The 141,272-nt window shown below is 53.7% G+C and overlaps 1 protein-coding gene across 2 annotated transcripts; it reads left to right on the top strand.

Moving 5' to 3' along the window:
• The first annotated feature begins 36,612 nt into the window (after positions 1-36,612).
• On the top strand, positions 36,613-139,537 carry FBLN1 (fibulin 1). Of its 2 annotated transcripts, XM_055329036.1 has the most exons (17): positions 36,613-36,754; positions 53,584-53,689; positions 59,677-59,812; positions 61,854-62,025; positions 66,056-66,115; positions 67,513-67,614; positions 68,193-68,330; positions 69,537-69,674; positions 74,929-75,072; positions 75,868-75,996; positions 76,661-76,786; positions 79,333-79,452; positions 80,214-80,345; positions 81,960-82,083; positions 116,296-116,438; positions 118,365-118,496; positions 138,725-139,537. In XM_055329036.1, the coding sequence occupies exons 1-17, from the start codon at positions 36,676-36,678 to the stop codon at positions 138,862-138,864; spliced, it is 2,121 nt and encodes a 706-aa protein (XP_055185011.1). In that variant the 5' UTR covers positions 36,613-36,675; the 3' UTR covers positions 138,865-139,537. The 2 variants fall into 2 exon arrangements, with proteins under 2 accessions (XP_055185011.1, XP_055185012.1); XM_055329037.1 differs by lacking the exons at positions 116,296-116,438; positions 118,365-118,496; positions 138,725-139,537 and adding an exon at positions 108,616-109,075.
• Positions 139,538-141,272: the final 1,735 nt, after the last annotated feature.

Raw genomic sequence — 141,272 nt, 5'->3', positions numbered from 1 at the left:
CTATTCACTGAGCCTGCCAACCTCATTCCTGCCCCAGGCCCTCTGAGCTCGGTATTCCCTCAGCTTCTAAAGCTCTTTCTCTGGATATCCACATGGCCAAATCTATCCTCTCCTTCAGGCTCAGCTCAAAAGTCACCTTCTCAGTGAGGCTCTTTCCTGACTCCCACATCCAATGACAACATCCCTCCTCCAGAGCACTCTTCCCACCCTGCTTTGCTTTTCTCCGTGGCATCCATCACCTGATAGGTATGCTTATCATTGGTCCTCACCTGCCACTAGGAGGTAAGTTCCATGAGGGAAGAGGCTCAGCTTTAATCACTTCTATTCCCAGAGCCTTGAACACCACCTGACATGTATTTGTTGCACAAATTAATGAACTGTGTGGTGTGACTTTCACAGCCGGAGCTGGTCCACTCAGCATTCAGGCTCACTCAGGGCATGTCCCAAGAGCAAGTGGGATGAATCCACTGGGGACTCATTTGTGTGATGATTGAGGAGCTGCCAGGGAAACACTCACCCAGGGGGAGAGGACAGTCCCAGCACACAGTGTGTCCTATTTATAATTGCTTTCTTGACAACAGAGAGCTGTGGCTCAGTTCCATGGGACTCCTGTTAGAGAGATAGGCAAGGGCGCCAGGGGTCCAAGGACCAGTGTACCCATGGGCATGGGGAACACCAGGGAGCATGACCCAGAGCGGTACCAGGGAGGCATCCCAAGGTGTCAAAGAGTGTGACCAGCCAGCCTTGGTGGGGGGAACATGACACCCACCTGCTGAGTAGGTGATGAGGTGGTGATGAGTCCAACCACAAGAAGTCCATAAGGTGCCAGGTGTGGTGGTGGACCCTGGGCTGCAGCAATGAACAAGACACGCAGGTAAGAGGGGTGGAAGTACACAAGCAAACAGACACATGGACAAGATCAACTCAAGCGGACATAAACGCCACCAAGAAAATGGCCACAAGAGCCACTTTGATTTATCCAACATTTTCCATGGTGATGTGGATGGAAGCTCTACAAAAAAATACACTCAGGTGGTCAGATGAGAAGGGTGAGAATCGGGACCCACACAATCCGGAGTGCAGCAAAATGGGATTTACTGGTAGCGAGTTGTCAAGATCTGGAAATCAGGTTCCCCAAACTAATTACACTGACTCACAGTGTCAGAGTCCACAAGTCAAGGACAGCATGGCCTGTCACTCATTCATTCAACAAACTTTGAGGGGGTGCTAATAGTGCTAGATATTGTCCCGGGCAGTGAAAAAAAAACAAAAGAACACATAGGCCTGTCCTTGTGGCGCTCACATTTGGGCGGGAGGACGGACAATGAATAAGATGAACAAGTAAATGTGTGACTGAGGGTAGGGATGAGCACTAATGAGGGGAGAAAGGGGGTTAGTGAGCATGTGTTTGAGGAGGCATTCTGTACTTTTCGGTAGGGTGCCTGGTGTCACTGATGCCCTGGGAAGCAGACTGATGAGGACATTAGTGCACAGGGGTTACTCAGGCTGGGCGGTTGGGATCAGCATGTATGGGAGGAGGGGGAGAAGACAGGATTGGGCAGGGGGAGAAGCTGAGCTGTGACAAGGCCCGACAAAGACATCAGCCAGCCCTGCATGGAGCTCGGGACACGGACAAGCCTTCAGAAACGTCTAAAATTAGGTCTTTATTCTTTGTGTGGATCAGCTGTTGGACAAGCCTGCCCCCGGAAGGAGACATGGCCTTCCTCAGCTGAGGCAATTCTCGAAGGGGGCGAGAGCAGCCAGGGATCAGGTCTTCCATTCCTGAAGAAGAACCTGGGCCATGCATCCCAGCGTCCCCTACGCCAGGGAAAGCTTCAGTGAGGAGGAGATGTAGAAATGAGAACCTGAGGGCATGAGGGCCAAAGCCTCTCCAGACAGAGGGGACATCAGATGCAAATGTCCTGGGAGGGACAACGCTTGGGAGTTCTAGGAGGCTGGTGCAGCTGGAGCTGAGTCAATGTAGGAGTGGGGGGAAAGGGAGAAGGGAGGAGCCTACAGGCCTTTGCAAGGATTTTAATGTTCCCTGGGAGTAAGACTGGTGATTTGGAGGATTTTGAGCATGGGGCAATTTGACTTGCATGTGGAGACAACTCTGGCTGCTGCGGTAAGACTGGTGTGTGGGAAGGAAACAGAGATGAAGCAGAGGACAGGAGGGGAGCCCACAGGAATTATCCAAGGGGGTGGTGATGGTGGCCTGGAGCCAGATAATGCTGCAGACATGGGGAAGGTTATCTGCTTCCTTTTATTTTTTTTTTTAAGATTTTATTTATTTATCCATGAGAGACACACAGAGAAAGGCAGCGACACAGGCAGAGGGAGAAGCAGGCTCCATGCAGGGAGCCCAATGAGGGACTCAATCCTGGGACCCCGGGATCACGCCCTGAGCCGAAGGCAGACGTTCAACCACTGAGCCACCCAGGGGTCCCAAGTGATCTGCTTCTAGACCAACGTACAGATGCAACAAACAGGCGTGCTGGCACACGGGTGTGAAGGGGGGCAAGGGTGACTCCAAGGTTTGGAGACGGAGCAACTATTTGAAAGGAGTTTCTGTTGCAAAAATCAACGCCTTCTCCCGGAACAGCTTATTGGGCCGAGTCTGCTACACAGGGCCTGCCCTGGGCATTCAAGAGTCAGCCCTTCTCCATGGGGCGCCTGGGTGGCTCCATCGGTTAAACATCTGACTCTTGGTTTCAGCTCAGGTCGTGATCAGGGTGCTGAGATGGAGCCCCACTTCAGGCTCAGAGCCGGGTGAGGAGCCTGCTTAAGATTCTTTGTCTCCCTTGCCCTCTGCCCCTCCCCCATCTCTCCTGCTCTTAAAAAAAAAAAAAAAAAAAAGAAGAGTCAGCCTTTCTCCAAATCCTCTGTTTCTTCTCCTCCGGGTTGGAGATGCTGAGCAACAGGTGGTTTCACCAGTGAAGTGAGAGGGCTGTGCGCTCAAGGGGATCTCACACAGTTGAGGGGTGCGGACAGACCCCACCATCCAGCTGAGTCTCCCCTTCTCTTCAGGGACACATGTAGGAAGGGCACTGAGACATTAATGGACTGAGTAGCAAGACAGGCTGACAGACCTAGTAACTATTGCAATTTTGAAGCAGTGATGGCTATTAACTGATGACAGGTCCCAGGTGCTGCTGATACTCCTCTGGAATGCTCTTTGTAATGGAAGGAAATGCTGCATTTTAGTGAAAGGTTGTTTGAAATAATCTTCCCCGTGGATCTCTCAGGATTCAACGGGCCGAGGCAAAAAGAAGCCCCGTATAATGCCAATATTGCTATTGGGATGCAGACACTGAGACCCAGAGAGGTGAAGGGCTTTGCTGGAAACCACACAGCGCTGAGCCCGGGTGGGGGACCCGTGCTGTGGGGCCTCAGAGCCCACCTTCGACCTGCTCTCCATCCTGAATTGGAGAAAATCCTGCTTGCTTGGCTGGTCCAGGCAGGGGTCCATGCAGGATCCCGTCACTCCTGGATCCATTGACTACCAGGCAAGAATGGGCTCCGGGGCTTACCCCACAGCTGGCAGGATCCCGGATGACTTGAGGCTCTTGGGGCCCAGTTCTCTCTCCTGGGCTGCAAGTTGTCAGACTAAGGGGTAGGTCCTGGGGTCGGGGGGGTCACGGAGCTGTGTGGTCACGGAAGCACCACTGGGGAAGAGAGAGGTTTTCCTGACCTTGACTCAGTCCCACCAGGCAAGCAAGCCCCAGAAGGGGGACAGAATTCAATCAGCCTCCTGATTCCTTCCATATGGAAGTGTGCATGAGACGGGGTGGGGAGGTGTCCCCACCGACACAGGAAGGCCTCAGTGTTTGGTTAGGGGCTTCCTCGGTGCAGAATTAGCTACACATAGCCCGTTTTCTCTCTTTCTTTTTTTAAGATTTTATTTATTTATTTATTTATTTATTTATTTATTTATTTATTTATGAGACACACACACAGAGAGAGAGAGAGAGAGGCAGAGACACAGGCAGAGGGAGAAGCAGGCTCCATGCAGGGAGCCTGATGCAGGACTCGATCCCGGGACTCCAGGATCACTCCCTGAGCTGAAGGTAGACTCTCAACCACTGAGCCACCCAGGCAGTCCCATAGCCCGATTTCTTTTGCTTCTCTCCAGGGCTCCCTGGGACATGCCTGGCTCATCCACAACTGCACTGGGTCCTGGGGGTTCCCGGGGCTGAGGCCCTCCCCGGTCAGCCTGCACACCCTGGGGGAGCTGGATGGAGACACCTGTTGTGTGACGGGACCCCTGTGAAGTGATGGGGTCCAGAGTGGAGACCTGGGGCCTGTGGGAAGACAAAGGTGCACACTGCTGTCCCTCGGAATGCGGGTTCAGGCTCTGTCATTTCACGTGACTTCACACAAGTGGCTTTACCTCTGCGAGGCTCAGTTTCCCCAGCTGCAAAATGGGATCATAGCACTGACCTATCTGTAAGAGTTGCCAAGAGGAGTAAACGGATGAATGTCCCTGGAGGCGTCATCCCACCACCTGTAGCTTATCATTGGCACACAGAAGCAGTTGGAAACTGTGGGTACGTGGGCTGCAGAGTCACATTCCTGGGGCTCAAATAGCAGCTCTGCCTCTTGCAACCCATGTGCCCTTGGAAAAATGACCTTCCAAGGCCCGTTTCCACATCTATAAAATAGAAATAGTAAGCATATCATTGGCCCAGAATTGTGGGAACTAAAAGACATGGCTCACTAAAGTGCTTGGCACATAGGATAAACGTCGTAATGTTAGCTATTATTACGTAAGGATATACTTGACTAGTGTCTCTCTCTCTCTCTCTCTCAAATAAAAATAAATAAATCTTTAAAAAAGAGGATGGGGAGGCGCCTGGGTGGCTCGGTTGGTAAGTGTCGGACTCTTAGTTTCAACTCAGGTCATGATCTCAGGGTCCTGGGATCGAGCCCCACGCTGGGCTCCACGCTCAGGAGGGGGTCTGCTTGAGAGTCTCTCCTGCTGCCCCTCCCCCAGCTCTTGCACTTGCTCTCACTCTCTCCCTAAAATAAAAATAAATCCTTAAAAATACGCTGGGGGATATCCAGGGTTCGTGAGCGAGCGCTATACCAGTAACGTCACTGAAAGGGCCCAAACCATTGAATATTATAGATTTTGACCGGGGCAAGGAGAAAGTTCTCCATCTAATTTCAAAACTCTGTAAACACTTTTCCATTTCTGTCTCGGAGAAGCCACCTCTCCTTGTAAGAAGCCCTTGAAACATTTGGAAGGAAATGTCAAATGAGAAAAACTAGCTTGTCCTGACTTGTGAGGCTCAGTTGTTCCTTTTCTCGGTCAGCAGGTCCTCAGGGAGTACTGTCCGTGTGCCTGGCTGGGGATGCCAGGAGACAATGCCCAGGCCCTTGTCCCTACAGGACTCACCGTCGAGGGGCCTCCGGGTACAAGCTCAGACAGACCAGCTGAAATTTCCCGAGTGGCTGGCTGTCTTCCACGCAGAATCTCACCGAAAATGGCCATTCTGGAGGCGTGATCCAACAACCATTTCTTGGAATCGTAAATGTCTGAGGGTTGCTGCAAGACTCTCGATTATCTTGTTTTCTTCACCCATCAGAGCCAAGATTCTAATGCTACATCTGTGTGAGTATCTTTCGGTAATAAGAACCAAATGTTGTCGGTGGGAATGACTGGAAATTACACTGAGGATCAGAATGTGGGGTTTTAGATTCGCTCTTGGAAGGCAGTGCTGAGAAACAAACACACAAGACGTTTTCCTTATAAATCACCTCGGGATGTTGCAACACTCGGGTCTCCTGCCTCCTCCTGTCTCCAGGCATCCGGAAGACTGGGGTGAGGCGCCTTGGGGGAAGGTGTCCCCCAGCTGGTAGGAAATGTCCTGGAGTGCAAATAAAACCTCTAGCCCCCACTTCTGCTCTGAGCTTCTTTTTCTGCTACTAGAAATCTCCACTTGGATGTCCCATAGGCACCTCAGACTCAATGTGTCCGAACTGGATCATCATTCCCCCCAGATCTGCTCTTCTATCTGCCAATCCCATGTTGGAGAAAGGCACCCCCTGGTCCTGGTCCTGGGCAGGAGATCTAGGACTCTCTCCTGATCTGCCCCTCCACCACCCATGTCACATCCACGTCAACCAAGCGCCGGTCCCCTCTTCTCCATCCCCCTGGCTCCTGTCCTGGTGTGTGTGGGGGGGTCCTCTTGCAGAATCTGGACCATTACATCAGCCTCCTCTTGCCCATCTCTGACAGCTTGCTCCCCGCCCCTCCAGCCGAAGGGATCTTTGGAAGAATCCAGATCCCACTTGGCTGTGGCTTTTTTCGAGACCTGAATCTTTCGATGTCTCCACTTGAATTCCACCTTCTGAGAAAAATGTAAAGAACAACAATATACTCTTATATAGAATTTAGTGTAAGGGTGGAAGGGAGCTTCCAGGAATGGCCCTGAGAGCAGGACACCCCCACCCCCCTGTGAGACTGTGCCTCTTCCTCCTTTCTGTGTGCTGTGTCCTAGATGATGGAATTGATGGTCTGGTGGCAGGACTCTGGCACCTACGCTGAGCGGGACCCAGGATGCGGAGATGACCCAGATGGGTGAAGGATGTATAGGTAGGAAGACTGAAAGGAAAGTTTCTAGAAAGAGGGACCAGAGGCAGGCAGAACCAGCTTGAGAAGAACCTTGAGCCCTGAGGAGGCCAAGAGGTTGGGCCGATGCCTGTGGGCTGGGGAAGCCAGTGAGCTTTAGCAAGACGGTGGATGGGCCGAGCTGAGCGGTTGACAGGTAGGCCCAGCCACAAGCTCCCCCATGGCCCCTCTCTGAACATCCATGGCCTTTCACCAGGGTTTTGTGCTTTCGAATCATGAGAGGGGACAGAGACCACTCTGCCCAGGGTGATCTCTGTCCCCCACCACCTCTCACCTGGGGTGGGCTGCCGGGGTCTGGGCCAGCATCTCCCCGGTGCCTGGAGGCTTGCTTGCTGCAGCCTCCAGGAGCTCTGATGAGTAACAGATTTGTACGATTTGCTTTGTTCCTAGAAGGCAGCCAGGGAATAAATATTTGCTGGGTGAATGCATAGACTCTACCTCCCTAAGATAGCTCCCCAACCAGTCTGCCCTGAAAGGTAAAACTAGGAAGAAGAGCTCCGTGCGGGTTTTGTCAAGCAGAATCGGGACAATAGTTGAGGCTCGCTGAGTCCCTACTTCACCCTCAGCCTGGATTATCCCGTGTAATCCCGACGACAGCCTGTGAGCTCTATGCCATGCCCATCTGCGGGTGAGAAACTGAGGCCCTGGTCATCGACGTCGCTGGCCCAAGGTTGTGCCCTCGGTTGGTAGAGCTAAGACCTGGGGGCGGGCAGGCGGAGGGCCAGGAGGACCGCGAGGGCAGCGCTGCCTCTGCGCCCACCCTAGCCAAGCTCAATGAGTGGAGCGCTCGCTTGCTCTTTCTCCCCCCCCCCCCCCCCCCCCCCCCCGCCCTGGTGAAGACCTGGGCTAGCTGCCCCCACCGTGCCTGTGAGCATCCTAAGTCGGCTCGGCTCGAGAGAGAGGTTTGCTGAGAAGATCACAGGGATGCAACCTCTGATCTGACGCCAGCCTCCTCCCCCGACAGCTCCCATTGCCCCAAGCCCTGCCCTCTGCCCCCAGCACCTCCCTTGGCCCTCAGGGATCTACAGATAGCTATCTGGGGCCGGGCGGGGGGGGGGGGGGGGGGGAGGCTTCACTCTCAGTTCCTCTAACATACACAGACCCTCCCCCTTTCCGGGGGCCCCGTCCCCGGCAGCTCCCAGGAGCGGCCTGCGTTGCAGTCACCAATTTGTCGAACATCCACGGGATCGTTTGCCCGTTTCAGTGAACTCATGATCAACGACGTGTGGTTTTCCTTCAGGAAGGCAGGCGTGGGCTCCGGGCCCGGGCGGGTCACAGAACCGCGGGGGGAGCTGGGGGAGCTCCTAAGGCGCCCATTTGTAGCCGCCTCGACCGGAGCCCTGGCCTCCTCTGCGGAGCCCGGCCTAATTGGTTCTGCATGGTGTTGTGATGGCCTGTGTTGAAATCAGAGCGAAGGAATTCGGGGGGAATGCTGCTGTCAGAGGCCAGGCTGACTCCCCGCGGACGCCTCCGCTCACCTGGTCCCAATTAGGGGCCTCCCGGTCGTCTGCGTGCCTCCGACCAGATCCTGTCTCTGTGGGCCCTTCGTGGGGCTGTGCTCACCGGGGGGTGCCTGGGTGGCTCAGTGGTGGAGCATCTGCCTTCAGCTCAGGGCCTGACCCCGGGGTCCTGGGATCAAGTCCCTCATTGGGCTCCCCGCAGGGGGCCTGCTTCTCCCTCTGCCTATGTCTCTGTCTCTCTCCCTGTGTGTCTCGTGAATAAATAAATAAAATCTAAAACAAACAAACACACAGACTGAGACAAGCCCCGTGGAGCTGAGAACTTGCAGTTGGGCTGCTATACTGGATTTTTCGAGAAGGGACGGAAACTTGCCGAGCCCTGTCTCTCCGCCCTCTAGGTGCCTAGCACCCAGGTTCATGAGGCCGACGCTCCTCAGCTGGATGCTTCCAGAAGTGGCTGCCTGGCTGGATTCAAGAAAGAGTTGGACGGAAAATTTGGGAAGAAGCCGTATTTTCCTGCACGGCTCAGGCACCATTTTTGTATTCTACAAAAATACGCTTTGCTATATTTAGGCAGTGCCATTAACAGGACTCTCTCTCTCTCTCTCTCTCTTTCTCCTCAAGAATGTTTGTCAGTTTGTTTTTGCCATTCGATATTTTGTCCTGCCACCTGGGGAAATCATCAAGCACTTGCATTCCTGAATCAACTTTTCCTGCTGTTAGCTAATTAAAATAAACCTCTGGCCAGATCGCAACCTTCTAGCGGTGTCAGTGGAAAGTACTGGTGCATGTTTTCCCCCGCCTGGGGTGGAGAGGTATTGCTGGAGTTTCTGGTGCATCTGCTGTGTGCCAGGCACTGTGCTGGTCACCATCTGCGCTTTTGGTCACTTGGGGCTCCTGTCCACCGTGCGTGACGGGAGCAGCGGTCACTGTCACACCAGGTTCTAGAGGACAAAACCAAGCCCTGGGGGTCAAGCCACAGCTGTGGGGGGCGTGGGGACACTGAGATCGAATGCAGGTTTATTTGGCTCTAAGTTCTGTATTGAACACAACAGTCAGGTAGAGCTGGAGAGACAGACGCTCACGTGCGCACTCGCTCCCAAAGGTCTAAGGACCTTATTTTAACATGGAATTCCATGGGGCATCTAACTGCTCCTGGAAGTGCCCTCCATGGAGGGGACTCTGTCCTGGGGCTCGAGGGAGTGGCCCTCTCTCTCCCAGTGGTCCTGCACCCCACCAACACCACGGTGAGAAGTCCTCCTGGCTTCTGGCCCTCAGACCAAATGGAAGGGACAATGAAGTCGCCCTCGCTGTTCCCAGGGGCCCCGGGACTACAGTTGTCAATTAGAAGAAGCCCCCACGGGCAGCCCCAGTGGCGCAGCGGTTTGGCGCTGCCTGCAGCCTGGGGTGTGATCCTGGAGACCCGCGATCGAGTCCCGCATCGGGCTCCCTGCATGGAGCCTGCTTCTCCCTCTGCCTGTGTCTCTGCCTCTCTCTCTCTGTGTCTATGAATAAATAAATAAAATCTTTAAAAAAAAAAAAAAGAAGAAGCCCCCAGGTCCTACTCCCAACACAGAGCTTAGTAAGTTGGGAAAAATTGCCTGCTCCCTGGACGGGCGTAGTCCCTTGCCAGCTTGCAGAGGGTGGCATCTGGGCCACTACGCACCCTCAGCCTGGCATCTGTGTGCAGTCAACAGCTTTGCACCATGCAGTGCTGACTTCCCTGAACAAGGCGGCTGTCAGTCACAAGAGCACAGCCACGTCTTCCAGAACCTGCCCTTTTTAATTTTATTTTATTGATTTTATTTATTTATTCATGAGAGACACACAGAGAGAGGCAGAGACACAGGCAGAGGGAGAAGCAGGCTCCCTGTGGGGAGCTTGATGCAGGACTCGATCCTGGGACCCTGGGATCATGCTCTGGGCTGGAGGCAGACGCTCAACCACTGAGCCACCCAGGCATCCCAGGACCTGCCCTTCGGCCTCAGGGCCTGACAAACGACAACAGAGACACAAGGAAATAGATCGTGTAGTCCTGCTCTTACAGTGTGCCAGGCACACAATCTTGTTTAGCCTGCGCCACCATCCTAGGAGGTAGGTTGTGTTATTATTTCCATTTAACGGATGGGGACACCAAGGATTTCATTGGAGAGTACAGAACCGTGGGTCCAAGGTTCTATTAAAAACACAAATCTGACTCCATGACTGTCTCTGCCCTTCTGGGCATCAGTGCAGCCAAGTCTCCTGGGACCCCCGCACCCACACTGCCCCAGTGGCACTCAGAAAACCCTGTCATACCTCTGAACCTTGGTATAGGCCGTCTGTCCCCCAGACTATCCCTCTCCATCTGGTCTACCTGCCAAACACCTCTTCTTCATCTTTCAATACCTATGTCAGGAGTAATGGTTTTGATCTTTTCCAAGAACAGCTCCCTCCTTCCTTCTTCTGGGCCCTGAGCTCCGGCCACACGCAGTTGTCCAGGGACGTCTTGCAGCTTCTCTGTGTTCACCGTCCTCAGTCAGTGGTGGGTCCTGAGATCCCGGGCACATCCCAGAGGAGGTGTTGCATGTGTGTGTCTAGGTTCAGAGGGAAGGGCTTGGTCTGAGCTATGAATCTGAGAGTGAGGGACAAAGAGATGGTAACTGGATCTGCAGGAGAGGAAGCATGGACTCAGGAGAGAGAGTGGGCAGGGAAGAGAGAGGATCCAGGACCCAACCCAGGTCCCACCCGTGGCCAGTGGGACAAGAGAAGCCCCAGGGGAGGGAGGGTCACAGAAGGGACCCCCAGGAAGGGGGTGCTGCGAGGAAGAGGGAGTGGTTCCCATGTCAAATGGCCTCCTCGTGGAGGCGGAAGCTTTTTTTCTACCTGCACTGTGCCCTTCCACGCACTGGTGCCCTTCCATGCACTAACAATGGAAACACAGAAATACCCATCCGGTTTTCCTAAAGCAGGTGTTAATTTGTTTTTGGGATATCAGGCCACTTTCTGGGAGTTAAACATGGGTGAATGTGTCCGACTGCAAGAGGCTCATGCGGTCCCCAGGGGATCTGTGGCAGCAAACAACTGTGAAGTCAGATGAAACACCCAGATGTGCTGTTCTACTTGGAAGGGGGCAGAAAAGCCGGCTGTGCTCACTGTGGCTTTGTTTGGCTTTTAAAAACACTGATTGGTCAAAGTGAGTGATGTTTTCCAGATGCTCCCATCTCCTCTAGCCTGGAGTCCGGCTGGCCAGCTGGGCCCCCGCCGTAGGCCTCTCCTTTGGTCCCCTCTCCCGGGCAGCCAGACGGCCTTCCCCGGGCCCACTGCCATCCGCCTCGCTGTGGCTGCGGCTGTGACCTCGCTTCCTGCTGTAAAGGAGGGGTGGGCAGGTGGCACCCATGGGCACTTCCAGCTCTCGTGCTACGCTTGTGTGCCCCCTGGGCTGGTGCTCACCTCAGAATCAAAGGCAGGCACTCAAGGACCCCCACTGGGTTAGCAGTAGCAATGCCTTTTGATTGAAGAGTGCTTCATAATCTTTATTTTATTTTTAAAAGATTTTATTTATTTACTTATTTATTTATTTATTTATTTATTTATTTATTTATGATAGACACAGAAGGGCAGAGACACAGGCAGAGGGAGAAGCAGGCTCCCTGCAAGGAGCCTGATATGGAACTCGATCCTGGATCCCAGGATCATGCCCTGAGCCGAAGGCAGACGCTTAACCACTGAGCCACCCAGGTGTCCCCATAATCTTTTTTTTTTTAAAGATTTTTATTTTATTATTTATTTGAGAGGGAGAAAGAGAGAGAGAGAGCATGAGCAGGGAGAGAGAGAGAAGCACACTCCCCACTGAGCAGGGAGCCGGACCTGGGGCTTAACCCCAGAACACAGGGATCATGACTTGAGCCAAAGGCTGACACCCAACTGAGCCACCCAAGTGCCCCAAAAAGTGCTTCATAATCTTCAGAGACACCACCCACAGGTCTGTCCCGAGCTGCCTGCCCGGCCCCTTCTCCCTGGGCACTGCCGGTGCTGTTCACGGTCCCGTTGCCTTGGTAAACCCACTCCCGCCAAAGTCGGTCCCATGCTTGCCTCTTCCTCTGGGCTGCTGTCCTTTGGAATTTATCACACATCGACTTCAATCGATGGATAGTTTTCTTCTTTTAGAGTTAAAAAAAAAACAAACAAAACTTTCCTAGATTCTGGTACTTGAAGAAATTGGTGAGACACCTATGTTAAAATTTCTTTTTAACATTTTCTTTTGAAATAGTCATAGAGTCACAGAAAGTTGCAAAAATAGCAGAGGCTTTTCTGCTTCTGGGAAGATGGAGTAGATATGCTTTTCCTTATTCCTCCCACTAAATACAATTAAAAACTGAACATTTTATACAAGATGATTCTAAACGATGGAGAGAAGCAGGAAGGCCGACAAGGGGCCTCAAGACCAAAGAAACAACACGGGTGGTGAGTTCCCTGTGTTCTCTTTTGCCGTATCCTAGACTTGGAGCCGAGGAAGCTGCCATCTGGAAATGCCAGCAGGCACAGACAACCAGAAGTCCAACAAAAGCCTGTTCTCTCTAGCCAAAGGACCGAGAAGAGGCAGCCCAGCAAGATAGAAAACTTTTAGACAAAAACTGCCCTACTTTAGCTAAGCGCACAGAAGAAAACATGGCCTTGCGCACACACCCACCCCAGGCTGCAATGAGGGGCCTCAACATCCCCACTGGGCTGGTGTCAGAGATGGCCGAGTGGGGAGCCAGGACTGCCATCCCTGCCAGCTGGTAACGGGGTCCCTCTCCTGTGGTGTCAGTCTCAACGTCTACCCCACCTCGGCAGGGCCAAAAGCATTTTTCCTCCTCCCCATGTGGCTTTTGTCAGAGGATGCCAAGTAGAGTCAGGACCTTCACCATGTCCCAATAGTAACAGGTCACCCTCCCCTTACCCCAACCCGGGCTCCAGGTGCAGAGAGGTAACAAAGCCTCTCTATCTGTCCCAGCCAGGGAGATTTCAGGGGAGGCTCAACAGGGAGCCAGAACGCCTACCCAACCCCCCAGAGGGATGGGAAGCCTCCACCTTGGGTGTCAATGAAGGCTGAGTGGAAAACCAGGATGTCTATCTCCACCTGGCAATAATGAGGCAGGGCCCCTGCTTCCCCGGCCAGAATGGTATGAGAGAAAGCCAGCTGAAACAGAAGGTTTAAATAAGACCCAGAATTGCATACGTAATATGAGAATGCCCAGGTTTCACTTGAAAATCACTCATCATACCAGAACCAGAAAGATCTCAAACAGAATGAAAAAAGACAATAAATAGATACCAACCAGGGGCACCTGGGTGACTCAGTGGTTGGGCATCTGCCTTTGGGTCAGGGCGTGATCCTGGAGTCCTGGGATTGAGTCTTACATCGGGTTCTCCACAGGGAGCCTGCCTCTCCCTCTGCCTATGTCTCTGCCTCTCTTTCTGTGTCTCTCATGAATAAATAAATAAAATGTTTTTAAAAAATAGATACCAACCCTGAGATGGCAGAGGTGTTACGTTATCTGGCTAAGGTTGCAAAGCACCTATTGATAAAAATGCTTCAGCAAGCAATTATGAGTATGCTCAAGGCAAATGAAAAATAGTAAGTCTCAGCAAAGAAATAGGAGATAGATGAAGGAAAGAATCTGTGAGGTCCAAATCATCTGATTTGGACAACTGAGGGAGAACAGATTGGAGGGGGGCGGGAATGAACAGAGCCCCAGCGATCCATGGGATTATAACAAAGATCAAATACTGTTACATAAGAGTCTTGGAAGGGGAAGAGAAAGAGGGTGGGGTAGAAATAATAACTGAAAAGTTCCCAAATTTGGCAAAACATAAACTATAGCTTCAAGAAGGTGAGCGAATTCCAAATATGATAAATTTAAAGAAATACACACCAAGACACATCATAGTAAAATTCTGAAAAATAAAGACAAAGAGGGATCCCTGGGTGGCGCAGTGGTTTAGCACCTGCCTTTGGCCCAGGGCGTGATCCTGGAGACCCGGGATCAAATCCCGCGTCGGGCTCCCGGTGCATGGAGCCTGCTTCTCCCTCTGCCTATGTCTCTGCCTCTCTCTCTCTCTCACTGTGTGCCTATCATAAATAAATAAAATTTAAAAAAATTAAAAAAAAAATAAAGACAAAGAAAAAATTCTTGAAAGCAGCAGGAGGAAAAGGACATTCTACATATAGGGGAAACCATTCCAACAACAGCAGACTCCTCATCAGAAATCACAAAGGCCAGAAGAAAGTGACATGATATTTAACAGGACCGAAAGGAAAAATTCAGAATTCTGTACACAGGGAACGTATTCTTGAAATGAAAGAGAAACCAAGACATTATCAGACGAAGAAAAACTAAGAGGAATTTTTCTCAGCCAACCTGTCCTAAAATAATTGCTAAAGGAAGTTTTCTAAACCGAAAGGAAACAAGAAAATGAAGAACCTTCCAAGACGGGGAAAGCAAGCAAAGGGATGGGAAAATACGATGAGTGTTCCTTCTCCTCTCGAGTTTTCTAAATTATGTTTGACACTGAAGCAAAAACTGGCTAATGTGGTTTCAAATATATGTAGAGGGAATATTTAAAACAACTATAAATGAGAGAGAGAGTAAAGGAACCTGAAGGAAGGTACAATTTCTACACTTCACTCTGATCAAAGTGAAGTGATACCAATATAGATTGTGATGAGCTATGTATATATGATGTAATACCTAAAGCAACTACAGAAACAGTTATACAAAGCAATATATTAAAAAACATGATAAACAAATGAAAATGTAACCAAAAAAATATTCAAGTAACTCACAGGATGATGGGGGGAAACAGATAAATGAAAAAAATAGAACAAATATAAAAGAAAAACAAAGGGAGACATAAGCCCTAATATGTCAGTAATTAGATTAAATGTAAATGGTCATTTACCATGTGAAGACCACTAATGGACAGAAATAGGCAATTAAAAGATGAGAGTAGCAGAGTGGCTTAAAAATTTTTTTTTATTTTATTATTTGAGAGAGAGAGATTGCGGGGAGTGGGGAGCAGAGGTTGAAGGACAAGTTGAGGGAAAAAATCCCAAGCAGACTCCACACTGATCTCAGAGCCCAAAGCAGGGCTCAATGCAGGGCTCAATCTCACTACCCCAAGTCCACAACTCCAGCCAAAATCAAGAGTCAGAGGGTCACCCAGGCACCTCAGCATAGTGGATTTTTTTTTAAATGACCTAACTATATGCTGTCCACAAGAAACTCACAATGGTAAAGGCAGGTTAGAATCAAAAGGATAGAGAAAGATCCTGTAAATATTAATCAAGGAAAGCAGATGGCTGTATTTTTTTTAAAGATTTTATTTATTCACGATAGACATAGAGAGAGAGAGGCAGAGACACAGACAAAGGGAGAAGCAGGCTCCATGCAGGGACCCCAATGCGGGACTTGATCCCAGGACCTCAGGATCGCGCCCTGGGCCAAAGGCATGTGCCAAACCGCTGAGCCACCCAGGGATCCCCCAGATGGCTGTATTAATAATATCAGATGAAGTAGATTTCAGAGCAAAGCAAATTACTGGAGATAGAGATTATATGATGATAAAAGGACAGATCCAACAACAAGAGACACCAATTCTGAATGTGCAATAACAGAGTTGCAAAATATGTGAAAGAAAAATGGATAAGATTGAGAAAAGAAATAGATAAATCTACATTTATATATTTGGGGACTTCAACATGCCTCCTTAATGATTGATAGAATAGCCAGACAAAATATTAACAGAGATACAGAACTCAATGACACAACTGACCAACAGGAGCTAAACAACATTTATAGAACAGCCTACCCAGCAATAGCAGGACACACATTCTTTTAATTGCCAGGAAACATGCAACAAGACAGACCATATATCCTGGGCCATAACACAGACCTCAAAAAAATTAAAAGAATTGAAGCCATAGGGTGTGTTCTCTAATCACAATGGAAGCCAACTGGAAACCAATGACAAAAAGCTAAAAGGAAAATCTCCAGACACTTGGAAAGGAAACAACATGCTTCTAAATAATCCATAGGTCAAAAAGGAAGTCTCAAGGGAAGTAAAAAAAAATACATTGAGCTGAATTAAAATAAAAATATATCAAAATGTGAGAGAAACAGCTAAAGCAGTGCCGAGAGGGAAATTTATAGCACTATATGCATATGTTAGTAAAGAGGAATAACCTTGAATCAATAATCTAGGATTCCACCTCAATAATCTATAAGAGGAAGAGAAAATAAACCCAAAGAAAGCAGACATAAGGAAATAATAAAGATCAGAAATCAGAAGACAAGAAAAAAATTGAAGCAGAGAAAAATCTATAAAACAAAGAGTTGGTTCTTTGAGAAAATAAAATAACTCAGTAAAACTGACAAATTACAAAGAATATACAAGTTGCCAACATCTGGAATGTAATAGAGACTATCACTCCAGAACCTGCTTTTAAGGGTTAATAAGGGAAATATACGAACAACTGTACACAAGTAAATTTGGCACATTAGATGAAAGGGGCCATCTTCTCCAAAAACACATGCTAATCACAAATCCTCAATATGAAACAGATCATTTGGACAGCCCTATAACTATTAAGAAAAATGAATTCATTGTTTTAAAATTCGTAAAAAAAAAAAAAGAAAAAGAAAAAAGAAAAAAAAAAAGAAAGAACTTTCCAGACCCAGATAGTTTTACTGAAAAATACTATCAAATGTTTAAAGAAGAATTAATGGGACGCCTGGGTGGCTCAGTGGTTGAGCATCTGCCTTTGGCTCAGGGAGTGACCCAGGGATCCTGGGATTGAGTCCCACATCGGGTTCCCTGCAGGGAGCCTGCTTCTCCCTCTGCCTGTGTCTCTGCCTCTCTCTGTGTGTCTCTCATGAATATATAAATAAAATCTTTACAAAAAAAAAAAGAAGAATTAACACTAATTCTACACAGTCTCTTCCAGGAAATAGAAGGAGGAACACCTCAAATTTGCTTTTTTGAAGTTAGTATTATACTGATATCCAAACAAGGTAAAGGACAATAAAAAAAAAGAAACAAAAAAATGATGGACCAAATATCCTTCATGAATTTAGATACAAACATCCCTAACAAAATATCCCTAAGTAAGTAGAATTTAGCAATATAAAAAGAATTATACACCATGACACATGGGGTTTATAACACATGGAGTTTATTTCAGAAATGAAATCTGGCTCAATATTTCAGAATCAATCAATGCACAAACTAATGAGCTAAAGAAGAAAAATAATATGATCATATCAACTGATGCTGAAAAAGCATATGATAAAATTCAACTCCATTCATGAAAGAACTCTCAGAAAAAAGAAATAGAGAGGGGTTTCCTCAACTTGATGAAGAGCGTCTACAAAAACCCTGCAGCTAACCTCAAACATAATGGTACCAGACTGAACGCTTCCCCCCTAAGGTCGGGAACAAGGCAAGGTCTGCTCTTACCATTCTCACTCACCATGATATTGGAAGTTCTAGCCAGTATATTAAAGCAAGAAAAGGAATAAAGAACATTACAGATTGGAAAAGAAGAAATAATACTGTCCCTATTCACAAATGGCATAATTGTCTACATAGAAAATACCAAGAAATCTGCAAAAAAAAAAAAAAAAACAAAAAAACAAAAAACAAAAACCCTAGCACTAATAAGTGAGTTCAGCAGTATCTCAGAATACAAGATAAATACACAGAAATCTATTTTTCCTGTGTACTAGCAATGAATATGTGAATGCCAAAACTAAAAATACAGTATCATTTATAACCACTCAAAATATGGAATACATAGGTATACACCTAGTAGAACATATACAGGGTGAAATTTATATAATGCTGATGAAACAAATTACATAAGAGCTAAGTAAATGTAGAGACATACCTTGTTCATGGATTGGAAGACACAACACAGTAATGACGTCAATTCTCTCCAAACGGACATACATGTTTAATGCAATTCCTTTTAAAACCCCAACAAGATCTAGACAATTTATAGATACAGACAAGATTGTTCCAAAATCTATAGGGAAAAATAAAGAAACTCGAATAGAGAAAACAGTTTTGAAAGGGAAGAATAAAGTGAGGGAGAATCCACATACCCAGTTTGAAGACTTATTCTACAGTTAAAGCAATTGAAACTATTTTATCAACAGAGGAAAAGACACATAGATCAACAGAACAGAATAAAGAGCCTAGATATAGACCCATTTGATTATGTCCAACTGACTTTTGGTAAAGGCATAAAAGTAATCCCATAGAGGAGAGATAGCCTTTTCTACAAACGATGCTGAAGCAATTGGACATCCATCAGCAAATTATTTTTTTAACGTTTTATTCTTTTATTCATGAGAGACACAGATAGAGAGAAGCAAAGACATAGGCAGAGAGAGAAGCAGGCTCCATGCAGGGAGCCCAATGTGGGACTTGATCCTGGATCCTGGGATCACGCCCTAAGCCAAAGGCAGATGCTCAACCACTGAGCCACCCCAATGTCCATCTCTCAGCAAACAAACAAACAAACAAACATCAACCTAGGTTTCCCATCCATTAAAAAATTAACTCAAAATGGACCACAAACTTATGTGTGAAACGTAAAACTTTAAAATTTTTTTCCCCAAATTTTTCTTTAAATTCTAGTTAGGTAACACATAGGGTACTGTTGGTTTCAGGACTGGAATTAAAGTGTAAAACTGGGCAGCCCGGGTGGCTCAGCGGTTTAGAGCCAACTTTGGCCCAGGTTGTGACCCTGGAGACCTGGGATCGAGTCCCGCATCCAGCTCCCTGCATTGAGCCTGCTTCTCCCTCTGCCTGTGTCTCTGCCTCTCTCTCTCTCTCTGTGTCTCTCATGAATAAATAAATAAAATCTTTAAAAAATAAATAAAGTGTAAAACTTTTAGAAAAATGCATGGGAGAAAAATCTTTGGGATCTGGGATTAGGCAAAGAGTTCTCAGAAGTGACATCCACAGCGTTATTCAGTAAAGGGGACGTTCATAAATTTGACTCATTAAAATGTAAAAGTTTTGCTCTGTGAAACATCCTGTTAAAAAGATAAGAAGACAAGCTACAGACTAGGAAGAAATATTTGCAAACCACATATCCAACAAAGGACTAGTATATAGAAGATATCAAGAAATCTCCAAAACCAAAACAAAACAAAACCACCTCAACAATGAACAAATTCCAAACAATTCAATTAGAAAATGAGGAAACATTTCATCAAAGAAAATAAACATAAAACAACTAGGCATATGAAAACATGGTCGATATCCTTAGTCATCAGAGAAACACAGATGAAAACCATAGTGAGATGGTTCAGTACGCAGCTATGAAAATGGCTAAAAAAACAACAAAAATAGTGACAACACCAACTGCTGGTGAGGATGTGCAGAAACTGCATTACTTGTACATGGCTAATGGGAATGTAAAATGATATGACCAGTCTGGAAAATCATTTGGCATTTTCTTTAAAAATTAAATATTCAACTACCATATGCACTCCCACAAGCAATTGTCTACCTGGGTGTTTATCCCAGAGAAATGAAGATTTACGTTCACACAAACACCTGTACCCCAATGTTTGTAGCACCTTTACTCTTAGTGGCTCAAACTGGAATAACCTGGATGACCTTGTGCATTCACTGAGCATGTCAATCTGTATGGAGGACCTTTAACAGATTGAGGGGCTCCTTTCCATCCTGAGTTTGCTGAAACTTTTTATCATGAATAGACACTGAATTTGTGAAATGCTTTGTGTGTGTGTGTGTGTGTGAGTGTGCGTGTGTGTGTGTATACATATATATGAACGATTATATAATTTATGTCATTTGGTGAATTATACTGATTAGTTTTTAGATGTTAAACATATACTGCATTTCCATGATAACTCCAACTTGGTCATGATGTATTGTCCTTTTTTTAATTTAATTTTTTTTTATTTTTTTATTTAGAAGGACGGAGGGACAGAGGGAGAGAGAGAATCCTAAGGAGGCTCCATACCCTCAGGGTAGAGCCCCAGGTGGGGCTTCTCCTTTTATAATGTCTTCATTTAAGTAATTTTTTTTAATCATTTAAGTAATCTTGACATCCATTGTGGGGCTTGAACTCGCAATCCCAAGATCAGGAGTGGACTGCTCCACCCACTGAGCCATCAGGCGCCCCGATGGGTTACCCTTTTGATACCCTGCTGGATGTGATTTGACATATCTTGTGAAGGATTATTTATGTCTGTATTTATGGGATGCCCAGCTGCAATTTCCTTTTCTTCTATGATTCTTGTCTGGTTTCAGCAAGAGAGTGATGTTGGCCTTTTAAAACGGGTTGAGAAGTATTCCCTTCTCTGTTTTCGGAGTTTGTGAGCAATTGGTGTCATTTTTATCTCAAATGTTTTGTTAATCTTTGAATCTCCCCTCTAACCATCGGTCCCTCTACTGATACGGTACGTACTCAGCACATGCAGAATGAATGAATTTTGCTTCTGGATCAATGGTTACAAATTGGAATGGCTTCCAGTCTGCACCAGTGAGATCAACAGGTGGAGCAGCTGAGTCTGTAATAGGGAGTGGTGGGGTCTGTGGCTAGAAAGCAAAGCATTCGAGTTCAAACTTTTAATTTTATATGCTTTTAAAATATTTCATTTATTCATTTGAGAGAGAGAGAGAGAACAAGCAGGGGCGGGGAGAGGGAGAAACAAGCTCCTCACCAAGCAGGGAGCCCAATGTGGGGCTTGATCCCAGGACCCCGGGATCACGACCTGACCTGAAAGCAGACGCTTCCCCAACTGAGCCACCCGGGAGCTCCACCCCAAATTCAAACTTTTAAAGAAAACTTCTTTGTGGATCTTGGCTGCAGACCTTTGGTTTGCAACCCCTATAAGCAATTCTAGTTCCAGTTTTGCTAAGACTTGGAGACGAGGAGAGAGAGCACTTTGCGAGCCCTGAGTCATACTCAGAAATTAAAAATGTGTACACATGGCTCTGTTTGTTGCCTTCTTTGCACTGTCTCACCCTGTTTCTCTGCCTCACTCCTCTCTCTCTCTTAGGGCCCTGAGATCACAAAGTTCCAATAAAGCATTAGCATGTTTTAAACGAAAAGAGAGGGACATCCTGGCTTCATGCAGCCACTGCCCAGCAAAGGTGTAGCTACTTGTCCCAAGGTTCGGGCGGCTGGGTGACACCTGCTCCCGTTCTCTCCGGTACAGGTCCCGGTAGGAGTCCCGCCGGCAACACGCGGTGTTTGGGCCGCATTTTGTGGCTAGCGGGCCAGGCGTGTGCAGGAGCTGGAGTTCTGGGTTGTCCTGATGCCTCCGTTCCACACCCCCAAGTGTTTGGGGGAGCGGATCCACTGAGGGGTGTTCACAGAACTTGGGGTCATTGGTCCAAGACTGCTGGGGCCCCTCTCCCCCTCTCTCCATCTTCTTCTGAGTTTCACTCCTGGAAAGAGTCAATCAGCAAACCCTTAGTGTGTGTCTGTCTGTCCGTGGGGAGCCCATGTGCTGGGTGCTCAGGGATGAGCCAGACACAGCCCTGCTCTCTCTCTCTCTTTTTATTATTTTATTTTTGTTCACGAGAGACACACAGAGAGAGGCAGAGACACAGGCAGAGGAAGAAGCAGGCTCCATGCAGGGAGCCCGATGCAGGACTCGATCCTAGGACCCCAGGGTCACGCTCTGAGCTGAAAGCAGATGCTTCACCACTGAGCCACCCTGTGTCCCCACAGCCCTGCTCTTGAAGACAGACGACTGTGTCCCGTCATCATCAGGACCAGAAACGATCAAAGAGAAACATAATGAAATAGGCTCACACTCCGTTTTTAAAGGCAAGGAAATCTATCGTATGTGCTGACAATCTCTCCATTCGAAATTGTCAAAATAAAAAACAAGCTTGTCGCCCAAAGGGAGCAGCGTCAAACCCGGGGATAGCGGCTCATGTGGGAAAGCCAGTTCTTTCCCAAACACCCTCGATCACTGAGTGGTTAACTGTGTGGTATTTTTCAAGGGAGGTTCGGAGGTTCTGGGACAGCACAGAGGTCACACTGGCAGCCCGGCCCCTCCCTTGGGGTCTCAGAGGCGAGGTCACTACTTTGAAACGATTTTTTTTTTTTTGATCGGCTCTAAAGTCTTACGAATTGTGGATCACCATGAACAAATTCTGACTCGGGTCTCGAAAGTAGGGGTCGTGTCTGGACGGGCTGTTTCATTTTTCTATTAACGTTTAAAAAGTATATTTCGCATTTTCCCTGGCTCAGAGGGAAGTCATAAGATCTCAGAATTGCCAACAGATGCTTGCTTTCTAGAATGTGAGCGTGTGGGGAAGTTTTATTAAAGTGATTTTTGTGTGCAGAAAAAGATTAGGCGTGTATAAAACCTGCCATAAAATATACGCTCATTCTCTGAGGGGATGTCTCAGATTCGATTCCAGGGTTCAGTCATGCATAGATGATGATGACCTTTAATATATGCGCATTTTTTTTCCATTTTTGGCTTTGGGCTTGTTTTTTTGTTTGTTTGTTTGGCCTATGTCCCCGCTGTGACTTCAAATGGCTAAAACTCAAACCTGGGAAACTGGCATTTGAGATTAGGCATAGAATTATGAGACTGTATACCTCCCAATTTTCTCATGCGTTTTGGATGGCCTCAGCTCCAATGTTCTTGCACGCCAGTAACGAACATGTGCTGGGAGCAGAGCAGGTTGTTAAAAGTGCTTGCCAAATGCACTTCTAAAGCTAACCCCATTAGGGGAAAAAAAGAAATAGCATTACAGCATATTGGCTCGAAAGCAGTTTACCCCATGGTTGGCCCCCAAATGTTTCTCATTAAGGAACTTCCCCCAAGGGCAGGCCCAGGACTCGTTTCTACCTAATTTCCAGCCCCGAGTTCAGTGTCCAACAGCGTTAGGTGCTCAGTCAACATCGGCTAAAATGGATTCTTTGAAAATGTTCAACACCAAGAGGTGTGTTAAATGGACAGGTCCCCATGGAGTGTGATCCATGCCTCTGGGCAAAGGACACCATACCGCCTTTCTTTTTTTTTTTTTTTTTAAGATTTTGTTTATTTGAGAGAGAGAGAGAGAGAGGGAGGGAGAGGGAGAGGGAGAGAAAATCTGAAGCAGAGTCTGCACGGGGCGCAGAGCCCGACGAGGGGCTCGATCCCACAACTTTGAGCTGAAACCAAGAATTGGATGCTTGCTTAACTGACTGAGCCATTCAGGCACCCCTGCCTTTCATTTTCTTCTTTTTTTTAAGACTTTATTTTTATTTATTCATGAGACACACACAGAGAGAGGCAGAGACACAGGCAGAGGGAGAAGCAGGCTCCTTGCAGGGAGCCCGATGGGGACTTGAACCCAGGACTCTGGGATTGCGCCCTGAGTCAAAGGCTGATGCTCAACCGCTGACCCACCCAGGCATCCCTGTCTTTCATTTTCAACTATAACTTTTGGAACTCTGAGCAGACAGGGCCTTAAAATCCAAAAAGCTGCTTTGCTTGAAGGGAGGGATTCCAGAGAGGGAAGGAAGAGAGCTCTGATGCTGCCACGTTCCTGGGTAGGGTCTGTGCCCCACTCCCCTTGCCTCTGTCAGGACTTGCTGGGGGGCGACTGACTCCCAGGAGAAGTCTGGGGTAATCCTGAATGACAGGAACCTTGCCTTCTGGGAGGGCCTGGGCGGTGGGCTGGAGGCCATCCGGAAGCCGGGGCAGGGAGGCTTCTCTCTAGAACGTCCTCTCTTTCTCGGGTCGGTGGTTCTCTCCTCTTCTTCAGGACTCCAGTCAGATGTCCCATCTGTGGGGGGGCCGCACAGCCCCAGACTGGGTCACCTGTCTCCTCTCCTCGTCTCCACCTGCCATGGACAAATCTCTAGGGACGGCAATCCTCTGCTTCACTCCGGCCTGTGAGCCCCTCTGGGAGCAACCACGTCTTCGTGTGTCTGGGATGAGCCTGGGCATTCTTCATGTCCCCACTGCTCCTTCCTTGGCCATCCTCACTGCTCGGGGTTGTTGGGAAGATAACGTTTTCCCCCTCCCCTTACTCCCACTTGCAGCTGCTTTTGAGATTTTTATTTACATTTGTTTTTCAACAGTTGGACCATCCTGTGCTTAGAATGTGGTTTTTCTTTGTGCTTCTCCTGTTTGGGGTAAACTGAGCTCCTTGAGCCAGGTCCCGCCAGGACCCCAGGATCACTCCCTGAGCCGAAGGCAGATGCTCCACCACTGAGCCACTCAGGTGCTCCTACTTACTTTAATTTTTAAAAAATAGAAAGAAAATATCTCCTACATAGTTTATCCACATATTTACCTTTTAAAAAATATCATCCTTGGGGTATCTGGGTAGCTCAGTCGGTTGAGCATCTGATTCTTGATTACAGCTCAGGTCATGATCTCGGGGTCCTGGGATTAAGCCCCTTGTCAGGCTCTGCATTGGGCTAGGAGCTCAGCGGAGAGTCTGTTGAGGATTCCCTCTCTCCCTCTCCCTCTCTGCCCCTTCCCCTCCTTGTGTTGCCTCTCTCTATAAAATAAATAATATTTTTTTTAAAAAAAGAATGCTCTCTCCCCCTCTGTCCCCCCATCATACTTATGTGAAAAAAAACTAAATATACAATCATATCTATGCCATGACTCCAACTATAAAAATCCACCATAAAATGAACGAGAACTGGAAAGGAACGTGAAAAATAAGCCTAATGCGTTGGGGTGGTGGGAGTGTCTGTTTTTCTCTGTACTTTTGATTTCCTTTAATGTGATTAAAATGTGGCTTACGGAATTGTTTAAAATATCGTTTTGGAAACCAGGCTTGGGGATGTGGCTCTGCCTGAGGTCTGCTTGCCCGGCAGTGTCCCAGGTTCTTGTAAATGGGCCACCGCCCCTCGGCTCTATTCGTTCTGAGTCACCCAAGGTGATCCCTGCTCTTCCAGAGAAACCCCACGTTTCATCTGACCCCTGGCTTCCTCCTCACTGAGACTCTTTTAAAAGTGGGGGACAATTAACCATATTGACCTGAGTCTCCCATTCATTTTCTGGTGCTTTAGCTCTGGACTCAGAGCCTGGAGAGCCGGGGAGAGGGGAGCAGCAGGCTCGGCCTGTGGCTGGTTGCACAGCACCTGGTGAGCCCTTGGCCTTCCTGAGCCCCTGCTTCTCCACCTGTAAAGTGGGCACAATATTCTTACCTCACAGGATGGTTTGAGGACTCCAGGCCACGCTATGTACGGCTTGCCAGAGCTTAGCTAAGTCTGCCTTTGAGCCATGGAGTCGACAGGTGGGAACAGATGGCAGGCACAGAGGCTCAGGTCACCAGCAGAGGGACACAGGCATGGCCAAGGCACGCTGGGCTGGTCTGATTAGACACACGAGCTAGGCCCATTCATTCATTCCCCACCTTTCCACAGGACACTAAATGTAGCTCAATGCAGGACAAATGTGCACTTTGCCCGGGCAAGCTCTGAGCCGGAGGCCCAGATGAACAAAAGGCCACCCTGCCCTGTGGTGAGACAGATGGGTGCGTGGTCCACCTCAGCCTGGGCTGGTGAGTGTGAGGTTCAGGGGAGCAGGACTGCGGAGGCGCGTCCCACCCTTCCACCACAGACCACCGTACTGCACCCGACGTCAACCCCAAAATCCCAGGGAGGAGTTGAAGGTGTTTGGGGTCTGAAACATGAGAGCATGTAAAATGTGGTCATAAATGAAGTCAGCCTTGTAAATTGTGAAATCCCAAACACAGGCCGACTCCTTCCATGTCAGGGTAAACACTGCACATTTTAAAGACTGAGACTAAGACCAAAGATAAGGTCGGAGCCCATCCCGCGGTGGGGTACAACGCCCCATGTCAGATGCGCCTCCCAGATGGTGAAGCTTCTGCGTGTGGTCAGGACGGGTCAGCAGGGCCACTGCCGAGACGCCTTCCCATGCGCCTGTCCTTAGACTGGCCCCCGGGGACTTGGGGACAGTTGGGGGCACCTTAGAAGGATGAGGATGGCTTTGCCAGGATGGGGGGGCTTTCCCAGGTGAGGGCATGGGCAGCCCCAGGCAAAGGAAGGCTATCTCACATCTGAATGGAAATTCTGTGTCCCCACCTGCCGCCCCCCCCCCCCGTGCCAGCTCCAGGGAGGTAGGCAGGGTTTTGTCTGTTTGGTTCACTTCTGCGTCTACAACAGCACCTGGCACATAATAGTTGTGCAATAAAATACCTGTTGAGCAAATGGTGCATGAGCAATCCGCTGAGTGTGCCTACAGGAGCGGCTGAAGATAAAAACTGGAGGAAACAGGCGGGACCTCGCGTGGCAGCCTGAGGTCCTGGATGTCATCCTGCAGACGGCAGGGGGGCCAGCGGGGGTGCAGCAAGATCCCCGGGTATTGCCCAACTGCCCAGGCACAGTTGGGGTGGGGGCAGGTGTGGGGCCGCCGGACCCCGGTCAGGGTCACAGCCACAGCCACAACCATGGCAGCCCGCCAGGAGTGCCCAGGGCCTTGGCTGACTCTTGCTGTGAAGTGTGTGTGCGTGCAAGGCTTCTCCTGGCCACACCGCCATGTGGCCACGTGGTGGCAAGAGGACGGGGAAGCGAATGGCAGCAAAGCCAAGGGGCGGGAGGGAGGGTGAGGGCCAAGCAGACAAAAGCAAGACCCCAAGAGAGGGCCGCCTGGTTCCCCGGGGAGGAGGGCATCGCGCCACCGTGCCAACCTCTGTTGAGTGGCCCCCTCCCAGCCTGCAGGGTTCTAGAAAGACCATATGAGCTGATGAGCCCACCCCCACCCCCCTGCCCCGTGCCATGATGCTGGCCCTTGGTCACGGCTCCATAAAGACACACTGGGATATTGCAAAACGCGACGGAAATGCCAGGCCACCCGGGGAGGCCAAGGCCTCTGTCCAAACCTTTGCTGTGCTTTCCGCCCCAGGCACCGCACCCCCAAGTCTTCACCCTCTTCCCAGGTCGGGCTTCAGGGACCTCCACAAGGTCTTCTAAGATCAGCGCTCCCCGCACATCCTTCTCCTCCCCTCCTTCTTCTTCTCCATCACAGCTGACACTCATCAGACAGGCTCCCTGTGCCATGCTCAGGTCCAGAAGCCTCATGCGTGTGACCCTCCTTAATCCCCCCAACACCAGTATGAGGGTGATACCAATATCCTTTATTATAAAGAAGCCACTGCAGCTCAGAGAGGATAAGTGACTTGCCTAAGGCCACCCAGCCAGTCATTGGTAGAAACAGCATTTAAACAGAGGCCGTGAGGACAACGCTTGCTCATAGCCATCAGGAGGACGAGTCGAGACAGGAGAGTGTGGTCTCAAACACTGGTGCTCTATGTGTATAGAGGGAATCCTGAAGGTTTTTCCTTCGGGGTTAGCTTCACACGCTTGTCTCCACCCAGGAGACCAGGGGCCGAGGTTCTTGAGAGCCCACTTGCCCAAATTCACCACGCCCTCTCCTCCCGCGTTTCCTCCTTTCCTTGCACACCTGCCATGCTTCTGTGAGCAGCCCTGAGCCACCCCTCCCTGCAGCCTGCCCCTTGCCAGGCCTCCCATGCCTCTCCCTGGTTCTGAAATGGCTGCTGTAGGTCTTCCCCAGACCACGAGCGCCCCGAGAGTGGTCCTGGCACAGGTCTGTGCTCAGTGTTTGTGGAGTGAATGAATCCCATGCAACGTGGATTGATTCTGAAGTGGCCCTGGGATTGGAGGGACTAGATGGAGAGTTGGTTTTTACTACGGAATCACCGTGGACTCTCAGGGCATGTCCCCTCACCTGCGTGAGCCTCAGTTTTCTCATCTGTACAATGGGGACAATTTGAGGTAAAGAGGGTTGAAAGCATTTGATAAACCGAATTGGGGCATGGTGGTAAGAAGGGGTGATGGCAGTTCCCAAGCCAGCTCCAGGGAAGGGCTGCTGGGCCCACTCCTTGCTAAGACAAGAAACACTCTCACAGCTACGTGGATGTTTCTCAATCACGAGTCGATACAAAAGACTGTTGCGTTCCTTTTAGGAAAACACTACCTGTGGAGACTTCTGGCACTGACCACTTGGTTTAGCGGGTTTGCTCTGGTTGCAGAGACCCCGGCCGCCCATCCCCCCTATACGCAGCTGGAACCTAGTGGGGAGCTTTGGACCTTAAATTAGAACCATTTGTCCTTCCAGCAAATGGCAGGTGACTCGGCCAGCTTAGAGAGAGATGCTCATTGGAGCAGCATGTGCCCTTTGAGCCATTCGTCTGACTTCTGGGAATCTGTCCTAAAGAAATAATCCCGAATATGAAAAGCCTCATGAACAAATAAACGGTCTTTGGAGTATTCCTTATATCAGCAAAGAAACTGGAATTAACTCAAATATCCAATAGGGGAATGAGTTGTTTCCCCAACTGGTTGGCGTTTTATTGCCCACCGAGGAGGAATGGCTGTGGAGGCTTTGTAGCCACACAGAGCATGTTTATGATAGAATGTTAATTAAAGAAATCGGGTTACAAAACTATGTACCCTGAGATGAGCTATGTAAACTATGCATACGAAATACGGGAAACAAATGCACCACAGTTCTACTTGTGTCAGGAGGGTGGGATCGTGGATAATTTTTTTTGCTCCATTTTCCTGGTTTTCTGCAATGTGGTTATAGTTAAAAGTATATTATAAACTAAGGAGTCAAAACAAAGAAACAATGGCTGGTTTTCCTGGGGTGGAGATAGAACTCCTGACTTTGTAAAAACAAGTTCTGCAGAACCACTGGCATGGCTTAGTTTAGATTTTATTTTTCTTCAGTGAAAAAGTAATGCACGTGGAGGATAGAAAAATATTCAGTGCAGAAAGATCGAGGAATGCCACCATCCTAATGGAATGGCGTTTTTTTCTTCCAATATCGCTCCATATTTATATATATTTTAACAAAGCCTAGTGTATTATATACAATATAAATATACAATTTTAAATTCTGCTTTAATTTTTTAAAAAGTTTTTATTTATTTATTTATTTGAGAGAGAGCAAGAGAGCACAAGCAGGGGGAGCGGCCGAGGGAGAGAGAGGGGGAGTAGCAGAATCCCCACTGACCAGGGAGCTGGGCAGACAGACATGGGACATGGGGCTTGACCCATCAGGTCATGATCACAGGGTCCTGGGATAGAGCCCCACATCCGGCTCCCTGCTCAGTGGGGGAGCCTGCTTCTCCCTCCCCCTCTGCCACTCCCCCTGCTTGCATTCTCTGGCTCTCTCTCTTTCTCTCTGTCAAATAAATAAATAGAATCTTAACAAAACAAAACAAAAAACCCCAAGCATCTCTGTTGCCACAGTCTTCATCTTTGTAAATTTAAAGAGTTACATGATAGTCCATAGCGGGGATTTGTCGCAGATGGACTTAACTCGCTGTCTCCTACACCCTAGTTGTTAGGTTTCCATTTACGCTCATGTTTCTATTATAAAGCTCATGGCCATAAAATATAATTGCACATGATGTGCATAGAGTTGTGCAGACTGGATACGTAAAATCTTACCACTTTCCTTTATATCGGCAGCAACAAAGTAGAAGCCACGATGGAAAACATATTCCATTTAGAATGTCAATCAAACATACAAAGCCCTTCGAACTAAAGAAGTAAGGATGTTGTAAGATTTTTTCCTTCCAAAAAATGCAACATGTTAATAAGGGATGCAGTTGTCCAAGAGGAGGGAGTCGAGCGGGGTGTGATTCCCACGGTGCCCACAACATCCTGCTCATTGGCAGCTCTTGGGGCGCTAACATACCCTCCTTTCCCTCTATTCTTTCTCTATACATACGACCTTGTCTTTGCTGAACTCAAGCCTGCTGTCTTGCTTTCGCTACGAACCCAAGTTCCTCCCACCAGAGGCAACCAAAGTCACGCTCAGGTGTTACATTCAGACACGCCGTGACATCGGAGCCACTCTTCCCACTGCCACCGCTCTTAGGGGGATGCCCATTCCTCCTCCTCGTCACAAGCCCAAGTGTCAATCGGGACTCTCAGTTGCCACCAGCTCTGGTCGATATAAATGGAAAGAAGTTCATTGCAACGGTCCTGGGCAGCCTGCGGAATGATCAGGAACAGCACAGACCAAGCCTTGAAGCTGGGCTAGACCAGGGACATCTGGAGGGAAGCCAGGCCACAGCCAAATTCAGGCCACCAAGCCAGTCAGGTGATGTCACCGCCACCCATCTCTGAGCCCCTCAATGCCACGCTTGCTCTGCTGCCAGCACGGAGCCCAGAAATTCCACATTCTTGCTGCTGCTGCTTCTGTCAACAAAAGGGATTTGCCACCAACCAAGCCTCTTTCCGTTACCAGCTCCCACTACAAAGTCTGGGGGGGTGTGGGTGGTTAGCCCCCCTGGGTCACGAGCCAGCACCCCGGTTTCAAGGAGAAGTATGAGCTTAGGCTCCATAGCGGGAAGAGAGCAGGTCTGCCTTGTGAGGCTCTTTGGTGGGGTCTTCCTCCAACAAAGGGGGAGCACATGGTCGATATTGTTGTAACCCCGCAACCCAGACAACAGGGAGGCTTCGAGATCCCCATTCTGAAGCAATGTCTCTGGCAAAAAACGAAAGACACGTGGATCTGTGCTGGAACAAGCAAAAACCCCAACAAAAGGCAATCCAAGTTTCCACCACTGTCCCCAAAGCATCAGGGCAGCTTCTCCAGAACCCAATCAGTTTAACAAGATTTTATTTATTTATTCATGAGAGACACAGAGAGAGAAAAAGGCAGAGACACAGGCAGAGGGAGAAGCAGGCTCCATGCAGGGAGCCTGACGTGGGACTTGATCCGGGTCTCCAGGATCAGGCCCTGGGCCGAAGTTGACACTAAACCGCTGAGCCACCCAGGCTGCCCCAGATCCTCTCATTTTTGTTAAAATAAAATTACATCTGCTTCAGCATGTAAGGCTTCCTGCCCCCCCCCATCCACAACCAAACCACAGGAGCTCCGTGCTTTTAATCTTTTTGACTATCATTCTTCCCTCTTCCACTTAACTACTTTTAGGACAGCCCAAATACCTTGCCTGGTTCCCCAAAGACAAAATCTCCTTGGCTTTTCTGTTTGCTGGACTTCTTTCCACTTTGCGGGGCACTGCAGCTCTAGTCTTCAAAGCAGAGCACACAGCTCCTCAGGACCTATGTGTTACCATATAAAATTAATGATTATGGTTTCATGTGAATTTGCCTTGATCATGCTGATCCACAGAGTCCCAGAACAGCTGAGGTTCTAGAATGCTCTGAAACGTTGTATGCTCCCCCTTCTCCTTAGCCCTCCCTGGCTCCAGTGTCCATTTACGACCTCCCAAGACCATGACAAATACCACCTCTTCCTCACCCCTCTCTCTCTCCCTGTAGCAGTCTGCTAAAGCTGCATAACAAAGCACCCCAGACTGTGTGGTTTGAGCAACAGAAATATATTCTCTCACGGTTCCAGAGCCTAGACCCCTGGGACCAAGTCGTGAGCAGGGTTGGCTTCTCCAGAGGTCTCTCTCTTGGAGATGGCCTTCCTCTCATGTCTGCACATGGTCATCCCTCTGTAAGTGCTCCTGTACTAATCTCATCTTATAAAGACCCCACTTTTAATGGATTGAGGACTGCCCTAATGACCTCATCTTACCTTACTTACCTTTTTAAAGGCCCACCTCCAAATATGCTCACAATGGAAAGGTACTGGGACTTAGAACTTCAACAGATGCAGATTATGGGGGGCGGGGGAGACCCTAATTCAGTGCCCAACACTAGCTGACCACCTGGCACTGTGCTGGGCAGGCACGGTGGGGTAGTTAGGCACACCTGGGCGGCCTCCCAGCCCTGCTGCTGGTCCACATGAAGCCGGCAGCTTCCTCCACGATCATGCCTCGCTCACTGTGAAATAGGGGTCACACAATGGGGGACACGCCTTCCTCTCGGCTGGCTGTGTGAGTGAAATCAGGTCGAAGGCCTGAGGCTCGCCAGGGCATTGGACGTGTGGAAATTAATATCGTGAGGAGGTGTCATAGGGACAGAGAAGCATAAGAAGCCCTGGTCAGGGGCTTTCCTGGTCATGGCCTTCCCTGATGACCCAGAGTTGTCACCAGACGTGGAGGCACCCAGCGTGGGCCTCTCCAAGAGTGGTTACTCCCCTGACCGTGAGAGCAAATACGCATCCAGGAGAACCTTGATTTGGTGCCCCGCCACGTGGGAGTTCAGGAGAGAGGTGTTTGCTGGGGGCCCCGGGGAGGCCAGGGGTCCTCCGTATCTTGCGTGTCATTATTGATTGTTTATGTATATTTGGCATAATTGGGAATCTCTGATTTTCTGCAGCCTCATCGAGGGGAAAGGACTGGTTTCTCATTTGTCGCTCTAGTCACACCATTGCCCCTAGGAGCTTCCCAGTAAGGAACAGACCCCGGGGTGAGAGTGGAGAAGGGACCCAGAGAAGCTGGGGAGGGGACCCAGGGGTGTAGGTGGTCAAATGGCAGCAGGAGCCTGAGGAGAACAGAGCCCAGGGAGCCACACGGGGTGTCAGGGGCTCTGTCACCTTCCAGGCCCGGAAGGGTGGGGGTGCCAAGGGCAGCCAGTGGCTCCAGGGTGGGGCGCCCCTGCAGGAACCACAGGAGGCTTGTCCTCCAGAGTCAGGGCAGCGCCAGAGCCATTTGTTTTCTGACTTGGAGAAAAACAGTCCACAAGTGCCAACAATGATCTTTCAAACAAACGGAGAGCAATTTGTTATGGGCGGTGGGGAGCAATGAGTCCTCTGGCTTCTCTGTGATGACGGGAGAAAGCTGGGCTGTCACAGTAGGACATGACGAATGGCTTCCTGCTTGGAGCAGAATCTGGGGTGGGGGTGTCATCTTGCCCCGGACCCGGGGGGGGTCAAGTGGAGGGGGGACTACCTGGTCCCTAATCTCGCCAGTGGAACCTCTCTGAAGACCATTCCCATCTTCTGCAAACCGCACGCAACATCCTGCTTCTCAAGTTTTTTGACTTCTACATAGAGATCCAGAGGGAAAATGGTTAGAACTTAGGGCCAGAAGAAGATAGTCTCTCCTGATGAAAGGGTGCACATTCTTTGGTCACAAAACAGGAGTTGTTTAAGTGCTCATAATTTAAATTTTACTTTGCTTGCCCAAAAGTTACTTTGGTTGTCAAGTTTAGGTAGGTTAGGGATTATACACTCCAGGTTTCTGGTACAATTATTCTTCCTGTTGCAACTGTTTCCAAAAAAGAAAAAGAAAAAGAAAGAAAGAAAGAAAGAAAAGAAAGAAAGAAAGATAGAAAATTTAAATAAGAAAATTTTCACTAGTAAACACAATATCCAATTTCTTTTAGTTCCCTTTTGATCTTTAGCTACATGAATATAGCTTTTCTAGGGTTGTAATTGCAGGCTGGAGCCATACACTCACACTCAATTTTGTTTTGTTTTTTTTTTTTTGCTGCTTTTGTTTTGTTTTGTTTGTTATTTTTACATAATATTAGTTCACAAAGATCATATTTCCACTGGGGCATCCTATTCAGTCTTTTCCACAATGGTGCAATATTCTCCGGAACTACGGAATATTGGTAGAGTTGAATCTAATCCTATGCACCATAAATAGGCTATTGTCGGACATTGCATTTTTTTCTAGATCGCTCACTATAATAAACAATTGTGTTATTACAAAAACAAATGAGCAAAGGTTATGAAAGAAGTCACAAAGAAAAGAAATACAAATGGCTAATAAGCCCATGAAACATGTTCAAGCTCTGGGGTGATACATCAGGCGATGATTGATGATATATTGAAACAGCAAGACGCCCCGCGCTCTTGCCCGTGGACAGAGCCCAAATTAAACAAAGATGTTGCTCAGTGCTGGAGCTGTGGTGGAGAGACTCCGGGCTTGGCTGTGTCCCTCCCATTCACAGGGATGTGAATCGGTCCATGTCTGGGGGCAGCAATTGCTCTCCTAGGGCACCCTCTTCTAGGCTAGATGCTGAGCCTACAACATGCAGGTTTCTTTTTTTAAAAGATTTTATTTATTTATTCATGAGAGACACAGAGAGAGGCAGAGACACAGACAGAGGGAGAAGCAGGCTCCATGCAAGGAGCCCGATGTAGGACTTGATCCCAGGACCCCGGGATCACCGCCCAAGTGGAAGGCAGACGCTCAACTGCTGAGCCACCCAGGTGTCCCAAACACGGGGGTTTCACTCATTCATTAAACACTCCTCCCTGACCCCCCAATTTAAATGCCCTAAATGTCCAGTCCCCAGGGGAGTGGTGAAGCACTATTCAGGGGTCTGGTGAAGCACTATTCAGGGGAGTGGTGAAGCAAACATGTGTCCGGTGTTCACACTATTCACTCACTAGATGTGTAATAAAGGTTTCTTAATACGACAAGGAACTGTTTGTGCTATAGTGTTAGGTGACACACTGAACCTTGATGCAAGTTGCTCTCAGACCAGCCCAGGACTGGGACTCAGCCAGCCTGGTTTCAAGTCCTGGCACTGCCCATCACCTAGTTGTGAGCATTTGACTGGTGACCTCGCTTCTCCGAGCCTCGGTTTCCTCATCTGCAGAAGGTGAGCACTAAGGTCTCCTATGGCTGTCATGGTAACAAAACAACGTGTCGTGTGCACGGCACATGCTGCACCTTCTCTGAACTATAAACTCTCTCCGGGGTCCTCTTATCCTCCCATGCCTTAAAAAAGAACGAAAACAAAAACAGAAGCACAAATCTTCAATGTGTCTCCAGCTCAGAGTTCCCCACCCACTCCCGTCCAAGTGCCTGCGGGACCCTGCCACGCGCCTGTGCCTCGGACACTGCCCACCACTCAGTCCTGCCGAGTGGCCCAGGGCAGGGAACCCTGCTCATCTGTCAAAGGCCAATCCCAAGGCACCTCTTTTGGGAGGGGTCCTTAGCCTAGGAATTGGCAAGTGACCCCCTTTTGGGAGCATTCTTAGGCTCTCTGCAAACCTCCAACTTAGGTTGGAGGCATCAGTGAAGACGTGCATTTGCTGCCTTTTTGTTTTTTTATTTTTGACTCAAACATTCATTTAGGAAAGAGCACAGAGCCTGAGCAAACAGCTGGATAAACTGTCACATGGTGAACCCAACCTTGTAACCAACACCAGGATTTACAAAACAGATCCCAACCAGGCCCCCCAAAGGCCCCCTTGTGCTCCCCAAGGACCATCAGTCTCCTGACTTCTAAGCCGTTCTCGTCCTTCACATAGACGGAATCATGTAGAACGTTCTCTAGTGTGTGCCTCCATGGCTGCCCAGTGTCTGTCAGGCCCATTCTTGCTGCAAGAACCCCGCAGCACCCACTTCCCAGAGCTGTGTGGCCCTGGGAGGTGCCACTGCCCCAGGATGTTTTCATTCGAGGGCTGGGGATGTCTGGCAGTTCCTAATTAGAAGCTGTTCTGAATAGTGCTCGTGCTGTTATCAACACCCTACTACCTGACTTGCCGTGCACCCTTACACCTGTGTGCATTTTTGCTGGGTGTGAACGTGGGAGTGGGGTGGCCGGATCAGGGGGTCCATACATTCAACTGAGTGGTGTTCTCATGGCTTTCCTCTCATCGCTCCACACCTTCGCTTGCGCTAGTTTTTTTGTTTTCTTTTTTAACACAAATGCATTTATGGTCCTACCGGACTAATGCTCCTTGGGTCACCACTGCCTGGTTGCAGCCATGAATTCCACACAAAGAGGTCACTCCTGCAGGCCCAGCTCAAAGGCTGCTTCCTCTCCTTCCTCTCTGCAAGTCCAATCTCTTCCTCTGCGCTTGGGGGGTGGGGAGGGCTCCAGGGTTCAACGCGTTCCCCTGGGGTTGGGATGCTGCTGTGAGTTCCTCTGGCCCGACGGGCGGCCTCATGAGGGCAGAGCCAGGTGGCAGGACGGCAGGACGCAGCTGGGGCAGCCGGGGGCTCGCAGGCCGCGGGGGCATCCGTGAGCGCAGCGCGGCCCAGGGCGGGAAGCGACCCCTCGGGGGTGCGGGGCTTTGCTCGGGGAGCCCCCCTCCCCCTGCCTCCGAGGGACACCGTCCTGTGTCCCCCCCCAGAAGGCGCCTGACCCCTGGGGACCCCTCGCCACCTTGGTCCCCGACTCCCCCCACCGCCGCCCTTTCCGCGGAGCGGGGAGGAGCTAACCTTTGGTACCCAGCGCGCCCCTGGGCCGGCGGGTGGGGAAGGGATCGGGTTTCACCGGCGCCTGGGGGGGGGGGGAGGGGAGGGGGAGGGGGAGGACGGCCGGGATGGGGTGCCCCCCTCCTCGGCTCCCACCGGGGAGAGGTTTGGGGGTCCCCGCTCCCGCCCCCGGCCGCGGCCCCGCGCGCCCCTCGGGGTCCAGGGTGGCCGGGGTGGCGGGGCCCGCGGGGGGGGCGGGCGGGGAGGAGGGGAGAGGGAGGGGGAGGGAGGGGGAGGGGGGGAGGGCGGGCACCGGGCGCCCCGCGGCCCCGCCCCCGCCGCGCCCTCCTCGGGGCGGGATAATTGAACGGCGCGGCCGGGGCGCAGCGTTGGCTGCGGAGGCCCGGCCGGAGCGGAGCGTGGAAGCCAGCAGCCCGCCCCGCGCCCCGCGCCCCGCGCCCCGCGCCCCGCCTTTGTCCGCCGCCGCCCGCCGCCCGCCGCCCGCCGCCCGCCGGCCCCATGGAGCGCGCCGCGCCGAGGACCGTCCCGCTGCCGCTGCTGCTGCTGCTCGGCGGCCTCTCGCTGCTGGCGGCCCGAGGTAGGGGCGCCCCAGCCCGCGGCCCCGCTGTCCCGCGAGCCCCAGCCCCGAGCCCCGGAGCGGTGGGAGTGTTGGGCCGGCGCCCTCCCCGCGCCCCACCCCGGGCTCTGGTCCCAATCGCCGTGACCTGGGCCACTTGTTTTAAAGAAGCCGTTTCCTCCTCCCGGACGCATCCTCCGCCTCCTGCACCCCCCCCCCCCCGCCGAGTGCCCACCCATTGTCCCACCGGGGCGACCTTGGGAGGTTAGGGAGAAGCCCTAGCTGGTGGTTGTGAGCCCCTGGGTGCCCTGCTCTGCTCGGCCGCCCCCACCTCCACCTCTCCGTAGGGGCTGTTGTACCCAGCTCATTGGTGAGAAAACTGAGACCCGGGACAGTAGTTTGTCCAGGGGACAAAGCCAGTCATGGGTTAGGGGGTGGGCTTGAAAAATCAGAAAGGAAGAGCGCAGTCTGCAGATTTTTACGGTGATGGCCAGTGTGGGGAAACCTCTGCCTGCCCTCCTGGGACATAGAGGGCCTCAAGACGGGGGCTGGGCAAGGCTACACACAGTTGGGGCTGGGGACAGGCCACTGCCAGACCCACCCACCCAGGGCAAGGGGCCAGAGTGCTGCGCCCAGGACTGGCAGCGTGGGGATGGCCCTTGGCCCTTCTTTCCCCCTTTATCCTCAAGGCCCAGCTCCTGGGGGTGGGGGTGGGGTGGCCACTGGGCCCTGTGGATTAGAGCCACAGTGGGTGAGCCGGAGCCATGGCCTCTGACCTCTCTGCTGACCTGTGACTCATCACTCATTAGTCAGGCCTCCCTGCCTGGAGGCTTTGTTCTTCCTGGGGCCAGGCCCAGACAAGAGCCCTGACCACCTTCACAATCCCAGATGTTTTATCTCGTGCTTAGTTTTGTTTCTTTGCAAGTCTCCTGTGACCACCCTCCTGCTTGGTCAGAAGGTCACCAGGGAGAGGTTGGGGGCAGAGGGCCGAGCTCTGCTGGGGTTTCTTGGCTTGCTCACTGCTTGCAGTAGGTCCAGGAGCTCTGGGGAGGGGGAGGGGGGCATCTCATGGGGGACATGGCATGGGAGGCACAGGGCTCCAGCTTGGCAGAGAGAGCCATTCTGCCCCCCCCCCCCCCCCACACACACACTCTGGGCTCACAGGAGGCTTGTTGAAAGAGATGGTGCCTGAGCAGGAGCTAGTCAGGCAGGCAGAGGGAGGAGGGGCATTTATCACAGTGGCTGGAGTGAAAGCCCCAGGGGGGCTCCCTTTGGAGGCCACACAAGACTCTTGTTGGAAGTAGAAAGGGCCCCAGGGCCCCTGTATTTTACAGACGGGTAACTGAGGCAGGCCCAGCGAGAAGGCATGGTAGAGAGAACTCTCTCAAGCCTGAGTGCCCCCATCCCCCACCACGGTGCTGTCCTGCCCACTGTGTGAGCAAGTTCCTCTGTGGCCTGGCGGGGGCCTGGCGGGGTCTGCCTCAGAAGGACTCAGGCTGGAGGGGCTCCCATCTTCTTTATCCAGAAGACCCCTGACTTCAGGCCTCTGTGCTAAAGGAGACCTGCTAAGTGCACACCCGGGCTGGCGTGGCCTTCTGTTTCTTTTGGGGTGGCCCCCTCTTTTGAGTTTGGCATGGTCTGGGGAGAGGGAGCTGGAGCTCGTGGGTCTGTGTCTGGAAGTCTGGAAGCTGTCAGGTTCCAAGCGGTGACACAGTCCCACCCCCCCCCCAAGGGCCATGGGGGGCATGAGGAAATGTCATTGGAACCGATCACGGGGAAAGACCATCCTGTGGGGAGCCCTGTAGCTGAACCTCCCTTGGCCTGGCCCCCACGATGCAACAGGGCACTGGTCTTCCGTGCCAAGGGACAGTGCCGAGCCACCGCCTGTCCCGTGTCTGTCTGTCCTGTTGGACTTTGCCAATGGTGGGGTGGGAGGGAGTGGAGAGGAGGAGGGCATTTGGGAGAGACAGCCGCGCTTTCTCCAAGACTTTCTTGGCCTCTGGCTGCAGCGGGCAGCGTTTCCGACTGATTACAGAGCAAGGCGCTGGGAGGGAGAACAAAGACGGGAGAGGGCTTGGCTTGGAAGCACATGGCCTGCGCCGCTGCTGGAACTTTCCCAGGCTGGTGGTGGGGGCCGGACAGGCTGGAGTGGGGGTGCTGCTGGAGTGCTGAATGCGTAGAGATGAGACTCGGGGTCCCCCAGGGTGGGGGGCAGCCCTGCAGCCTCTCGTGTGGGGGTGTCCAGGTGACACCTTCTCCTGGCACTGCCTGGGACCCCCCCGCCCCCCCAGTGCAGGACTCTGTTTGCCACCCCTTCTAGACAGTGGTGTGCGGGACCAGGGGGGATGCAAAAGCCTGGCTCCCTCATCTTGGGGTCCCAGCGGGCCGGCACGAGCTTCTGTGGGACGGGAAACAACTTTGCCTGTATCCGGTGGTTTTCTCATTTGTAAAATGAAGATAACAGAAACCTTCTTCGTGGTCTGCCCTGGGGACTGAGGGAGAGACGGGGGGGGGGGGGGGCCCTGCTCGCCAAGGCAGCCAGATTAGTATCACCTGGTATTTGCGTGGCCCCCTTCCTGGGTAAGACAGGGTCCTTTCCCCCCAGAGAACTCTGAAAGTCCTACTGAATTCCCCGGGACGGCTCGGATCCAGCAGCCGTCGAGAGCCAGAGCCAGAGCTGTGCTGGGGAAGGGGACGCGGGTGGCCTGGGCCAGCCTCCTCCGGCATCCGTGCGCTGGGTATCTGCTCTGTGCCGGATGCTGTTCTAGATCGTGGGGAGATGGCCAGGAAGAGTTGAGGCCTGGACCTTCTGCTCGAGGGGCTCCCACCCCACTGGAGGGCCAAGAGTCAACAGGTCATTAGGAACCAACCCCATAGCCCGAGAGTCAGGGAAGAGTGAGGGAAGATCTCCCAAAGGACACAGCCTGCAACTGGTAGGTGTAGGAGGAGCTGACTGGGTTTCTGGGGAGCAGGGCCAGGAGGATGGTGCTCCGGGCGGAGGGAAGCACACGGGTAAACACCCAGAAGGCGACAGGGCACATGGACACATGTCCTCTTCCCTCCGTTTCCTTTGAAGGCAGGACTCTGAGCAGCGCGCACAGTGGGTGGCACAGCCTTGCGGATAAAGTCACACGAAAACAGGCCCACTAGTATCCCAGCCATCTCGCCAGTGTGTTTGATACAAGGAAAGCCTCGCCTTTGCAGCACATCACATTATAACAATTTGATTAATAAAAGCTTTTGCAGACTCCAGTGTCCTTGTAAGGACCTCAGATGTGGCCACCTAACCAAACGGGGACACCCATGATGTCAACTTTCCTGGGATCGGAGACCCTTCAGCCTGGAGGGAGCTTGGCGATGAGAGGGTGTGGCGGGGAGGCTGGTGAGGTCATTGGCCCAAAGTCACAGCGGGCTGGGCGCTGTAGACTGGCCCTCATCCTCCTGGGCCACCTCCCTTAGCCCTCGGGCTGGTCCTCACGAGGCTCTGGGTCCGGATGGAGTCAGGTGCCTGTTGTTCCAGCTGCCTGCGTGTTATCAAGAGGTGGGGGTGGGCCCTCAAAGGAGGAGAGGAGACTGGTCCCAATTCCGAATGTGACCGATCCCATGCTCTCTTCTTCTGTTTCCTGAAGTATGGAGTGAGAACACACCCTGCTCTAGGAAATTATTATAATTGACCTATTTTTACATTAGTCTCTAATTTAGTCCTCTCAACAATCCTATGAGGAAGGTGCTGTCCTTATTTTCATTTTAGGGACATATAAACAAAGGCCCAGGGCAGTTAAGTAGCTTGCCTGGGAAACCCAGTGGTGAATGGAGGGCCGGGATGCAGGACCCCACGCTCCTGACTGCTCGGCCGGCCGTCTTGCCTTAAACCTAATGGTGGGGGGTGGGGACAAAGCGGGTGGGACAGCACTTGAATCCCATACACAAGTGCATGCGTGACAGGGTCCTGAGGAAGAACAGGTGTTTCCCATACATGGGAACCATAGAACCCTTGCGGAGCTCGTGGCTGGCTTGGTGTAGGACATGATCCCCGAGGTGACGGCACCTGTCTTATTTCAAATTAGTGTACAAGCCTATCCTGCCTGTCCTGTCCTGGGAAGCCAGTGGCCGTGGTGGTGGAGGGCTGTTTGCTCCAGCACCCAGCCCAGGGTCTGGCCATAGACCTGCCTCTCCCTTGGATGTGGCCCAAGTCAGGCCCTTCTTGCTGCCATCTCAGGGTGGGCTCAGGAGCCCCGCAAAGAACCTATGTTGGCCATACTCCCCCTGCTTCAGGGGGAGGCAGTGCACGCAGGGATGGATGCCTCTGGCCACAGGACGCTGGGTGAGGTCTTGAACTGTCCACAGGGTAGAAAGTCGCCCCTTTCCTGGCATCTTTATAAAGGAAAATATTCTTGGCTGGTCCTGGGTTCCAGACACAACAGGGCGGGCCCGACATCTGGAGAGGACGGCCCTGGAAATTGTTTAGGTCATTTTCCTGCTTAATCTGGCCCCAGGCTTGCCAAGCGATCCAGCCAGAGGGCTCTGCTGACATGGCCAGAGCCGGGAGTGGGGACGCTGGACTCCCACCCACCCTCACCCTGTTGCTGACTCTGGGGGGACCCACCTGCCAAGGGCCCGGGTTACTGCTCCTGAGAGCCAGGGGCCGAGCCTTCTTTTCTCCACATGGCGGGTCTGTGATGTGTATAGTTCCCTGCACTGCCAGCCTCGGGCCACTCAGGGGGGACACCACGCAGCTGGCAGTCTGGGCCCTTCAGGGGGTCCAGAGAACCAGCCTTGGGGGCTGATGGGAGCCCGGGATGGGCTTTATGGTGAGCATTTGAGGAGAATGTGGGAAGAACAGTTTGCCTATCAGGACATGGAAGCCACGGGTCAGCTGGTCCACTCCTTGTATAGGTGAGGGAACAGGCCTAGGAGGAGAAGGGAGGTGATAAATGGTGTCATGAATCCGCTCAGTTCTTGTCAGCAGATGTTTCCCGAGTGTCCCTCATGAGCCTGGCCTGGCCCTTGAGGAGCTCTTCATAATGCCTCCATCATTTGTCAGTTCTCAGCAAGCTCGAGGCCCCAGGACACGGGACAGACACGGTCCCTGCCTCGTGGAGCTTGTGTGCTGTGTAGGTCTCATGTGGCTCCAGAACAAATGACTGCAAACCGAGCAGCTTAGAGCAACAGAGGCCTAGCCTCTCACTGTCCCGGCGGCCACAAGTCAGATATTACGGTGTCTGCAGGGCTTTGTTCTCCACCAAGGCTCTGGGCGGGGGGGTGGGGTGGGGGTGTCCATCCTTGCCTCTCCCAGCTCCTGGGGGCTCTTGGTGTGCCTGGGCTCGTGGGTCCCTCTTTCTTCACGTTGCTTTTTCTTCCACCGTGTGTCTCTTCTAAGGATACTTGTCATGGGATTTGGGGGTCACCCACATGATCCAGGAGGATCTCATCTTGAGATATTTATTTATTTATTTACGATTTTATTCAGTTATTCATGAGAGACACAGAGAGAGGGAGAGACCCAGGCAGAGGGAGAAGCAGGCTCCCTGTGGGGAGCCTGATGCGGGGCTCAATCCCAGGACCCCGGGATCATGCCTTGAGCTGAAGGCAGATGCTCAACCACTGAACCACTCAGGTGCCCTCATCTTGAGATCCTAATTACACCTGCAAAGACCCTTAATCCAAATAAAGCCACATTCCAGGGTTAGGACGTGGATATATCATTTTAGGGGCCACCGTTTAAGGCATCGCACATACTAACAGCAAACCCAGAAACACATGCCCTCCCGGGGCTGTATCAGTAGGAATCAGTGCTGCAATGACCCTGACATGCCATGACGAGGACAGCAGACAAAGGTGCCTCTCAAGTGGGTGGATGGGGAGGTGATACCTAGCTGAGGTGTGAGTGGTGGGGAGCTGTCTGCAAAGACCTGAGAACAGCGTTTGGACAAAAGGAGCAGCTAGCCCAAGGCCCCAGGTGGGATCAGATGTATTGGAGGGACCAGAGGGGAGTGTGTGCCCCTGGGAAAGAGTGGGGGGGGGGCAGAGGGTGGTCGAGATGGGAGGGTCTTAAAAACTAGGATGCAGACTGTGGGTTTTACCCAAAGTGAACTAGGAAGCTGTTGGAAGATTTGAAGCAGAGGAGTGACACTGACTCAGGTGTCTAGAAGTCATCTGGACTGCCGCTTGGTGAGTGGACTATGGGCAGACGAGGGGGGGTCAGAATAAGCCAGTGTGGGGGCTTCTGCAGGGTCCCTGGCTAAAGCTGCCCTGGGTCTCCACCCAGGATAGTCAGGGGGCTGCTGGGAAGTGCAAAGATCTAGGGTGCCTGGGAGCTCGAGTGGACAGGACTTGCATGGGATGAGCATGGAGGATGAGGGAGAAGGATGGTTCAGGCTGACCCCGTTACTGTGGTGTGAGCAGAAGGGTGGGTGGTGGTTGCTAATAACTGAGCTGGAGATATGCTTCTGATTTTGACACGATGTCTCTCTGCAACCCACTCCTGTCATTTCCCCCCCATTATCCACGAAGGGGGATGTGAAGCGACCAAGGCCCAAAGAGGCCAAGTCGCACACCTGTGCTGCTGAGTGGCGCCACCAGGATTCAAACCTGGAGGCATGGCTCTCAAATGTGTTCTTTTTTTTTTTTTTGCTTTAAAGATTTTATTTATTCACGAGAGACACACAGAGAGAGGCAGAGACACGGGCAGAGGGAGAAGCAGGCTCCATGCAGGGAGCCCGATGGGGGAGTCGATTCTGGGACCCCAGGATCACACCCTGAGCCGAAGGCAGATGCTCAGCCACGGAGCCACTCATGCCCCCCCCCCCCCCTCAAATTGTGTTTAGGAACAGCAGGGCAGCAAACCTCCTCCTCTCTCTTGCTGCCTGGAAGTCTTGACTCTGGAAAGTTCTGCTCCGGCGGCAGCCAGTTTCCTTCCGCGTGTTACCGGAGTGTGTGTGAGCTTTAGAGTCCAAGCCAGACTCCAAGGCCACCTCTGTGTTTGCTCTGTGGCCTCAGGCGACTTGCTTAATCTCTCCCTGACCCCCTGTTTCCTCGAGCTGCCAGGATGCCATGAGATCATTCGTTCTTTTACAGGAATCGATTGAGGGCCTGCTCAGAGGCCGGCGTGGGGCAGGGTGCAGAGCTTGTCCCAGCCCTCATGGCACTAAGTACACACGCAGTTAATCATTTGTGCTGGTGCTGGGAAGTTCGAGGTGCACAGAGACCCTGGAGCATGGAACTGTGCGCGTGTGGAGGGGGTTAGTTGGGGAAGACTTATGGAGGAAGAGACCTTTGAACCGACGTGGGTGTGAATGAGCTGGTCCCAGGAAGGGAGTGGACACGGGACCACCCAGCTCCAGCTTCCAAAGGCCAGGTGCAGAGGACACATGACAGGTGGCCAGAGAGTGCAGGGGGCAACCAGGGGAGATGGCCCTGCAGGGTGGGCTGCCGTAGAGACGTCAGGGGGTGAGGACGGCCCCCGTGTCCGCTGCCCTTGGTCGCTCGCAGGAGGTTACTGCCTGGAGGGAGCGATCTGGGAGCTGCCTCTCCTCTCCTTCCCAGAGATGTGCCTTCTGGTCCCTCTCTCGTGCTGCCTCCTGTCGCTGGTTCTCTGCCCAAGACCCCTGTCTGTCTGTGACACGTGCTGTGTGTGATGGTTTGAGGCACCTGCTGCCCTTGTGTGGAGCCCTGAGAGCAGACTCCAGCATCCCACCCTCCCACCTTCTGGGCCGGTCAGGTGCCCCTGAAGGGGGAGATGGCTCCGTCCTTATCCTAGACCTGCAGGGGATGTGGAGGTACCAGGCACCAGACCCCAGTGACAATTACCTGGTGTCTCCCTGGGCTGTCCCTATGAGGACAGTCTCCTCCTGCCTTTCCACCTCTGGATCCCTCTCCCCAAGCCACAGCCTGCACATGGAAGGGTCATAAGAGGGGCTTTTTTTCTTTTTTCTTAAGATTTTGTTTTTAAGAAATCTCTACACTCAACGTGGGGCTTGACCTCACAACCCTGAGATCAAAAGTCATGTGCTCTACCAACTGAGCCAGCCGCGGAGGGGTGTTTTGAATGCACAGAGGAAGTGGGACAGCATGAGAGCAGTGGCCAAGGGTTGGGGAGGGCCCCTGGCAGGGGTGGGCTGAGCCTTCCAGGGTTTTCTGTTTGGTCGCAGTTTCCTGTTGCTTGTACAAGAAAAGCAAGAAAATGGACTTGCTAGCCAGCCTCTGATGCCGCACCTTCTCATTTATGCACCAGAGCTTGTCACTTTTTTGTATTGCCAAACAAGACTATTAAAATAGAAAGCAGAGATCCAGCCAATCACCAGCACCACCATTCCATATACATACAGGATGTTTGGAGGGGCAGGGTCTCCGAATAAAAGAAATAAATAAAAGACGGCCTTTTAAGTGGGATCAGGCTGGTTTGTGGAAAACCTCCCTTGGCCATTTCCTTTCTCTCCCATTTTGTTGCAATCCAGTGGGAATTTTGTCAGACTGGTGTCCATATGTGTGGCGAGGTTTGGAAAGCCTTCGCTTGACTGCAGGCTAACTTCTCTCCACCCAGTTTATAGATGAGGAGACTGAGGCCTGGCCTTGTGCCAAGTGAAAGGACCCTCATTGGTGGAGCTGTGACCAGACCCCGGGGCCTCTGCAGCTCCAGCCCTGGGCATGTCCCACCGTAACGCCCCACACGAAGCAACTTGGCTTACTTCTCACTTGCTCATGGGCCAGTCCAGCATTGCCCGGAGCCCCTGTGATGATGACAATAGATGGCAGGCTGACATTCTGGAAGCTTCCACCCAAGGAGCAGTATAGAAGCCCTCTAAGTGTCAGCCAGTATCTGTAGTGTTGGGAAGAACATGCATGTCTTTACCACTCGATGAGAACATGTGCTGCTCTAGACCGTGAGGCGCAGTGTGGCCCTGAACACTTAGCATGCCTTTGGCGTCCATCAAAACCACCAGGACTCACAATCTGCCCTCTAGTCTTTACGAAGCCCTAATTCACCCAGAAGTTTTAGCTGCTGTCTCAGGTGACAGGTGGTATCTGAAGCTGGTGAACCAGGCTATGTCCACATGCTCATCAGTTATTTCTGGCAGGTGTGGCTCTTCCCTGAAGGGAGGTGGTGGGGTGTTGGCCACGAGGCGATGTGTCGGTCTGGAGAGGTGTGTGATTCCCGTGAAGAAGAACGCTCTTCCCATTCCCATTCCTGGTGCAGTAACTCGTGTGACTGTATGATTCCATTTCGAAGACTCTTTCTGTGGTCTGACCCTGATGTAAGCATTTTGCCTGGATTATCCCATCCAGCCTCCCAGCCCAACACTGTAACCTCCCCACTTGACAGGTAGGGAAGAGGAGGCTCAGTGAGGTGGAGACCGGTCCAGGGCTGGGCAGTTTTAACCCACACATCACCTCCCTTGGAATATCTGAGTCGAAGGCTAATAAGATTTTGCAGCAGAGCTTATTCTTCGTTTATATTTAGTGTAATGCTTTGTGGATCTAATTCACAGTTGGATTACAAGGAACCAGAGGTTAAAAGTGTGCTCCATCAAAGCTTCTGCTCAGAAGGGAGGGAAGTGGTCCAAGAGAGAAGATTGTAGACTGCCGGAGGCCCTGCTTCTCTTAAGAGCACCTGCGGCCCAGCATTGGGCATGGGTGGGCCTCCAGCGTGGGCTCACCTGAGGGTGACGTCATCGATATTGGCATCGCTCCCAGGAGTTAGGGATAAAAGAAGCCTCATTTGCTCCATGTGGCTGAGGGCTGTTCAGATGTGGTGGGGTCTCTGCATGGGATTTCTGTGAATCGATGTCCTTCTGGAAGGGCTGCCAGCCAGTCTATGACTGCTGGTTGGCCTGACGCTGTCCACCGCCATGAAATCCTTGATGGTTGGTGCCAGTGAGATGTGGTGTCCAGTGGGAGGTGTCACCCTGTTCTCTTCTTGCTTCCCATCCCCCGGCCCCCTGGCCCAGCTGTATATCCCCTGTCCGAGCAGACCACTGCCTGGGCTCCCCCTCTCTCTCTTTCCCTTGCACTGACAATGCTGAATTCTTTTTTTTTAAAAAGATTTTATTTATTTATTTATTCATGACACACACACACACACACACACACACACACACACAGGCAGAGACACAGGCAGAGGGAGAAGCAGGCTCCATGCAGGAAGCCTGACGCGGGACTTGATCCCAGATCTCCAGGATCACGTCCTGGGCTGAAGGCGGTGCTAAACTGCTGAGCCACCCGGGCTGCCCACAATGCTGAATTCTTAATGTATGTGGTTGGGGAAATGATGCCAGAAGGATGGCCTCCCTGTCACCCCCCAAAAGCCTTCCCTAGGCTCTTGCTCAGGGTAGAGAGTGAGCCCTGCCCTCTGCTTTCTTTCCTTAACATTTCACCTCTTCCCTGAGGTCACCTGGCTTGCTATGTACAAACCTGTAGCCGCCACCAAACTGCTACAGGGGGAACTGTCTCTAAATAGTATTTTTAATTTATTGTTATTTTTTAAAAATATTTTATTTATTTAGGAGAGAGAGAGAGAGAGAGAGCACAAGAAAGGAGAGCAGCAGAGGGAGAGGGAGAAGCAGGCTCCTCACTGAGCAGGGAGCCCGATATGGGACTCGATCCCAGGACCCCGGGATCACGACCTAAGCTGAAAGCAGATGCTTAACCGACAGCCTCCCAGGTGCCCAAACACTCAATCAATTTTTTTAAATGTGTGTGTGTTTTTTTAATTGCGGTAAAATACACATAACATAAAATTCACCATTTTAAACGTTTTTAAGTGCACGGTTTGGTGACATTAAGTACATTCCCATGGTTGTGCAACCATCACCCTGCCCGCCCCCAGAATGTTTTCATCTCCCCAAACTGAAGCTCTGCGCCCATGGAACAGCTCCCACCCCCCACCCTGTCCCGTAGCCCCTGGCGCCCACCGTCTGTTTTCCGTCTCTGACTGTGGCTCCTCCAGGGACCTCGTAGGTGGAGTCTCAGGCTTGATCCTTTCCTGACCGGCTTACTTCACTGAGCACGACGTCTTCAACAACCAAACTTTAAACGGAGCATTTAGTTCATAATTAGGCTCTCGGCTTTTAAACCATTGTGGGGTAGGCCAAGGTCATTTTAACGCAAAGACGCCCGTGTAGCCACTATTCTCCAGGCACGAGGAAGGGTAAGCAATGGTCCAGACTGTCGTGCTCTGTGTGGCTTTAGTAGAACAGGAAGCTGGGGTCTCTATCATCCAAACATGGTGCGTAGCAGGTTTTCAGACTATCTATGCAGGTTACGGCAAATGTTTTTTTTTTTTTTTTAAGATTTTATTTATTTATGAGAGACATACAGAGAGAGAGAGAGGCAGAGACACAGGCAGAGGGAGAAGCAGGCTCCACTCAGGGAGCCCGACGTGGGACTCGATCCCAGGTCTCCAGGATCACACCCTGGGCTGAAGGCAGCTCTAAACCGCTGAGCCACCCCGGGTGGCCCATGGCAAATGTTTATAGTGACCGCTCTTCCCTTGCTACAGAGCAGGGACAGGCGGGGACACCAGCTTGGGCTCCCTACCTAGCACTTCTTCCCTGGGCCACCATGCCTCCTTTCTGCCCTAATGTGATTTTCGTCCCCAGAGTAAAGCTTGTTCACAAAAAAGGGGACAAGGATGAAAACAGCAAGACAGCGGCGTCCCTATTGCGATGGGTCTTGGAAGAGGTGTGTCGGGGGTGGGAGTGACATTGGCCTTGGTGCTTTAGAGACCCTGGGCCCGCCCCAGGGAAAGGAAATGCTTGGGAAGAGCCCAGGGGAAGGTGGGGGGGGGGCGCTTTTTTGTTTCAGAACATAGGTTAATAACAAACCTTCTCTTGGATGGGATGCACATGTCCGTGAAAGACCAGCCTGCTGCAGATGGTACCTGTTGACACCTTGAGCCATGACTCTGGAGAATTCTGCAGGGGGTTCCCCTCTGTCTGTGAGACCCCTCCTTTCCCTGCAGCTCTGATGGGTTGGGTAGCAACTGTCTCTAAGGCCAATAAAGTGGTAATTCTGGAGTCTCAGACCCATGGCCCCAGCGTGTCCCGGGCTCTCAGCAGCCCCACACTAAGGGGTTGTAGGCCCCAATCAGTTGTTATTCCAGGGAGTCATTGACTCCCCGTGAAGAGGTGTGTTTGCAGGCGAACCTTGTACTCCAGGGACAGTCTTGCAGATCCGGCCTGGTTAAGATGCCTGTGGCCAGTCTGTCCCGTTCAACTAATACTGAGCCTCGCTGTTTGTGCCAGGTGTGGGCGGATGCTACAGGGTCACCGGGAGGGCAGAGGTACCATCCCTGCCCCAGAGGAGTTCCTAATTTGCCAGGAGGCAGACCAGACCAGCTTTGGAGGCTGTCAGAACCAAACCTGATGCCTGGCTTTGCCACTCACCTCCCCCAGCCGTGTGACCTTGAGCTAGTTCCTTAAGCTCTCTGAGCTGCAATTTTCATACATGCAAAATGGGGAACATAATGAACTGGCCTCACTGGGGGTCTTGTGAGAGTCGAGGTAAGTGCTGGGCCCAGCACACAGTGAGCCCTCAGCGACAAGCACTCACTGAGCGATGGCAGTGATGGTGGGGAGGCATGATGATGAAGGATATCCCGACAGAGCTGGGTGATGTCTGGAGGTGAGCAGGTGATAGGGCAGGACGGAGAAGGACCAGAGCCTCGAGGGGCCAGAGCCAAGGCCCAGGAGCAGTAGAGCGAGAGGTTGGCCTGGAAAGCATCGGGGATTTTGAGTGACAGCTGAGCGCTCCCCCTGGTGTGGGGAGGGCAAGGCATGGTCCTGGGGGGATGAGGACGCCCTAGCCTTTATGTTCCCATCCCTGTGTGGTGACTTAGCTCCATTTGGCTTCTTCCGTTCATAATTATCTTTGAAGTCCAGCTTCCATACCTACAGCCACTGATGGTGACAAGTTTGGTGACAAAACACTTAAGGCATACGCTTTATCTTGGTTTTTTTTTTATCTTGTTTTTTTAAGATTTTATTTATTTATTTTTGAGAGACAGAGAGAGAGGCAGACACACAGGCAGAGGGAGAAGCAGGCTCGCTCGGGGAGCCCGATGCGGGACTCGATCCCAGGACCTCGGGATCACACCCTGAGCCAAAGGCAGACGCTAACCGCTGAGCCACCCAGGCGTCCCCCACAGCATATGCTTTAAAGACAGTGGTGAAAGGGTTAGAGGAGACACAGGAGTAGGACAGTCCCTGGCTGCCTTCTGTGTGCCGGGCGCCCACAAGAACCCTGTGACTCAGTGGTCTGAGCCCCATTTCACAGATTGGGGCGCCCCTGTGAGGTGCAGACAGTTTCAGGAATTTGCTCCAGGGACAGTGAGCTGCAGAGTGGGCTCGGGGGTAGAGGGACAGGGGCTCGAATCCCCATCTGCCTGATGTTGCCCCTTCCTCCCCGCTGCACTGCTGCGCTCCGGAGGGCTTGATAAACGGGCTGGCAGTCTCCCTCTGGTCCCTCTGACTTTAAGCCCTAGCTCTCAGCTCATCCTGACGTCAGCACCTCCGCCTTGACCAGAAACCCATGAACTTTGGCCAGTTAGCCCAGCTCTCAAGGGCCACCCGTTGGTCACCGGTGCTGGCCCTATACCCTGGTCGCGGTGCTCCAGCTGCGGGGCTGGCAGGGCCATGTGAGCAGGGAGGCCTTCAGGACAGCTGTCCCCTGCTTATTCGGAGAGTCTGGAGAATGTCTTCCCTTTGATCCAGCTCCTCTCCCTCTCTGGCCTAAGCAAATACTCAGGACTTTAGGAATGACAGTTTATGAACAGAGATGTCCAGCCCAGAGCTGTTCATTCCTTGAGAGTAAAATATAGGAAGGGATGGAGGTGCCAATAGAGGGGGGCATGGCTTGGAAAAGATGCCTCCTCTGCCAGGCAAGGTGACCCCTTGCGCCCTGCGTGGTGGCATAAAAGGGGAGGTAAGGGCTCCTGGGGGAAAGAGATGGTGAATCGAAGAAACTCATCACGTGTCAGGGCTGCCTGTTACAATGAGGACAGTGACACCCTGCTGGGTCTGGTCCCTGCACCCCTGCCTTGTCACCATCCAGCCCGGCCGTGGGCCCTGGCAGACTCTGTCGCCCATCTGCTGGGGCTGTGCGAGAGCTTCCCTGTGGCTGATGGGGATGCATCCCCAAGAGGGATGAGCTGACCCCAGAGGGCTGTGAGGCTCCCCCGGGGGGGGGGCGGCGCATGCTGATCCCTACTCCCCCTCCCTGCCCCAGACGCGGCCCCCAGGCGGCTCTGCTTTGCACAACTTCCAGCTTTGTGGCTGCTTGGAGCATTCCAGGGACATTCCAAATTTCTGGACTGAGCAAAAGACTTAATACTTTTATCGTCCTGCTGAGAAGAAGGTTCAAAGTGCTCAGGTTCCCCAGCGAGAATCATTTCCAAATGTTTCCACAGCTCAGGGCACAAGGTTCTCACGCTGCTGAGGCGGCCGTGGGAGTCTGAGCCTCCCCGGTGCTTGCCATTCCCGGGGCTGGAGGGAGGCTTTGGGGGTGCTGCTCATCCCTGGGGGCTTCCGCACCCCAGGCAGGGGCCGTGGCCCCTGAGAACCGGGGAACCAGGCCAGCAAATCCCTGGGTGCTCAGACCTTTAGCAGCTCAGCATCTCTCCGGAGGTGCTTCAAGCCCCGTCTTCACCACTGAGGGGGCTGGGTGGCCCCTGAGAACCGGGGAACCAGGCCAGCAAATCCCTGGGTGCTCAGACCTTTAGCAGCTCAGCATCTCTCCGGAGGCGCTTCAAGCCCCGTCTTCACCACTGAGGGGGCTGCGGCTCAGAGACGGGACATCGCCAGGCCAGGGTCACAGAGCAAGGATGAGCCGGAGGTGGGGTTGGAGCTGTGACCCCAGCAGCTTGTGCCCTTTCTGCTCAGCCCCGAAGCTGCTCTTGCCAGCTCTGTGCCGACGGACCGAGGACAAGAGACAGGCCCAGCCTGCAGGATATTTGGGGGTGGCCAGCTGCAGGAGTGGGGGCACCCAGCCAGTGGGCGGGCGGTGCTGGAGACCAGAGGGGCTGTGAGAAGCCCGAGGGTGACACCTCGGGGGGGAGGGCTGGGTGGGCCCAGCTGGAGCCGGGGTGGCTGGGGAGCTGGGCTCGGCAGCTCGAGGGGTGTTGGGGGGATCAGCCTCCCGGCTGGGTCACACTCATGAACAACAGGCCATACTTTACCTCCGACAGGTAAGGTCCTGTGTTTCATGAGCACTTGACTTAAATTCAGGGTGACAACGAAGGAACAGGGGTGGGGGGTGGGGGATGCATGAATGGGAACACTGGACACTGTGCCCCTTACCCTGCGGCTTCCTGTCCCGGGGCCGGGCTCCTGCTGTGGCGCTGGGAGGCCCGAGATGCCAGCCCTTTACCTGAGCCCCAGCCCCGTGGCCAATCCCTCACGTTCGGGGGGTGAGGAGGGGGCAGGGAGGGGACGAGGGGCCGGGTGGCAGCGGACTGGGTGGTATGTCACTCTTCACCAAACCAGCTTGGACTCGCTCTGCCGGCCTAGGGGAGCCCCGGGAGAGTGAGGACGGGCCGGGGTATGTCTCTCGCTGTGGGGAGCAGCTCCGAGACCCCTGGGAGCCCTGGTTCCAGGTGACACCCCTCTTCAGAGCTCTGGCCAGCCTGGGGACTGGAGGGCCGTTGTCCGGCTGTGAGTGTGCGCATGGATCTGCTGCTTGACCCGTGTGGACCCTTCTGCTGCCCTTTTTGTGGACGGGGACAGGATCTTGTACAAATCAACTGTACGATGAGGACTGACGCCTTGCTAACTAGGAGCTTACAAAAATTAAAGCAGAGGGGCACGTGGGGGGCTCAGCCGGTGAAGCGTCTGCCTTCAGTTCAGGTTGTGATCTCGGGGTCCTGGGATCGATTCCCGTGTCAGGCTCCCTGCTCAGGCATCTGCTTCTCCTTCTCCCTCTGCCGGCCACTCACCCTGTTTGTGCTCTTTTTCTCTCGCTCTGTCAAATAAATAAATGTAAAAAAAAAAAAAAAACTTTAAGGAGAGAACGCGGATGTGGCTCCCAGAAGCTGGTCTAGAAATGTTGGCTCTTTCCTCCTCACCCGAGGGGCTTGTGAGGCCTCCATTTCCATCCTGTCCCTGAGCCTTGCTTCTCCTCCCTGGTGTGAGCTCCCCACTCACCAGGCAGACCTTCCCTCAGGAGGGGACCCCCCTGGGTTGTTCTAGTGTCCAGTATCAGCCTGCTGGGAACCTCCTGGCTGCCTCCATCCCTGACCCTCGAAGGGTCATCTTGGTGTTACCTGCACCCCTTTGCTGCCATCCTGACTCGTCTGAGCAGGGCTCCCCCAGTCTGGGCAAGGCCCCCCTCTGGGCAGGGTCCTCATCTGGTCAGGATCCCCCTCTGGGAAGGGTCCCCGTCTGGGCAGGGTCCCCGTCTGGGCAAGGCCCCCCCTCTGGGCAAGGCCCCCCTCTGCCCCCTCTGGGTAGGGTCCCCATCTGGGCAGGGTCCCCCTCTGGGCAGGGTCCCTGTCTGGTCAGGTCCCACTTTGGACAAGGCCCCCCTCTGGGCAGGGTCCCTGGAGCATGGCTTGAGCAGGGATTCAGCCTGGGGGAGCATGGATCCCCAGCATCGAGCTGAGCCCCCTGAATCAGGCCTGGATTTGGGAGGTGTCGGGCCTCTAGGAAGGAGCGGGTGTGAGTTCCAGCTCAGGACCCAGTGGGTTTTCAGTTCACATTTGTGGAGTGACTGCCGGGTGTGTCCAGGCCCATTCAGACCGGCCTGGCCCGTAGCGGGGGCCGGAGGCAATGGGATGGGGGCCACACATCAAAGGGTCCCTCACGTGGGCTCATGGCAAGTCACCCCCTGACCAGGCACCCTGCTCTCTCCCCACACAGTGGCCGCAGACAACGTCATGGAGGCTTGCTGTGCTGACGGACAACAAATGGCCACCCAGCACAGGGACTGCTCGCTGCCGTACACCTCGAAATCCAAGGAATGCAGGTACATGTGCCAGCGGCCACCGTTCTCCCCGCGTGGTGTTCCTTTAGCAGAACAGGGGAGGAGGGACAGCGTGCAGGCCACGTCCACTCACACTGTGGGAGGCGTGGAGGGTGACCCCCTCCCCCTTCCTCTGTGCTCCCAGGTCCTCGAGCGGGACTGGGCTCCCCCTGCCTGGCTGCCCTGTGGTGGCCGGGGCATCGCTCCTGTCCCTGGGCCACAGAGCAGAGATGTCCAGCCTTGCCGTTCTCTCTGCCGCCGCTGGGCCCTGTGGCCAAGTCAGGTTCCTCCTAACACACAGCGGCCTGTTGTGGGGTCGGGTGAGATCATGTGCCTGGCAAGTCAAAGTAGGGGCTGCCTTCAGACCCGGAACACACAGACGAGCCCCAGATGCTTGTTCTTCTCACGCAGTAGACAGCGCCTGGATCCACCGTTCCTCTTTCCTTAAATTAACTGAAGGTCCCTCCAAGTTTTGGGAAAATGTAAACTTAGGGTAAGCGACGAAGATCGATGATGTTGATTGTCACCGTAAACGTAATAGTAAAAATAGCAAGCCTGTACGAAGCGCTTCCTTTGCACTGTGTATTTGTTGCACATTACGTCATTTAACCCTGTTGTTAATCCCAGTTTACAGATGAGCAACGTGAGCTCCCCCAACCCCCCTGCACACACAGCGGGTAGGTGATGGCAGTAGGATTTGAACCCCGATCCGCTGGCCGGGGGAGCCAGCGTCAGGGAGGCGAGGACACGACAGCAGTCCCTTGCTGGGTAGTTCGAGGTCTCCTCCCATCCCAGGCTAAGCCGCGCCACCCTGGGGGTGATGGGGAGCTGGCCGGAGAACTGCCATGGAAAGAATGTGCAGGGAAGGCTCGTCCACCTCGTTCTGGGCTTTTGCATTTATGTTGGCAGCGAGCATCGCGTGCAGTCTGCCAGCATGGCCGGACGATGTAAATCTTGATTTAGGAAATTCTTGAAAAGTCAAGAGCGTTATAGACCAAACAAAGGAAGAAAAAATGGGACACAAGGTTGGTTGAATAGAGTGGGAGGCCACACAGTCAGGATGTGCTGGGCATCTGACGGGTGAGAGCCGGGAGCTTGGCTCCCAAGTGAGGCTCAGCGCTGCAAATGTCAGAGGGGCTGGTGCGAAGCCAGTGGTCAGCACCGAGCCTTCTGTTTGCTGACTGCCCACGAGGAACAGCCTGGTCCCCTGGAAGCTGGATGGAGCGGGGCTGGATTCCTGGCTGTGCCACCTGAGCCAGCTCAGAGCCTCAATTTCCCCAACTGGGAAAGGAGGACTGTGATGCCATCCTTTCAGGGTAGGGACATTGACAGAGGGAAAAATCCAGCACCATGAAGCCAGACAGTGTGTCAGTCTGCCCGGGCTGCCATCACAAACACCACACAGACTGTGGGGCTTATGGTTTCCTAGCTCTGGAGCCCAGAAGTCCGGCACCATGGTGGGTGCAGGGCTGGTTCCTCCCAAGGCCCCTCTTCTGGGCCTGCAGACGGCCGTCCTCTCCCTGCGTCCTCGCAGGCTCGACCCTCTGTACATGCATCTGTGTCCCGATCTCCTTCTAAGGCCCCCGGTCGTACAGGATTAGCGCCCACCCCAATGGTCATTCACCTTTAGTTACCTCTTTACAGACCCTCTCTCCAAATACAGTCACATTTGAGGTTATGAGGGGGTGAAGATGTCCACATAGGATTTGGGGGTGGTATTCGGGGGGGAACCCAGTTCAAGCCATAACAGGGAGCCACTATTATCAATACTTCTTGAAATCAGAGACTTTCAAAGTGAGGCATCAGCCAGCCGAACCTCTCCACCCCTCAGGTCAGAGAGACCTAGAGGCTGCTGAGCCCTCCTTGTGAATTTGGATTTCGGTCATTACTAAATTTATTAGTGACTTTTTTTTTTCCTTAAAGATTTTATTTATTTATTCCTGAGAGACACAGAGAAAGGCAGAGACACAGGCAGAGGGAGAAGCAGGCTCCCTGCAGGAGCCCGATGTGGAACTCGATTCCGGGACCCCAGAGTCATGGCCTGGACTGAAGGCAAATGCTCAACCGCTGAGCCACCTGGGGGCCCCTATTAGTTACTTCTACCAACCAAAGTCTTTAATATGTTCCAGAGTTATTTTTAATCCCCAATGGGCCCCAAATGACAGAGTAGATACCTTCTTAGCTACACAGAAGGTATTGGTTCATGATCTATGTTTTGCTCAACGGTAAATTTCGAACATGCCTCAAGAGAAATCCTGACATGTAGGGAATACCATCTGAACAGCTGCATTTCTTCTCTCTGTGGGAGATGTAGCTGCAAATCCAGGCTCCCCCGACCCCCGACTTATTGCTGGAGTTCACCTGGTCACGGGGGCCTGCGGAAATCCTGGTGGGCAGTGTACATTTCTGCATCACCATGTCCTCAAAACGTGTTCTTGAACTCCCAGGACACCACTTACAGGTCCCTGATGGGCAGTGACTAGCGTTTTGTTTCACGGAGGCTCCAGGAGGCTGGTTGCCTCGTCCTGGTGAACTTGGGCCAGGGCCCCTTGATGAAGTGTTAGTATCAAGCTGCCTGGCTCTCACCAGGTCACCATTTGCTCCCTATCCAGGCCTCCCCTGCATGTTTTCCCCTTTGCTCAGTTAACACAGGGGTTTGAGCCCCACATCGTCTGTAGAGGTCAGAGGCCGAGCCTGGGCTGTTGGCTCAAAGGGAGATGTCATTCAGGGTGGGATGAAATAACAGAGGCAGGAGAGCCTCCTGGGCAGAGTCGGGGGAGGAGGTCCTAGGGGCTCGGTGAGGTCAGCTCCCCTTGGTGGGGAAGCAGAGACCCCAGAGGACCTCAGAGGAGCTGAGCCTCCTGCATCCGTGGGCTCTGGCCGAGCGCCTTCAGCTTCTGCTGGAGCCTCTAACAGGAGACACACTTGGGGGGAGGCAGGAGACAGCTGCTCTGATGCTTCCCCAAGGCGCATGTCACCTTGCACCCTGCCCTGAACTAAGGGCCAACGTTCCTCAGTATCTAAATGTAAAGTTGTGGGATGCTTGGGTGGCTCAGTGGTTGAGCGTCTGCCTTTGGCTCAGGGCGTGATCCCGGGGTCCTGGGATCGTGTCCCACATCAGGCTTCCTGCGGGATCCTGCTTCTCCCTCTGCCTATATCTCTGCCTTCTCTCATGAATAAATAAATAAAATCTTAAAAATAAAATAAAATAAAATAAATGTTAAGTTGCCTAAAACCTCGGGCTGAATGTAGCCCACCGACCTCTCAGAGGAATTTGAATACGCACTGAATCCAAGGCTGAGGTTTTTCAACACAACTAACGCACCCGATGCCTTCGTTTCTTACTCTCACAAACATCTGCACCTGCTAGGTGCCAGGCACTGTGCTCCAGGAGATGGGGATAAATTGGGGAACAGAAAAGACAAAATTTCTTCCAGAGAGGACACAGATGATAAAGTAATAAGTTAATTATATGGTGTGTGAGGAGGTGTCCTGTGTCGTAGGAAAGGAAAAACGGGTACGATAGGCAGGGTCTCCTCCTGGTTGAGGCAGGGTCTCTTCCTGGTTGGGGCAGGCTGACGATTGTAGACTGAGTGGTTGGGAAGGCCTCACGGAGGCGGCACATTGGAGGCAGAGCTTGAAGGAGACCAGCAAGTGAGCCAGGTGGGATTTCAGGCCAGGTCGCTGCTCCGAGTGGCTGGCAGCTCAGAGAGGCTGGGGATCTGGATGCCGCTGTGCAGATGCCCCGCGCCAGGCTCCTCCTGCCACTGGCCACCCTGGGACAGGGCCTAGGAGCCGCGGCCACTGGAGCCCCTCGGTGCAGGAGGCTGTTCTCCACCAGGTGACACCACTCCGGGTCCCCGAAGCCTCGGCGTGGGCCTGGCACACAGCAGGGACGCAGTCAAATTTCTTTTCATTGCAGTGAGATACACATAACATAACTGAGCATCTGAAGTGGTTTTAGGCATGTGGTTCAGCACACTCAGGCCAGCCCTCGCTGCCACCCATCTCCAGAAGGTTTTCATCTTCCCAAACCAAACCTCCATCCCAGCACCCGGCCACCCCCATTCTCTTCTGTCTCTGTGATTTTGAGGACTCTGGGTTCCTCACCCAAGTGCACACATACGGCGTTTGTCCTCTCGTTACTGGCTTATTTCACTGAGGATGATGTTCTCGGGGTCCATGCATGTGGTGGCAGGTGCAGGATCTCCTCGCTGGTTCAGGCTGAGTCGTGCGCCACCGTAGGGACGGACTGCATTCGGCTCAGTGCTCATTGCTCAGTGGACATGGGGTTGCTTCCGTCTTTTGGCTGTTGTGAATGATGCTGCTGTGAATGTGCGTGTGCAACTATCTCGAGTTCTTGGTTTCAGCTCCTTTGGCTGTTTACTAACGAGTGGGATCACTGGATCACATGGCAGTTGTGTATTTAATATTTCAAGGCGCTACCCTAGTGCTTTGTATGGAGGCCACTCCCAACAACAGTGCCTGAGCCTTCCGATCCTCCCTAACTCTGCTTTTCTGTGCAGCCACTGTCTTTGAACATGCGTAGACAGATGCCCGTCTGGATGCTGTTGCTGGCATTCTGGTGGTATACCTATTATTTGTAAATTCACCAAAAAGCACGAATGCAGTTTGTGGTATCACAAGCATAGGCGAGCCCATCCCGGAGCCCCAGGTGGTTCTGGAAGCACATGGGAGGCCAGGTGCAGAGCTCCAGCCCCGCAGGGTGGAGGTGGGGGTAGGACCGGCTGGGAGACTGCTGCTCCCCCAGGCAGGGGAGCCTGGCTGGTCAGCAGCACAGCGAGGCTGGGTACCCCATTCTCTCTGGAGTGGCGTGGTTGGGCGGCTCGTCCCACCCTTGCTGATGTTGGCGTGGGTCTGGTGGGAGCCGTACCTGGGCCTCACACGCACCTCCTGCCCGCTCACCTGCCGTGGCCCAGCCCGCCCTGCCCGGAGCCGTGTCCAAGGAGCCAATTCTGGCAGGTGATGGTCCTTCTGCTGACACGAGCCTTTACTCTCGGGCGTCCTCTAGTTTGCGAGGACTTTCTTTCCGGAGCCCCCGGCAGGGCCAGGACATGTGGACAGCCCCGCGTCACGGTTGCCCCCATCCCTCGCCACGTGGCCTCAGGCAGCTCCTCCACCTCGGGAGCAATTTCCTCTGAGTCTGGAAGAGACAGATGAGTGGTGAAGGGTGAGGGTGTCTGGTCCAGCGTCAGCAATCGGAAGGGGTGGCTTTTTAACTGGGTGGGAACATTTTGTAGGGCGACACTCAGAGACAGGAATCGAGGTCTCCCAACTCTACCCCCAGACACCACCTGCTTCGGTCTTTCTAATTGTATGCTTCTTGAGCACCTTCTGTGTGCCAACTACTGTGTGTGTGTGTGGGAGCGAGTGTGTGCACTGTGTGTAGGGATGTGAGTGCATGGCAGTGTGTGTGCACATAGGAGCAGCATGTGCAACAGTGTATCCACACTGTGTGTAGGTGTGTGAATACACGGGAGTGTGTGTGCACCAGTGTGTGTGTATGCACGTGCATGGGAACGACTGTGAGCACTGTGTAGGTGTGTGAGTGCACGGGAGTGTGTGTGCACATAGGAGCATGCATGTGCTCCAGTGTGTATGTGTGCACGTACATGGAAGCTAGTGTGAGCACTGTGTGTAGGTATGTGAGTGCATGGGAGTGTGTGCATATCGGAGCATGTGTGTGTGCACGAGTGTGTGTGTATGTGCGTGGGAGTGCACTGGTGTGTGTGTGTGCACGGGAGAGTGTGTGCACTAGTGAGTGTGTGTGCATGCACGGGAGTGAGTGTGTGTGTGCAAAAGTGTATGCCCTAGTGTGTGTGAAAGTGGGAGTCGGTTGAGAAGGGGAGGTGCCCAAAGATGACAGGGCCCCCGCCCTGAGGGGCGACTGCTCTCAGGCCCTGTGTGCCCCCCCCGGGACCCCCACCCTTCTGGGCCCTGCCCTCAGCCCGGCTGCCCTCCACCCGCAGGATGGTCCAGGAGCAGTGTTGCCACAGCCAGCTGGAGGAGCTGCACTGCGCCACAGGCATCAACCTGGCCAACGAGCAAGACAGCTGCGCCACGTCACACAGGGACAACACCAGCCTGGAGGCTACGTTCGTGAAGGTGAAGACCTGTCCTGCCGCCAGCAGTGCCGTCCCCGGCGGGAGGCCTGGCTGCCCTCCTGCCTGCAACGCCTGCCCAGGCCTGTCCTTTAGAGCAGCAGGAGGGCCCAGGGGCCTGTCTGGTCCCCCGCCCCCTGCGGTTTAGTCAGAAAACCCTGGATGACACCAGGGAGATGGGGAGGAAGGGACCCAGCCTTGCCCCGAGGACCTCCAGTGCCTGGGCTTCCAGCAGGAAGGCTGAAATCAGGGCAGAGGTTACCTGGGCTGGGGGGGGGGGGACCCGAGCCTCTCCAAGTTCAAGGCAGGCCCTCCAGCTTTCCTGCCCACCCGGAGCCCAGAATGGTTCCCCTCCCACCCCCCAGTCCACCGGGGCCTCTGATAACACGGGGCCTCCATAGCTGCCCTAGAAGAGAAGAGGGAGGTTCAGAGAGGCCCACGCTCCGCAGTGGCCTGGCTGGGGTAGTGTCAGGACCGGCAAGGGCAGGCGTCCGGCCAGGCAGGGCCCGGCGTGGGGTCGTTGGGCCCAGGGGGAGGCAAGCTCTGCGAGGGTGATGTCGTCCATCCTGGGTCTGCGCCGGGCCCCTCAGGGCCTCTGTCCCTGTGGAAGGTCTGCGTCCTGGCGTGAGGGAGGAGGAGCCCCTGACCGCTTCCCGGGGCCTGCAAACCACACATTCACTGGGCTGTCCCGCCCTCACCACCCACTGAGAGAGAAAAACAAGGCCAACCAGGAGGAGCTGGACACTTAACCTGGTCAGCTGGGAGCCTCTGGAGGTGCATTTCCAAGAAGATTTCCCATTCCCACTCAGGAAGGCCGGGGAGCCATTTCACGGAGCGTGAATGGGAATGAAGTCTGGATTCCTGGAGGAGGGTGTGGGATCCTTTCTGGGGATCCTCTCTTCATGCAGACTAGGGTGGAGGGGGCTTCTGCGTGGGGAGTTGAGGGTCCGGAGCCCCTCCACCCACCCTCAGCCTTTGGGGGCCTCCATGGGAGGAGGCTTCTGGTGTGAGGGAGCTGGGTGGGGTGAGGGCAGGGAGGGCTGGTCATAGAGGGGGACCCCGGAGCCAGGAGCCAGAGCGTCCAGCGGCTGCCTCCCCGGGCAGGGCCGGGACTCTGCAGACACTGTCTGCCTGCCAGACAGCTCTGCCCTTGTCCCCAGACTAGAAAGAAAAGGGAGGTGGAGAGAAGGCTTGGAATATTCTAACGGGAGGAGAAACAGGCCACTTTGGCAGATGCGTGATTTGTGTTTCCGGGAAGGATGACTCATGCCCTGGAAGGTGGAGGCGGTAACTGATGCCTCCCTCTTTCTGGCGGGATGGAAGCCCCATCAGCCCCCATGGAAATGCAAGCAGAGCCCCACCTCCTGGCTCTCCCGCTCTGGACCTTTTGGAAAGTTCTGTGCCTTTCCTAGGATAGGACAGTAAGGACTGAAATGGGGCTTTTCATAAATCAGGCTAAATGCCGTCCGCAGAACTCAGGCATCACTTTCAGGATCACTGGGGGTCCAGGTGACGGACAGTGACTCTGGGCAGTGACTCTGTCCCTCGTTTGATGACTTGTCCTGAGGGTCTCATGCTTTTCAAATGTGCGATGCACCTCTTGCTGCCCAAACCACCTGAATCGGAGGGAAGAGACCAGTGCATATTCATTTTTCTGTGCCTGGGGGAGAAATCTTAGCCCCCACACAAGGAATGGACCTGCAGGAGGCTCTTGTGTGACCCTCACAGGGTCCCTGTCATGGCTAATTCCTCCTGGAGGTGTATGAGCCAGACAGAGCAGGGGTGTTGAGTGGGACAGGCTGGTGGTGGGGCCTATGTTGGGTGCACCCCCTTGAAGGCTGCTCCCAGCACCAGGACCTGTGAGGTTTGGGGGGTCAGGATGCCCCGGGCTTGGCCTGCTGAACTGCTTGCTGCCAGCGTTTGGAAGAGATAGCCAAGCCCCAGCAGTGTCGTTGTGCAGGCCGAGTGGATATTGGGATCCGAGAGGCGAGGGGGCTCTGCTGTGTTGTGTGGCTTCTCCATCTGGTGTCTGCCTGTGTTTGCAGAGGTGCTGCCACTGCTGCCTGCTGGGGAGGGCGGCCCAGGCCCAGGGCCAGAGCTGCGAGTACACACTCCTGGTCGGCTACCAATGTGGGCTGGTCTTCCGGGCGTGCTGCGTCAAGGGCCAGGAGACAGCAGACTTCGCCCCCGGGGACATTGGGGACCTCCAAGAAGCAGGTAATCTCCCCCTCTTCTCCCTTTCGGGCAGTGCATTAGTTGGGGTTATCCTAAAAAAAACAAGAGAATGTGTATATATACGGAGAGAGAGGAAGAGATTTATTTTAAGGACTTGGCTCACTTGTGGGGGCTGGCAAGTCTGAAACCTGCAGGTTGGGCGAAAAGGCCAGAGACCCAAGGGAGAGCTGTTGTTGCAGCATGAGTCCAAGGGCCATCCGGTGGCGGAATTCCTTCTTGCTTGGAGGACATCAGTCTTTCTCTGAAGGCCTTCACCCGATTAGACGAGGCCCACCCATGTCATGGAGGGCAATTGGCTTTACTCAAAGTCTGTTGATTTAAATGCTAATCTCATCTAAAATACTGTCACAGTAAACACAGACTGGTGTTTGACCAAATATCTAGGTACTGTGGCCCAACCAAGTTAACACGTAAAGGGAACGACCACACAACGTGCGTACACACGTTGACTGTTTGTTGCCTTAACTCAGCAGAGGCTGGTTCTAGCTCTCGGAGCCGTTTCATGTTGTTTTCCTCCTCTGAGAGCCACGGCCCTGGGGTGGGACTGAAGGCTTGGGATCTGGGATCTGACAAATCTGGGTCCATGTCCTTGTCTCGACATGCATTTTAGGTAAACTGACTTATGCAGACCTCAGTTTCCTCATCTGTGAAATAGGGATAATTATAGTCCTGCTTCATATATGGGAGAGTGAGTATAAAGCGTTTGGGGTGACTCTGTGAATGTTTGCCATCACGACCTTTCCCGGTCTGTCCCACTGCCCCGGGCAGCGTGGTGGCTGGCGTTGCTCCCATTCCGCGGATGAGGGCCTGGTGCTTGAGGTCACTTGGTGACACACACGGGAGGGAGGATGCTGGCCCTCCGCCCCCTGGCCAGTGCCCTTTCTCTGTCCGTCTGGTGCCAGTGATGTGTCGAGAAGAAGCGGGGCAGGGGTATCACTCATTTCTAGCCGGCTGTGCTCTTTCAACTCGTACTTATTCAGCAAAGGGGTGCGTGACCCCAAGAATAGCTTCAAGGGTGCTCCCAGCTGTGCGTCCACCACCCTCCATCTGTCCAGGGCCAAGACGAATCCTGAAGCCTCTGGCCGTGGCTCAGTTACACGATTCAGGAAACTTCTTGTCTGTCTAATAACCTCTTCCTCTCCTGTGGTGGTTTCCGGGGCTGTAATGGAGATAACCCTGGAAACTTTGTGGGATGTGCCGTGCCCCGGGCTTGCCCTGTGACTTTGGGCTCCTTTCCCGCTTCCCACCGTGGTGGGTAAAGGGCAGGAAGGCCTTTGGACGGGGGAGCTCACAGACCCGTTCTCCCTGTGTCGGACTGTCCGTCACCCCGGCCTCATGACCCTCGTGGCTTTGTGGCCCTGGGTCGAGTGGACCGAGTCTCTCTTTGGTTTTAATTTCTCATGGATGCCATGGGGCTGATTTCAGATATCTCAGTCGGAAAGAAGGCCTGGAACCACATTCTGGCTCCCTCCTTGACTTTTGAAACCAGGGATGACATTTTCACTTTAAACAAACCCAAACTGTTCGTCCTGGTGGAGAATTTCTCCTGTTACTGGGGAGGATTTTTGTTGATTTATGTCTTGTTTCCATAACGATCTCTGAGCTTTTTTGCAGCTCCAGATGTCTTATTTCTCTGCTGTCTTCTATCTGCCTCAATTCTTGCACCAGACTTTTCTCAAAGGCCCTGTGAGTACTCCCTGCCCTCCCTCCTCGCAGACACAGACATGACTTCCTTCCAGGAAGGTTTATCGCGGGCCTACTGTGTGCTGCTGCGGGGCCACACAGAGGGTCCCCAGATCACTGCCAGCCTCTGCCAAAATAAGTAGAGGAATTCAGTGTAAACCTTTAGGAACTTGTATAAGCACATGATAGCATGACTTAGGTCTGTTTCATCTACATGGGGGCTAAGATGCCCATTTCCATTACTTAGTTTATCTGGTAATGCATTTATATTACAGGTTATCAGAGTATTGGCTTGAGATGGGGGAAAGAGCCCTGTCCCTTTACCGCAGAGAGTTTGGGAGGAACCGTGCTGGGACATCGACTGGTTACCCCCAGTCTACAGACCAGAAGATTGAGGCTGGGGAAGCCCACGTTCGAGATTTGCTTTCTGGCAGGAATGGTGGTGTCTGTGCCAGGCTTGCTGGCTCCCACAGAACACCGTGCAAACCTCAATGGCCTCATCACCCCGGCGAGAAGTGGCTCCTTGCAGGTCGTCCTGGTGGACGCCCCAGGGCCTACACCTTGGCCTGGACCGAATAATGCCTCAAGCGAGTGAGGAGTCCCCGAGTTGAATAACCTCAGCAAAGGCGCTCCCAGCCCCCTCACCTGGGAGAGCTGATTCACACTCTCAAAGTCTTTTGCTTAGTTCCTGGCCAAGTGAAAAGTTTATGTAGGGACCCTGGCCGCAGTTTAACGTCCGGAAAAAAAAATGCCTTGTACATCATGTATATAGGTTACTTCCCATTGAATATTTTTAAAGGTTTTATTCATGAGAGACACAGAGAGAGAGAGGCAGAGACACGGGCAGAGGGAGAAGCAGGTTCCCCACGCGGGACTCGATCCCAGGACCCCAGGATCACGTCCTGAGCCTAAGGCAGACGCTAACCGCTGAGCCACCCAGGGGTCCCTGCCCTATTGAATTTTATAGCAGAATTGCTAATGTTTCTTCTTCACGATGTTTATTTCTCTGGTGTGGGTGTGTTATCTCTCACTGAAGATACAGAAAGCAGAGGGAAGAGGACGTGACACTGGGAGGAATATTGTTTCCATGGTTTCCATTAGGTCGTCTTTCCTTTCCTTGTTTTTCTTCATCGGGGTGCGCTCTGATTTACGCTTTCCCACCCAGGGCTGTCGCATCCTGCTGTCAGCTCGTGACTGACTTGTGATCTCCGTCACCTTCGCTTGCAGAAGGGTCTTCCACTTCCCAGGGCACGGCTTTCAGGGATTTGTAGGGATCCCTCCCACCCTTGGCTGTATGTGAGCCGAAGGGACTAGTTCTCTTCCCCCAGAACTAAAGTGGAAATCCATGCTATTAGATCACATCAGGGTACCCCACTGCGCCCCGCGCCCTCACCGTCTCCCGGTGCCCTGTTGAAGGCTCTGCCAAGTGCTCGGCCTGCAGAGCAGAGCTCGGGCCCCTGTCCGAGTGCACCCAGTGAGTCCCTGCTGATGCCCGGCTACTTTGCAGTGGATTTCCTGGGACTCCGCAGACTGGGGTTGGTGTGGGAGGAGCTGAAGCAACAGAAATGTTCTGTCTCCTGGTCTGGAGGCCAGATGCCCCCGATCAAGGTGCTGGCAGGGCTACATCCCTCTGAGGCCGCAGATCCAGGCTGGGCTCTCCCGGCTTCTGGTGGCCTCGTGTGCTCCTTGGCTGGTGCATCTCCTGCCTGTCTTCACGTCATTGCTCCTCCGTGTGTGTTTCCCCTTTCTTTTATTTTTATTTTTTTATTTTTAAAGATTTCGTTTATTCATGAGAGACACAGAGAGAGAGGCAGAGACACAGGCAGAGGGAGAAGCAGGCTCCCTGCGGGGACCCTGGTGTGGGACTCGATCCCGGGACCCCAGGGTCACACCCTGAGCTGAAGGCAGCCGCTGAGCCACCCAGGCATCCCTCCTCTTTCTCTAAGGACACAGACACGGCCTCTCGGACCCCACCCTAATGCCCCTTAGCTCCATCCTCTGCAAACACTCTGCCCCAGGGGAGGGTCACAGCCACAGGTGCTGGGGGTTAGAGCTGCAACATCTTCGTGGGGGGAGACCCCATTCAACCCATGACAACAAGCCTTTACCAGGTGCACCGTTGAAGGTCTGGGGGCCGTGGCTGCATTTGCTGAAATAGGCAAGTGAGGCGGGTTGCCTGACCCCCATGCTGTTTGGGCACCGAGCTCCCCAAATGGGCACGACTGCCTGCTATTTATAAGGAGGGGGAGTATTTATTCCGGGTTTCTACAGAGACGAGATGAGACACCGCGTTTGGGTAAATGTCCCTTTTGCCCCTCTTTCCCCTCAGCCAAGATTTCGGAGATCGAGGAGGAACAGGAGGACCCGTACCTGAATGACCGCTGCAGAGGTGAGGCTCTGGTACCCGTCCCCCACTCCAGGGGACGTGGCACTAATCCCACTGGGAGCTTGACCTCTCGTTTCACTCGGGTTCTCCTGGGAAGAGCCCTTTGGCTTGGAGTCCACTGAGGTCCCTCTGCCCCACCCCACCCCCGGCACTCCTGGGCTCCCCATCTCCTTCTTCCCTCCAAGCCGGGGACTGGTGGGTGCACAGGGAGGAGGCCATGCGGGAAGCGGGCAACACAAGCCTCCCCACTACGGCACCCCCCTAAACACGGGCTCCGGGGAGGGGGACCATCTGGGGAGGGGTGAGTATTGCTTGACTTTGTGTCCTGGAGCCCTGGCAGTGCCAGAGACCATGTCCACGTATCCGTGTCTCGCAAGGGAGACGTTTGCAAACGTAAAGTGAGCACAACGGGCCTGGCAGATTTGTTTTTCAGATGATAAAACTTTATTTCTCTTTCCCGGAGCATTCCCACATGTCTAGACTGGCAAGTCGTCTCCGAAGCTTCATTCGGAGCCTTGCCCTGCCTGTGGTTGGAGCGTTAATTGGGAGCCAGTGTAATCACAAAACGATGTGGTCAACGAACAGGGACAGTTGGCACAGGGGCGGGGTAGGGGGTAGGGGTGGGACTGGTGGAGGGCAGAGAGCCCAGAAAGCTCCTTGGGGGTGTGGGGGTGGGTGGGAGGGTCTTCCTGGGGGAGGAAGTAGCTGGTTTGCAATGAGTGAGGGTGGACGGAGATTTGGGCAGCAGGAGCAGAGATGTGCACACCCAGACCCACCGCAGCTGGTGGGCCATGGTGCAGGGAGGGGTGCGGTGGGGGCGGAGGGAGAGGCTGGGGAGGCGGGCCGGGGTCATTGGGCCCCGGGCAGTGGTCAGAACTGTGGTAGCGGCTCTAGCTGGTGGAGGTTTGTCCCGGGGAGATCTGCTCTTTGAGCATCACTCAGCTGCCCCGTGGGAAGCGTGGGTGGAGGGGAGGTAGCAGGGCCACCCAGGAGGCCATCACAGCTCACCTCTGCAGGGAGGGGGTCCTCACGGGACTGCCGCTCCGTGTTTGTGCTGAGCACGAAGCCATCAGCATCACTGGCTTCTCCGCCTTGTCCCTCCCAGCCTCACTACAACCGGCGGGGATGGCCCTGCATGCCGCCAACTAGTTGGACCAGGGCTCAGACCTGAAGCAGCAGCCCTGGGGTTGCCCAGGGCCGGATCCTGGGGGTCTCCCGTGAGAGGGGAGGGGGTACGAGGCCAGAGAGGCTGGGCTCCACGATGGGGAGCCTGCCTTTGTATGTTGTCCACCCTGAGTGCGTTTGCTCTGGCCCAGTCCAAACAGAACCGGAAACCCAGAAGGTCTCTGGTGTGCGTTGGGCTCCTGGCTGACATTCGCTCTGATTTGCTCTGATCCCAGGCGGGGGGCCCTGCAAGCAGCAGTGCCGGGACACGGGCGAGGAGGTCGTGTGCTCTTGCTTCGTGGGCTACCAGCTGCTGCCTGACAGTGTGTCCTGTGAAGGTAATGGTGACCGAGCTCCAGCGACAGCACGACGGCACACAGCCGCACTGGGAGCCTCGGCCTCCGATTGACACCTGGGCAGGCCCCACTTGGCGCACGTTGGGGCCCCATCTGTGGGTGAAGAACAGCATTCCCTGGAGTCTACAGTGCATGGCGCCCAGCCACGGCTCTCCTCCAGGAACATATGAATTCAGTGTCGGGAAAGAGGGTTGGCTTTGGGGTCTGACCAGGCTCTGGCCCTCAGCAAGTCCCTCAGCCCCTCTTGAGGTGGGAGAGATGGAAGCAGGTGATCGCCTCTCCTGGGGGAGGCCTTAATGATCACATGACTCCAGTTCGGGGCCTGGCATGTGTTTAGCAGGTGCTTAGAGGGAGCAATAGATCTGAGACGTAGCAGGGGGAGGATGCCATTGGTAATGAGTGCCCAGTACCCCTTCCATCCCGAATATGCACGTGGTGGAGGGCACTTCACAGATGCTAGGACCCAGTTGCCCCATGCCTTCTGGTACATTCCTTTTGTTAAAGCTCAGGGGGGCCGTGGTTCTGGCTGGTTACTCCTGCTTTGCCTCTGTCTCTCCTAGATATCAATGAATGCATCACGGGCAACCACAATTGCCGGCTCGGAGAGTCCTGTGTCAATACGGTGGGCTCTTTCCGCTGCCAGAGAGACAGCAGCTGTGGGACTGGCTATGAACTCACAGAGGACAATGACTGCAAAGGTATAACATGCTCTGAGCCTACACACCTCAGCTCCCCAGGAGTAGATAGGATGTGCTGCTAAAGGCAGCACCGGCTCCCGGGGCTCTGGGCTCCCTTGGTGCCCCAGGGCCCCAGGACTTCCTAGGGGGGCACTGGCCAGCTATATTGTTAATAAAGATTTACCTTCTTTACTGTAAGGTTGAGTTAATGACAAGGGTGAGTTTGCACTTCTGAAAAGGTTCAGGGCAGGATCATTTCAAAACAAGAGCAGAGGTGAATTCCAGGTGCTCACATGGACTTTCTACCCACCCCGCAAAAAAAAAAAAAAAATTTTTTTTTTTTTTTTTTTTTTTTATACAACAGCTGCCTTCCATCTGACTCCAGGCTTCCTTGAAGTTCAAAGCATAGTCTCTTCCGCTGCATAAAAACATGACATTTCTGGCTGCTGGCCTTTTCCCCGCCAAGCCATAGATGTTATTTGGCAGATAAGGCTTTGATGAGGATCTATTAGAACATAGTTTTCTTCTGAGGGTTTCCAGCCCTTCAGAATGACAAAACCACTTGTGTGAACATTCTGGTTGAGTTACGAGGGTAGCTCAAAAGCCAGGCACACCCTCCTGACATCTGAGGGCCTTTGGGCAGGCTCACTTTGCTCCACCCTCGCTGGGCGGCTTGGGCCCTGAGAACCCAGGGACCCAGCCAGCTGAGTATACACTTTTGAACATTTGACAGCCACGAACTTCAGGGGAAGAGCAGCCAACATGTCTGATCATGACAATCCCCATTGTTCACATTTGAAAAGTTGTGACAATTTCAGAATGAATAAGTTTATAGGTACCGTGTTTATTGCCACTAAGATCATTGCTTATTATCTAAACTAAACATGCACTTAACCTAAAGTGCAAAAAAAAAAAAAAAAAATCCCATATACTGCCAGGAAAATGCCTGGGTTATTTATTATGTAACAGAAAGTATGCCTCATAAGAGCCTTGGGGGAATAAAGAAAAAAAAAAAGAGTTTTCAATCTTTAGCATTGTGAGCACTTATTTGGCTAACTAAGGCTCTTTTTTTTTTTTTTTTAATTGAGACTTCTCTATTGGAATGTTTTGGATTGTAGTCTGAGTAATGAGCATTGAAAGAAGAAAACTTTCTTGTGATTTTTAAATGTTGTGAGATGCTTCTGGCAGGACTCTTGCTAACAATTTCCTTTTTTTATGATGTACCAGATATTGACGAGTGTGAGAGTGGTATTCATAACTGCCTCCCCGATTTTATCTGTCAGAATACTCTGGGATCCTTCCGCTGCAGACCCAAGCTACAGTGCAAGAGTGGCTTTATACAAGATGCTCTAGGCAACTGTATTGGTAAGACACTCGCCAGGGCTGCCAGGGTCCCCCAGGCAGGGCAGACGCTCCGGTGCTAGGCCACGTCTCTAGAACGTGGGGGGCTGCCGAGCAGAGATCACCAGGCGTACCCCCTAAGGGGCCGGGGAGCAAATATTTAGGCTGCGTGGGCCATCTGGTCTCTGTTGCGGCTACTCGGCTCTGCTTTTGAAGGTGGAAATCGGCCACAGATATGTGAACGAATGGGCCGTGCTGTGTCCCCGTGAAACTTCATATATAGACACAGGGAGAGAGGCTGGAGTCGCCCCAGTGCTAGAATTAGGAATTCAATTTTAGAGTCACAGACACCTGGTTTAAGATTTTTTTTTCTTTTTTAAATTCATGAGAGAGACAGAGAGAGAGGCAGAGACACAGGCAGAGGGAGAAGCAGGCTCCCTGCGGGGAGCCCAATGCGGGACTTGATCCCAGGACCTGAGCCAAAGGCGGACCCCCAACCGCTGAGCCACCTGGGTGTCCCAGAGACACCTGGTTTAGAACTGAATGACGTAAAGCCATTTACTTCCTTCCTCTGACCCTGAATTTCTGTCTTTATAAAATGGGAATAATCATATCTGCCTGCGAGGCTTGAGGCAAGGATTGAATTAGATGGTTATGAAGTGCCTGGGATATTGGCTGTGACGAATACTCCGTATTAGTAGTCAGGTTCCCAGAGGTGGCGCGGAGAAGGGGCGGAGCTGGGGGGGGCTGGGGCAGGGGCGCGGGGAGCCGGTGTCTACGGGGCCGGGTGTCAGCCCGGAAAATACAAACGCGGCCTGGTTGGATGGTGGGGATGGTCGCTCGACAGCGTGAACGTAGTTGATGCCACCTGTCTGCACTGTTAAAAATTGCAAAGATGGCAGATGTTATGTCTCCCCACAAACACACACAACTACTGTGTTGGTGTCAGAGGAAGACTGATGTGGAATGAAGGAGAATCCGGTGTGGACGCTGTAGATTAGTGGACGCGGGAGGCGCAGTCAGACGCTTGGCTTGGAGAAGCATCGTGGGAGGGCGGGGAGCCGGGCGGACACGGTGCCTGTGCTGCACCCAGCAGGTGGCTCCTCTTCCTCCTGGACTCACCCCGGCTAGCCACCTGCTCCGTCACCGTTTGCCGTGGGCATTTGCGTCCAGATCGGCCGGCCTGGCCTTGGCCTCTGCTCAGCAGAAGCTTCTAGGTCCTGAGAGCGGCAGACGCCACCAGTTAGAACCCAGCCTCCCTGGCGCTGCCCCGTTACCCGCCCCCCGCAAGAGGTTGGCAGCTCCGTCACCGTGGGATGGGGGGCTTCTGTCTTAGGTCCAGCCCATCCACTCTCAGAGAAATCGGTATTGATTTTTTTTGTTGTAAAGATTTTATTTATTTATTCATGAGAGACATAGAAAGAGGCAGAGACACAGGCAGAGGGAGAAGCAGGCTCCATGCAGGGAGCCCGACGTGGGACTCGATCCCGGGACCCCAGGATCACGCCCTGAGCTGAAAGCAGATGCTCAACCACTGAGCCACCTGGGTGTCCCTCTGTATCGATTTTTGATTTGAAATGGTAGTTTGGACTCGTTTTTTTTTTTTATTATTATTTTATTTTTTAACCACCCTGGGCTAAAGACAAGTAGAAAAAAAAAAAAAAGACAAATAGAACAGTGACCCCCCCACTTGGACAGGGGTCTCCTGGGAACCCTACCCCGGCCTTCGTCTTTAAAGCTCCCCTGTCACCCGGTGCGGGGAGGGTGGGGAGGCGTCGGAGCCATGGGGGGAGCTCTGCTCAGCTGGGGTTGGTCCGTGGCCAGCTTCCTGCTGGCGGGGCTGTCGTCACCCAGCTCAGGGGACCAGTGAGCAGGAGGCTGACGGCCCTCCCTGGGGCCAGCAGGGAGGAGGGCCCTGCCCAGACTTGTAGGGCCTTGGAGGGGGCTCCACCGAGGAGGCTGGCATCTGTTCGGGACGGAAACCCTGACTCATGGCAAAAATCAGCCCAGATTTCCACAAAGAGGGAACATTTGCAAGTCCCGGCGTGCCCCCCCACCTCCCCCTCCACAGGGGTGCAGACTGTGCAGGGGCAAGGTGTGAGATATGTAGTGGGAGGGGACAGTCCCCTCGGTGTCCTCCCCTAGATGCAGGGAGAGCCTGGGAGAGCTGAGCAAAGCCCCCGAAGAAGCCCCCCTCACCCCCTGCCAGTATCTGGTTATTTGGAGGGTCTGCAAACCAGCCATGAGGTGCCCCTCGTCTTAGCCCTGGGGCAGCCCCCCTTACATCACCCATAGTCCTTGCAACCAAACTCAGGATTCTTTCTTTAAATTTTTTTAAAAGTTATATATATATCTCTATATTTACAAAAGTGCAAGCAAAACCCAAAGTGCAGAATGGATAAGTTTCTTGCTAAGCAGTGTCTGTGCTCTTCTGGGCTCCTGCTCTCCCAAAACTTTGTTTCTGATGACTATGGGACCAGACTGGGATGCCTGGGAGGCTCAGCAATCGAGCGTCTACCTTTGGCTCAGGGCATGATCATGGGGTCCTGGGATCGAGTCCTGCATTGGGCTCCCCGTAGGGAGCCTGCTTCTCCCTCTGCCTGTGTCTCTGCCTCCCTCTCTGTGTCTCTCATGAATAAATACAATCTTTAAAAAAAAAAGAAAAGAAAATGGGACCAGACTGATCTGCCACTTGTTTCCTCTCATCCTTTAGCAACATACTTCGACATCATTTTATGCCAGTACCTTTACATCGTCTTTTTAAAAATAAACTGCCTCATCCCAAATACTTCTTTATGAGGAGACAGTGTCAAGATAGAAGGCTGGTTTCACTTCCCCTCCTGTGTGCATCCTGGTCTTCTGCTTGCACACCTCTGCCAACGGCACCCTCACTCCCCCCCAGAACAGTGTGATGTGCTGGGAAGCTCTGACCTCACAGGTAGCCAAATCCATCTTCCTGGAATTTCCAGGACCACCCCTGGTGCCCCACAGGCCTGCTTGTTCCCCTCCAGCCACCAGCAGCCAGCCCGGCAGCTGCAGAGCTCTGCCCAGGGGGGCCCACACCAGGATGGCCAGCCTCTGAGAAGGCAGAGGACTCTTTCCTTATTAGAAGACATAGAATGTTCTAGAACCTTGAGGTTTGGTTGCTGAGGTCCTTGAGGCGATCCCATCTTTGTTGGTTTTCTTTTTCCTGTTTCTTCGGATTTTCTGATCGGTGCCCACCGTCTTCCTTTCTGTGTTAGGACAATAGAAAGGGCCAGAGCAGGGGCCTCCTGCACGTGGCCCACTCTGTCTTGGGACACTCACAGGTCCTGGGGCAGAGTTTGGGAGCTGTAGACCTGAAAGGCGAGTGCAAGGCTTAGAGGGAAGGCAGTCCCATTGCTGCTAAATACTGTATTTAATCTCAACACAAGTTTTTTTCTGTAAAGGGCTAAATAGGACCAGCCTCGTGTGCTAGAGGGTCTCTGGCGCAGCTCGTGAGAACAGCTGTAGACAGTATGTAAAAGAACGAGCGTGGCTGGCTTCCAGTAAAGCTTTATTGACAAAAGCAGGCAGCGGCGGGGCTGGATTTGGCTGGCAGCTGTAGCTTCCCGACCCCTGATTTGAGGGCTGGACTCACGGTTCTAGAGCTGAGTGGGCCCTGAGCTCACCCTCGTGCTTGCGGAGTTGCCTTGTGTATAAAATGCAGATAAGAATCCTGCCCCTGGGCAGCCCTGGTGGCCCAGTGGTTTAGCGCCGCCTTCAGCCCAGGGTGTGATCCTGGAGACCCGGGATCGAGTCCCACATTGGGCTCCCCGCAGGGAGCCTGCTTCTCCCTCTGCCTGTGTCTCTGCCTCTCTCTCTCTCTGTGTCTCTCATGAATAAATAAATAAAATCTTAAAAAAAAAAAAAAGAATCCTGGCCCTGCCTGACTCGTAGGCCAGCTGTGGCAGGCGACGGCAGGCAGAACCGAAAGGCTCGTGTAAACTGTTAAGTGCTGCACCGGTGCAAGAAGGCTGACTGGAGGGGATGCGGCTGGTCACGGACCGTCCCAGGAGGGTGGGGTGTGGCCGGGAGGGAGGTACAGCTGATCCTTGTTTTCGACTTCAGCTCAGGCCCTTGTACCATCTCTCGCTCCTCTTGGTCCCCTAGAGGCCTTGTAGGTGTCTGAGCAAGGGGACTGTAAAAAAGCACAGTCCTTTGAGAAGTCTCCCCCTAGTGAGAAGTTCAGCCTCTGTGGTTTTTTGTTATTGTTGGTTGAGAGAGAAAGAGGGAGGCGGAGACCCTGAGCAGGGGGCAGGGCAGATGGAGTGGGAGAGAGAGACTCTCAAGCAGACCGCCCTGCTGAGCGTGGAGCCTGAGTTGGGGCTCGATCCCAGGACGCTGAGATCATGACCTGGGCTGAAGTCAAGAGTCAGACGCTTAACCGACTAAGCCGCCCAGGAGTGGTTTTGTGCCACGAATTGGAACTGGAGCGAATGGTTATCCTCGTGTGTGCACTGGTTGGTGCTCGTTAGCCGTGTGCTCTGCAGAGGTGAATGCCCCACCCAGGCAGGTGCGGTCACGGAGGGAGAGTGCTGTGCCCTGAACGTGGAGCCGGCAGCCCCTCCCAGGTGGGCTCAGGTCAGCTCGGGCCTGAGGGGCCCAGATCGGGGGCCAGGCAGGAAGGGGTCTCGAGGAAGTGGCACTCGAGCTGTAGACGTGTTTCCCAGGGAGATGGGGCACATGGCTTCCCAAGTGGGGACCGTGAGACATGGGGCCTGGGGGGCCTGCCCGGGAGCCGTGGGTATGCTGTAAGGGCCCAAGCCTGGCTGCAGGAGCTACTGGCCAGAGTGAGGCTGAAGCCAGGTGGGGCCGGGCCGGCGTCGGAGGAGCCCAGAACCTCGCAGGGGTGAGGGTGCAGCCACCTCTGTCTCCCTGAACCCGGCATGCACCCCGCGTGGGAGTGAGTGAATACAGGGTGGTGCCCCAATTGCCAAGTCGGTGGTGTAGACATTGAGTCCTGTGGGATTCAGAAGGGACATAGCCACGTGATTGTGGGCAGGCCTGAGAGGAGGCAGGTGGGCGGCCCCAGATCCGGTGCAAGGAAAGAAGGTTTAGGAGCAAGGAGGTGGCCCAGGCAGGTGGTATTTAAACTGGTGTGTGCGGGCGAGATCCGGGAGCCAGTTGGGAGGCCGCGTATAGTGCCTCTGTGTGTGGTTTTGCGGCGAGGGGGGACGTGGGGTTTTTTGGAGATCCAGTGGTTGGGTTTTAGAGGCCCTCCATGTTTAACCACGTTGTCTCGGTCTTCCCCCTGTAGATATCAATGAGTGTCTAAGTATCAGTGCCCCGTGCCCCGTTGGGCAGACATGCATCAACACGGAGGGCTCCTACACATGCCAGAAGAACGTGCCCAACTGTGGCCGTGGCTACCATCTCAACGAGGAGGGAACCCGCTGTGTTGGTTGGTATTAAAAAAGGAAACCAATCTGAAATCAGCCTTTCTGACTGCTCTCTGGATGGGGAGAGGAGGTTCCCCAAAGCGAAGCTGTTTCCACCTGTCCATCCATCCCATCGCTCATCTCCAAGCATAAACCTTTATCATCCATTGCTTGGACTATTGCAGTAGGATGCCAGCCTACCACTGCCCCCCGCCTTGTCCCTTTCAGTCTGTCTGAGGTGTCCTGAGCTGCAATCTCCCTTGTGCCCCCCAGCCCACAGTCCCCACTGGCGAGAGACAGAGCATAGAAGTTCTCTGCTTAGAATTTAGTTCCCTGAGGTGGCCCCAACTTCACAAACCTTATAATTCAGATGACATAGGCCTTGCTGCTCCTTAAACGAGCCCTGCAGCCCTGCCCTTTCCTCTCTGGGTGGTTTTCTGCGTTTCCATCATTCCCTCTGCCCACCTGCTGCTACATTCCTTTCCATCCAGATTCCCGCTAGATCCAGATCCCTGCTAGAGGGAAGGAGTCTTTCTCCCTCTGCCTCCCAGAGCACTTCCCTAGCGTCTCCTCTGGTCACTGGGTACTTCCTGCCTTAGCTAGGGCCACTGCTGGCCACCTGGAGCAGGAGGCTCCCGAGGGTAGGGGCTGCATCTGGGTCACACAGTAGGCACTCTGTGACATGCGGAAGAATAAATAATGCTGCTGTCAGTGTACATCTCAGTTTGCTGCTTTCTTGTCTTCCTTTCTTATCATCTTTGAGGGGAGGGGGGAACCCCACACTAAACGTTTTTCAATGTGTCCTTCTCTTTTGCAAGATGTGGACGAGTGTGCGGCACCCTCTGAGCCTTGTGGGCCGGGGCACCTGTGTGTGAACTCCCCTGGAAGTTTCCGTTGTGAGTGCAAGGCTGGATACTATTTCGATGGCATCAGCAGGACGTGCGTGGGTACGTGGGTTTCCCCGCAGGCCAGGCCCCCCTGGGGTGACCATAGTCTGTGCCTCACCTGAGAAGTCCTGGCACGGCAGCCCCAGAGAACAGATCCCATGTCACAGGACGCCCCCCCTTCTGGTTCCAGCCCTGCTGCTGTGCCCCCAGGTGTGAGCTGCCTCCCACCTGTACAGCAGGTGCTCTGCTTGACCCAAGACCTGTAAGCCTGCTCTACACATGTCCAGAAGCATTAGGGATTTCCCAGAGTCACTGCTCACCCCCAGGGCTGGGGGCTGGGTGTATAGCCCACGACAAAAGAACCAAAGGTGGTATGGTGGCCTGACCTTCAGGATCAGGGACAGAGGCCGTGCTGGCCGGCACCTGCCATCCCCAATCCAGGCTGCTCGGGAAGGCTGGCAGCTGCCCTGCCCACTGCCCCAGAGCCCCGTGTCAGACCCCAGCGGACCCCCCTTTTGGGGCTTTGGGGTAGAGAATGGGCAGGTGGACAGGGAGGCCGCGTGTGGCCCCGGCTCCCCCGCAGACTTGCCACGGGCTTGGGACAGGTCACTCTGCCCAAGGTGGGGCCATGGGAGGTGGGGGATGGAGGTGGCGAGCAGAGGCAGTGGGGGGCACTGCGGCGGGTTGGGCGCTGCCCTGAGCCAGCCCGCCTGCCCCATTACAGACATCAATGAGTGTCGGCGCTACCCCGGGCGCCTGTGCGGCCACAAGTGCGAGAACACGCCAGGCTCCTACTTCTGCAGCTGCACCGTGGGCTTCCGGCTCTCTGCAGACGGCCGGTCATGTGAAGGTGAGGCTGTGCAGGTGGGATGGGGGGGCCCAGGACCCCCTTCTCCTGGGGGGAACCACCGCTCCACCTGCAGACACGTAGGGACAGATTCGGGTTTGTTTTCCAAGGCCATACTACATGACACCTGGTGGGGGAGTCGCCTGTAAAAGCTGGCTTGTCAGCGAGGACTCCTCACCTGCCGCTCCCAGCCCCCGAGTGCCTGGTGGCACGTGCCCAGGGCCGCGCACGTGGGGATCAATAACCCGAAGAGACTGTGTGGGCTGTGGCTAAGAGCGTGCGATCTGGAGGCATCTGACCTCCCACCCTGTATTCACGTGACCATGGGGAGTGGCTGCCTCTGTGTCCTAACAGGAGAAATGGGGTTGATAGGTCAGATTTTCAAGTTGGAAAGTCGGGTTTTCCTCCTCGTTGCAGTCGCAGAGAGACGTCAGTGTCAATCCATCTCAGCCATGCAGAAGCCAAAGGCAGGAGGCTTTTTAGATGCTGGGGCGAGCCGAGGGGAAGTGCTGCAGGATGCCAAGTGGGGCGCAGCCTGTTTAGGCCGGCTGCACCTGCTAAGTGACTCCTACCCTCCCACAGAGACTGGGAGATCGGGGCCTACCCTCCTTGATGATCACATCTCCAAGGCATGGCGCCTGCGTCCCTAGAGAAAGACTCTTGGGTGCAGAGGATACATCTCAAAGGGACAAAGAAAGGCTTTACATTTGCAAGTTTTCCAAAGTAAATACTTGCAAGAAACAAGGGAGGCCAGGGTGTGTAGTCAGGTGTTGGCTGGAGTGCTGAGTATCTTTGGGCAACGCTGACCTTTCCCAGGCGGGCCTCTCAGGGGTCTGAGGTCATCATCCCAGGCACCCCTCTCGGGCCGGTAGAAGCCGTAATGCTAAAGTGCGGTCGGGTCTCTCTGGCCGCTGGGCAGGGGGTTGGGCAGAGTTGTTCAAGCAGAGTCTTCGGGTGATCACACGGCACCAGCCTCCTCTGGGGTTGGACTGAGCTGACGTCACGTGCATTCAGCACAGGGCCTGGCATGCAGTAGGTGCTCAACAGGTGTCACATGTTCTACGGGGATGAGGTTCTGAGGTCAGAGCTTTGACAGCCCTCAGCAATCCCCTCCCCCTGGACACTTGGCAGGACGATCACAAAAGTCCGATAGGCCCAGATGCACCCAGACGGGAGGGTGGACAGTATGACGGGATCCTGGGCCCAAAGGTCCCTCCAAGAGTTTAGAATCTGTCCCCAAGAACCAGACCCAATGCACACGTATCAGCAAGGAAACAGATTCACGCATGGGGGGATGGCGGTCTCCCTAGAGCTTGGGTTCAAAACCCTAGCTTGGGTTAAGAAGTACCTCGGTGTTTCTGGGCCCCAGTGTCCTCATCTGGGACCCCAGTCGGGGTGGCAGGACCCATGTTATTGGGAGGCATGAGGATGAAGCCTGTGAAGAGCTCATCCCAGTGACCTGCGCTGAGACAAAGTGCCAGCTGTGGAGACCACTGGTGCTCTTGCTATAATCGTTCATGGCTTATGCTGTTCCTCGTCACTCCTAAGTGACTGGAAAGGACACACTCACATCTACGTTAGCGGCAACAGTGAGGACAGAGAACCAGGGCCTGGCCAGCTGTGCCCTGTCATTCCCCTAAGCATTTATAAAGCACACCCGACAGGGTGTGTAGTGAGAACGTGGTTCCTGCCTTCAGGGAGTGTCTAGGCTGTGACGAGAAGCCACACAGGGTCAGAGGTGAGCAGGGAACCGGGTGAGCAGCTGGCAGCCAGGCTGGGCACCAGGGGTGCAGCAGGATAAAACACTGGGTGAGAGGCCAATGGACATTCTCAGCTGCTCGCCCCTCCTGCCCTGCTAGGGGCTAGCCATAAATGCATGTGAGTAGGGCCTTCTAAGCCAGAGGTTGGCAAAAAAAAAAAAAAATTCTCTAAAAGCCACATAGTAACTGATTTTGGCTCTGCTGGCTGCAGTCTGTCGCACCTACTCACCTCTGCGGCTGCAGTGCAAGAACAGCCACAGATCGGGCTAAATGAGTGAACGTGGCTATGTGCCAATAAAACTTTATTTACAAAACCAAGCGGTGGGCCAGATGTGTGCTGATCCCTGCTCTAAGGGAAGGGAACAGACGAGCCGAAGCCCAGAGCTGCTGAGTGGCCTGGCGAGCGCCAGGTATTGGAGTGTTGGGAATATTGGCACATCGGCTGCTTGCCCAGGCCTCCCTCTCTGCAGAGGTGAAGTGGGTAGGGCCGTGATCGGATCTCCATTTGAGGGCCAGAACTGACCTGGCAGTGGCCCCACAGGACCCTGCTGGAGGAACCGAGACGGAGGCTCTACTGTCATCCTGATGAGAGGTTCCAGATCCATCAACCACAGGGGACTGAGAAGGAAGCTCTTTCCCGTGGGGCGACCACAGACAGGCCCCCAGCCCCGACCTCAGGACCTCTGGCCCTTCCTCTGTGTTAGCTTGAGGGAGGGGCTGTGCTTACAACCCTGCCAGGGGCCAGGCTGGGTCATTGGGCGGTGACCTCGGGGACCCTCTCGTTTTCAGACGTGAATGAATGCAACAGCAGCCCTTGCAGCCAGGAGTGTGCCAACGTGTACGGCTCCTACCAGTGCTACTGCCGGCGAGGCTACCAGCTGAGCGACGTGGACGGGGTCACCTGCGAAGGTGAGGGCGCCCCACTTGGCAGAGGGGAGATCACCCACCCCCTTCGACTTAACGCCCTTCCAGGCTGGTGGGTGGTGAGGGTTTTTCCCTGTCCAACTGAGATTTGTTTGGATACAAATAAGTCATTGAGAGTGAGGTTTAGGAAATAGCAGACACGTAACTGGGGATCGAAGTGGGTGCCGGGACCTTGACCTGCACGGGGCAGGAACCGCACATGATAGGGCCTGGTGGTGGTGACCCAGGCACAAGGTGGGGGCTCAGGGCCAGCCGCACGCGTGACTCCGGACTCTGCTTGTCCTTGGCTGGGGCCATCCCTCCCTTGCTGTCTGAGGGCTGACTCCAGACCCACCAGGCTGTCTGAGGATTAAACCAGGAAAGCTTTGTATGGTGCCAGGTGCACCATAGGTGCTTCAGGGACACCTGCTATTGGGGTTCCTATCTTGTCCTGGCAGGTGTATTTTTTATTAGCACATGTGTCCTATGAGCTCTGCTGAAGCCCTGGGCCTTTCCCTCCCTCAGCCGCCAATCTGCCTCCTTCCCTACCTGTGCGTACTTCACACCAGGAACTTGCTGTATGACCCTAGGCGAGGCCCTTCCCCTCTCTGGCGTAAGGGCTTCCGAGGCCACCCAGCACTTTGAGGCTTCCCGTGTCCCAGGTGCCCCACTTGGCTACCCTCCCAAGCCCCGACCTGGCCCCCTGTTGGGAATGTAGCCCGGCCGGGGTCCACACAGGACACTAAGGGTGGGCTCTGCTGTCACAGACATTGATGAGTGCGCCCTGCCCACTGGTGGCCATATCTGCTCCTATCGCTGCATCAACATCCCTGGAAGCTTCCAGTGCAGCTGCCCTTCATCTGGATACAGGCTGGCCCCCAATGGCCGCAACTGCCAAGGTGAGCACTGTGGAACCCCTGGGGGGTTGCTGGGGCAACCCCCAGCCTGGGGGGTTGCACTTCCCTGACCCAGGGGCCACACCACAGACAGGGTGCAACTGGGAGGGGAAGGGGAGGCCTCTGCATCCCACATGTGTTCTGGGGCCCACACACCCCTGGTCTCCCAGACCTGGCACATCTGTCTCCAGCGGGTTCTGACTCCCCAGCCAGGCCCTCGGCAGCCCCCCAGGGACCAGGACAGGGGATGACAGCTTTTAGGGAGATGCCAGCCAAGGAGGAAGTGGGAACTTGGTGCCCAGAAGACCCCATTCCACAGCACGGAGCTGCTTGTTCAAACTTTCACACGCCCACTCGACAAGCCCTTGCTGGGAGCCAGGCCCTGCCGAGAGCTGGGGGCAGAGCAGGGCCCCGGCAGGGGATGGGTGCGTTCTGGTGGGCGGCAGCCCTGAGTCTCTGTAGTACTGAGCTCTGAGGCCATGAGGGCCCTACTGGGGCTGTGGGTTGGCTCCAGTGTGGGCTAAACGAGGGGGCCAGTGGCAGCCCCCTGTACCCCGCTCCCAGCACTCTAGGGGGGCATCCCGGGCCCTGTGACTGAGCCCTTCGATAAGCGAGAGGGGGTGCTGAGTAGATACTCATGTGGATGAAGGGCCTGGGACAGATCCGGGGACGGCCCCAGGAGCTCAGTCACGGAGGCTGGGTCTGTCGGCCCCTTCCTCACCAGCCCCCGACACAGGACCGTCGACCCAGAGGCTCCTGAGGGCCTGGGGTCTGCACTTGTCAACCCTGGTGGTGAAGCAGGGGACTTTGATCAAAGGCAGGCAGGAGCTGTGGCCCTTCCTGGGAGGGACCCACTCCGCTCGTCCACAGCGCTGGATGGAAGTCACTTTGTTTTCGCCTTTCTGGCGGAGGAGATGACTTTCTTGCTCCTGGCTGGCCTCCCTCACCACAGCCTGGGGTCCTGCCAAGCCCGGCAGAAACACATTCCTGAACCTCGGCCTTTGAGATTAGGAGTGTTGTTTTTGCCACCAGGATGAGGCATCTGGCATCACTTCACAGATGCTTCCCAGGCTGGGTGGCGTCCCCCAGACCCCAGCGTGGGGCTGCTCCCGCTGTCCTGGGTCCTCTCGGGACAGTGCCCCCAGCTTCCCCAACCCTGGGCCTGAGCACACCGTAGAATCCCGGTCCCCTCCCCTGTACTGCGAGACTGGTGGCTCCTGCTATGTCCCCACTGGGATGTGTCAAGTCCCACATGAGGGGAGGGTGTGCTGACTGGCACCAGCCCCCATGGGTTCAGCGCTCGACTCTGCCGCTTACAGAACGTGTGACCTTAGGAGAGTCACCGAACCTCTGTGGGCTCCTCCCTAAAATGAGACGATAATAGCATTGCCCATTGAAGCGTTAGGAGAAAGGACAGGACTCCTCGAAGTACTTCCAGGGCCGTTCTTGTCACCCTCATCCCACGAACTGTGAATAATAAGTGAAAACTCTATAAACACTGACAGATCCTGGGGGTGAAACAGCTGGTGCGGTCCTGCGGGTGGGAGGCTTCCCGTCTGCAGATGGGGATGCGCAGGCGGCCTCAGCCTTCACTGGGCGCCTCGGGGTCTCTCACAGACATCGACGAGTGTGTGACCGGCATCCACAATTGCTCCATCAACGAGACCTGCTTCAACATCCAGGGGGGCTTCCGCTGCCTGGCCTTCGAGTGCCCCAAGAACTACCGCCGCTCCGCAGACACGTAAGTGCCACGGGCCCCACCGCGGTCTGCCTGCGTCGGCCTTCCAGGGAAGGGGGCACGGCTCCGGGCCAGGGAGGGCGGTTCATGATCAGTGCCCTCCCCGGGGCAACTGGAGGACTCCGAGTCTCCAGCAGCCTGGCTGTAGAGCCACAGAGCGACGTCAAGGTGGGTGGGCCTGCCCTGTGCGTGGAAGGAGCCCTCAGGCCTCTGGTTGCCCAGGATGAGATGGGGCCGCGGGGCAGCGCTCTGGGCCTTGGCTTCCTCACCTGCAGGATGCAGGTGTCAGGACATGCTCTGACCCAGATGAGGGTGGTGCTGGTTCTGGGTGAGCTGACGTGGTTGCCGGGGCGTCGTCAGTAGGCCATCCCCCAGACCCCACCTCCTAGAAGCCGGATTCCGTTCACGTTCTGTGTCCCAAACCTGAAGCTGTGTGTTGTCATGTCACTGTAAGGTCCCTCCCTCCCAGGCCGCTGGGATGGCTGCCGGAGGGTCCAGGAAGCCCCTTCCTCAGGGCCTGGGGAGGACCCTCTGGTCTCACTCCAGGCCACCCTGCCCCTACGTTTATTCAGCGAGTTGTGCTTGGTGCCCGGTCAGTAGCTGCAGGAAGAGCTCTCCAGGGGGGCAGATTCCGGAGCACGGAGGGGTGAGCCCTCCCTCCGCCCCCTGGAAAGCTCCGAGCCAGCGAGGCTGACCGCCACTCGGCCTCTTGACCTGCAGTCTGCTGCTCCTGCCGGGGGTCAGGGCCTCCTTGGCTGGTGCCCCTGGCCTCGCCATCCGCTTCCTCTGCCTCGGGGGGTGGGGCCACCCTGGCCTGCGGTTCTGGCCGGGCCTCCGGCTTGCTGGATGCCAGAACGGGAGATGCTCTGAGAGCCCGTCTCCCCGGTGGCCCTTTGGGCCCTTCCCGGCGTTGGCGTGCACATCCTCGGGCCTCGCTGTCCCTGCGGGCCTGCTCTGCGTCCCTAGTGCGGGTGTGTCCGTCCGCCTGGAAAGCCCACAGCTCAGGTCCTCCCTGCGCCCAGTTAGGGAGGGGCCCCTCCATAGCTGGGTTTGCAGGTGTGCGGCCTTCCGGAGACCTCGTGGGTCACACAGAGGTCCGGAGGGCAGTGGGGACAGTCCTCTGACTGCTGGGAAAGTTGTGTCCTCAGTTTGAGGCTGGGCTGCTGTTCCGTGTTGTGACCCTGTGTCTGAGTCTGGGTTTGAGGGCTCTGGAAGACTGGCTGGCCCTGGTCGTGGACTTGTAACTCATGCACAGCCACGAGACCCACGTGGGAGGTGGCTGCCCTTGAGGCGTCTGCACACCCCCTGAGCCCAAGGGCTGAGGGTGGGCGCTGTGTGCCGAGGTCACAGCCCAGATCGGCAGACCCAGCTCCTCCCTGCGTCTTGGTGTGTGCCGTGGAAGGCTCTGCTTCTCAGTGCTGGAGAAAGTCATCTACTTGTTTGGGAACCGCGGGCATACCGTGTGCGGGAGCCCGGGCGCACAGTGGGCCCACAAAGGCCCCCCATCCCCTGCACTGAGCCCAGTAGGAGCACAGGCCAGAACAGCAGAGGCCCCCGGGTGCAGCAGGGCCCCCAGCTGGCCGGGGTGGGGGGCGTGGGGTGCCTGCAGTAGGCGATGCTAGAGAGAAGGGGAGGGAAGAGCTGAGTTAGGTGGGGGGGGGGGACATGGGGGGCAGGACTGAAGTAGGCCTGTGGACAGGGGAGGCGAAGGGCTTCCAGCCAGGATGCGAAGTGTTTCGGCAGGGAACCTGGACCCGCGTGGTGCTCACTAGGGGCTTGGTGCTCCAGGGCTCCATCTGTCCCCACCCCTGTCCCCAGGCCTGATATCGAGGGGACTCGTCACTTTCTGTGAGTCAGGACTGGGATTCAGGCTCGAGGGGGAGGATGAGGCTCCAAGCCACCCCTCCCAGGAAGCTGGCCAAGATTAATGCCCGGTCCTGCTCGCCAGCACCCCCCCCCCCCCCCCCCCCGGTGGTGAGAGCAGAGCAGAGAGCTGGGCGGAGTCTGCCCCAACTCCTGGTGCACCAGCCCCGCTGACTGTTCTGGAGCCGCGTGGGGATGCTGGGGCATCCTCCTGGGAAGATGCCAGCTTGGAGTCGGGTTCCCTTGGGTTTGCCTTCCCGGTCAGTCCATTCCTGGTCTCTTGACTTCTTAGGACCTCCACACTCCAGCTGCAAGGGGGGTGGTGACATCTCAGGGTCATGGGTGCTGAGCGGTGATGGTGGGGCAAAGCCCCCTCGTAACACTCACGCTGGGTTCTGCCCCGCTGGGGTGTGGGTAGACGGTTTTTATGGATGAAGGGAAGGTGGGTGATACCCCTGGTGTCCAGGTCCCGGCATGGCCTGAGAGGCTGCGTAGAAAGGGGAAGAACTGGAGCAGGGATTCCAGGTGGCTTGGCCACCCAGGGGCCCTCTGTCTGTCTGCAACACCTACTCGGTGAGGCCTTGAGGATTAGTGAGGATTAGTGGTAACGAGCTCCAGGCGTCCAGCCCAGCGCCAGCCAGCATGTAGTCGATGCTCAGAAAAAGTCGCAGTGAGGATGCTCACTAGCCACGCTGTTTCTCTGCCTCAGGGGCACCGCAAAGCCAACACGGAGGTTCCTTGGGGTGACTTTGCTGTTCTGGCTCTGCCACTTCTGACTGTGCGGCTAGTGGAGTGGTTGGGCCCTCAGGTGGGTGACGAGACGCAGGCTCCTGCAGGGCTGTGTGGTTGGGGCCGTCACTGCTGCACACACGAATCCATCTGGTTGCAGTCTTGTCCTTCGCTGCTCCCCGTGGGGCATCGTGGGCCAGCCAGGAGCCCAGCGTAGGAAGGGGGAGCTGGGCTGGAACCCCAAGTTGAGTGGCCGTAGGAGGGTCTTATCCCAGCTGCCCCCTCCTAGTGAGGGGACCACGGGAGCTCCTGGCCTAGTGTGAGCGTAGTGACAAGCCTCTGAACCAGCTTGGGCAGGATGCAGGCCAGAGCTCCAAGCAAGGACTGGCTAGTCCCAGGGCTGCTAACTGCTCAGGCTGGACTTTTTGTCTATTTTTATAGCTTTTTTTCCTCCTCAAAAATTCTCCTGAAGAATGTCTCATCTGACCTTCAGAAAGCAATTTGTAAAATTCTAAAGAGCTGTATTAGGAAAGACCCAGGAGCCGGCACTTCTGAGGTTAGTGTTTAGGGTGCCTTGAGAGGGAAGATTTAAAGCACGCGCACACACGCATTTGTGTACGCACATTCTCTCTCTCTCTCTGGGCCTCAGTCTTCTCTTTCTCTCCACACCGTCTCCTTCTGGGCAGTGTCCCTGGCAGCCAACTGGGCGGTAACTGGAGCATGACCCAGCAGGCTGGGCCACAGACCACAGGGCTGGGCCACGTCAATCCTCCAGGCTATTAAGATCCTGACCACACGATTCCCTCCGACCTGCAGGAGGAATGTCAGAGTGTTCCAGGGCCTGGGATGGGACTGAAAGCATCCTCTTTATCTGCTCAGCAGGCCCGAGCCCTGAGACTCATGGACTTGGAAGCCAGAGCGAGGCTGGGCAGCCTTGGTTGGCACAGCTCTGGGCCTGAGGGTGTAACGCGGGTGGACGGAGGGGTGGAGCCCCGCCTGGGCCTGTTCCTGGGGCGTCTCTCCAGAACGACGAGAGCATGGCAGTCAGGGAGGTGCCCCCAGGGAAGGCTGTAAGCATGAGACAGCTTGGGGATGGGTGGCCAGAGGGGCCGGGCCTCCCAGGAGCAGGGACAAGGCCTGGAGGACATTCTTTTTCTGGCGCGTGGCGGTTTTCAATAATTGCGTTTTCACAGAAATACAGTGTTCCGATCAAACGGGTTGAACAGAGAAATTGGGGCACGTTGTTGTCTTGTACGCGATGAGATGGAAACCAAGACGTGCGGTCCCGGGAACCTGGCACTTCTCTGAGCCCCAACGGCCCCTCCTCGGTCCACGCATACCGGCTAGCAAAGACTTTTATGTCTCGCACAGTAAGGCAGGCAGGTGGCTTGCCAGAGGCAGGAGTTGTGATTTCTGTGCTGTTTCAAGAAATTTTGGGTAAAGCAGGATAGGAGGGCTGCAGTTGGAACTGAGCAGGAGAATCGGGGCCGTACTTAACCGTGCACATCTTCTAAAGCATGTAGCAGGTGTCGAGCCCATGCCAGGTACTGGAGGTAAAGCCAAGGAGCCCTCACCCGGCCCCTGGGAAGGGAATGCTCTAAAAGGAAATGCCTAGTGTGGGAAAGAGCTTGGGGTGCTCTGGGTTAATGACTATACCCAGCACATGACGCACACCTCGCCTTCGCTCCCTCCACACACGCCGGGCTAATGCTTCTCCCCCAACACATCACAACCCTGTCCTTGGACGGGGTACAGGCCGCACAGGACTGGGAAAGCCGGTGTCACATGAAGGAGACTCTAGTGCCACCTGCTGGCCAGACCCACCAGGCCCTTCCTCGAGCAGCTGGGGTGTGGATGCACGCGCACGCGCAACCGGGCTTTCAAGTGAGGCCAACTTTGCGTCTGCCCCTCACTACAGACTCTGGAGTCATGGAGGTGTCCTCATTGAGCTTTGATCTTCCCGCCAGTAGAACAGGGGGACAAAGTGGGACAGTGACGTGAGCTAATGGAAGGAGAAACCCCGATGCACCCGGCATGAGGCCGGGCACCATCCCGCGGTGTCTCCCAAATCCCCTGGAACGCTCCCATTTGGCCTGGACCTAGGGTCTCTGGGGGTAGGCCGCCCCTCAGCAGCACCCTTCTGCTTACCTCCTGTCCTCTGTCCTCCCACTGCCCTCGGGGCCCCTGCCATGCATGACTCCTCACCCACCCTGGAGGCTCATCCACAGGGAGGACCATGGAGCTCGCTCCCAGGGCTCTGAGTGCTCCGAAGGTAACTGGCCACATAAACGAAATGGTTCCTACCAGTCCCAATAAAGAGCTGGAAGTAGGACATAGAAAGAGGCCACACGCACAGTAAACGCCGAGTGCAGGGGAGTCCGGGGGACCCAGCACGAGGCGTGGAAACTTAAAGAGCTGCAAGGGATGGAAGATAGGACGGGACGTGCTCCTGGCTAGAGCGTCCCAACAAGGTCAAAATGGCAGAACTTCCTGGGACGTGCTCCGCCAAGTCCCAGACGGCTCTGCACTTCGGCTCCACCTCCTAAGGCAGCTGCCGTCCGAGTGGGAAGGCCTGGCGTTCGGGAGGCACAAGATAGTTCGTGTCCCCGTCCTCTCGCAGGAGGTTACAAGCTGCCTGCATCTCCACTACAGGAAGTTAGGAGCTATCATCTCCTGTCCGAGGAAGTTAGGAGCTATCGCCAACCTGTCCCGGGAGGAAGTCAGAACCTCTTTCCACCGTGTCACAGGAAGTTAGAACCTCTTTCCGTCCTGTCACAGGAGGAAGTTAGAACCTCTTTCCACCTGTCACAGGAAGTTAGAACCTCTTTCCATCCTGTCACAGGAGGAAGTCAGAACCTCTTTCCACCCTGTCACAGGAGGAAGTCAGAACCTCTTTCCATCCTGTCACTGGAGGAAGTCAGAACCTCTTTCCACCCTGTCACAGGAGGAAGTCAGAACCTCTTTCCACCGTGTCACAGGAAGTTAGAACCTCTTTTTCCATCAGTCACAGGAAGTCAGAACCTCTTTCCACCCTGTCACAGGAGGAAGTCAGAACCTCTTTCCACCGTGTCACAGGAAGTTAGAACCTCTTTCCGTCCTGTCACAGGAGGAAGTTAGAACCTCTTTCCACCCTGTCACAGGAGGCAGTTAGAACCCTTTTCCACCTGTCACAGGAAGTTAGAACCTCTTTCCATCCTGTCACAGGAGGAAGTCAGAACCTCTTTCCACCCTGTTGCAGGAGGAAGTTAGAACCTCTTTCCACCGTGTCAGAGGAAGTTATAACCTCTTTTTCCACCCTGTCACAGAAGCAAGTTAGAACCTCTTTCCACCCTGTCACAGGAGGAAGTTAGAACCTCTTTCCGTCGTGTCACAGGAGGAAGTTAGAACCTCTTTCCGTCCTGTCACAGGAGGAAGTTAGAACCTCTTTCCGTCCTGTCACAGGAGGAAGTTAGAACCTCTTTCCGTCCTGTCACTGGAGGAAGTCAGAACCTCTTTCCACCCTGTCACAGGAAGTTAGAACCTCTTTTTCCACCCTGTCACAGGAGGAAGTTAGAACCTCTTTCCACCGTGTCACAGGAGGAAGTTAGAACCTCTTTCCGTCCTGTCACAGGAGGAAGATAGAACCTCTTTCCACCCTGTCACAGGAGGAAGTTAGAACCTCTTTCCACCCTGTTGTAGGAGGAAGTTAGAACCTCTTTCCACCTGTCACAGGAAGTTAGAACCTCTTTCCATCCTGTCACAGGAGGAAGTCAGAACCTCTTTCCATCCTGTCACTGGAGGAAGTCAGAACCTCTTTCCACCCTGTCACAGGAGGAAGTCAGAACCTCTTTCCACCGTGTCACAGGAAGTTAGAACCTCTTTTTCCATCAGTCACAGGAAGTCAGAACCTCTTTCCACCCTGTCACAGGAGGAAGTCAGAACCTCTTTCCACCGTGTCACAGGAAGTTAGAACCTCTTTTCACACTGTCACAGGAGGCAGTTAGAACCCTTTTCCACCGTGTCACAGGAAGTTAGAACCTCTTTCCGTCCTGTCACAGGAGGAAGTTAGAACCTCTTTCCACCGTGTCAGAGGAAGTTAGAAGCTCTTTCCACCTGTCACAGGAAGTTAGAACCTCTTTCCATCCTGTCACAGGAGGAAGTCAGAACCTCTTTCCACCCTGTTGCAGGAGGAAGTTAGAACCTCTTTCCACCGTGTCAGAGGAAGTTATAACCTCTTTTTCCACCCTGTCACAGAAGCAAGTTAGAACCTCTTTCCACCGTGTCACAGGAGGAAGTTAGAACCTCTTTCCGTCCTGTCACAGGAGGAAGTTAGAACCTCTTTCCACCCTGTCACAGGAGGAAGTTAGAACCTCTTTCCGTCCTGTCACAGGAGGAAGGTAGAACCTCTTTCCACCCTGTCACTGGAGGAAGTCAGAACCTCTTTCCACCGTGTCACAGGAAGTTAGAACCTCTTTTTCCACCCTGTCACAGGAGGAAGTTAGAACCTCTTTCCACCTGTCACAGGAAGTTAGAACCTCTTTCCACCCTGTCACTGGAGGAAGTCAGAACCTCTTTCCACCGTGTCACAGGAAGTTAGAACCTCTTTTTCCACCCTGTCACAGGAGGAAGTTAGAACCTCTTTCCACCGTGTCACAGGAGGAAGTTAGAACCTCTTTCCGTCCTGTCACAGGAGGAAGTTAGAACCTCTTTCCACCCTGTCACAGGAGGAAGTTAGAACCTCTTTCCACCCTGTTGTAGGAGGAAGTTAGAACCTCTTTCCACCTGTCACAGGAAGTTAGAACCTCTTTCCATCCTGTCACAGGAGGAAGTCAGAACCTCTTTCCACCCTGTCACAGGAGGAAGTTAGAACCTCTTTCCATCCTGTCACTGGAGGAAGTCAGAACCTCTTTCCACCCTGTCACTGGAGGAAGTCAGAACCTCTATCCACCGTGTCACAGGAAGTTAGAACCTCTTTTTCCATCAGTCACAGGAAGTCAGAACCTCTTTCCACCCTGTCACAGGAGGAAGTTAGAACCTTTTTCCACCTGTCACAAAAAGTTAGAACCTCTTTTTCCACCCTGTCACTGGAGAAGTCAGAACCTCTTTCCACCGTGTCACAGGAAGTTAGAACCTCTTTTTCCACCCTGTCAGAGGAGGAAGTTAGACCCTCTTCCACCGTGTCAGAGGAAGTCAGAACCTCTTTCCGTCCTGTCACAGGAGGAAGTCAGAACCTCTTTTCACCTGTCACAGGAGGAAGTCAGAACCTCTTTCCACTGTGTCAGAGGAAGTCAGAACCTCTTTCCACCTATCACAGGAAGTTAGAACCTCTTTCAGTCCTGTCACAGGAGGAAGTCAGAACCTCTTTCCACCCTGTCACAGGAGGAAGTCAGAACCTCTTTCCACCGTGTCACAGGAAGTTAGAACCTCTTTTTCCATCAGTCACAGGAAGTCAGAACCTCTTTCCACCTGTCACTGGAGGAAGTCAGAACCTCATTCCACCGTGTCACAGGAAGTTAGAACCTCTTTTTCCATCAGTCACAGGAAGTCAGAACCTCTTTCCACCCTGTCACAGGAGGAAGTTAGAACCTCTTTCCACCGTGTCACAGGAAGTTAGAACCTCTTTTTCCATCAGTCACAGGAAGTTAGAACCTCTTTCCACCCTGTCACCGGAGGAAGTCAGAACCTCTTTCCATCCTGTCACTGGAGGAAGTCAGAACCTCTTTCCGTCCTGTCACTGGAGGAAGTCAGAACCTCTTTCCACCCTGTCACTGGAGGAAGTCAGAACCTCTTTCCACCCTGTCACTGGAGGAAGTCAGAACCTCTTTCCACCGTGTCACAGGAAGTTAGAACCTCTTTTCACACTGTCACAGGAGGACGTTGGAACCTCTTTCCACCCTGTCACAGGAGGAAGTTAGAACCTCTTTCCGTCCTGTCACAGGAGGAAGTAGAACCTCTTTCTAACCTGTCACTGGAGGAAGTCAGAACCTCTTTCCACCCTGTCACTGGAGGAAGTCAGAACCTCTTTCCACCCTGTCACTGGAGGAAGTCAGAAACTCTTTCCACCGTGTCACAGGAAGTTAGAACCTCTTTTCACACTGTCACAGGAGGCAGTTAGAACCCTTTTCCACCGTGTCACAGGAAGTTAGAACCTCTTTCCGTCCTGTCACAGCAGGAAGTTAGAACCTCTTTCCACCGTGTCAGAGGAAGTTAGAAGCTCTTTCCACCTGTCACAGGAAGTTAGAACCTCTTTCCATCCTGTCACAGGAGGAAGTCAGAACCTCTTTCCACCCTGTTGCAGGAGGAAGTTAGAACCTCTTTCCACCGTGTCAGAGGAAGTTATAACCTCTTTTTCCACCCTGTCACAGAAGCAAGTTAGAACCTCTTTCCACCGTGTCACAGGAGGAAGTTAGAACCTCTTTCCGTCCTGTCACAGGAGGAAGTTAGAAACTCTTTCCACCCTGTCACAGGAGGAAGTTAGAACCTCTTTCCACCGTGTCAGAGGAAGTTAGAACCTCTTTCCACCTGTCGCAGGAAGTTAGAACCTCTTTTTCCACCCTGTCACAGGAGGAAGTCAGAATCTCTTTTTTCATCCTGTCACAGGAGGAAGTTAGAACCTCTTTCCACCCTGTCACAGGAGGAATCAGAACCTCTTTCCACCCCGTCACAGGAGGAAGTCAGAACCTCTTTCTACCCTGTCACAGGAGGAAGTTAGAACCTCTTTTTCCACCTGTCACAGAAAGTTAGAACCTCTTTTCCACCCTGTCACTGGAGGAAATCAGAACCTCTTTCCACCTATCACAGGAAGTTAGAACCTCTTTCCATCCTGTCACAGGAGGAAGTTAGAACCTCTTTTTCCACCCTGTCACTGGAGGAAGTCAGAACCTCTTTCCACTGTGTCAGAGGAAGTCAGAAACTCTTTCCACCGTGTCACAGGAAGTTAGAACCTCTTTCAGTCCTGTCACAGGAGGAAGTCAGAACCTCTTTCTACCCTGTCACAGGAGGAAGTTAGAAACTCTTTTTCGACCTGTCAGAGGAAGTTAGAACCTCTTTCCACCCTGTCACTGGAGGAAGTCAGAACCTCTTTCCGTCCTGTCACAGGAAGTTAGAACCTCTCTTTCCACCGTGTCACAGGAAGTTAGAACCTCTTTTTCCATCAGTCACAGGAAGACAAAACCTCTTTCCACCCTGTCACAGGAGGAAGTTAGAACCTCTTTCCGTCCTGTCACATGAGGAAGTTAGAACCTCTTTCTACCCTGTCACTGGAGGAAGTCAGAACCTCTTTCCACCGTGTCACTGGAGGAAGTCAGAACCTCTTTCCACCCTGTCACTGGAGGAAGTCAGAACCTCTTTCCGTCCTGTCACTGGAGGAAGTCAGAACCTTTTTCCACCCTGTCACTAGAGGAAGTCAGAACCTCTTTCCACCCTGTCACTGGAGGAAGTCAGAACCTCTTTCCACCGTGTCACAGGAAGTTAGAACCTCTTTTCACACTGTCACAGGAGGACGTTGGAACCTCTTTCCACCCTGTCACAGGAGGAAGTTAGAACCTCTTTCCGTCCTGTCACAGGAGGAAGTAGAACCTCTTTCCACCCTATCACTGGAGGAAGTCAGAACCTCTTTTCACACTGTCACAGGAGGCAGTTAGAACCCTTTTCCACCGTGTCACAGGAAGTTAGAACCTCTTTCCGTCCTGTCACAGCAGGAAGTTAGAACCTCTTTCCACCGTGTCAGAGGAAGTTAGAAGCTCTTTCCACCTGTCACAGGAAGTTAGAACCTCTTTCCATCCTGTCACAGGAGGAAGTCAGAACCTCTTTCCACCCTGTTGCAGGAGGAAGTTAGAACCTCTTTCCACCGTGTCACAGGAGGAAGTTAGAACCTCTTTCCGTCCTGTCACAGGAGGAAGTTAGAACCTCTTTCCACCCTGTCACAGGAGGAAGTTAGTACCTCTTTCCACTGTGTCATAGGAGGAAGTTAGAACCTCTCTCCGTCCTGTCACAGGAGGAAGTTAGAACCTCTTTCCACCCTGTCACAGGAGGAAGTCAGAATCTCTTTTTCCATCCTGTCACAGGAAGTCAGAACCTCTTTCCACCCTGTCACAGTAGGAAGTCAGAATCTCTTTTTCCATCCTGTCACAGGAAGTCAGAACCTCTTTCCACCCTGTCACAGGAGGAAGTCAAAACCTCTTTCCACCCTGTCACAGGAGGAAGTTAGAACCTCTTTCCACCGTGTCACAGGAGGAAGTCAGAACCTCTTTCTACCCTGTCACAGGAGGAAGTTAGAACCTCTTTTTCCACCTGTCACAGAAAGTTAGGACCTCTTTTTCCACCCTGTCACTGGAGGAAGTCAGAATCTCTTTTTTCATCCTGTCACAGGAGGAAGTTAGAACCTCTTTCCGTCCTGTCACAGGAGGAATCAGAACCTCTTTCCACCCTGTCACAGGAGGAAGTCAGAACCTCTTTCTACCCTGTCACAGGAGGAAGTTAGAACCTCTTTTTCCACCTGTCACAGAATGTTAGAACCTCTTTTCCACCCTGTCACTGGAGGAAATCAGAACCTCTTTCCACCGTGTCACAGGAAGTTAGAACCTCTTTCCGTCCTGTCACAGGAGGAAGTTAAAACCTCTTTCCACCATGTCAGAGGAAGTTAGAACCTCTTTCCACCATGTCAGAGGAAGTTAGAACCTCTTTCCACCGTGTCACAGGAAGTTAGAACCTCTTTCCACCCTGTCACCGGAGGAAGTCAGAACCTCTTTCCACTGTGTCACAGGAGGAAGTCAGAATCTCTTTCCACCCTGTCACAGGAGGAAGTTAGAACCTCTTTTTCCTCCTGTTACAGAAAGTTAGAACCTCTTTTCCACCCTGTCACTGGAGGAAATCAGAACCTCTTTCCACCTATCACAGGAAGTTAGAACCTCTTTCCATCCTGTCACAGGAGGAAGTTAGAACCTCTTTCCACCCTGTCACAGGAGGAAATCAGAACCTCTTTCCACCTATCACAGGAAGTTAGAACCTCTTTTTCCACCCTGTCAGAGGAGGAAGTTAGACCCTCTTCCACCGTGTCAGAGGAAGTCAGAACCTCTTTCCGTCCTGTCACAGGAGGAAGTCAGAACCTCTTTTCACCTGTCACAGGAGGAAGTCAGAACCTCTTTCCACTGTGTCAGAGGAAGTCAGAACCTCTTTCCACCTATCACAGGAAGTTAGAACCTCTTTCAGTCCTGTCACAGGAGGAAGTCAGAACCTCTTTCCACCCTGTCACAGGAGGAAGTCAGAACCTCTTTCCACCGTGTCACAGGAAGTTAGAACCTCTTTTTCCATCAGTCACAGGAAGTCAGAACCTCTTTCCACCTGTCACTGGAGGAAGTCAGAACCTCATTCCACCGTGTCACAGGAAGTTAGAACCTCTTTTTCCATCAGTCACAGGAAGTCAGAACCTCTTTCCACCCTGTCACAGGAGGAAGTTAGAACCTCTTTCCACCGTGTCACAGGAAGTTAGAACCTCTTTTTCCATCAGTCACAGGAAGTTAGAACCTCTTTCCACCCTGTCACCGGAGGAAGTCAGAACCTCTTTCCATCCTGTCACTGGAGGAAGTCAGAACCTCTTTCCGTCCTGTCACTGGAGGAAGTCAGAACCTCTTTCCACCCTGTCACTGGAGGAAGTCAGAACCTCTTTCCACCCTGTCACTGGAGGAAGTCAGAACCTCTTTCCACCGTGTCACAGGAAGTTAGAACCTCTTTTCACACTGTCACAGGAGGACGTTGGAACCTCTTTCCACCCTGTCACAGGAGGAAGTTAGAACCTCTTTCCGTCCTGTCACAGGAGGAAGTAGAACCTCTTTCTAACCTGTCACTGGAGGAAGTCAGAACCTCTTTCCACCCTGTCACTGGAGGAAGTCAGAACCTCTTTCCACCCTGTCACTGGAGGAAGTCAGAAACTCTTTCCACCGTGTCACAGGAAGTTAGAACCTCTTTTCACACTGTCACAGGAGGCAGTTAGAACCCTTTTCCACCGTGTCACAGGAAGTTAGAACCTCTTTCCGTCCTGTCACAGCAGGAAGTTAGAACCTCTTTCCACCGTGTCAGAGGAAGTTAGAAGCTCTTTCCACCTGTCACAGGAAGTTAGAACCTCTTTCCATCCTGTCACAGGAGGAAGTCAGAACCTCTTTCCACCCTGTTGCAGGAGGAAGTTAGAACCTCTTTCCACCGTGTCAGAGGAAGTTATAACCTCTTTTTCCACCCTGTCACAGAAGCAAGTTAGAACCTCTTTCCACCGTGTCACAGGAGGAAGTTAGAACCTCTTTCCGTCCTGTCACAGGAGGAAGTTAGAAACTCTTTCCACCCTGTCACAGGAGGAAGTTAGAACCTCTTTCCACCGTGTCAGAGGAAGTTAGAACCTCTTTCCACCTGTCGCAGGAAGTTAGAACCTCTTTTTCCACCCTGTCACAGGAGGAAGTCAGAATCTCTTTTTTCATCCTGTCACAGGAGGAAGTTAGAACCTCTTTCCACCCTGTCACAGGAGGAATCAGAACCTCTTTCCACCCTGTCACAGGAGGAAGTCAGAACCTCTTTCTACCCTGTCACAGGAGGAAGTTAGAACCTCTTTTTCCACCTGTCACAGAAAGTTAGAACCTCTTTTCCACCCTGTCACTGGAGGAAATCAGAACCTCTTTCCACCTATCACAGGAAGTTAGAACCTCTTTCCATCCTGTCACAGGAGGAAGTTAGAACCTCTTTTTCCACCCTGTCACTGGAGGAAGTCAGAACCTCTTTCCACTGTGTCAGAGGAAGTCAGAAACTCTTTCCACCGTGTCACAGGAAGTTAGAACCTCTTTCAGTCCTGTCACAGGAGGAAGTCAGAACCTCTTTCTACCCTGTCACAGGAGGAAGTTAGAAACTCTTTTTCGACCTGTCAGAGGAAGTTAGAACCTCTTTCCACCCTGTCACTGGAGGAAGTCAGAACCTCTTTCCGTCCTGTCACAGGAAGTTAGAACCTCTCTTTCCACCGTGTCACAGGAAGTTAGAACCTCTTTTTCCATCAGTCACAGGAAGACAAAACCTCTTTCCACCCTGTCACAGGAGGAAGTTAGAACCTCTTTCCGTCCTGTCACATGAGGAAGTTAGAACCTCTTTCTACCCTGTCACTGGAGGAAGTCAGAACCTCTTTCCACCGTGTCACTGGAGGAAGTCAGAACCTCTTTCCACCCTGTCACTGGAGGAAGTCAGAACCTCTTTCCGTCCTGTCACTGGAGGAAGTCAGAACCTTTTTCCACCCTGTCACTAGAGGAAGTCAGAACCTCTTTCCACCCTGTCACTGGAGGAAGTCAGAACCTCTTTCCACCGTGTCACAGGAAGTTAGAACCTCTTTTCACACTGTCACAGGAGGACGTTGGAACCTCTTTCCACCCTGTCACAGGAGGAAGTTAGAACCTCTTTCCGTCCTGTCACAGGAGGAAGTAGAACCTCTTTCCACCCTATCACTGGAGGAAGTCAGAACCTCTTTTCACACTGTCACAGGAGGCAGTTAGAACCCTTTTCCACCGTGTCACAGGAAGTTAGAACCTCTTTCCGTCCTGTCACAGCAGGAAGTTAGAACCTCTTTCCACCGTGTCAGAGGAAGTTAGAAGCTCTTTCCACCTGTCACAGGAAGTTAGAACCTCTTTCCATCCTGTCACAGGAGGAAGTCAGAACCTCTTTCCACCCTGTTGCAGGAGGAAGTTAGAACCTCTTTCCACCGTGTCACAGGAGGAAGTTAGAACCTCTTTCCGTCCTGTCACAGGAGGAAGTTAGAACCTCTTTCCACCCTGTCACAGGAGGAAGTTAGTACCTCTTTCCACTGTGTCATAGGAGGAAGTTAGAACCTCTCTCCGTCCTGTCACAGGAGGAAGTTAGAACCTCTTTCCACCCTGTCACAGGAGGAAGTCAGAATCTCTTTTTCCATCCTGTCACAGGAAGTCAGAACCTCTTTCCACCCTGTCACAGTAGGAAGTCAGAATCTCTTTTTCCATCCTGTCACAGGAAGTCAGAACCTCTTTCCACCCTGTCACAGGAGGAAGTCAAAACCTCTTTCCACCCTGTCACAGGAGGAAGTTAGAACCTCTTTCCACCGTGTCACAGGAGGAAGTCAGAACCTCTTTCTACCCTGTCACAGGAGGAAGTTAGAACCTCTTTTTCCACCTGTCACAGAAAGTTAGGACCTCTTTTTCCACCCTGTCACTGGAGGAAGTCAGAATCTCTTTTTTCATCCTGTCACAGGAGGAAGTTAGAACCTCTTTCCGTCCTGTCACAGGAGGAATCAGAACCTCTTTCCACCCTGTCACAGGAGGAAGTCAGAACCTCTTTCTACCCTGTCACAGGAGGAAGTTAGAACCTCTTTTTCCACCTGTCACAGAATGTTAGAACCTCTTTTCCACCCTGTCACTGGAGGAAATCAGAACCTCTTTCCACCGTGTCACAGGAAGTTAGAACCTCTTTCCGTCCTGTCACAGGAGGAAGTTAAAACCTCTTTCCACCATGTCAGAGGAAGTTAGAACCTCTTTCCACCATGTCAGAGGAAGTTAGAACCTCTTTCCACCGTGTCACAGGAAGTTAGAACCTCTTTCCACCCTGTCACCGGAGGAAGTCAGAACCTCTTTCCACTGTGTCACAGGAGGAAGTCAGAATCTCTTTCCACCCTGTCACAGGAGGAAGTTAGAACCTCTTTTTCCTCCTGTTACAGAAAGTTAGAACCTCTTTTCCACCCTGTCACTGGAGGAAATCAGAACCTCTTTCCACCTATCACAGGAAGTTAGAACCTCTTTCCATCCTGTCACAGGAGGAAGTTAGAACCTCTTTCCACCCTGTCACAGGAGGAAGTCAGAACCTCTTTCCACCATGTCACAGGAAGTTAGAACCTCTTTTTCCACCCTGTCACAGGAGGAAGTTAGACCCTCTTCCACCGTGTCACAGGAAGTTAGAACCTCTTTCCACCCTGTCACAGGAGGAAGTCAGAACCTCTTTCCACCCTGTCACTGGAGGAAGTCAGAACCTCTTTCCACCCTGTCACTGGAGGAAGTCAGAACCTCTTTCCACCCTGTCACAGGAGGAAGTTAGAACCTCTTTCCATCCTGTCACAGGAAGTCACAACCTCTTTCCACCCTGTCAGAGGAGAAAGTCAGAACCTCTTTCCACCGTGTCACAGGAAGTTAGAACCTCTTTCCACCATGTCAGAGGACGTTAGAACCTCTTTCCACCCTGTCACTGGAGGAAGTCAGAACCTCTTTCCACCCTGGTACTGGAGGAAGTCAGAACCTCTTTCCACCCTGTCACTCGAGGAAGTCAGAACCTCTTTCCGTCCTGTCACTGGAGGAAGTCAGAACCTCTTTTCACCGTGTCACAGGAAGTTAGAATCTCTTTTCACACTGTCACAGGAGGCAATTAGAACCCTTTTCCACCATGTCACAGGAAGTTAGAACCTCTTTCCGTCCTGTCACAGGAGGAAGTTAGAACCTCTTTCCACCGTGTCAGAGGAAGTTAGAAGCTCTTTCCACCTGTCACAGGAAGTTAGAACCACTTTCCATCCTGTCACAGGAGGAAGTCAGAACCTCTTTCCACCCTGCTGCAGGAGGAAGTTAGAACCTCTTTCCACCGTGTCAGAGGAAGTTAGAACCTCTTTTTCCACCCTGTCACAGGAGGAAGTTAGAACCTCTTTCCACCGTGTCACAGGAGGAAGTTAGAACCTCTTTCCGTCCTGTCACAGGAGGAAGTTAGAACCTCTTTCCACCCTGTCACAGGAGATAGTTAGAACCTCTTTCCACTGTGTCACAGGAGGAAGTTAGAACCTCTTTCCGTCCTGTCACAGGAGGAAGTTAGAACCTCTTTCCACCCTGTCACAGGAGTAAGTTAGAACCTCTTTCCACCCTGTTGTAGGAGGAAGTTAGAACCTCTTTCCACCTGTCACAGGAAGTTAGAACCTCTTTTTCCACCTGTCACAGGAGGAAGTTAGACCCTCTTCCACCGTGTCAGAGGAAGTTAGAACCTCTTTCCACCCTGTTGTAGGAGGAAGTTAAACCTCTTTCCACCGTGTCAGGGGATTTAGAACCTCTTTCCACCTGTCACAGGAAGTTAGAACCTCTTTTTCCACCCTGTCACAGGAGGAAGTTAGACCCTCTTCCACCGTGTCAGAGGAAGTCAGAACCTCTTTCCACCCTGTCACAGTAGAAAGTTAGAACCTCTTTCCACCGTATCACAGGAGGCAGTTAGAACCTCTTTCCCTCCTGTCACAGGAGAAAGTCAGAACCTCTTTCCACCGTGTCACAGTAAGTTAGAACCTCTTTCCGTCCTGTCACAGGAGGAAGTTAGAACCTCATTCTACCCTGTCACTGGAGGAAGTCAGAACCTCTTTCCACCCTGTCACTGGAGGAAGTTAGAACCTCTTTCCGTCCTGTCACAGGAGGAAGTTAGAACCTCTTTCTACCCTGTCACAGGAGGAAGTTAGAAACTCTTTTTCGACCTGTCAGAGGAAGTTAGAACCTCTTTCCACCCTGTCACAGGAGGAAGTCAGAACCTCTTTCCACCGTGTCACAAGAGGAAGTTAGAACCTCTTTCCACCCTGTCACTGGTGGAAGTCAGAACCTCTTTCCACCCTGGTACTGGAGGAAGTCAGAACCTCTTTCCACCCTGTCACAGGAGGAAGTCAGAACCTCTTTCCACCGTGTCACAGGAGGAAGTTAGAACCTCTTTCCACCCTGTCACTGGAGGAAGTCAGAACCTCTTTCCACCCTGGTACTGGAGGAAGTCAGAACCTCTTTCCACCCTGTCACTGGAGGAAGTCAGAACCTCTTTCCACCGTGTCACAGGAAGTTAGAACCTCTTTTCACACTGTCACAGGAGGCAGTTAGAACCTCTTTCCACCGTGTCAGAGGAAGTTAGAACCTCTTTCCATCCTGTCACAGGAGGAAGTCAGAACCTCTTTCCACCCTGTCGCAGGAGGAAGTTAGAACCTCTTTCCACCCTGTCACAGGAGGAAGTCAGAACCTCTTTCCACCGTGTCACAGGAAGTTAGAACCTCTTTTTCCATCAGTCACAGGAAGTCAGAACCTCTTTCCACCCTGTCACAGGAGGAAGTTAGAACCTCTTTCCACTGTGTCATAGGAAGTTAGAACCTTTCTTTCCACCTGTCACAGGAGGAAGTCAGAACCTCTTTCCACTGTGTCAGAGGAAGTCAGAACCTCTTTCCACCTATCACAGGAAGTTAGAACCTCTTTCAGTCCTGTCACAGGAGGAAGTCAGAACCTCTTTCCACCCTGTCACTGGAGGAAGTTAGAACCTCTTTCCGTCCTGTCACAGGAGGAAGTTAGAACCTCTCTCCGTCCTGTCACAGGAGGAAGTTAGAACCTCTTTCCACCCTGTCACAGGAGGAAGTTAGAACCTCTTTCCACCATAACAGAGGAAGTTAGAACCTCTTTCCACCCTGTCACAGGAGAAAGTTAGAACATCTTTCCACCCTGTCACAGAAGGAAGTCAGAACCTCTTTCCACCCTGTCACAGGAGGAAGTCATAACCTCTTTCCACCCTGTCACAGGAGGAAGTCAGAACCTCTTTCCACCCTATCACAGGAGGAAGTCAGAACCTCTTTTAACCGTATCACAGGAGGAAGTCAGAACCTCTTTCTGCCCTCTCACAGGAGGAAGTTAGAACCTCTTTCCACCGTGTCACAGGAAGTTAGAACCTCTTTTTCCACCCTGTGACAGGAGGAAGTTAGACCCTCTTCCACCGTGTCACAGGAAGTCAGAACCTCTTTCCACCCTGTCACTGGAGGAAGTCAGAACCTCTTTCCACCGTGTCACAGGAAGTTAGAACCTCTTTTCACACTGTCACAAGAGGCAGTTAGAACCCTTTTCCACCGTGTCACAGGAAGTTAGAACCTCTTTCCGTCCTGTCACAGGAGGAAGTTAGAACCTCTTTCCACCGTGTCAGAGGAAGTTAGAACCTCTTTTTCCACCCTGTCACAGGAGGAAGTTAGAACCTCTTTCCACCGTGTCACAGGAGGAAGTTAGAACCTCTTTCCACCCTGTTGTAGGAGAAAGTTAGAACCTCTTTCCACCGTGTCACAGGAGGCAGTTAGAACCTCTTTCCCTCCTGTCACAGGAGAAAGTCAGAACCTCTTTCCACCGTGTCACAGGAAGTTAGAACCTCTTTCCACCGTGTCAGAGGAAGTTAGAACCTCTTTCCACCTGTCACAGGAGGCAGTTAGAACCTCTTTCCCTCCTGTCACAGGAGAAAGTCAGAACCTCTTTCCACCTGTCACAGGAAGTCAGAACCTCTTTCCACCCTGTCACAGGAGGAAGTCAGAACCATTTTCACCGTGTCAGAGGAAGTTAGAACCTCTTTCCACCGTGTCACAGGAAGTCAGAACCTCTTTCCGTCCTATCACAGGAGGACTTTAGAACCTCTTTCCACCGTGTCAGAGGAAGTCAGAACCTCTTTCCACCCTGTCACAGGAGGAAGTTAAAACCTCTTTCCACCGTGTCATAGGAGGAAGTCAGAACCTCTTTCCACCCTATCACAGGAGGAAGTCAGAACCTCTTTTAACCGTATCACAGGAGGAAGTCAGAACCTCTTTCTGCCCTCTCACAGGAGGAAGTTAGAACCTCTTTCCACCGTGTCACAGGAGGAAGTTAGAACCTCTTTCCGTCCTGTCACAGGAGGAAGTTAGAACCTCTTTCCACCCTGTCACAGGAGATAGTTAGAACCTCTTTCCACTGTGTCACAGGAGGAAGTTAGAACCTCTTTCCGTCCTGTCACAGGAGGAAGTTAGAACCTCTTTCCACCCTGTCACAGGAGTAAGTTAGAACCTCTTTCCACCCTGTTGTAGGAGGAAGTTAGAACCTCTTTCCACCTGTCACAGGAAGTTAGAACCTCTTTTTCCACCTGTCACAGGAGGAAGTTAGACCCTCTTCCACCGTGTCAGAGGAAGTTAGAACCTCTTTCCACCCTGTTGTAGGAGGAAGTTAAACCTCTTTCCACCGTGTCAGGGGATTTAGAACCTCTTTCCACCTGTCACAGGAAGTTAGAACCTCTTTTTCCACCCTGTCACAGGAGGAAGTTAGACCCTCTTCCACCGTGTCAGAGGAAGTCAGAACCTCTTTCCACCCTGTCACAGTAGAAAGTTAGAACCTCTTTCCACCGTATCACAGGAGGCAGTTAGAACCTCTTTCCCTCCTGTCACAGGAGAAAGTCAGAACCTCTTTCCACCGTGTCACAGTAAGTTAGAACCTCTTTCCGTCCTGTCACAGGAGGAAGTTAGAACCTCATTCTACCCTGTCACTGGAGGAAGTCAGAACCTCTTTCCACCCTGTCACTGGAGGAAGTTAGAACCTCTTTCCGTCCTGTCACAGGAGGAAGTTAGAACCTCTTTCTACCCTGTCACAGGAGGAAGTTAGAAACTCTTTTTCGACCTGTCAGAGGAAGTTAGAACCTCTTTCCACCCTGTCACAGGAGGAAGTCAGAACCTCTTTCCACCGTGTCACAAGAGGAAGTTAGAACCTCTTTCCACCCTGTCACTGGTGGAAGTCAGAACCTCTTTCCACCCTGGTACTGGAGGAAGTCAGAACCTCTTTCCACCCTGTCACAGGAGGAAGTCAGAACCTCTTTCCACCGTGTCACAGGAGGAAGTTAGAACCTCTTTCCACCCTGTCACTGGAGGAAGTCAGAACCTCTTTCCACCCTGGTACTGGAGGAAGTCAGAACCTCTTTCCACCCTGTCACTGGAGGAAGTCAGAACCTCTTTCCACCGTGTCACAGGAAGTTAGAACCTCTTTTCACACTGTCACAGGAGGCAGTTAGAACCTCTTTCCACCGTGTCAGAGGAAGTTAGAACCTCTTTCCATCCTGTCACAGGAGGAAGTCAGAACCTCTTTCCACCCTGTCGCAGGAGGAAGTTAGAACCTCTTTCCACCCTGTCACAGGAGGAAGTCAGAACCTCTTTCCACCGTGTCACAGGAAGTTAGAACCTCTTTTTCCATCAGTCACAGGAAGTCAGAACCTCTTTCCACCCTGTCACAGGAGGAAGTTAGAACCTCTTTCCACTGTGTCATAGGAAGTTAGAACCTTTCTTTCCACCTGTCACAGGAGGAAGTCAGAACCTCTTTCCACTGTGTCAGAGGAAGTCAGAACCTCTTTCCACCTATCACAGGAAGTTAGAACCTCTTTCAGTCCTGTCACAGGAGGAAGTCAGAACCTCTTTCCACCCTGTCACTGGAGGAAGTTAGAACCTCTTTCCGTCCTGTCACAGGAGGAAGTTAGAACCTCTCTCCGTCCTGTCACAGGAGGAAGTTAGAACCTCTTTCCACCCTGTCACAGGAGGAAGTTAGAACCTCTTTCCACCATAACAGAGGAAGTTAGAACCTCTTTCCACCCTGTCACAGGAGAAAGTTAGAACATCTTTCCACCCTGTCACAGAAGGAAGTCAGAACCTCTTTCCACCCTGTCACAGGAGGAAGTCATAACCTCTTTCCACCCTGTCACAGGAGGAAGTCAGAACCTCTTTCCACCCTATCACAGGAGGAAGTCAGAACCTCTTTTAACCGTATCACAGGAGGAAGTCAGAACCTCTTTCTGCCCTCTCACAGGAGGAAGTTAGAACCTCTTTCCACCGTGTCACAGGAAGTTAGAACCTCTTTTTCCACCCTGTGACAGGAGGAAGTTAGACCCTCTTCCACCGTGTCACAGGAAGTCAGAACCTCTTTCCACCCTGTCACTGGAGGAAGTCAGAACCTCTTTCCACCGTGTCACAGGAAGTTAGAACCTCTTTTCACACTGTCACAAGAGGCAGTTAGAACCCTTTTCCACCGTGTCACAGGAAGTTAGAACCTCTTTCCGTCCTGTCACAGGAGGAAGTTAGAACCTCTTTCCACCGTGTCAGAGGAAGTTAGAACCTCTTTTTCCACCCTGTCACAGGAGGAAGTTAGAACCTCTTTCCACCGTGTCACAGGAGGAAGTTAGAACCTCTTTCCACCCTGTTGTAGGAGGAAGTTAGAACCTCTTTCCACCGTGTCAGGGGATTTAGAACCTCTTTCCACCTGTCACAGGAAGTTAGAACCTCTTTTTCCACCCTGTCACTGGAGGAAGTTAGACCCTCTTCCATCGTGTCAGAGGAAGTCAGAACCTCTTTCCACCCTGTTACAGGAGAAAGTTAGACCCTCTTCCACCGTGTCAGAGGAAGTCAGAACCTCTTTCCCTCCTGTCACAGGAGAAAGTCAGAACCTCTTTCCACCGTGTCACAGGAAGTTAGAACCTCTTTCCATCCTGTCACAGGAGAAAGTCAGAACCTCTTTCCACCGTGTCACAGGAAGTTAGAACCTCTTTTCACACTGTCACAGGAGGCAGTTAGAACCTCTTTCCACCGTGTCAGAGGAAGTTAGAAGCTCTTTCCACCTGTCACAGGAAGTTAGAACCTCTTTCCATCCTGTCACAGGAGGAAGTCAGAACCTCTTTCCACCCTGTCGCAGGAGGAAGTTAGAACCTCTTTCCACCCTGTCACAGGAGGAAGTTAGAACCTCTTTCCACTGTGTCACAGGAGGAAGTCAGAACCTCTTTCCACCCTGTCACAGGAGGAAGTCAGAACCTCTTTCCACCGTGTCACAGGAAGTTAGAACCTCTTTTTCCATCAGTCACAGGAAGTCAGAACCTCTTTCCACCCTGTCACAGGAGGAAGTTAGAACCTCTTTCCACTGTGTCATAGGAAGTTAGAACCTTTCTTTCCACCTGTCACAGGAGGAAGTCAGAACCTCTTTCCACTGTGTCAGAGGAAGTCAGAACCTCTTTCCACCTATCACAGGAAGTTAGAACCTCTTTCAGTCCTGTCACAGGAGGAAGTCAGAACCTCTTTCCACCCTGTCACTGGAGGAAGTTAGAACCTCTCTCCGTCCTGTCACAGGAGGAAGTTAGAACCTCTCTCCGTCCTGTCACAGGAGGAAGTTAGAACCTCTCTCCGTCCTGTCACAGGAGGAAGTTAGAACCTCTTTCCACCCTGTCACAGGAGGAAGTTAGAACCTCTTTCCACCCTGTCACAGGAGAAAGTTAGAACATCTTTCCACCCTGTCACAGAAGGAAGTCAGAACCTCTTTCCACCCTGTCACAGGAGGAAGTCATAACCTCTTTCCACCCTGTCACAGGAGGAAGTCAGAACCTCTTTCCACCCTATCACAGGAGGAAGTCAGAACCTCTTTTAACCGTATCACAGGAGGAAGTCAGAACCTCTTTCTGCCCTCTCACAGGAGGAAGTTAGAACCTCTTTCCACCGTGTCACAGGAAGTTAGAACCTCTTTTTCCACCCTGTGACAGGAGGAAGTTAGACCCTCTTCCACCGTGTCACAGGAAGTCAGAACCTCTTTCCACCCTGTCACTGGAGGAAGTCAGAACCTCTTTCCACCGTGTCACAGGAAGTTAGAACCTCTTTTCACACTGTCACAGGAGGCAGTTAGAACCCTTTTCCACCGTGTCACAGGAAGTTAGAACCTCTTTCCGTCCTGTCACAGGAGGAAGTTAGAACCTCTTTCCACCGTGTCAGAGGAAGTTAGAACCTCTTTTTCCACCCTGTCACAGGAGGAAGTTAGAACCTCTTTCCACCGTGTCACAGGAGGAAGTTAGAACCTCTTTCCGTCCTGTCACAGGAGGAAGTTAGAACCTCTTTCCGTCCTGTCACAGGAGGAAGTTAGAACCTCTTTCCACCCTGTTGTAGGAGGAAGTTAGAACCTCTTTCCACCGTGTCAGGGGATTTAGAACCTCTTTCCACCTGTCACAGGAAGTTAGAACCTCTTTTTCCACCCTGTCACTGGAGGAAGTTAGACCCTCTTCCATCGTGTCAGAGGAAGTCAGAACCTCTTTCCACCCTGTTACAGGAGAAAGTTAGACCCTCTTCCACCGTGTCAGAGGAAGTCAGAACCTCTTTCCCTCCTGTCACAGGAGAAAGTCAGAACCTCTTTCCACCGTGTCACAGGAAGTTAGAACCTCTTTCCATCCTGTCACAGGAGAAAGTCAGAACCTCTTTCCACCGTGTCACAGGAAGTTAGAACCTCTTTTCACACTGTCACAGGAGGAAGTTAGAGCCTCTTTCCACCATGTCAGAGGAAGTTAGAACCTCTTTCCACCATGTCAGAGGAAGTTAGAACCTCTTTCCACCGTGTCACAAGAAGTTAGAACCTCTTTCCACCCTGTCACCGGAGGAAGTCAGAACCTCTTTCCACTGTGCCACAGGAGGAAGTCAGAACCTCTTTCCACCCTGTCACAGGAGGAAGTTAGAACCTCTTTTTCCACCTGTCACAGAAAGTTAGAACCTCTTTTTCCACCCTGTCACTGGAGGAAGTCATAACCTCTTTCCACCGTGTCACAGGAAGTTAGAACCTCTTTCCATCCTGTCACAGGAGGAAGTTAGAACCTCTTTCCACCCTGTCACAGGAGGAAGTTAGAACCTCTTTCCACCCTGTCACAGGAGGAAGTCAGAACCTCTTTCCACCGTGTCACAGGAAGTTAGAACCTCTTTTTCCATCAGTCACAGGAAGTCAGAATCTCTTTCCACCCTGTTGTAGGAGGAAGTTAGAACCTCTTTCCACCGTGTCAGAGGAAGTTAGAACCTCTTTCCACCTGTCACAGGAAGTTAGATCCTCTTTCCATCCTGTCACAGGAGGAAGTAAGAACCTCTTTCCACCCTGTCACAGGAAGTTAGAACCTCTTTCCACCCTGTTGTAGGAGGAAGTTAGAACCTCTTTTTCCATCAGTCACAGGAAGTCAGAATCTCTTTCCACCCTGTTGTAGGAGGAAGTTAGAACCTCTTTCCACCGTGTCAGAGGAAGTTAGAACCTCTTTCCACCTGTCACAGGAAGTTAGATCCTCTTTCCATCCTGTCACAGGAGGAAGTAAGAACCTCTTTCCACCCTGTCACAGGAGGAAGTTAGAACCTCTTTTTCGTCCTGTCACAGAAAGTTAGAACCTCTTTTTCCACCCTGTCACTGGAGGAAGTCAGAACCTCTTTCCACCGTGTCACAGGAAGTTAGAACCTCTTTCCACCGTGTCACAGGAAGTTAGAACCTCTTTTTCCATCAGTCACAGGAAGTCAGAACCTCTTTCCACCCTGTTGTAGGAGGAAGTTAGAACCTCTTCCACCGTGTCAGAGGAAGTTAGAACCTCTTTCCACCGGGTCAGGGGATTTAGAACCTCTTTCCACCTGTCACAGGAAGTTAGAACCTCTTTTTCCACCCTGTCACAGGAGGAAGTTAGACCCTCTTCCACCGTGTCAGAGGAAGTCAGAACCTCTTTACACCCTGTCACAGGAGAAAGTTAGAACCTCTTTCCACCGTGTCACAGGAGGCAGTTAGAACCTCTTTCCCTCCTGTCACAGGAGAAAGTCAGAACCTCTTTCCACCGTGTCACAGGAAGTTAGAACCTCTTTCCACCGTGTCAGAGGAAGTTAGAACCTCTTTCCACCTGTCACAGGAAGTCAGAACCTCTTTCCGTCCTATCACAGGAGGACTTTAGAACCTCTTTCCACCGTGTAATAGGAAGTCAGAACCTCTTTCCACCCTGTCACAGGAGAAAGTTAGAACCTCTTTCCACCGTGTCACAGGAGGCAGTTAGAACCTCTTTCCCTCCTGTCACAGGAGAAAGTCAGAACCTCTTTCCACCGTGTCACAGGAAGTTAGAACCTCTTTCCACCGTGTCAGAGGAAGTTAGAACCTCTTTCCACCTGTCACAGGAGGCAGTTAGAACCTCTTTCCCTCCTGTCACAGGAGAAAGTCAGAACCTCTTTCCACCTGTCACAGGAAGTCAGAACCTCTTTCCACCCTGTCACAGGAGGAAGTCAGAACCATTTTCACCGTGTCAGAGGAAGTTAGAACCTCTTTCCACCGTGTCACAGGAAGTCAGAACCTCTTTCCGTCCTATCACAGGAGGACTTTAGAACCTCTTTCCACCGTGTCAGAGGAAGTCAGAACCTCTTTCCACCCTGTCACAGGAGGAAGTTAAAACCTCTTTCCACCGTGTCATAGGAAGTCAGAACCTCTTTCGACCCTGTCACAGGAGGAAGTTAGAACCTCTTTCCACCCTGTCACAGAAAGTCAGAACCTCTTTCCACCCTGTCACAGGAGGAAGGTAGAACCTCTTTCCACCCTGTCACAGGAGGAAGTTAGAACCTCTTTCCACCGTGTCAGAGGAAGTTAGAACCTCTTTCCACCGTGTCACAGGAAGTTAGAACCTCTTTCCGTCCGGTCACAGCAAGTTGGAACCTGTCTCCTTCTCCGTTCCAAGCCCTGGCTGTCCCTGTGGACACGCAGGAAGCTGGGCCTGGAGCACCAGACTCAGTGTAATGATGGGGAGCAGACCTCAATCTGGCTTCCTCCCTCCCTCTGTTGCCCTGGGACGGCCCCCCCACTCTTTCAGCCTCGGTCTCCTCACCCGAAGACTGGCACTGCAGCCAGTGTCCCGGTGCAGCCACAGTGATCACCTTAGAGAAGGCTCAGTGACGAACGGCCAAGCACTTGATAGAGGGCGCAGCTGTGTCCACTGGTGGCGGACAAGGTCACTCCCAGGGTCGTCTCCGTGACCCCACCGCCAGCCCCATGTGGCCCTGAGCACTGTCTGGGTGAGGGACCAGCACCCGGATGCCACTCCGAGGGCAGGGCGTGTCTGGGGAGTGGGGCCTGGGCTGGGGCCCGGCCCGCGAGAGGGGACGCACCTCATTGCCGCCAGCCCTAGCCCCCCACCAGCCGCCCAGCTCCCCCTGAGGGTGTTGGAAGAGGCTAGTGCCTGAGTCAGCGGCCTGGAGGTCCTCGGCACCTCCCGCAGGTGAGTGAGGGGTGTTCTTCCCGGTGGCCGAACCCGGAGGGGGGCGGGAGGCCCTGCACAGCGAGCCCCCGCTTTCCCTCACGCTCTCTTGGCCCTGCGCTTGCTGAGTTGGCGCTAACCCTCTTCTTGTCTCTCTGTCCACTTTTCTTGCAGCCGCTGCGAGCGCTTGCCTTGCCATGAGACTCAGGAGTGCCCCAAGCTGCCTCTGAGAATAACCTACTACCACCTCTCTTTCCCTACCAACATCCAAGTGCCCGCGGTGGTTTTCCGCATGGGCCCCTCCAATGCCGTCCCCGGGGACAGCATGCAGCTGGCTATCGTCGGCGGCAACGAGGAGGGCTTTTTCACCACCCGGAAGGTGAGCCACCACAGCGGGGTGGTGGCCCTCACCAAGCCCGTCCCTGAGCCCAGGGACTTGCTCCTGACCGTCAAGATGGACCTCTACCGCCACGGCACCGTCAGTTCCTTTGTGGCCAAGCTTTACATCTTTGTGTCCGCAGAGCTCTGAGCACTTGCTTTGGGCCGCCGGGGGCTCCCTCCTGTCGCTTTCCTAACCCTCCCCTCCGGGATTTTAATAAAGTTGTAGCGGGTGATCCCTACCCAGCATGCCTCACGTGCCTTGGTCTTATTTCGCATGGTGGGGGTTCCGTGCTGTTGGTCACCACCCTGGGGTGAGCTGGCACCTGCCGCAGTGACGGAGGGGTGTTTTTTCACATGGTAGTGGGTAGTATGTATCTGGGGGGGCCCTGTTGCTGGTGGTCACCGAACACCCCACCAGGGAGCCCCGGGGGTGGGGACGAGGAGGCTCGCGTGTATCACTTCACATGCGTGATCTCTTTGTGTTGAGCCCAAAGGAGGAGGCGATCCCCACAGAGAGATCATTGAGCTCCTCCCTCTCTCATTTTACAAATGTGGGGACACCAAGGCCCAGAGAGGGGGAAGGGGCATGGCCAAGGTTTGGGGGCCTATTTGTGGCAGAGCTGGGCCCCCCGGAACGGGGTCCTCGGGCTCCGCGTGGCTTCCCTGCTGTGTCACACGGAGCTGACATCTCACAGCGTCAGAAAAAAGCTCTTATCCTGAGAGTCACGCCTCTCGCTCTGTTTGTCTTGATGAGAAGCCTGCACTTGTGGAAAAATACTGAAAGGTTGCCGAAGCTTGGAGACAGCTCTTGCCTGAATAAGGTTAGTTGCCTCCACTGGGGACCTTGCCCCCGCGTGGGAGGTGGCGAAGGACGACACAACACGTGTGCCACTCCTGGGAACCGCTGAGCGCACTTTGGGTCCGGTGGGTGCAAGGCAGGTGTCCATCCCGTAGACACTCAGAGAGGCCAAGCGATTTGCCTGAGGTCACACAGCTGGTATTTGAACCCTGGCTTGCTGACTTCACAACTCTGACTATTCCATCTACCACAATATCTCCAACGTGGGCCTCGACCCACCTACCTCTCTTTGTCTTCTCCGCCATGATTCCAGCCAAACCATTGTCACAAGTCCCCATAGTGCCTTTTGAGGTCCTATACTTCCAACTGTTCTCCTCTTGCTCATTTTCCTTGAGCCACACTGCTGAGGTCTTTGCTGCCCCAGGCTCTTTGCACGTGCTTCGCGCCCTCGGCTTGGAAGTTGGCTAAAGCCCAGCTTAAGTGTTCCTTTCCCCGTGAGGCCTTCCTCAACACCTTTGCGTTCTCTCCCTTGTCCATCTTTCCATTGGCGCTTCTTTGTTATGCTTATCGCAGTTTGCAATTCCCGCTTATCTGTGTTTCCCATCTGTCTTCCCGCCACCCTGAAGGCTCCGTGACGGCAGAGACCAGTCCGTCTCCTTCAGTGATGTGTCCCTAGCTCCTGGCCAGGTGCCCAATGCACCGTAGGTGCTCTGTTGAGGGGATGGATGACTTCGTGCCCACCCTGGCCTCTGTCACTAGCATTTCTGTGGCTGCCAATGCTGTTTCCGAGCAGAAATGAGAGGGGAAGGCAAAGCGCCACAGAGGAATCAAGTAGAGGATGTTGCAGGATCCTCAGATCCTTCCTACGCTTACGTGTACACTGCTGGGGGAGAGTGTCCTGACCTTGCTGTCTGGTAGGGAAGGTGGACCTACGGGAAACTCTCCACCTTCTACTTTTTGACAGAAGGAGCAGTTAAGTTGCCATGGAAACGTACATACTTCTAGTCAGCCAGCCACCTCAGGCCTCCTACTCTGTCTCCCCTCCCTACCTCTCTTATCATGTCTGGTCTGGACCAGTAGCTCCCAGTGTCCCAGCTTCCAGTGCATTCTCCAAGCTGCAGCTGGAGGACCCCTCTGAAGGGCCAGTCTGGTTACGTCCCTCTCTCGTTAGGACCTTCTTGGTTCTCTTGTATGAGCAGATGAAGTCCAGCTCCCTGGAATGACATTCAAGGCCCTGCCCCATCTAGCCCCTGCCCGCTCTTTCAGCTCCATCCTACTCATCCTTTTTGTTCTAGTCACGCAGAGATGCTTCCCCTCCCCTGAATGTGCTGCCCTCGGCTTTAGCATGTGCCCTGCCAACCCTTTGCAGACTGCTATTTTCCCTGAAGTGTTATCTCAAAGGTCACCTCCTCCGTGAAGCCTTTCCTTCATCTGAGCTCACGTTGCCCTGGATATATTCCATCCAGACATTTTCTCTGTTATCTTCTGGTTGTTACTTTTTATTATTCCCTCGTGCACTGAGGCCTTTTTGAAGATAGGGGGTTATGTCTGTATTCTCTATAATTTCAGAATGTTTGGCCTGTAGGAGTTCAGTAAGCATCTGAATAAACATATGAATAGACAAATGGATGGACGGATGGACGAATGCATGGATGGATAGATGAACAGGTGGATGGATGGATGGATGGTATTTTCAAGGCTTGGTTCAAATATCACCTCTTCTGTGAAGTCAGCAAGTTAGAGCAGGGATCTAGTTACTGTATTCAGTTATTCTTTCATTATGTTCCAGATTATTCTAATTGGAAGAAGCACTTTTTCTTCATGTCCATAGGAGTATCAGGGCTTTAGAGGCCATGCAGTGACCTTACAGGGTTTGCCAGAGTCCCCCGTACAACATAACCACCAACTGACCATTCAGCTTTGCTTACCCGCTCCTTTGTGGAACTCCTCTTGAGGTGGCCGATTCCATTTTAGGACACCCCTGCTGTCTCTGTGTGTGTGCCCGAGTGCACACGTAGGCTCTATCCGCATTACGTGCAGGCTCATCTCTGCCCTGCAGTTTGTTGGGGCTACATAGTGCTGCTGAGATCATGCAGTGCAGAAAAAAATAAAAGTTTGAATGTCCTCCTTACCATTTACTAGTTGTATGACTTATCCAAAGTCATAGATAAGTGCCTTTCAGATCTTCATGACCCCCTCATGGATTATTTTGAAGATTACATGCAATTGCGGATGAGGCACTATGTGGTATACATAGTAGGCAGTCAATAAGTGTTGGTTTCTTCACTCATTAGAAGGAACGTGAGTGTTCATTTGGATCTTGAGTTAAATGGGGAATGAAGGTTCATAGGGTTTGGATGTGTCCAAGGTCACTGCCATCACCTCTGACCCCTAGGCCTCTGCTCTTCTGACTTGATCACTGTACTAACCCCAGCTCCCAAGGGCAAATGATAATAATCATGATTGTCATTAGTATAATGATAATGATCATAGCTGTGATAGCTAACACGTGTACTGCTTACTGAGGGCCAGGCACTGCTCCAAGCATTTAACTCAATTAACCCTCCCAACAGCCTTGTGAGGAAAATACTATTAGGATCCCCATTCCACATGGGAGACATGGAAGCATAGAGCAGATGAGTAACCTGCCCAGAGTCCCACAGCTGGTATCCGGTGGGGCTGGGATTCAAATCCAGGCAGCCTGGCTCTGGAGTCTGTTCTCTGAAACCCTGCCCCCTGCTGCCTTGAATGCTGTGAAGGGGGCAGGATTGCTGGGATGAGTAAGTGCTTGGTAAGTGCTGGTCAGATTGTTACTCTGGCCTCATCTCTGAAATCACTGGATACAAGCCCTATTCTATAATTCCCAAGTATAGAACAGGACATTTTATTAGCTAAAGAGGAGGCAGTATGGTGTAAAGGGAAGAGCTGTGGAGATTAAGTGAGACAATGGGTGCAAACTCTAGCACGGAGAATTTGGGAAGATGAAACAGCATAGCGTTTGAAGCTCTCTGGATCGCAACCCAAAACACGCTGATGGCTGGACAGAAAATTGTAGAGTCCGTGGAAAACATGCCCAACTAAACAAGGTGACATGACATCCCTATGAACCCCAAGATACAGTTTATGTTCACTTCCATGTTATCAGCACCTGTGCAGGAGAGAGCAGTGGGAGACTCCAGAACAGTCAACAACTGCTCCCTAGTAGAAAAATTTCAGAGCAGCATCTGAAGCTGGGAAAGATTTTACTCATTCCATTCCAGTGTGTGCAAGGAGCTCGTGGAAGTGTTGAGGGAATGGCCCCATCTAGCCTCTAGGAACTCTTGAAACTGACCCAGCAGGACTTTCCTTAAGGTCATGGTTTGGAGAAGCTGCTGGAAGTGAAATGCAGAATTGAGTAGGAGAGAGACAATAGACCACGGATAATGAAGGTCCAGGTAAATGTAGAGGACTATCAGAAAGCAGGCGGCCCAAAATGTCAGATAAGGAAGCTCTGTGAAGTCGGGAAAACTTCGTGAATATGCCTTTTTCTAAAATGTCAGGAAAGTGAAATTTCAATTTCACTTGGAAATGATCAACCAAAAAGCATCAATGTTGAATCTCATACAAAATTATTGTAAGAAGAAGGATAATAAGAAACAGAATGACATCCTTCTGGATAATGAAAACACACCAGAAAGATATGCTCAGAGACTAGATCGAAACTGTGACCTATATCAAAACAAAGCAAAAGCACTAAGAAAATGATCAAAAATGGAAGAAAACTGCAATTCAGAATGAACTAAATTGAGACATGAAGCGACAGAACCCAGGAAATAATTTAAAATTAAAACAAAAAGCAATTGCAGAAGTAAATACTTCAGAGAAAGCGTGACCCAGAAGAAGACAAATTTTATAAATAAGGAAATAGAAGAGATGAAAAAGCTTGAAGTGACAGACACTGAAGACCCAACATACGGATAATAGAAATCTCTGAGGAACGAACCCACAACAAAGGAAAGAAATAAGTAAATGATTAACTCAACGAAGTTTCCAGAAATTAAATTAGAAAAATCCACATTGAGAGAACACACAGCATACCTGAACATATCTGTTCAGAGCAGCAAATACTGAGACATAGTCTCGTAAAATTATCGGACTTTGAAGAAAAGAGGAGCCAAACATCTAGTGGGCATCTAAGCAAAACCAGGAACAATATTTAAGGGGAAAAATTATATTGCCATCTGACTTTTTCATAGCAAAACTTATTTTGGAAGAAGGCAAATACTTAGGATCCTCAAGAAAATGTGAGCCAAGGATTGTCGACCCAACAAAAGAGACTTGTGTGTGCAAAGGATACGAGGTATTACCAACACACACAAGTATCAACAGGCCAACATTAGGCATCGTTACTCATCCAACTACAACTGAGTGTTATAAGGAAAACATATATTATGAATTGCTATATGTTCAAACAATGTAGAATCAGCATATCTATTAAAAAATGCCGGTAGAATAGGGAGGACATATCCAAACAAACATTAGTTTTAAAAATATTTTATTTATTTTTTCATGACAGAGACAGAGATTGAAGCAGAGACACAGGCAGAGAGAGAAGCAGGCTCCCTGTGGGGAGCCTGATGCGGGACTCGATCCCAGAACCCTGGGATCACACCCTGAGCCGAAGGCAGATGCTCAACCACTGGGCCACCCAGATATCCTCAAACATTATTTTAAGTAATTGTGTCACTGGTGGCAATTTTACTATTGCTCTCCTGAGACTACCGTGTCAGAATATGGAATTAACTACATCAGTAATTACAGGATATTCTATCCTCTCCTGTGTTGCTGAGAACCAGGATTCTGATATGGAAGAAAAGAGATTCCTTTGTAATATAGAAGAGATTAAAAGTCTGTGTGGTTCTTGCTTTGAGTCAGAAATATTACTAGGAACTCATGATGAAGTTTACCTTTAAGCCTGTCCACTGAAGAGGCCTGGAAGCAATGGCCAACCCAGCAGCACCGACCACATTGGGCATCTAGGCTGTGGTCTTGAAATACCATTTTCCACTTTAAAAAAAAAAAAAAAAAAAAAAAAACAGAACAAAAACAAACCCAAGACTTCTTGGAGAAGTAACTGGGGCAGGGGAAGTATAAGATGAGGCTGGACCACCCTGTTGTTCCAGAGTAGCTCAGGAGAGCTACTGACGATGGCTGGAGCCATCCTGATCTGTCCTCTGGCCAAAGATGGGAAAGCTCAACATCCAACAAAGGATAATGATTGCCATGGATTGAAATCCATCCGATAGTTTAAATCCATGAGTTGATACTGATATTTTTAAAAAATCAACTGGTAACCTCTGGATGATGATAGAGAGCCAGTTCATGATCCAGAAACACTTGTAAAAACAAGACAAGAAATCAGGCATTGATCTGGCTTTTCTTCTATGAACGATACCCCGTGGTAACCAGATAGTGTATGAGGGGAAGCACCCGTTACAGAAGTGTTCCAACTAACACACTAAAAAGAAATGATAGAATCCAACTACCAGCATTTTGCAATCCCCGATGAATCACTGGATCTACGTCCTGAGCATCAACAGCTGCTGATGTCACTGAGAGAGAGAGACAACCAGATACCAAGTGCCCTCCGATGGATGACATGCTACCAACTGTCATCTTGCCAAAGGGACTGGGCCTTCATTGGCTCAGGCCTGGATGCGGCAGCCAGCATGCCAGAAATGCAGAGGATGGGGGAACACGCTGCATTGCACCACGAGGATGCAGTCGGCGTGTCCACATGGAGGAAGCTCTATCACTCAGAGGCTTCCAGTTCCTTAACAGATCAACTGTCTGGGAAATGAAGGGATAGAGAGGGAACCTGTAGATTAAAAAGGGCTCGAGAGACAGCACACTTTTCTCATGGACAAATCTAAATGATGGTGTCTCAAGGTGCACACTTGTGTGATACGAGCTATAAAGAAACCCAGGTAGGCGGCTTCTGGAACAGTCGGGACAGAGGTCTGGGGGGTGGGGGGGTGGGGGTGTGGAAAAGGGTGCAGAGACAGGTATGGGCACATGAAGGGGCCTCGGGTGGCGGATGGAAGATCTCTTTCTCAACCTCAGTGGCGATTATAATACTCACTAAATTACATCGTTGTTCTGGGTAGGTTTAGCATCTGTGTTTTATTTTACAATAAAGAGGATTCAAAACATGTCTAGCTAAAATGTTCCCCCGTCCCGGTGTGTGGCATGACACTGTGGGTTTGACCTCTTTGTGCTGGGCACCGTGCTGAGCGTGGCATATACGCTCCCTCACTTACTACCCCCGAGACCCACCTGACCCAGGGCTCCGGGAGGCAGGACCATGTGTCCCACGTTTGCTTTGGCGTCCCTGGCACCTCGCACCCAGCAGGCCTTCAAAACACACTTGTCGAGCGAGGGAATTCGTCTACAATTATAGAAACTGACGCCCGGTCCGTACAGTTGGGCAAATAGCAAAGCTCCCCTTGTCCCTAGACAGGGCGATGGAAAGCAGAGCATGGGTGCCGGCCGGGTCTGCAGGGAGGGCTGTATGGCATCCCCGCCGAGCAGCCGGGTCCACCTGGCCCACCTGCTGCTCCTCCTGGGACCTGGGTCTCCATGGGAGTGGCGATTCCGACTTTCCCATCCACCTCTTGTGCTGTGGTTCCCCTCAGGCTCCGCCAAGAGAAGACAGACACTGTCCGCTGCATCAAGTCCTGCCGCCCCAACGACGTCACCTGCGTGTTGGACCCCGTGCACACCATCTCCCATACTGTTGTGTCGCTGCCCACCTTCCGAGAGTTCACCCGCCCTGAAGGTGAGTGGCTACTCCCATGGCTACAACTGGCGTGGGGGCCCCAGGGCAGGTCGCATCTGCTAGACAGACATCCCTGTGAGGCAGCCGCCACTGGGGCCTCCCGGTGCTTGAGCCGAGAGCTCGGCCCCAAGGAACTCCTCCCTGGTAAGAAGTAGACTTGCCTCTGCATCTCCCCGGTGTCCCCAAGAGTGCACGGCCTCATGCCGGCCCGTTCCTGGCTCAGCTCAGGAGGCCACTTCTTGTGGGTCACAGCTGCTCAGCAAACGGCTGTTGAGTGCTGGTTCTATGCTGAGTGCTGGGGCGTCAGGGAGGGCTTCTGAGAGGAAGTGACTTCCACGCTGGGGCCTAAGTGGTCAGTAGGAGATAAGTAATGAAAATGGGGAGCAGAAGAAAAAAAAAATAAGGAGCAGGGAGAGAGGAGGAGCTCTGCCAAGCGGAGCAGAACTCATCTGGAAAGGTCTGGAGGGGCACTGGGTCTTTGAGGAACTAAGCCAAGTTTTGCTGGCTGGAGTGGTAGAGTCTTGGCAAGAGCCTTGACTTGGGGTTGGGGCTTCCATTCCAAGGCTTCTGGGAGCCATCACAGGGCTGCACCTGATGCTATTTGTGGACAGAAATGTCACCCTGGAGACCGAGACACTAGACTGGACCCAGGTAGCCCAGGGGTAAAGCAATGTTCCCAGCCCCACCCTGCAGGCGGCTCCTAGCCTGCTGTGTAGACCTGCCATCGTGGCACCCTTTCCGCCAGGGTGGGACCTGGGGCACAGCACCCTCCTGGCCCCTGGTGGAAGGCTATGCGTGGGTGCTGTTCTGCATGCTGAGGCTGCTGTGGTCTCCAGCACCCCCTCCTCTGTGGAGTCTTCATCTCTGGCCTTGGGAGGAGCTCACCATGAGGGATTCATGCAGCAGACGTTGCCTGAGCCACCTACGTGTCAGGCTCAGGGCCAAGCTCAGAGGCATAATGATAAGAAAGAGCCCCCTGACCCTCTGAGGGAAGGTGTCTGATTGAGCCAGCACGACTAATCCCACATTTACATGCTGTGCAGTGTCCCCTGGGGTAACTAACATAGGAGCACGTCGGAACACAGCACCCTGTTGGGGGGTTGGTGGCGAGGGCAGGAGAGGCTCCCCGAGGACGTGGTTGCCTGAAAAGGCTCGTTCCTCTGGAGAGAGGAGGCACAGGATCCCTGCAGGGTGGCACGGACGTGGGTTTTAGAAAAATCACTGACTAGTGTTTGCCTTGTGCAAAATGACAGTTTCCACCAAACCACATACAAATCCTTCCCAAACCCCTAACGGCCGCTTGTGTGGCCTCCCGGCCACTGCTGCTGTGTGAGTTGATTCTGCAGGGAGTCGAGTGTGGCCAGAGATGCCCCTTAACATCTCGGGCCCAGGAAATCCTGACCTTGACCTTTAGAGGGAGGGCACTGGCGGTCTGCCCCCTTCCCTCTGCAGATGGGGAAACTGAGGCCCACACAGGCGCCATGTCCAGATCGCCCAGAGCCAGGGTAGGATGGGGGCCTGGTGATGAACACAGCCACAGAGCTGCCCAGCCCACCCCAGGAAGGGGCTTTTCTAACCTACTTTGCCCCAGGGGCAGGAGACCAGCCTGCTCTGTTGCCCTTGCTGATCTCTGTCCCCTTGTCCCCGCATCCACTTCCCTCCCCCTTCTTTGCAGCTTCGTGAAGATTTATGACTAATTCCCAATTGCTCCCAGGCCCCCACACCTCTATCCCTTAAGCTGCAGGACCTCAGGGAAGATCCAAAACCAATGCAGGCCTCCATTTCCCGCTGATTGGAAGGGGGGTAGGCCATGACCTGTGAGCCCTCAGGACCCTGCCACCCCATCCATACAGGGCTCCCGGGTGCTGGACTCTCCTGACCCGAGGGTGCATCGCCGGGGTTCCCATGCCGTGCTTCTCTTGCCAGAGATCATCTTCCTCCGGGCTGTCATGCCCGTGTACCCTGCCAACCACGCTGACATCATCTTCGACATCACAGAAGGAAACCTGAGGGACTCCTTTGACATCATCAAGCGCTACATGGACGGCATGACTGTGGGTGAGTGGCTGGAGACGTTCAGGTCCACCCGGACACCTCCTCGTCTTCCCAGCCAGCGGCCTCGCAGGGGACCGTTTGGCTAGGCTGCTGGGAAACCTCTTTGGAGCAGCCCAGGTCGCATCTGAGCCTCCCTCCTCACACCCTCCCGTCCTTCAGGGACAGCTGGACCCCACCTGCCCCTGCCCCCCAAGGCCATCACCGGTGAGGAGGGGGATCTGCTCCTGCCTGTGCCGCCAGGCCTCCTGCCTGCCAGTGGGTGATTAAGTAGATCTCTGTGTCTCATGGCTGTGAACTGACAATATGACATAGGGGAGGTGCTTGTCTCAGGTCCCAGGTGGTCCCCGGGTCAGTGGAACCGGACCCGATAGGATTGTTATTCTTGTGGCACAACAGGAGGGATAGCAAACGGGGAGTCAGAGCCGGCGCTCTGGTCTCGGCCCCAGACCGCTCACCTTGCCGTGTGTCCTGTCGTCCCTCCTGACGGGTCACACACACAGCCCTTGGGCGAGGAGCCTGCTGGCACCTTCTGTAGAGGGGCAGCGCCCTGGAAGCAGAGACCAGGGCTGGGGCCGAGCTCTGGGGATGGGGGGCAAGAGGGGGAGGCGCCATGGAGGCCCGGGCAGGGAAGCAGGTGAGTCTGGGGAACTGGGTCATAAGCCTCTCCCGAACTGTCACTGGGGGGAGGTTGGTGGTGTGTGGATTGGAAACCATCACAGCTCCCATTCGGGATTTAGCTTCGGACTCTGAGTATTTTTCAAAGCAGCTGAGCATCAAGGGCCAGGCCCTGCCCTCACGTGGGCCTCAGCTCCTCCATTGCGAATGGTGGGGGGACACATTGGGCCCCGTGCTGTCCCAGGCCCTGGATTCTGTGAGCTGGTGACCAGAAGGAGCAGCGTCCATGCGGGTGGCCCTGGAGCAGAGCGTTTGGGAACGGGGTCTCTAGGTGGCGCTGTTGGATCTCAGAAGCCGGGTCCCTGTGCCCCCGCCGTCCTCGACCGTTGTTAAACCGGCAGCTGGAGACAGGGGATCGTTATTCCCCTGTTGCCAAAGAGCCATTTATAGCGACTTTACAAGCTCTTAAATGGGTTTGCATGTTGTAAACATGACTGAGTCATTTAGGGGCTCCCCACCCCCAGCCGCCTCCTCCGCTAGTTGGCAGCAGGAATAATTAGTTAATTACAATTAATGGCACATTAGTCCTCTCTGGGATTCCACGGGGAGGGGAGGGCGTGCAGTTTGGCTGTCAGCAGCCATAAAACCTGCTGCTTACCCTTGAGTCACTGCCCACCCCGGGGCTGTTTCCCCCTTGCTGTATGAAGAGGCCTGGGGGCCTGGGGATGAGGGCAGATGGTCGGGGGCTGGGGGTGCAGGGTCAGGCTGTGTCCTGCTTGGGCGGGGGTGGTGGTCCACCTGCAACGCGGGCATTCCTGCCAGCCCTGCGCTCAATGCTAGGCCAGCGGGCATGGCTGTGAGCGGCCTTGCAGGGTGAATCCTGGCCTGGAACCCCAAGAGCTGGACTGAGCCCTCTGCTTCCCTCATTCACTTTCTCCGTTTTGCTCCTTTCCCGAGCCCCCATCTGTCGCCGGGCCCGGGCTGGGCATTCGTGGGGACAGAGGTGAATGAGCACCGCGCAGACCCTGCCCCCGAGGGCTTTGCATTCCTGTGGAGGAGAAAGGTGGCCCCACAAACGCACCCAAGGGCCCGCGGGGGCTCCTTGCAGGGCTGGCACCTTCCGTTCCCAGCTCCATCCCTCCTGGGTGACCCGAGTCGGGCCTGAGCAGCAGCTGGGCCCAGATCCAGTGCCCACCAGCGCATTTTTCTAGCCACATCCGTGCTCCAGACAGACTTCACCTGGGAGCCTCTGTCTCTTGGCTTCCCATCCACTGGGGCAGAAAATCTCGGCGTGTCGGAGCCTGGAGGCTCCTGGAGACCATCCCTTCCTGCTCTTCTGTAGAGGGGTAAATCGAGGCCCGGAGAGGGAGGAGGGTGTGCCGGGTTTCTCATGGTGCCTCAAGGCAGAGCGGGGCCCAGCGGGGAGCCCCTGGAAGGAATGTGGGTAAGGCCACAAAGACTGAGCAGCCGTCCCTCACTGCACCTGGTCACGCGTGCCCTGGTCTTTGGAATCTGGGCTGGTTCTGCGTGGAGGGGGGCCTGGGTGGCCCTGGAGGAGTCATCCTGCTTCCAGGTAGGCCCGGCGCCCCCTGCCCCTCAGTCTATTGCAACACATGCATCTGACCAGGGTCCCAGAGTTTACCTCCTGCCAGTGTCATCCCCCAAGTAGAGGCAGGAGGCCAGAGGAGTCCAGATGCCAAGGTCTCGCCGAGGTGGGACTCGGGGCCGTGTTTTGGGTTGGACTCTCATCTCCAAGCCCACCGGTCACTGCCTTATTTCTCTGCTCAGGTCTCTTCCCACCTCTTTCCCTCTTCCTCCTCTGTCCCAAAGAACTCCTGTGTACCCTGGGAGCTTCTGGGCCCCGGGGGTAGCTGGGCTGGCATTGCTGGCGCTGGACACGGGCACAGCTCTACAGCGACAGGCCTGTCCACCTGCCGTGGCTGGTTCGCTGCTGGACTTGAGCCCAGGCAGGAGTGGCCTGCGAGCCACAGCCAAGCATGTTTACCTGCACCCCACTCAGCTCTCACAAGTGCCTCCAGGGACGGGTGTGATTGTCGCCCTTGGGCAAAGGAGGGAAGGCAGATAAATAACCACCTGAGAGGAGCCTCTGAAACACTGTGGGCCCTGGGTGTTTGCAAACTTGTTTTTGGTGGCTTGGTTCTCATTTCAAGCAGTGTCTTAGACAGAAACGCTTTATGTCAGTGGAAGGGAAGAAAATGTTTTCCAGGGCCACTCAAGCCTCTGTATCTGCTGTGCCTGGCAGGATTTAGGGGGCTCCTGGGCCCCTCGAGAACCAGTGTGCAGCCCCATGCTGCCTGTAGTGCCTGGGAAGGGACCCAGACCTACTCACAGGTGTTGGCTGAACACCTGCCCGCTGTAGGCCGTGCCCCGTACGGGCACTGGACTCTGAGGTCAGGAAGGCTCCGTGGAGGAGGTGAGGTCTGAGCTGAGTCTCCACACATGTGTTTCCTCCCCGCCACAACCCTGTGGGAGGAAGGGCCAGAGACAGCAAGAGGCTCGTCCTCCGCTCCTTGGCGTTGGGGACAAAGTGGGCCGAGCTGGATGCTCCCCAAACACCTGGAGCCCACCGACTGCTCGGGCTGACTTGGGCAAAGTGACTGAGGGTTTGGGTCCCAGAGAATAAGGCGTGTACAGGCTGCCAGGACCCTGAGGCCACGGAGCTCATCCTTGCCCCAAATAACAGCAGAAGAAAGTGCCCCAAGTCCACTCAGAACCTAAAAGGGCCAGGCCTTCCCCTAATGTATCCTTGAAAAGCCCATTCTTAGGGGGGATAAAGGCGGCTCTGCGGCAGGGCCGAGCCTGCTGTCTGCAGAAAGCCCGAGTGGCCATCCTCTTGCATTCCTCCTTAACCAGCTGTCAGTGAAAAATGAAGAAAGCATTTTTAGCTTGTGCAAAAATGCCCTCTTAATGCCTCAGGTATTCTGGGGCCACGACAAAGCCTCCTGCATCCAGCCCCGGATTCGTGCCTCCCTCTGCGGGCTACTGGCTGCAGTTAGGGGGTCCTACAGGTAATAGCTCGGGATGGGGGGGCACCCTGGCTGAGATGGGCACGGGCGGGGTCCCATCAGCACCTCCACACCCACTGCCGAGGGCCACCCCCTCCCCAGGCCACTGGGCCACGGCTGCCCACGGAGCCCCGGCCCTCCCTGCCACCCTCCCTCCAAGGACAGGAAATCTGTCTATACCAAGGGTCAGCTTTGCCAGCATTTCTGTGAAGACCTCCCCGCCCCGCAAAGCCAAGAGGAGCTAGTTGCTTTCTAGACTCATCTTTCAATTGTGTAGAGGTCCGCGTGATCCTTGGTCCGCGGGCAGGTGGACGGGGGACCTAGCAGCTTCTCAAGAAGCATCCCCACCGGCCACACACCCGTCTCATTAACTGAGGGTCCTTGGGGAGCCCGAGCACCGTGGGGGCTGGGACCCCGCTTCCCCATCAGGCATGGACATACAGTAAGTGATCGACTACCCAAGGCCGCGCTGGAAAGACAGGAGCGCCCCGGCTCGCACGGGCTCCATAGGTCACAGCCTCCTGTAGTGTGGACCCTCCCTGGCAAGAAAGGGCCACCAGGATGTGACCAAGCAATGATTCCGCAAGGTCCACCCTGGGTCATAGCATCTCACATGTCCTGTTCTTACTGGAATCCTCCCGCCCGGCGCCTGGTACGTGAGGTGAGATTCATTCTGTATAGTGCACGTCCCTTATAAATAATAATAATAATAATTCAAATGAGAACAGCCCTAAAACTACTAGGTAGTTAGCTCTCCCAGCCTCTGAAATGAGCTGAAATAAAAGAGATGGACTTGCTAATTGTTCTTCCCCGGTAGAGTGGGGAGTTTTGTTTTTGAGTCTTTGCCTAATTACCGGGAAGGCTCTAATTTTGCTAAAAATGGGCACAAACCCAAAAGAACAAATCAGCGTTGGCATTCCCCGCGGTGTCAGCCTCCGGCCTCGTGAGGTTTTCACCAGTCTTTCCCCTTGACCTGGGCCCTGAGCGTCCCCGCCCCACGGCTCCGGAGACCCTGGAAGTAAACGATGGCATGTAGCTTTCCCGCAGGCGCGAGCAGCAGCTCCCCACGCAGGCTGCTCCCCTGAGCTGCCCGCGTGTCTCTTCCAGCAGCCGTCCTCCCTTCCCTCTGATCACATCGAGGAATCTGCTAGGAGCCAATGTTGGCCGCACCAACGTGGCTCCCTGGTGCCTGGACAGCCTCAGGGCCAGAGTCGGGGGGTTGGCAGTGGGCATCGCTGGGGTAGGGGCACTGGGAGTGAGCAGTTAGCTGTCTCCCCCACTCCACAGTGCTTCCTGAGCACCTACTATGTGCTGGGAGGGGAGCACGCAGTCACAGCCTCTTGGGAGGCTGACCGTCCCTAGATAGTGGCAGGAGAGCGCAGAGGTGCTGTGGGGGCAGAGCCTGGTCACCCCACTGGGGCAAATCTTTGCATGCTGCATGGAGGAGGCGGCCCCTGGATGGTGCAGCCCTGGCTGGGTGAAGCGTCAGGGCAGGCTGCCCCAGGACCTTGTCTCCTCCCTCGGTGGGGTGGTGTTTTAAACATCCTGACCATATATGTTTCAAGGGGGTGGGTGTGGTCTTAACTCAGAAAGTATGGCCCTGAAGCTTCAAGACAGCCTCTCCCACATGAGTCTTGGGCTGTCTCTGCCCAGGGGTCACTCGGCGGGGCGCCGTCAGTGTGGGCACAGGGCAGCAGCTCTCAACGGTAACCCCTGAAAGTTCTGGGGTTTGCAATAATGTCACGCTCTTCACGGACCCAGGCACCTGGCAGCACAGGGGCCACATGCAGTTCGGGTTTTGATCCCCGGTGACTGCACACCTGCACATGCGTGCACACGCACCAGCTCTCCCTCTGCTGCCCACCGAGTGTGTTGTACCTGGAGGTCTCGCCGATGCCGTCGCCCCACCACCAAACCTCCCGCGTAGCCCAGGAACCACGTGGAGGCCTCCTGTGGCCAGGCCTCGGTCAGCTCTAGGAGCCTGAGGTAGTTGAGAGGGACACATCCCACACCATCTGCTTGTTCCCAGCCCGAGAGGGAGGCAGACACCAAACCAGAGCCTTCCCATACAGTGTGGAATGTGCTGGACGTGCAGACGAGAGGCAGCCCAGCTGGCCTCGCGGAGCAGTTAAGGGAGGCTTCTCGGAAGAGGTAACGCAAGCCTTGGGTCTTGAGAGCTGAGTAGGGGTGAGCCAGGCAGAGGTATTCCTGGCCCAGGGGCAGCACAAGAGGCAGTGGGTGGGAAGCACCCTGCACAGCCGGTGCTACCAGAGTATGGAGGATAAACTACGGGAGCAAGAAGAGAGGTGGCAAGGGGTCCCAGGGCCAGGCCTCCACGGACTTCTGTGGCCAGCAGGGAGCTACTGGAGGTCTGCCATGCTCCTTGGGAGGCTCCCATTGCTCGCAGTGCTTCTAGATCCCTCTGCAGCCTCCTGCAGCTAGAGCTGGTGGTTGTCCCCACTTCGCAGATGAGAAAACTGAGGTGAGGGGAACTAGGCTGCTTGCTTGTCAGGGCCTGTCAGCTGGGGAGCATTTGAGGATGCAAGTTAGACCTGAGCCACCTGTCTCCAGGGCCTCCCACCCCTGTGGACCTCATGGCACAGCTCTGTTTTCGTCTGGTCTACACCAGCAGGCATCTATACCACTGGCCTCTGTCAGCAGCAGTCAGACGGGGTAGGTAGTGAAGCCTCTCCTTTTGAGCAGCGGCGGTGCTCCTGGCCATGGGGTATTGGGCCTCGGGCCACCCCTTTGTGAGTAAAGAGTCCCCCTCCCACAAGCCCAGGTGGTCAAGAGGTGAAGTTTGACCCATGCTGAGGGAGGGAGCAGGCTTCTCTGCTTCTCCACCTGCACGGGGTCCCGACTCATTCTTGTTCCCACAGGTGGCCACACCAGGGGGCCACTGCTCGGCACCCTTGGGCCTGCCTCTTCCCCATCTGCCCACAGGAGGCAGGTGAGGGGGGTCCAGGGCTGTACTGGGGGGCCGCTCAGCCCGGGGCTAAGCGGCACCCCTTACGGGCACTTGCAGCGAAGGGGGATTGTTGGTGGGCTGGGCAGGACGCTCTGGCTGGAGACACGCGTTAATTATAACCTATGAATCTGAAGACAAATTCGGACCCCACTCCATTTGTGAATTTGTTCCTGGGAAAGCCCTCGGGTCCGACAGTGTGTGTGCACGTGCAGCATGTGTGTCTGGGGTGTTGTGAGTTTAGGAGTGAGTGTATGCAGGTGTGCGTAGGCATGGGTGTGGCTAAGGGTCGGCATGAGGATGCAGATGAGCGTGTGGACGCACACGGGGTTTGATTTCCAGATGTTTGGTACTTGCTGGAGGAGGGATAACCCTGTAACATCAAGCCTCGGCCTCCCGTCCCCGATGCAAGGCCGCCCTGAGCCCAGGGGCAGGATCTGGAGGTTTTGCTGGGGAGTGGGCAAGTTGCCTGGTGCCCCCGTGTGCATCCCCTCATCCCCACGCACAGAGCCCACTGCTCGTGAGCACCCCTTGCGCTGCCCTGTGGGATGGCGTCGCTGCTTCTGTAAGAGAAAATCAGAGGGCTGCCCCGGGGCCTGCAGCCAGTGCTTCAGAGCTGCAGCTCCCAAGCAGGGGGGCCTGCCCCGAGGTCCTTGGCCTCGTGGGCAGCTCTGGCCTCGTGGGCAGCCCCAGGGTCCCCCGAGAAACTGAAGCATCCCTGTTCTTGCCCCGGGCACTGTGGCAGCTAGTCCTGTGCTCCGTAAAGTCTGAATGAATGGAGGATCACGTGATTGTCCCACTCACCTTAGAGATGGTTACCTATGTCAGGAGTAGAAGGGATGTGCCCTAATTATAGATGCCCATTAACGTAATTAGGCGAAATGATTATGTGAAAGCTCCTAGCAGTGCCTGGCGCACAATGAGTGTGCAGAAAATGAGTACTGATGGGACCGAAACTTCTCCGGGAGATTTTTAATAAGGATGTAAGGATTATTACTGGTTCAAGTTTACCGTTCACTCTGTTTCAAGGTTATCTTTTGAAAGATACTAGTAGTTGGGGGTGGCCCTCTTGGGGCAAAACGTGATGGAGTCTCTGTGGCCGCAGTGCGAGTGCTGGACGTTCTGGGCTTGATTCCTGCTTCACTGTTCGCAGCTGTGTGACCCCAGGCAGTTTGCATAACCTCTCTGAGCCTCAGCCGTCATCTCCGCAAAATCGCCATAATACTTGCCTTGCTGGGCTAACGGCCACCCGTGCGTATTTGAACACAGCTGGGTGGGTCATTAGGGGATCCATGAGCGTCAGCGAGGAAGCCCTTTGGAGCTGGAGCTGGTGAGAGCTCGGTGCCCCTTGAGGGGACGACAGGCCAGGGTGAGGCAGCGCCAAGAGCGTTCACCCCAAATCGGCTCCAGCTCCCTGGGAGCTATCCTGGCAGCCTGGGTGGGTGAGGCAGGCCAAGCCGAAGCGGGGTGCTGGAGGGCCTGCCTTCCAGGTCGTGCCTCCTCGACTTACCTTGCTCACTCAACAAGAACATCCTGAGTTCCTGCTCCAGGCCAAGCCCTGGGCTGGGTGCCCGGCGGCAAATTGACACCCAAACCACAGAGCCACTTTCACGAAGCTGCCTCCTGGCCTCCCCAGTATCCTGCTGTCCAAGCTCCTGTAGGCTCCGTACCTGTTCATGTCTCAGGGAGAGAGAGAAGTGGGGCGTGGCAGGGCTGCCATGTCCAGCTGCGTGTGTTGTGCACTGCCAAGCCCTAGCGGGGTACCGCGTGCAGCCTCTTCCATGGGCAGTGCGCAACATACAGACTGGCACGCTGCAGCCCTGCTACAACTGGTGAGCGAAGATGCCACCTCTCGGCGCCTCTGCCCCCCGCCAGAGGAGGCCTCTTTCAGAGCAAAGTGCTTGTTTGCCCAGCCATCCGGCTTCAGGCCACCATCGCTGGGCCCAGCTGGCGGGGCGCAGATCCCCTCTTTAAAATCATCACCCCCTAAGGGGTTAACCATGTGCGGCTGACCCTGTCCTGCAGCCTGATTCAGAAAGCTTGGCCCTGGATCAGTACACATTACAGATGACATTCAGAAATTCCACCTAAAAACAACAGTGCGGCTGTCCCTGCCAGGTGACGAGTGATTGGCCCTCTCCCGGCTTTCACGGCAAATCCCGGGGATTAGGCGCCCTCTCTTCTCCCGGAGGCGCAGCCCGCCCATCACCCCGGGCCACACCCTGGCCAGCAGCCAGCGTGCTTCCCGGGGTGCCGGCCCCGCCGCCTCTGGGCCTGGGATGCGCCACGGCCTGACTTCCCCCTGAGGGTGGAGGGGCACGGAGGGCAGGCTGGAGGGTCCCTCCGAGGGGACAGGGGACAGGATGGGGGTGAGAGGCGGCCATGAGCTGGGGGGCCTGGGGCCCCGCGCGCACCTGACCCCACAACCCTGCTGAGCTGGAGCCCTACGGGGAGGGCGCTCGCCGCCAAGCTCCCAGGCGCAGACTCTCACAGCTGATGATGCCTCCAGGCAGCCCCCCGGGCTCACGCTGGACCCTCCCAGGGCTCAGCGGGGCTCAGTGCTTTAGAATCCACCCAAGTGGCGCTGGCAACCCTGCTCCTGCCCTGGCTGCCCCACCGGCCCGAAGCATCCCCCCTCCCTCTGCAGTTATGCTTCCAGGTCATGGCAGATGGTGCTCTAACCACTTGGTTCCTAACACTGCAGCCAGGGACCCTCTGCCATAGCTCCCCTCGCACCCCTACAGCCAGCCGTTGCTGGGACTGCCGGTTGCCCGGCCACAGAGACATCCTCAGCACTCTCGTCCCTTCTTTCCCTCCACTGTGCTCCAGCCACACCAACCCTTGCCTCAGGCCCCTCTCTTCTCCTGGACATTAGCTATGATATTCCCCTCTTCCTCCTCTGGGGAGACTCCTATGCACCCCTCAAAGCCCAGGTCAGTGCCATCTCCTCTTGCCTGCCCTCCACACCCCCACAGGCGGAGCATTCAGCTCCTCCCCTGTGTTCCAGGCACCCTGATGGGCCTCTTTAGGGACTCTTCTCATATCCTTTCTTCTGGCAAACAGTGTCTGTGCCCTGCAGGGGCAGGTCCTGGCCCAGGGGACACAGCAGGACAGACAGACAGGCAGGTAGGCATGAATCCCTGCCACATACACATTTTATTCCAGAGGGCAGGAGCAGACAAGAAACGAGTAGAATGTGTTCATGGTCAGGGGAGGGGAGTGAGAGCAGAGGAGTGGCTATATTTTTTTATTTTTATTTTTTTTGAAGATTTTATTTATTTATTCATGAGAGACACAGAGAGAGACAGAGAGGCAGAGACACAGGCAGAGGGAGAAGCAGGCTCCATGCAGGGAGCCTGATGTGGGACTCGATCCCGGGTATCCAGGATCAGGCCCTGGGCCGAAGGCGGCGCTGAACCGCAGAGCCACCCGGGCTGCCCAAGGAGCAGCTTTAAATTTGGTCGTCAGAGACAGTTGTCCAACACCCAAGGGTCCTGAGGTGAGGTGTGCGATGACCTAATGCTTCCAAGGCTCCCTCTGTGTGCAGGCCCGAGGCTCTCATTGCCGGCTAGGCCGAGGTGATGGTGTGCCCACATGTGGGTCCAGCAGAAGGGGTGACAGGGAGACAGATTCGGGCGTCACTGGGAGGCAGTGTCACGTTTTGCTCTGAGCTGGATGTGGAGCAGATAACCACACAGACTTTGGTCTGAAAAAGAGAAGACTGGCGTTGCTGTCTGCTGAGGCGGGAAGGCTGTGCTATGGGAGCTTTGGGGAGGCCAGGAGTTCAGTTTGGACTCCAGGATCGAGGTGCCACAGCCCCACGGTGGTGCGATGTGGAGTAGATGAGCCTAGGAGAGGTTAGCGTGGGGACGGTGGTTGGAGCCGAGACCCCACGAGCTGACGGAGGGAACAGCTGTGGACACAGAGAGCAGCGGCCAAGAGTGGGTGCCACAGGTCGGGCAGGGTAGGAGCCCGGAGCCCGATGTCCTGGAGGAGGGGTCGGCATTTCCTGGAGGACGGCGTACCCCTTGGATTCGGTGACACCCAGGCCGCTGGTGACCTTGGCAAGGCCCTCCCAGTGGACGCTTGGTGGAGGGGAGACGCTCCGAACAGGGTCGCTGGAGGTCCCTTCTGGAAGATCCGTGAACAAGAGCAGAGAAATACTCATGCCCGTGGCCGGGGCACCGTGCCCGTGGCCTTGTGCATTCCTGCCAGACTTGCTCTTCCACAAGTTGTGAATTCCTTGAGGCAGGACCTCCAGGGGCTCACCTGTGCAGCGCCCCGCTCCATCACCCTGCTTGTTTTCCTTTCTTGCACGCGTGCGTGCACACACCCACCACACGCATGAGGAGGTCACGCAGGCCCGGCCCCCGGCCCGCTGCAGAGCCACACGCACCTGCTGACTTCCAGTCACCATGGGGTTAACGCGAGCCCAGAGCAGAGGCTCCGTGTTCCCCCAGGGTGACCGCTGACCCTCCTACCGCTGCTGCGGTCACCCACCTTCGGAAAAGGCCTTTGATATCAGCGGGCACATTCATAAATCATTCTTTATTAAAACAAAACAAAAAACGAACTTGTTTTAGCCAAAGAGCAGTAGAGGCATGTCCTGCAAACTCAGAAGGAAAGAAAAATTTGATGATAATTCGGGTCTTCCAGCAGCCTCACCTGATGACCATGAATGTGCCAAGGACCCAGACACTCATCGTCCCCCCCTCATCAGGAAGAGAGTTTCCCAGCCTCGATGTCGGGTGTTTCCAGAGGGACTCTGCAAGGAGCGTCCCCTCGAGGTGGGGACGGGACTCGGGACCCCAAGTGGCGTCCTAGTTATCACCGTCATCAGACTAATAGCTAACCCTCCAGGGCCCTACTGGGTGCCAGGCCCTCTTCCAGAACATTAGAGATGCTGCCTGTAGCAACCCGGCAGGTGATTCTCCCCATCAACAGAGGAGACACTGAGGCATGGGAGCGGAGAAATACTCATGCCTGTAGCCGGGGCACCGTGCCCGTGGCCTTGTGCAGGCCTGCCGGACTCGGTGGCATGCTCAGGAGTGTGTGCACACTGTCGGGACCCCATGTGGGGTTCCTGTGCCGTGACCTTCCCGTGCGACCCTGGGCAAGGTGAAGGCCTACTCGGGGGGTCCAGCCGGGTCCTCTGCACATCTGAATTTCTGAGCACCCCCTGCCCCTGGCCCCCGCGCTGTTCTTTCCAGACTAACTCCCTCTCAAAGCTTCCATGGCCTGCAGTGTCCGGTCTGGGGTGAGCACTTGTCCCAAGCTCCACTGAAGCTGCTCTCCTTACTCCCCAGCCTCTGCTGCCACACCATCCGCAGGAGGTGCTCAGGTCGGTGTTTGTCACCGCGGCACCCAGCATAGTGCACGCCCAGACCGAGGGCATCGTGCTTGCAAAGGAGGGAGAGGGCACCGTGCTGCGGTCGGGACCTGGGGTTCGGGGTGCCCATGCTGCATGCCTGCGCAGAAGAAGGGCCCTCTGGAGAGTGGAGGGCGGGACTTGTCCCTCTCTGGCACCCCCAGGTTTCTAACTCTAAGTCAGGTTGACAGCAAGGTGAGCTCCACCTGCTGTGAGCCGGGGGCCATGGTGGGTGAGACGTGATTTTTTTTGGCAGAGCCACACCACACCCCCAAGGTGCGACCTTTGGATTCGACCTGCGTTCTGGAAGCCTGGGTGCAGCCACAGTGGGGCAGTGGGCCCTGACCTGAGCAGAGCGGGGCCGGGCCTGGAGCAGATGGGGGGTCTGCAGAGTCTGGCAAATGGAACCCATCTGCCTCCATGGTGACTAAGCGGGAGGGATGGAAGCCGGGGGGCCGCTGAGAGGGGTCCCAGTTCTCTAGAGCTGGAGGACAGCAGCTTTGGGGCAAGAGGCCATCTGGGGAGATGCGAGCGCCGGTGAGCTTGAGTCTGGGCCGCAAGGACCCCAGCAGGCAGGTGGTAGGGGCAGGAACTATTTCTCATCCCTCCCGTCACAGCCACATTTCTGGCCAACTCTGTTAAAGTCGGTGCATTAGACGGCGAATCTTTCCAGAAAAGTTCCCGGCCTTCTCTTCCTCTAGTGAGCCATGTAGCTCAGTGGAAGGGGCGGTGGCCCGGGGCCGGCTCCCTGATGCTCAGAGCTCACGCACTGGACCCACTGAGCCTGCTTCCTCCTACAGGAGCACACACGACGAGGAGGACGGGCCAGTGGACGGGAGTGGGCAGCCCGAGGACAAAGCACTGTGGAAATGTCAGCTTCCACATGAGGGAGGGTGGGAGGGAGGCAGGGAGGCCTAGCGCAGGGCCGTGTCGCTCTCCCGGACGGGCAGTGTGGCTGCGGGGCTGCTGTCGCAGCTGCCTGCACCTGCCCCGTCCAAGCTGCTGCAGCTCACGGGGGGCCGCTGGGGGCAGCATGTTTCTAACAGCCCAGGAGTATGGATGGTGAGTTCTGCGGAGACATGTCGAGTGCCACTTGGTATTTTAAATATGCAGCCCAGCCATCTGTCCCCCTTCCGTCCAAGCCTGGGTGTTTCTCAGGACAGGAAGAGAAGACGACGTCTCAGGAGCTCAGTTCCCCTGCCGCCGATTACAGATGTGACTGCTTCATGGCTCCTTTCTCCCGTGCTTGACCCGGCCGAGGGCAGCACGTTCTGGAAGATTCCTGCACATCACGTGGCATTGTGAGGAGGGAAGAGACGCGGTGGGGAGGTGGGAAGAGCTGGCCTTTGGGGTCAGTCCCAGCTGGATGGCATCCAGAGCTGTGCACCGTGTGACCTGGGGCATCAGGCCTTCAGAGCCCCCTCTCCTCCCCCCAGGAAGGGCGGGGATGGCCTGTTCCCCTCCGCACTGTGGTGAGGACTGCAGAAGCGATGGGCATGGGGGAATCCACCCCTTCCCCATCCCCTTCCCCTTCCCCTTCCCCTTCCCCTGCTCTGTGTCCCTCCCCCAGACCATCCAGGCTCTAGTTTTGTTCTGTTCTAAGTAATCTCTAGGCCCGACATGGGGCTCGAACTCGCAAGCCCGAGATCAAGTCGCACACTCTTGCCTGAGCTGGCCAGCGCTCCATCTAGTTTTCTGGCTTTTTTTATATCAACATACAACATACAGCAGTGTATCTTCGTTTCCTCGAGTTCTCCTCTGCCACTCGTCTACACCCGTAACCCTCATGTGCAGGGATCGTTATTTGTGCCAAAGGAACTTCACTGAGACATGGGCGATGATTTGCTCCTTCTTGGTTGCCCATCATGCGTGTGTTTGGCGTGACCGCTTGGGTCTCCTCTGACCTAGGGGTCGTCTGTCCCTGCACCTCGTCCTCAGGGCCCGGCGCTCCCCCTTCCTCCCGGCCCTCCCTGCCCTGGGCTCTGCGTGGCAGCCACCAGGGCCAGACAGTGTGGCCCAGCTCTCCCTCGTCCCCACTCCCCCCAACCACCATGGAAAACTCGGTGACCATCGCCACTGTGCGTTCTCTCCCCACGCTCCGCTTTCTGGATGACACTTTTCCATTTTATAAACTGTGCTTTGTGCTTTGGTGTCACGTTCATTCACTCATGCATTCAGCAAATGTGGGCTGAGGGCCTCCTGTGCGTCCGGTACAAAGTAGGATGAAGGGCCTGCTCTGTGCCACAGACCAGAGACACAGGAGTGGCCAAGAAAGATAGAGCCGTGGGGGGACTGCTGGCCACCAGGAGAGCAAATAGCTCCCTAACCTGGTTTCAAGCAGTGACAGCTTCTCAGTCTTTTTATGATGTGGGCTCGTGATTTTCTTACCTCTATCTTTGCTAAGCCGGGTCTCTCTTAAAAGCACAGTTAATGTCCACTGACATGAGAGAACCACGACGTCTCTTGATTCATCACCTGGTTTCCTAAAATCCTCTCTGACAGCCCCGTTCACGCCAGTATACCTTGTCAGTTGGAATCACAGGACTTCTGGGTTGAAGGCTGAACTCGAGAGCACATGGCAACTTGCACGGGGTCACACCACTGGTCAGCACGGAACCAGCCCAGGAACCCACGGGTCTCTCTCTCTAGTTCAGCATCTCAGCGTGAGACCCATGCAGACAGCTCCATCGCTGCTTTTCATCCTTGCACACAAGAGATGGGCAGCGAGTGCCGCGCCAAGCGGCAGACGCCGGGGGATGCCCGGGAGTGCCAGGAGTGCAGACCTCAGACCCCACGAGGTGATGATGGTCCCCCTCTTGGACCCATGTGCTTCGTGTCGGGTCCTGGATCTGGTGCCTCAGCTGCAATGCACAAAGCAGAGACGAGACATGAAGGTGAAGTGCCCGAGGGGCCTACATTTTTCAAAGGGGAAAAAAAAGGCTTAATTATATCTTTAAGAGGCACAGACACGCCGAGAAATACCAGCAGCGTCTGAGACCCGAAGCAGAAATGCCAAGGACAAGGATTTGGAAGATTAACGCAGTTGAACTCGGCACCACGGCCTTTTGTTTTCTTCCGGGGCTCTGGAGAGCTGGGGAGGGACACACCCCAGCGGGTCAGACGGACACGCCAGGCATGATGGAAACGCATTTTGCTGCCAGGCTGGTCATTAAGTACCGTCCTTCGGAGCCTTCGGTGGCTCCTCCTTCCTTCAGGACGGAGTTTTGTCTTCCCTCCTAGGTTGGGGGGGAGCTCAAGCTCTGCTCTTCTTTCTTTCCTCTTGTCTTCTTTCCTCCTCCGCCTTTATCCCACTCAATAATCATGATGGAGCTCCTACTGTGCCCCGCCCCAGGCCCTGTGCTGGGGAGTGTGGGACAGAGATGAACCAGGTGCAGATGCTGCCCCTGAAGGAGGAGCCAACTGTGTAGCTTCCCTGCCACAGGCAGATGTGGCATTACAGCCAAGGGACACCGGGTATCAGGTACCCCAGGGCTGGGGAGGCTTCATAAAAGAGGACATAAGCAGTCCGGCTGGTCCCCAGTGCCTGGCACATAGCAGATGCCAATATTATATCTGCAGAATCAAGTCGATGGGTAGAACTGGGCCCCTGGGGAGGCTTTCCAGTCTCTGTGGTGCCACAGATGGGCAGCACATGTCTCTCTTCCTCCCTCCGTTGTTTCTCAGCAGTAGGAAGGTTGTTGGTGGTTCTGAATGAACTCTGGTCTAGAGTCAGTGGTGGGGAGGAAGCCAGGAGATTGCAGACCCAGATTCCTGGTTCTGTGAGGCCCTGGGAGCAGGCTGTGACCACCTCCTTAGCCTCATCTGCCTTTCTCTCCCCAGGATTGACACTGTTCTGAAAACTGGCCTGAACCATCATTTTGGGTGGTTTCTGCATGCCCTTCCTGCTTCCTAGGCTCATAATTATTCTTCAAAATCCAATTTAAATATCCGTAGAATCTTAAACCTTACCTGTGCAGAATGTTATCTAATGGATGGATGGATGGGTGCATGGGTGGGTGGATGGATGGATGGATGGATGGTGGATGGATGGGTGAGTGAGTAGAGTAGGCAGGTAGATAGATGGATAAATGGTGGATGAATGTGTAGATAAATGGATGGATAGATAAATGGATGGATGGGTGTGTGGGTGGATGGATGGATGGTGGATGGATGGATGGGTGGATGGATGGATGGATTGGTGGGTAGGAAAGCTGTAAAGAAGTAATATCAGGAGAAGGCCTGAGTTTGGTCAAAGGGAAGACTAGGAGGTGAAATTCAAGCTTCAACTATCTGGGAATGGAGGGAACATGTTCACCCAAACTGGAGCTCCAGGGGAGGCGTGACTGGGCAAAAGAAGTAGCGGTCAGGTCCACAGAATGGGTGTGGCCTGGAAAAGGAGCGCTGGGTTAGCTGGGGTGGTGGTTAGAGGTGGGCATTCAGGGCAGAGGAAAGGGGTAGAGAACTCCTTCTCGTGAAGTGGGGGGGGGGGGGGCGGTGCAGGGGACCAGGCAAGGGACACACTTCTGAGCTATGGACATCCACGCCTTCTTGTTTCACACTTGCAGCACGCGTGTTTGTTCCGCCTTAATCATTTCTCTGGTTAAATGCAAAGGCCCTGCGGAAACCCCGGCTCTGAATGTGACCTGCATCAGAAGCTGGGCCCACCTCCCAGCAGCCCTCCCAGCACCCCTTTCACTGACGCAGCCCCTGGCTTCTTTCTGTGCCTCTTTTGTCTCAGCACTCAGCTGTGGTCGAACAACGAGCCACTGCTTGGCAGAGACCAAACCTCAGAAAGTGCCCAACGTGATAGATTCAGATGCAAGCACTTCTACACATTCAGGGCTTTCCTTTCAATACGATTTTAAAATCAAATCCAGTAAAAATCCCCAATACTTGCTCTATTTTTCCATCATGCAAGAAATCAGCCATACTTTGAAAATCAGATCCCATTTAAATTGGAATTAGAATGCTTTTTGCTGGACAGTAATCATTTCTGAAGGGGACAGAGGAGTATGTCCTTCTGCTTGTTTTGTTTCTGATTTTGAAGGTTGCTGTTTTTATTTTTTTTATTTTTAAATTTTATTTATTTATTCATGAGAGACACGAAGAGAAAAGCAGAGACACAGGCAGAGGGAGAAGCAGGCTCCATGCAGGGAGCCTGATGTGGGACTCGATCCCAGGACTCCGGGATCACGTCATGGGCCAAAGGCAGACACTCAACCGCTGAGCCACCCAGGTGTCCCAAGGTTGCTATTTTTAATCCCTGTATCACAGAAGAGCAAATTAAAACGCAGGAAGGTTAACAAACTCTTCTGGGATCGTACTACTATTCCCTGTCCCCTCTCTGAGCCACGAGGATAGCCCATCATTTCCTTTACATACTTAACTTAGCGCCATGCTTGGCACACATATACATGCCTAGAAACATCTATGGGTCTGAACTATTCATGCTATTCAAATGTGTGTATAATTGTTTTATAACATTTCTGTTTTACATATACGTTCATAAGTACATTTTATCTTTTTATATAATCGTAAATTTATATAAACATTTATATAACAGATATATTGCAGTTTATATAAATTTAAAATATATAATTACTAATTTTATATATAATACAATAATATTCATATATGTTAGGTTTTAATATATATATTTTAAAGATTTTAAATAAAATAAATAGTTTTTTGAGAGAGAGAACATATACTGGGACAGGGACAGAGGGAGAAGGAGAAGCAGACTCCTTGCTGAGCAGGGAGCCTGATGTGGAACTCGATCCCAGGACCCTGAGATCATGACCTGAGCTGAAGGCAGACCCGTAACCAACTGAGCCACGTAGGCGCCCCTAATATATTTTTAATAAGTATATTTACATATTTCATATTATGTAGTTATATATTTGGCATTCCAATAACAAAGTGATTTAGAATATATATCATGCATTAATTATATGCTATATAAATATAATAATGATACATAGAAATCAATACACATCCGACCACAGCATGCAGACGTGTACCCTCCACTCCACTGCTCCTCTGTCCTAAAATAGTTCTCAGGCTCCTGCAGCCTCTCACCTCTTCCTTGGAGACCCGGAAACTCCTCTGAGCACTGGAAGCAGAGTCATGGCCTCTGTCCCCAGGGTGGGTGAAGTCAGAAGGTGACCCAGGCCACTGAGTCTGGTGGGCACCACTGTGGGCCCCGGGCCAGGGGAGGGGAGAGGGTGACAAGAAGCAGGGAGGGGACACAGCAGGGGAGGCACTCCCCAGAAGCGCACCCCCCCCACGACCCAGCCTCGATTTATGTGCCCAAAGCAGGGCAGGCGGGAGTGGCCGGGTCATGGGGGCCGCTGGCAGACGGAGGGCCACTGACAAGCCTGCGTCTTTAGCAGCAAGCTAAAGATGTTCGAGGGCGTTCACCCAGGACAAAGCTACAATGTCACTGCCGGGCAGGGGCAGAGAAAGGGTGCTGACAGCCTGCACAATATCTCTCCATCAGAGCTAAAGCCCCTGTTTACTTAGAATAGCCTGGAATTCCACCCCTGCTGCTGGGCATTTCACTTTTGAAACATAAGCCCAGGGAGTGTAAGGGGTGGGGGGGATGGCACACCCAAATTCCCCTTCTGAGCGTGAACTTGGTGTTCCTGACCGGGACCCTGCGCTGGTGGGGAAGGGCCTCCGTGAGCGGGGGACTCCCCGAGCCCGTGACGCAACAGAGGCGGGCCCCCGGGCCTGGCTGCACTACCCCGCGCGGGGTTCCTGGGTTCCAGGGTTCCTGGGTTCCTGGGTTCCGAGGTCGGTGGCAGTGATGTTGGTAGAAACCAGCCTGGAGTTTGCTGCAGCAAACTATCAGTGGCGATCTCTTGGCACATGGTTGTGGAGCTACAGGCCCCAAGCCTGCTCTTTGCCAGCACCGTGCGGTGGCACAGCCAGACAAGGGCCACTGGGCCACTCTTCCCACCCTCGCCTTCAGTGATGTCACCTCAGGAGCTTAAGATCAGCCCAAGAGCCACCCCCTACATCCCATGACGCTGGGCAGGCCCTAATATCAGAGCAGGTGGGATGGAGAAAGGACTCTGGACGTCATTCCTCCCTAAACCTCAGCAGCTTCTTTGCCCACTCACTAGGGATCAGCCAACCTGCAGACTTGGCTTGCGTTGCTTCCTCTGCAGGAGGGGGACCCCCTCCTCCAAGAAGCCTTCCCTGACTCCCTCAGACTCCTCAGCTCTCCTCCACTCTCCCCTGCTGGACTTCTATCAGAACACTGCCCCTACTTAGCTCCTCCGTGGGCTTTGAGCCAGGATTCTGTGATTTTCTCTGTATCGCTGAGAACGCCTCGTGGTGCCTACGGAGGAATGCACGAACGCACGTGGAGGTGAAGAGCTGAGCCCTCAGTCTGGCGGGGAGGTGGCCCTGCACACCCAGAGCTCATACCTGGGGCGGATGCTGTGCTAGGCCGTCTGGACCGGGCGGTGCACAAGGATGGGGTCACATGGTACCGTCTGCTCGCTGAGAAATCAGGTCCAGAAAGGGCAGCAGTGCATGCACAGTCCAGCTGGGGTAACGCCCACCCCAGGAGATGGGTTGTGCCGGTGCCCTGAACTCTGAGCCCTGGTGGAGGAGGCTGCCAGTCCTGGCCTTTGTGTGGTCCCTCCTCTGCCGCAGAACCCTCTGCCTCCCCAGCAGCTACACACATTGGTTTCTGCTTCCCCAGAACCAATGCCTGTCTCCCCTCCAGCACCCGACCTCCTGCCTATCACCCTGGCCAAGCTCCACTGCTCAGGCTGGACCTGCTCTGAGGCTCTATTGGCAGAGCCACCTCTTGCTCATCTGTTACAATGAGCTCAGGTGTCACCCGCCACAGAGGCATGGACCGTGAGGGGTCCAGGGGTATGTGTGGTGGGGACAGCTGTGCTTGGATAAAGGGCTTCCAGGACCCCACTGTGATCTTCAGTATCACAGGAGAGAGGATCACATCTGCTTTGCTTCTTCCCAAGGGTCAGGACTGGGACAGTGGGTAGGGAGGAGGGGGACAGGCGTCTACTGGGCATCCATGCCACACCAGACCCATTTCTAGGCTCTTTCAAATCCTCTGTCAGGTAGATGGCCAGGGTGAGCTCACTATCATTTGTCCCTGGAGGTGGAAGCAGAGCCCCCGGGGCGACCCCTGGGAGGTAGATGCCATGCAGGGGACTCAAACAGTTGGCTCCGCGTGGGAATGTGATGAGGTCTGAGACACCTTCTCTTCTCTCCCCAGGTATTGTGCGCCAAGTACGGCCCATCGTGGGTCCGTTTCATGCTGTCCTGAAGCTGGAGATGAACTACGTGGTCGGGGGTGTGGTGTCCCACCGAAACGTTGTCAACGTCCACATCTTTGTCTCCGAGTACTGGTTCTGAGGGCCTGTCCGTGGTGCAGCCACACCTGTGCCTCCAGGCCAAGTCATTGCTACAACAACTATGCCTGTCCCTCTTGACATTTCTCAAATTAACATATTTGTTTGTAGCGTTAGGCCAACATGTATTAAGCTGGGCCAGATGAATAAGTTCGTCTGATATATTTAAATAATGAGTCCAATTACTCAACTGTTTGTTGAAAACATTGCTTTTTTTTTTTTACGCCAAGGTTAACATTTGCTCTCCTTCTCTGCCCATGGGCTGGGGCGTTGCAAGGGACCAAGGAAAGAAAGACATTTTTCGGGGGGCAGCCAGTCTAGATGCCAAGAGAAAACCGTTTCTTGCACTGACTGTATGAAATTTGACATTTGGTACTTTTTTTTTTTTTTTTTTTGCCAGTTGGATGTTGTATGTCCAGTGACATGGCTGTTGTCAGGTAGCAGGTATGACCAGTTCTGCCCAGAAGCAGCATGACACAATGTCTTTGGAGAGCACTTAGAAGGTGCATTACAGTTCTCTGGAAGCAGAAAGAAATTCCTTAGGAAAGACACAGCCTGTTGGGTTTGTGTGTGGATTCTGCGTGGTCACCAAGAGAATAGCTGGGTTTTCTCTGCACCCTGCATCCATCTTTTCTTATCAGAGTGGGAAAATAAACAGTTTTGTGATTCTCCTCTCAGCCTGTGCATAAGAGTCTTTCAAGAACGGGGCTCTCCACTAGCACAGCACCTGGGAATGACCCCTCCTGCCTCCTGGGGGGATCCTGGGGTGGGGCCTGGCATGTGTATAGGAATAGCTTCCTACCCGTGTCATTTCTGATGCTGCACCCACCCTCCAAGAAGTGTGGTTCAGGCCCACTCCACGCCCCGCATCCAGCCCTGCTAGGCAAGGCCTGGAGCTATGGCTCCTGAGAGTATTCCTTATGGGATTCTGGTCCCCTCTAGAAATCCCTGGGGAGAAATAACGATTCTCTTCAGCAGGAAGCAGGGACCACCCGTGCACAGTGAGTCCCCAGGCACTTGGCAGGCGGTACTTCACTTATAGCTCCCAGAACCCCCGTGAGGTAGGCGTGATCATACACAATTTTGAGATGAGCAAACAGGGCTCGGAGAGGAACTTAGCTGCCCAAGTCACACAGCCTTTTAGGGACAAGGTATTCAAATTCAGTTTATCTGACACCAAACTCCATTCCTCTGTGAAACCCTGCGTCAGAAGAGACATGGACAGGCTGGGTTTGTAGGGTGTCCCGACACCCTCAGCATTGGCAGTGGAGCCAGGAGCTCCCTGTGCTCGGAAGCACACTGGCCCCAGGATTCGGCCCCAGGGCCCCTCACTTCCTTCCACACATGCCTCTCCTCCAGATCCTCCCAGGGCTTATCCCATCTTCTTAGGCATGAGCCCCACTTGTGGCTCAGAGCCCGTCTCCTCCCATGCTCCAGCTCATCTCCGCTGCCTGGACCCTGGCAACGGCTGAGATCTCAGCCCCACACGGGATTTCACCCTTGTTGGGATGTCAACATGGCTGGTGTTCGGGTCATTCAAATGAGCACTACTCCAACTCTGCGGCATGTGGACTCTGGCCACCTATGGGAGCTCCCTGCGTGTCTGAGGTCACTCATTTGGGACACTGGTCTGTCAAAGCCACCCCTGGGCCAGCCAGGCACAAGACCTACTGGGGCCTGGGCACCTTGAAGTGGTGGGAAGGGGAAGAACAGGTATGGATGGGACTGGACAACCCAGGGAGCCATCTGAGCAGCTCTGGATGCCAGTGAATGGGGTTCTCGGTGGGAAAGGGGAGACCTGGGGTCTCATCACAGGGATGGAAGCCTCAGGATGAAGGGCAGGAAGTGAGAAGGCTACCTGGGGTTCTGGTTTCCTGCCTGCAATTTGGGGACAAGTGTGCGGGAGCCAGGCCGTTGCAGGGCCCTGGCAGAAGGAGGTGTTTGGGCTCCCCAAGGCCTGCCTGGGGCAGGGCGGGAGGACAAAGCAAAGACCCCTGGAAGAGGCCTTCTGACTCTCTTAATGGGTGGAGGGCAAGCGCAGAGGGCAGGGAGCTGCCAGGTGGGGACGGAGGGGGAGAGAGCGAGCTGGGCCCTGCCCTGCCTGACTTGGGGAGCCAGAGAGGCCGGGGGAGGGGGGAACGTCACCTAGGCCGCAGCGCGGGTCCCTGCTGTCGCCCAGCCTCGCTTTCTGCACCTGCCAGGTGGAGGCCACGATCTTAGCCCACCTGCAGGGCCCTCGAGGGCAGTGCTGGAGGCCGGAGCACGTGAGGGCGCTGCACCTGTCAGGTGCCAGGTACCTGCGCATGACCGTAATTCACTCACTGTTCAAAGTCATGATGATGATGATGATGGCAATGATGGTGGTGGTGGTGGTAGCGATGCCGCTGTCAACCAGGCCACACAGGTGCTCTT

The sequence above is a fragment of the Nyctereutes procyonoides genome, unplaced genomic scaffold (assembly GCF_905146905.1).
Source record: "Nyctereutes procyonoides isolate TBG_1078 unplaced genomic scaffold, NYPRO_anot_genome, whole genome shotgun sequence".
Lineage (NCBI taxonomy): Eukaryota > Metazoa > Chordata > Mammalia > Carnivora > Canidae > Nyctereutes > Nyctereutes procyonoides.
This window is presented reverse-complemented; position numbering and strand designations above follow the sequence as displayed.

Coding starts and splice junctions, on each gene's coding strand:
- FBLN1 (XM_055329036.1), top strand. CDS start 36,676: ATGGAGCGCGCCGCGCCGAGGACCGTCCCGCTGCCGCTGCTGCTGCTG. Junction 59,813..61,853: donor TGGAGGCTACGTTCGTGAAG/GTGAAGACCTGT, acceptor CTGTGTTTGCAG/AGGTGCTGCCACTGCTGCCT. Junction 69,675..74,928: donor TGCTCTAGGCAACTGTATTG/GTAAGACACTCG, acceptor TTCCCCCTGTAG/ATATCAATGAGTGTCTAAGT.